General features: G+C 42.2%; 5 protein-coding genes across 9 annotated transcripts; 3 read left to right on the forward strand and 2 right to left on the reverse strand.

Annotated features, from left to right (window-relative positions):
• Window positions 1-30844: 30844 nt before the first annotated feature.
• Window positions 30845-33806, forward strand: LOC120050388 (protein FAM110B-like). Its single transcript, XM_038996974.1, has one exon. The coding sequence runs from the start codon at window positions 31157-31159 to the stop codon at window positions 32231-32233; it is 1077 nt and encodes a 358-aa protein (XP_038852902.1). The 5' UTR covers window positions 30845-31156; the 3' UTR covers window positions 32234-33806.
• A 3059-nt stretch (window positions 33807-36865) lies between these two features.
• Window positions 36866-40210, forward strand: LOC120050389 (syndecan binding protein (syntenin)). 3 transcript variants are annotated; one of them, XM_038996975.1, is made up of 9 exons: window positions 36866-36947; window positions 37818-37876; window positions 37970-38063; window positions 38280-38389; window positions 38666-38827; window positions 39012-39187; window positions 39376-39547; window positions 39726-39817; window positions 40156-40210. In XM_038996975.1, the coding sequence occupies exons 1-9, from the start codon at window positions 36866-36868 to the stop codon at window positions 40208-40210; spliced, it is 1002 nt and encodes a 333-aa protein (XP_038852903.1). The 3 variants fall into 3 exon arrangements, with proteins under 3 accessions (XP_038852903.1, XP_038852904.1, XP_038852905.1); XM_038996976.1 differs by lacking the exon at window positions 36866-36947 and having other exon boundaries at window positions 37826-37858; XM_038996977.1 differs by lacking the exons at window positions 36866-36947; window positions 38666-38827 and having other exon boundaries at window positions 37826-37876; window positions 39027-39187.
• Window positions 40211-41196: 986 nt separating this feature from the next.
• Window positions 41197-57173, reverse strand: nsmaf (neutral sphingomyelinase (N-SMase) activation associated factor). 2 transcript variants are annotated; one of them, XM_038997762.1, is made up of 31 exons: window positions 56821-57173; window positions 55899-55985; window positions 55709-55787; window positions 55415-55479; window positions 55282-55318; window positions 55102-55152; window positions 54886-54957; window positions 54728-54775; window positions 54456-54508; window positions 54153-54282; window positions 53942-54013; window positions 53548-53656; window positions 53147-53323; window positions 52787-52866; window positions 51475-51565; window positions 51236-51299; window positions 47411-47462; window positions 47171-47291; window positions 46931-47062; window positions 46770-46812; window positions 46477-46643; window positions 46138-46249; window positions 45958-46016; window positions 45726-45793; window positions 45554-45621; window positions 45304-45427; window positions 45070-45153; window positions 44793-44943; window positions 44407-44509; window positions 43984-44093; window positions 41197-43821 (listed from the first exon to the last, which is right to left on the reverse strand). In XM_038997762.1, exons 1-31 carry the CDS (start codon window positions 56856-56858, stop codon window positions 43727-43729), a joined length of 2742 nt encoding a protein of 913 aa, XP_038853690.1. In that variant the 5' UTR covers window positions 56859-57173; the 3' UTR covers window positions 41197-43726. The 2 variants fall into 2 exon arrangements, with proteins under 2 accessions (XP_038853690.1, XP_038853691.1); XM_038997763.1 differs by lacking the exon at window positions 45070-45153.
• Window positions 57174-67486: 10313 nt separating this feature from the next.
• LOC120051105 (transmembrane protein 241) lies at window positions 67487-74729 on the forward strand. Its single transcript, XM_038997766.1, has 14 exons — window positions 67487-67657; window positions 67976-68022; window positions 68170-68247; window positions 68536-68617; window positions 68834-68911; window positions 69008-69033; window positions 70928-71028; window positions 71158-71203; window positions 71327-71362; window positions 71692-71726; window positions 73505-73574; window positions 73708-73801; window positions 74077-74141; window positions 74347-74729. Exons 1-14 carry the CDS (start codon window positions 67586-67588, stop codon window positions 74411-74413), a joined length of 897 nt encoding a protein of 298 aa, XP_038853694.1. The 5' UTR covers window positions 67487-67585; the 3' UTR covers window positions 74414-74729.
• On the reverse strand, window positions 73838-88618 carry rbbp8 (retinoblastoma binding protein 8). Of its 2 annotated transcripts, none has more exons than XM_038997765.1 (17): window positions 88432-88618; window positions 84746-84934; window positions 84552-84594; window positions 84040-84135; window positions 83760-83872; window positions 79329-79401; window positions 78937-79088; window positions 78648-78743; window positions 78020-78525; window positions 77342-77444; window positions 77109-77197; window positions 76899-76992; window positions 76499-76666; window positions 76262-76307; window positions 76090-76180; window positions 75643-75784; window positions 73838-75149 (listed from the first exon to the last, which is right to left on the reverse strand). In XM_038997765.1, the coding sequence occupies exons 2-17, from the start codon at window positions 84864-84866 to the stop codon at window positions 75049-75051; spliced, it is 2034 nt and encodes a 677-aa protein (XP_038853693.1). In that variant the 5' UTR covers window positions 84867-84934; window positions 88432-88618; the 3' UTR covers window positions 73838-75048. The 2 variants fall into 2 exon arrangements, with proteins under 2 accessions (XP_038853693.1, XP_038853692.1); XM_038997764.1 differs by having other exon boundaries at window positions 77342-77525; window positions 88432-88617.
• Window positions 88619-144179: the final 55561 nt, after the last annotated feature.

Genomic DNA, 144179 nt, shown 5'->3' on the forward strand with positions numbered 1-144179 from the left:
TCTAGTGATACAGGTTATGGGCTCTATATGCGATTGGTTGTTGGTAGCGGAGATTAGGGAATGAGCAGAGTTGGACGCAACCATGCTATTATCCCACACACAGTCTCTGGGGTTTATATGAACCCCATAATGAGCTGTCTGTTACCACCAAAGGGGTCCGTTGTTCAGAGCTGTATGTCCCATTCCCGCTAGGTTACAATGCACTTGGGGGGGGTAACCTGCATGGGTTATAAAATGTACCCCATTTTTCAATTACAATATTGTCTCATCGCTGCAACTCCCCAACGGGCTCGGGAGAGGCAAAGGTCGAGTCATGCGTCCTCCGAAACATGACCCACCAAACCGCGCTCCTTTACACCTGCCCGCTTAACCCGGAAGCCAGCTGCACCAATGTGTCGGAAGAAACACCATTCAACTGACGACCGAAGTCAGCCTGCAGGTGCCCAGCCCACCACAAGGAGTCGCTAGAGCGCAATGAGCCAAGTTAAGCCTCCCTGGCCCTCCCCTAACCCAGACAACGGTGGGCCAATTGTGGGCCAATTGTGCGCCGTCCCATGGGACTCCCTGTCACGGCCGGTTGTGGCACAGCCTGGGATCAAACCCGGGTCTGTAGTAAGGCCTCAAGCACTGGGATGTACCGGAACGCATCTTAGCCCCTGAACCGAGTAATGCTCGTTGTGACAACAGTACCCCCAACTGGCACTGCTAATCGGGTATGTCACAAGAAAAAGAGCTGTCTGACTCCATCTTAGGCCATTCCACTTCTGGGTCTCGAGCTAGACTCAATCGCGTATCACACATTTCTATCGCCACAAAGGATGTCCAACTTTGGCTGGGTCACACAGTGCATTTTCTCCACGCCTACACCTACTGGGATGAAGGCTTCTGTGATAGAATTTGTTCCCCTGGGGCTATTGTTGATGAAGCCTTTCCAGCACTGAGGGCTCACCACTCATCTGGATGCATCTCACAGCCTTAACCGGTCTCTTTGGGTATCCATGTTTGTCGGGCCGGCTTGTGCTGGTCAGAACCAACAGTATGTCAGTGGTGGCGTACATGAAGCGACGGGGAGAGACTCAGTCTCTCTCCCTTCTTACCTCAGCTCGCTCCCTATTGCTGAGGAGCAGTGCGCACATGCTCTCTCTTTGGGCGACATGCATGTCTCCGGTTGCTTCAACGGATACCTGTCTTCTATCCAGGTGGTGCCCTCTCTTCCGGATATGGAGGCTTCACCCCTGGGTGGTCTCACAGATATGGGAAATGTTCGGCAGGGCCGACGTAGATGTTTGCGCATCACGAGAAAACGTGCATTGTCATCAGTTTTTATCTGCCCACGTTGGGGAGGGTGCACCTGGATGGCTTGTCATTGATTTTTGTGGCTCCACATTGGAGATTGTATGCCTATTGGGTTGTGCCCTTGCGATGCGGTTCCTAAAGGGTGTGCACACCTCAAACTGGTTTCTAAACCTATTGCGCCAACTTGGAATTTAGCTTTGGTTTTGGATGCTCTGTGTGAGGCCCCCTTTTCAACCACTGGAGTCTGTGGATCTGAAGATCCTCTCCTACAAAACCTCCTTGCTCATGGCTTTGGCCTTGGCTTAACGCGTTGGGGATCTCTGTGCGTTATCCGTACACCCTTCGGGTACTCAGTTCGCCCCTGGCAACTCTAAGGTGATGTTGCATCCTACAGGTCTCGAGCTTTGAGCTATTTCCCTTTTCGCCTACTCCATTTCCTTCTGAGAAGCAAAAGCGGTTACATGCCCTGTGTCCAGTTCGAGCTTTAAGCACGTACATTGAGTGGACCCGGGATATCCGGTTATGTGACCAGTTTTTTGTCTGTTTTACTAATCCATCTGACGGCAGGGACTTCTCTAAGCATCGTCTTTCCCACTGGATTGGGGAGGCTATCTCCCTGACATATAGCAGCAAGGGGCAAGGGTTACCTAGCGGTGTACTCGCCCACTCACCCAGGGGTCTGGCAGCGTCTTTGGCATTATTTAAAGGGTTGACTTTAGGGGATTTTTGTGCTGAAGCGAGAAGGGCATCACCACACACTTTTGTGAAGTTTTGTCGCTTAGATGTCACTGCTCCCAGTGTAGCCCACATTGTGCTTACAGCTGGGACAGGAGAGGGTCATTAGACAGCGCTCTATGTGCGCAATACCCAGACTACCACATCTTGCGGGGTGGAGATCTGGCTGGTCTGCAATGAGCCATTTCAGTTGGTATCCATTGGGGCCGACTTGGGGCAGAATTCCATAGTTGTGTTGTACCGAGAGTACTGAGAGGGAACGTTATGACTATAACTACTGTTCCCTGAACGAGGGAATCGAGCTACATCACCTGTTTGGCCCTGCGCCAACTGGTTCTGGGCTCGTTGAAGAGCGTTACTGAATTGAATAAATGAATCTGAGCCTCAAGGTTATCAGCTTTGGAAGGTGGGTCTTTCAGCGAGGTGCGTATTTCGTTGGCCTTGTCAGGCGTGAATTTGGTTGTTCAATCGAAGTCGCGAGAGTACGACTCCCCCTATAGTTTGGTTGTACCTTGTTTCCCTCCTTCAGGGAACAGTAGTTATAGTCAAAACAGTACATTTCTTTGTCTGTTTGTTTGTTTGCTTACATATATGAGGTTGCCTAACTCAAATGAATGGGGGAAAAAAAATTCTACTTCATATTCATCATCTCCAGCACCACCCCAAAATCAACATATGAGAAAATGACACGTTTCTATGTTTTGTAGTAAAAAATATTATTACTCATAATTGGTCAAAATCACACAATGTACACAGATGATGTCATTGGAAACATTTATCTTCCTCTATCTTTTTACTACAAAACATAGAAACACGCCATTTTCACATAAGTTGATGTTGGGGTTGGTGCTGGTGCTGGAGATGATGAATATGAAGTTTCCCTTTAAGTGTGTTATAAATGTATACTTTGATTTCCAGGTTTCAGGACCTTTTTCTCAATTACTTTTTTATTTTCAAGTTTTTATTGGTTCCTTTCACAATGCAGCAGTCACATCAGTAGCAGTGTAATATCCATACACAAGCCACTCTTAATGACTTGATCATCACTAACCTGATCCTTTAATAACGTCAACATTACTTTGAGAGGGTTTCAAGCACCCACTTGGTTAGAGCCATTGCACTTGGTAGAATGATTTATCCACATCCGACTGGGCAAAAACTGGTGTAGGATAGAATTAGAATACTAAGTGTGAACACTTGCAAATAAAACTCCAAGTTATGCACGTGTTAAGAATATCTCTGACTTTGACATTAAATTAATGGATGTTTATATGATACACCAACACCATGATATTAACTGCCTTATAGCCCACCAACTTATTGTAAAATATTGAACAACTGGGAATAAAGGCTGATAATAAAACCCTAATTCATAGATCTATTTAAGAATAAAACTGAGCTGCATAGTTCAGGATCACAATACAGGGCATGCCCCCACTGAGTTCATAATGTAGGAAATCGCACTTACGTGAGGACAAAGTCACCATTTCAGCCACACAGCAGGATTGGTAGCGTTTTCAATAGGCTCGTCTTGTAAAATATTTCTCCATATAAACAAATGGAATAATGTGGAATGGAGATGCTTTCGCTCTGATAAAATATGCAGATGATGTGACTTTTAGTGGGATGCCTCTGATAGATTTCCTTTAAACAGATTTGTTGACTGTGGACACCAGTTTTGTTTTAAGCTGAACTTCACCAAGATCATAGAGATTTGCCTGGGAGGAGACAGACAGCACATCACACCCACTATCAGACAATCATGGGGCAGAGGATGAAACAATACTTTTTAGTTTTTAAAAGGCTCAACAAAGCCTCTTGAGAACATAGATTTGCACACTATTCTAGATCATTACAGCAACTGAGAGCATCAACTTTAATACGGTTTCCTGGTTGAACAACCTCATCAAAAACATGATGAGGTTGTGAAGGACTATTAACCAACCTAATGAAATAACAGGACAAGACAGAACCAACTCAGGACCACAACAGACTCACAGCAGTCAGCAGACCCTCAGACAAGTTTTGGAGGACCAGTCCCGCCCACCCCACAAATCTTCTGAGTTACAGTACTACCCTCAGGCTGCAGGTTCATGGACACCTTGGCAAGAAAAGCTGCCGCAAGAGACATTTTATCCTCAGTGAAAAACACCTATGGGAAATTAGAGGACAGCTCCACACCCATGAGTTAGTTATCTGAATCTGTGTCATATTGAGGGGCAAGTTATCGAGGTGGCCGTGTAATTATACTGAACAAAAATATAAACACAACATCGAATCAAATCAAACTTTATTTGTCACATTCGCCAAATACAACAAGTGTAGACCTTACCGTGAAAAGCCCTTAACCAAGAGTCCAGTTCAAAAAGAGTGAAGAAAATATTTACCAAATAAACTAAAGTAAAAAAATAATAAAAAGTAACACAATAACATAACAATAACAAGACTATATACAGGGGGTACCGGTACCGAGTCAGTGTGCGAGGGTACAGGTTAGAGATAATTGTACATATAGATAGGGGTGAAGTGACTATACATAGATAATTAACAGCGAGTAGCAGCAGTGTACAAAACAAATGGAGGGGGAGGGGGGTCAAGGTAATAGTCCGGTGGCCATTTGAGTAATTGTTCAGCAGTCTTATGGTTTGGGGGAAGAAGCTGTAAAGGAACCTTTTGGTCCTAGACTTGGCACTCCGGTACCGCTTACCGTGCGGTAGCAGAGAAAACAGTCTATGACTTGGGTGACTGGAGTCTATGACAATTCTATGGGCTTACCTCTGACACCGCCTATTATATACAGTAGGTTCTGGATGTCAGGAAGCTTGGCCCCAGTGATGTACTGGGCCGTACGCATTACCCTCTTTAGCTCCTTACGGTCAGATACCGAGCAGTTGCCATACCAGGCGGTGATGCAACCGGTCAGGATACACTCAATGGTGCACCTGTAGAACTTTTTGAGGATCTGGAGACCCATGCCAAATCTTTTCAGTCTCCTGGGGGGGAAAAAGTTTTGTCGTGCCCTCTTCAAATCAAATCAAATCAAATTTTATTTGTCACATACACATGGTTAGCAGATGTTAATGCGAGTGTAGCGAAATTCTTGTGCTTCTTCACGACAGTCCTGGTGTGTTTGGACCATGATAGATTGTTGGTGATATGGATACCAAGGAACTTGAAACTCTTGGCCCACTCCACTACAGCCCCGCTGATGTTAATGGGGGCATGTTCGCCCCGCCTTTTTCTGTAGTCCACGATCAGCTCCTTTGTCTTGCTCACATTGAGGGAGAGGTTGTTGTCCTGGCACCACAGTGCTAGTTCTCTGACCTCCTCCCTATAGGCTGTCTCATCATTGTCGGTGATCAGGCCTACCACTGTTGTGTCGTCAGCAAACTTAATGATGGTGTTGGAGTCGTGTTTGGCCACGCAGTCGTAGGTGAACAGGGAGTACAGGTGGGGACTAAGTACACACCCCTGAGGGGCCCCAGTGTTGAGGATCAGCGTGGCAGACATGTTGTTGCCTACCCTTACCACCTGGGGGCGGCCTGTCAGGAAGTCCAGGATCCAGTTGCAGAGAGAGGTGTTTAGTCCCAGGGTCCTTAGCTTAGTGATGAGCTTCATGGGCACTATGCTGTTGAACACTGAGCTGTAGTCAATGAACAGCATTCTCAAGTAGGTGTTCCTTTTGTCCAGGTGTGAAAGGGCAGTGTGGAGTGCAATTGAGATTGCATCATCTGTGGATCTATTGGGGTGGTATGTGAATTGGAGTGGGTTTAGGGTATCCAGGAGGGTGCTGTTGATGTGAGCCATGACCAGCCTTTCAATGCACTTCATGGGTACTGATGTGAGTGCTACGGGGCGGTAATCATTTAGGCAGGTTACCTTTGTTTCCTTGGGCACAGGGACTATCAGGTCTGCTTGAAACATGTAGGTATTACAGACTCAGTCAGGGAGAGGTTGAAAATGTCAGTGAAGACACTTGCCAGTTGGTCCGCGCATGCTTTGAGTGCACATCCTGGTAATCTGGGTTTCCCTTTGTAGTCCGTAATAGTTTTCAAGCCCTGCCACATCCGACAAGCATCAGAGCCGGTATAGTAGGATTCAATCTTAATCCTGTATTGACGCTTTGCTTGTTTGATGGTTCGTCTGAGGGCATAGTGGGATTTCTTATAGGCGTCTGGATTAGTGTCCCACTCCTTGAAAGCGGCAGCTCTAGCCTTTAGCTTGATGCGGATGTTGCCTGTAATCCATGGCTTCTGGTTGGGATATGTACATACAGTCACTATGGGGACGAGTCTGTGCTGGCAAAACAGTCCTGTAGTGTAGCATCCGCATCATCTGACAACTTCCGTATTGAGCGAGTCACTGGTACTTTCTGCTTTAGTTGTTGCTTGTAAGCAGGAATCAGGAGGATATAATTATGGTCAGATTTGCCAAATGGAGGGCGGGGTAGAGTTTTGTATGCATCTCTGTGTTTGGAGTAAAGGTGGTCTAGAGTTTTTTTTCTCTAGTTGCACATGTGACATGCTGGTAAAAATGTGGTGAAACTGATTTAAGTTTGCCTGCATTAAAATTCCCGGCCACTAGGAGCGCCGCTTCTGGTTGGTTGGTTGAGTGCAGTCTTAGTGCCAGCATCGGTCTGTGGTGGTAAATAGATGGCTACGAATAATATAGATGAGAACTCTCTTTGCAGATAGTGTGGTCTACAGCTTCTCATAAGGTACTCTACCTCAGGTGAGCAATACCTCGAGACTTCTTTAATATTAGACATTGCGCACCAGTTGTTATTGACAAAAAGACACACACTCCCACCCCTCGTCTTACCAGAAGTAGCTTCTCTGCTCTGCCGGTGCTTTGAAAATCCCTCCATCTCTATATTATCCGTGTCGTCGTTCAGCCATAAGATATTACAGTTCTTAATGTCCCGTTGGTAGGATAATCGTAATCGTAGGTCATCAATTTTATTTTCCAATGATTCCATGTTAGCAAATATAATTGATGCAGTGGGAGTTTACTCGCTCGCCTACGGATTCTCAAAGGCAGCCCGATCTGCGTCCTCTTTTCCTCCGTCTTTTCTTCACGCAAATGACGGGGATCTGGGCCTGTTCCCGGGAGAGCAGTATATCTTTCTAGTCGGACTCGTTAAAGGAAAAAGCTTCTTCCAGTTTGTGGTGAGTAATCCCTTTTCTGATGTCGAGAAGTTATTTTTGGTCATAAGAGCCGGTAGCAGCAACATTATGTACAAAATAAGTAAAAAAATAAGTTACAAACAACGCAAAAAACCAAACAAAATAGCAAAATTGATTACAGGCATGTAAAACGTCAGCCATTCTCTTCTGCGCCATCTTAGCATGCAACAATTTCATAGATTTGACTGATTTACAGTTCATATAAGGAAATCAGTCAATTTAAATACATTCAGTAGGCCATAATCTATAGATATCAAATGACTGGGAATACAGATATGCATCGGTTGGTCACAGATACCTTTAAAAAAAGGTGCCTCACAATGGGCCTCAGGATCTCGTCACAGTATCGCTGTATCAAATTGCCATTGATAAAATGCAATTGTGTTCATTGTCTGCCTATACCATGATCCCACCGCCACCATGGGGCACTCTGTTCACAACATTGACATCAGCAAACTGCTCGCCCACATGACGCCATACACGTGGTCTGAGATTGAGGCCGGTTGGACATACTGCCAAATTCTCTAAAACGACGTTGGAGACAGCTTATGTTAGAGAAATTAACATTCAATTCTCTGGCAACAGCTCTGGTAGACATTCCTGCAGTCAGCATGCCAATTGCACGCTCCATCAAAAGTTGAGACATCTGTGGTGTTGTGTTGTGTGACAAAACTGTACATTTTAGTGGCCTTTTTATTGTCCTCAGCACAAGGTACATCTGTGTAATGATCATGCTGTTTAATCAGCTTCTTGATATGCCACACCTGTCAGGGATAGATTATCTTGGCACAGAAGAAATGCTCACTAACAGGGATGTAAACATATTTGTGCGCAAAATTTGAGAGAAATAAGCTTTTTGTGCGTATGGAACATTTCTGGGATCTTTTATTTCAGCTCATGAAACATGGGAACAACCCTTTACATGTTGCATTCGTAGTTTTGTTTAGTGTACTTTGACTAAGTAATGGTCAGCATGTAAGTCACAGCAAATGAGTGTGAGATGCGAAGTGCTAGTGCACTGAGAAAGAAGAAGATCAAGTACCATAAAGGTATTTGTATCACAGCATAGTCAGAGCTTAGCATAGTCATTATCCATTTAGTCTAGCTCATAAAGACAGGCTGCTGAATGAAACCTCCCACTGGGAACAGACGTCAATTTAATGTCTATTCCACGTTGGTTCAACGTCATTTCATTGAAATGACATGGAAACAACGTTGATTCAACCAGTGTGTGCCCGGTGCACTGTGTCAATCCCTGCCGCCTGTAGTATTCTCTCCTCTCTCTTCCTTACAATCAGGAGAACGAGTATGGATGATTGGGCAGATTTTCTTTGTCAACATCAATACAGCTGCTATCCACTTCAATCCACTCTCAATCAACTTTCAACAGTTCTCGCAGGATTGGATTCAGACGTATTTTGATACAATTCAGTGCAATAGCGATTTCAGTCACTATAGTCTATCATTTGGCCCGCTAAACATATACAGTATGTTATAGTTAAAATAATGGGGTCTCATCTATATCTGAGTGTTATTGCTTTTTTTTAAGCTGGCCTTATGGGTTTGACTTTTTCCTGATGGAGGGATTAAGAAGTGTGATTATTTCCTGTGGTGGTTTTAGACTAACGCGCTTGCCTTCCTTGTATGTTTCAAGTCTTCTGTCTAGCCTGTGAAGTAACCACTCTCTGCAAAACCCAGAATTACCCACTACCATTTGCCAAGCTTCTAGCATAAAATGCTAGAATTGGTGGTGGAACAGTTCCAGTGTGGAATAGTTGCACGGTCTCTGTTACAGAGATTGTGCTACAGAAATGAAAACTTGGTCCAGTACCCACTCCTCTGGACACAAACTGTCCTACCATATCCCTAAAATGGCGGTTTTCAAAGTTCTGCTTTCCCCAAAATGACTGTCACATCATCCTAAAAGCTGGTCTAAAAGGCGGGTTATCTTGGTGCAGGAGAGAACAAAGGAAACCCGCCTGTCATTACCAGACCTGTGTACCAGCCTCATAATTAAACCGACTGTGTTTGTTTTGGAAAATGAGGAGGCAGGCAGAGATGAAGGGGGGTAATTTGAGGCAATTAGGCCCAATGTGATCCCATTACAGTGATTTTACAGAAGGAGGAGTCGGGGTGGTGAGAGTGGAGACACAAAGGGCGTCATGCCAATGGCCCTATTCATTCTAAACCAGTAGCTAACCATAGATTTTTCCATGCACAGCGAGAGAAATGCAGTAACATTTCTCTGTTTTTTTTTTCAATCACTGTAGTTGTACTAGTCTGTGTTTTGTATTTGTCTTTCTGAGACAATACAAATGATTTTTTTTCCCATAATGATAATTTTCACCATTTCACAGTATTATTCCAACGTCAAGCTCGATTGAAATTTAAAGGCAATGTTCCCGCGTTTGTCGAGACTGCATTCACGGTAAATGCTAAATATGTCGGGTCAATCGAAAATGCCCTTTACATTTTATTGCAGATCTTCCGCAAACCTCAAAGTTTGGAAATATACACTCGGTGGCCAGTTTATTAGGTAACCTTTCACAAAAATGGTTGCTCCTACAGACAATGGGTCACGTGGCGGTGGGTTGCTATATAAAACAGGCATCGAGCCATTCAGTTACTGTTCGATTGAATGTTAGAATGGGCAAAACGAATGACCTAAGCGACTTTGCGCGTGGTACGATCATCGATGCCAGGCACGCCAGTTCCAGTATCTCAGAAACGGCTGGCCTCCTGGGCTTTACATACACAACAGTACCTAAGGTTTACAGAGAATGGTGCAACAAACCAAAAACATCCAGTCAGCAGCAGTCCTGTGGGTGAAAACAGCTTGTTGATGTAAGGTTGAAAGAGAATGGCAAGATATTTTGCTCTAATGTAAATTGAGAGTGGCTTTCCAAAGGCTAATGAAATACTTCTACTCACTTTTAAATGCTCTAATATGCCTCAAGACTTCTTATTTGTCAGCTAAAGTGAGTGGTGCTATAATAGTGATCAATGACTCTAACCGATAGTGATCAATGACTCTACCCCCAAGGCCTTACTTCCATCTCTATAGTTGGATCAAGGCCAACGATTTTAGATGACAGAGATAGGAAGGCATAGGAAGGCATTTTCCATTACATGTTAGACCATGACTATTATATTTTGGTCATTTCAAACACAGCTGTGTTTATCACAAAACTGAAATGACAGTTGTAGACTTGCTTTACACTATTAGCAAATGTGTTGACCCCAATATAACAATGAAAAGTAGAGCATTTTGTGTATAGCTATTTATTTTTAAAAGAAAGAATCTTGTAAAAGCATACTGTGCATTCTGGAATTCTCTGTGTCCACAGTGACTAAGTTTCAACAAAGTTTACAACTGATTAAAACTTTGAGCTCAGCACAGAACTCAGGCAGTTACCTCATGCCCTTGACTGCTGATGGAGACTACCTCTCAGACAGAAATAAATTAAATCAGAGATGAAGCTCATCTTTGCCAACCCAAAGATGAGCCATCGCTTTCTTGGAATATTCTTCAGTCTAGACAAAAAAGGTATTATCATTCTCAACCTTTCAATAGTTTTATGATGACTTGTCTCGGTATTGTCCAATGTTTCCAATATCAAAAGAGGTATTCATAATTTTTGTTGAAATACATGAAAACACCCATGTAGAATAAGCCAAAAATTATTGAAGATACATTACATTTTCCAAAATCAACATTTATCCAACCAATATATTTTTTATCTATCGTTCTGCTTGCTGAAATGCATTTCCCGTCGATATGGATCCCACAGTGGAGCGCTGCAGGCGTCCCTTCTCCCTCCTCTTTCCTCTCTCCATCAGCCCGTCTGCCTCCCACACTGATGAGAGCTGATTACTCCGTAGGTGAGCTCTTTTAACCTAGAGCTGTTTTCAATAGGAGTGACATCAGTAATGATGATTAGAATCATAAAATGTCAAATGACAGATGCTGCAGATAATGAAAGACAGTCCCAGCTATCAGAGGCACAATGCTGTTCCCTTGAAATCTTCGAATCGTTCCAAAATAAACGCCATTGGCATCCTATAATCTTCTTCTCTTCATGTCCCCCTAACGTGGGACAGTCACTGATAATGGATTGAAAAAGAAGAGAAATTAGGTGTTAGTTGATGTGCCATGTATAGGGAATGACAGGCTGGAACTGCATCTCATGGGAAAGGGAATTGAATTTGTGAATTTGTAGATTGCTCTTTAAGTACCCCCTGGAGAAAGCGTATATACCCTCTGTTAGTACATGTACCAAGGCTTAGGAGCTTAGGAAACACTGATCTAATACTGTGTTTAGCATGCTTTAAAGGCCCAAAGCAGCCGTTTTAATCTCAATATCAAATCGTTTCTGATTAACAATTAAGTACCGTACTGTTACAAAAGAGTAATTTCTCAAGCAGGAATTTTGCTAGTACTGTCTGTGAGTGGTCTGACTGAGGGCCCTAATTGGACAAGCCTAATGGAAGGGAGATGTAACCTGATTTGTCTATGAACTCATAACACCTGGTGATGTTGCCAGGCAAGGCCATTACACCATCCCACCAAAACAGGCAGACATTTTAGGCGGTCTATTCGAACAGCTCTTACACTAAAACGCCATTATCATCATTTTCACAATTTCATAGTATCATTCCAACCTCAAGCTCGATTGAAATTTAAAGGCAATGTTCCTGCGTTTGTGGAGACTGCATTCACGGTAAGCGCTGCATATGTCCAATCGGTAATGACCTTTTACATTTTAACCCGGGTCTTCCATGAACTTCATAGTGTGGAAATATACACTCAGTGGCCAGTTTATTAGGTACACCACCCCGTTCCCAAAAATAGTCGCTCCTACAGATAGTCACGTGGCTTGCTATATAAAGCAGACAGACATCGAGGCATTCAGCTGCTGTTCGACTGAATGTTAGAATGGGCAAAATGAGTGACCTAAGCGACTGTCAGGCGTGCCGCTTCCAGTATCTCAGAAACAGCCGGCCTCCTGGGCTTTTCATGCACAACTAGACACTCTAGGGTTTACGAACAACTCGTCAGTCCTTGTCGCGGATGGGCTATTGCAGCAGACAACCACACCGAGTTCCACTCCTATCAGCTAAAAATCAAGAAGAAGCGACTCCAGTGGGCGCACGATCACCAACACTGGACAATTTAGGAGTGGAAAAACATCACCTGGTCTGACGAATCCCGGTTCCTGTTGCGTCATGCTGATGGCAGAGTCAGCATTCGACGTAAGCAGCATGAATCCATGGCCCCATCCTGCCTGGTGTCAACAGTACAGGCTGGTGTTGGTGGTGTAATGTTTATGGGAATGTTTTCCTGGCACACGTTAGGTCCCTTGATACCAATTGAGCAACGTTTCAACACGGTTCTAGATGGGTGTACCTAATAAACAGGCTACTGAGTGTATATAAAACACAGACAAATCTAGTTTTTGACTTCACTGGGCTTTGAAAGGCAAATGATAACCGTGGAATGTTCTAGGTTTTTGATGGTTGCTTCTATACTTAGCCCCATACACTCCATGCATACTTCAAGGCACTGGAGGCCTTCAGAAGAACGAGCGTTATCTGCGTAGGAGGAGACACGCAGAGGAGTTTGGCTTCTCGTGTTAAGACATGTCACATATCCTCCCCCTGCTGCCCTTGTGTGTCGCTACGGATAAGGACGTGCTAGAGGAATGAATGCTGATGTGCAGCTGACGGCTAGATGGTAGTCCCAGTTCTGATATACAGATTGCAATGTGCTGCATTTTGGAGGATCGTTGTATCCTTTTGAACCTAGTCTTAGTCTTCATTATCTCGGATACATTTTGCAATTTTTTATCAGTCGTTCTTCATCATAAATTAGATACTTAATGTGTTGCATTGTCCGTGTCACAGGTGTACCGTATTTACATGTTTAATTTAACAAGTGATCTCATTGGCTGATTAAAATATAATGTGATTTTGAATTGGGTATTTAAACTTTGAAAACCGTGCCTTACAAAGCAAATGTTGAAAAGGGTACTTTGTGTTCTGCCTCTGCTTCCCGCTGCCTGCTCAATCCCAGACCTGGAACCTGTCACTTATCTACCTTGTGACATCTGCATGAAGATACAGAACCATACATCCAAATGGAAATCAGAGAGCTTAACAGAGTATTAATCACAATTCCAATTCAGCTCTAATGACTTTACAGTAACAGAGAGTAACAGAGTATTAATCACAATTCCAATTCAGCTCTAATGACTTTGCAGTAACAGAGAGTAACAGAGTATTATTCACAATTCCAATTCAGCTCTAATGACTTCACAGCAATTCTGTCTCCATCTGTTTAGGCGGTTTAGCAGGTCATTGCCATTCACTGATTCAAAAACACATTTTTCATCCATACAAAAGGCACTGCTATGAGGAGCATGATGGTTTCCAATTTCGCCATGCAGTCTCACAATTTAATTTCATTAGATTTACTTAGTGAGAACTAATTGTGCATTATATTAACAAAAGTTATCTACACAGATAAATGTAAACGTTCCAAAGGTTACAGTTAAATCTCGTACGTGCGTAAATATTAGTGTATGCTTTACTGTGTCATTTGTGTCAATGTCCATCATTTAAATATATATATAGTTACACATGGAATAAACAAGCGTACAGTAAATAACACAATAGAAAAAAAAGAAAGTCTATATACAGTGTGTGCAAATTGCATGAGGAGGTATGGCAATAAATAGGCCATAGTAGCAAAGTAATTACAATTTAGCAGATTAACACTGGAGTGATAGATGAGCAGATGATGGTGTGTAAGTAGTGATATTGGTGTGCAAAAGAGCAGCAAAGTAAATAAAAACAATATGGGGATGAGGTAGGTAGATTGGGTGGGCTATTTACAGATGGACTATGTACAGCTGCAGCGATCGGTTAGCTGCTCAGATAGCTGATGTTTAAAGTTATTGAGGGAAATGTAAGTCTCCAGCTTCAGCGATTTTTGCAATTCGTTCCAGTCACTGGCAACAGAGAACTGGAAGGAAAGGCGGCCAAAGGAGGTGTTGGCTTTGGGGATGACCAGTGAGATATACCTGCTGGAGCGCGTGCTACGGGTGGGTGTTGTTATCGTGACCAGTGAGCTGAGATAAGGCGGAGCTTTACCTAGCATAGACTTGTAGATGACCTGGAGCCAGTGGGTCTGGCGACGAATATGTAGCGAGGGCCAGCCGACTAGAGCACACAGGTCGCAGTGGTGGGTGGTATAAGGCGCTTTGGTAACAAAACGGATGGCACTGTGATAGTGCGGTTATGATATTGTTTAGTACCTTGAGCGTGGCTGAGGTGCACCCGTGACCAGCTCGGAAACCGGATTGCACAGCGGAGAAGGTACGGTGGGATTCGAAATGGTCAGTGTGGCGCTGACTTGTACTGTGTCTAAAGGGAGATGCAGGTGTCAGACCTTTCCCACTGAGCACAGACATCAATCCAACCTTTATTCCACATTGGTTCAACGTAATTTCATTGAAACGACGTGTAAACAACGTTGATTCAACCAGTGTGTGCCCAGTGGGTTGTTTGGCTCTGTCTCTCTCTCTCTCTCTCTTTAGCCTCCTCTCATCGATCGCACACGTCATCTCTCCCACAGTCTTTCTTTGTCCCTAACTCTTGACATGAGAAGAAAATAGTTTATCATGGAGAAAGTCAACCTGAGATACTCCTGCGTCATCAAAGCCATCAAAGGCAATTTCCCCGACCATGCACCTTTGTTCTTTCATCTCACTTCATTCATTTTTTAAATAAAGAGATTCGTGACTGGATTAGGGCGGCATTTAAGATTGCCACCCGGCGCCACACTGGCGTGGAGTGTGTCTTCCTCGTGTTCCCTGTTTCTCCATGAATATGTAACAGCCTCCTCTTTATCCTCCTCCTCCCGCACCATTACAGAAAATCCAATTATGTCAATTTCACCTACTGTGAAGATGGGAATAATCCCAACGATAATCACCTCACACAAAGGAGTGGGTTGATCACCACCAGTAGAGAAGGGCGCTTTTGAAATGCTGAAGTCATGATTTTTTTTCTTTAGATCATTATCATTGTATCTGAGTTTATGTTACAGCTGTTATGCAGACCTACATAGGTTACATAGGTTAAATACATGAGAAATTATGTATTTCAAAATACAATTTGCAAATAAAATTTGTCAACACCATTACTTGACAGTTCAAGCATTTGCAAAAACCAGAGGTGCTTGATTTTGTCTTCTTCTGTTGAAGTAATGTCCTCAAAAGTAGCAATCGGGTCTGATATTCTTACATGTATACCGTGTTAGTCACATGTTATTGACTAAGTTCTAAAATAGTTTTTCAATCTTTCTGTCTGACACTAGCACGTGCATGTAGTAATATTGTGTTGTCAGGACAAAGATGAAATTAAATGACAAGTTGCTGTGTACAATCTTGAATATTAAACTTGGAGAATATACGAAGATGATGCCTCCTCCTATATCGGTCCAAAACCAATATTACCTACAAGTGCCTTCAGAAAGTATTAACAGCCTGAATTGAAAATGGATTCAATTCAGATTTTGTGTCACTGGCCTACACACAATACCTTATAATTTCAAAGTGGAATTATATTTTCAGATATTTTTAATCAAATTAATAAAAAATGAAAAGCTGAAATGTCTTGTCAATAAGTATTCAACCCCTTTGTTATGGCAGGCCTAAATTAGTTCAGGAGTAAAAATGTGATTAACAAGTCACATAATAAGTTGCATGGACTCACTCTGTGTGCATTAATAGTGTTTAACATGATTTCTAATGATTTTTCTACCTCACCTCTGTACCCCACACATACAATTATCTGTAAGGTCTCTCAGTCGAGCAGTGAATTTCAAACACAGATTCAACCACAAAGACCAGTGAGGTTTTCCAATGCCTCGCAAAGAAGGGCACCTATTTGTAGACTGTAAAAAAAAAAAGCAGACATTGAATATCCCTTGGAGTATGTTGAAGTTATTAATAACATTTTGTATGGTATATCATCAATACACCCAGTCACTGGGCCTCCCGGGTGGCGCAGTGGTCTAGGGCACTGCATCGCAGTGCTAGCTGCGCCACCAGAGTCTCTGGGTTCGCGCCCAGGCTCTGTCGCAGCCGGCCGCGACCGGGAGGTCCGTGGGGCGACGCACAATTGGCATAGCGTCGTCCGGGTTAGGGAGGGTTTGGCCGGTAGGGATATCCTTGTCTCATCGCGCTCCAGCGACTCCTGTGGTGGGCCGGGCGCAGTGCGCGCTAACCAAGGGGGCCAGGTACACGGTGTTTCCTCCGACACATTGGTGCGGCTGGCTTCCGGGTTGGAGGCGCGCTGTGTTAAGAAGCAGTGCGGCTTGGTTGGGTTGTGCTTCGGAGGACACATGGCTTTCGACCTTCGTCTCTCCCGAGCCCGTACGGGAGTTGTAGCGATGAGACAAGATAGTAATTACTAGCGATTGGATACCACGAAAATTGGGGAGAAAATGGGATAAAACATTTAAAAAAATAAAATTAAAAAAATACACCCAGTCACTACAAAGATACAGGTGTACTTCCTAATTTAGTTGCTGGAGAGGAAGGAAACCACTCAGGGATTTCCCCATGAGGCCATTGGTGACTTTTAAACCATTACAGAGTGCATTGGTTGTGATAGGATAAAAGTGAAGATTGATCAACAACATTGTAGTTACTCTACAATACTAACATAATTGACAGAGTAAAAAGAAGGAAGCATGTACAGAATAAAAAGTACTTCACTTTTTGTCCTGAATACAAAGTGTTATGTTTGGGGACTATATTTTCAAGCATAGTGGTGGCTGCATGGGTATGTTATGGGTATGGTTGTAATTTTGAAGGAGTGCAGAGATTTTCAGGATAAAATAGAAACGGAATGGAGCTAAGTACAGGCAGAATCCTGGAGGAAAATCTGGTTCAGTGTGCTTTCCACCAGACACTGGGAGATGAATTCACCTTTCAGCAGGACAATAACCCAAAACCCAAGGACAAATCTACATTTGAGTTGCTTACCAAGAAGAGAGTGAATGTTCCTGAGTGGCCGAGTTACAGTTTTGACTTAAATCTGCTTGAGAATCTATAGCAAGTCTTCCAAATTGCTGTCTAGTCATGATCAACAACCAATTTTATAGAGCTTGAACATTTTTGCAAAGAATAATGGGGAAATGTTTCACAATCCAGGTGTGGAAAGCTCTTAGAGACCCAGAAAGACTTGCAGCTGGAATCGCTGCCAAAGGTGATTTTAACATGTATTGACTCAGGAGGTTGAATACTTATCTAATCAAGATATATTAGTGTTTTATTTTGACATTACAGAGTATATTGTGTAGAGCGTTGACAAAAATATGACAAATTAAACACAGCAAAATGTGTAAAAAGTCAAGGGGTGTGAATACTTTCTGAAAGCACTGTATACTACATTATTGTATGTTGGACATTTCTTCCATGCCATTCTCAAATTGAAAATGAGAGTGCATACATGAACACTGAAACATTTTATTCTGTGTGCATCAAAGTATGGATAGGAACAAACGATGGTAAACTAACGGCAGTGGAGGTTTACAGAAAGTTTGTGCATGTAATTCTTTGCATGACATTTGCAGACAGCCGTGAGAATGTGGGACAGAGACACAGTTTGTTTGTGGAAGGTCAAGGGAAACTATAACAGGGAGAATGAACAGACTCTTCTATCTCGGTATAGTGAAATGGTCTGCAGGGTGGCAGCGTGCACTCTTCATTTCCAGGCCCAAGGGCCTCTTCAGGAGATGAACTCATTATCATTCACAGTCAGAGACCAGCCCTGTCACACCTTGTCTCCTTGAGTAGCACTTTGTCTCGATGCAAGTGTAGATGGTGGACACGCTCGCACACACATACATGTACACACACTCTTACACACACATTTCTGAAGTAAATGAAGTAGACGTTCACATCAACTGACACATTCTAGATTTAGGCATGCATTTCAGATAATTCTTAACACTAAACAGGTGACTTTAATTGACTTCCACAGTAAATAAAAGGTGACCAAAATATGAAATAATATGTTATACAATTTGCCACCATTTTTTGGGGTGTTTTCACCTCTTGGTCTTTTGCTTTTGTTGTCGTTACAATGGGTTTTTACAATAAGTCACAGGCTATATGCTACATAACATCAACCAGTTCCCGAGCCTGTCATTGTGTAACCTGTCAAATACATCCCCTTAGCAAGCTAATCCTCTGCTAACACAGATAACAAAGTTCCAATTAAGCATGTCCTCACAAGTCTAAGCTATAGAAAAAATTAATTAACATTGAGCCAATAAACTGAACTATGCTAATTGAATTTGCAAACACAGTGATTAATTAAAAGAAAATAATGTCTTTAACGGCTTACATTTTAGAGGACCCTGTGTGGTTTTCTACTTAATAAGGGCATGCTAGGATAATTAACTAAAGATTTGAAGTACGCCTTGTCAGAAATCACATCAAAATAGGGGAAGGAATTTGAACTGCCAATGGGTTTTGTCAGGTGCATAATTGTTCATTTGAGACACACTGGGGTCTGTCAACATTTGCATGAGAACAGACTTTCTGCTGCTATACAGTCATATAAAATGACAGAACAGTAGTCCCTTTTACTCAATACATTACAAACAAACCATACACCAGTTGAACACAAAAATCCTGGACATTTGTCAAAAAGAACCATAATATTGTAGCATATAAGTAATATCATGAGGCATTCACTAGAGAGAACAGAGATCTTATAGCCGACCGTTCATTCTAATGACAGAGACATAACCACAAAAAGGCCCGCGAAATGATCAAAACAACCTCCTAAACTCTAAATTCATTTTGTTATCACACTGGTTTATGGCAATACTCCAACAACTAACCGATCTACTAGCGCTGGATAAATGGGTGTGTTTAACGGTGCGGACCATGGGTGTTATGTTTTTGTCCTCAAGGTAAATTCGAATGAAATTGATGGTGTATTTTTCTTGCTTGTTGATGTGTATCGCTGGAGTTAGGTAAAGGTCTGTCGTTGTATAAAGATTTATTACACAATATTGTTCTATGTCTATATACACTTTCATTTTTTAATGGGGCAATCTGCTACATCCATTTGGTTAAATGAATGATACGGTATACACTGACTGATTATTGAAGAACATAACTTGTAAATGCCTTATGAGCTTAGTTCAACTGTCATACCTCATCAGGACCCAAATACGCCCTTGTTTTATTCCTTTGTTTGTAAACAACACAATTATAAACAAACACTGTATAGCCTCAAAACATCGATAAAGCAATTTTTTTGTTGTTGTGTATATCATGGATGGTCAGTCCTTGCATCCATAGCTTCATCTATGAATTTGAGAGTGGTTGACTGTGGTTACATTTCTCCATCCATTTACCAGAACAGCGGATGGGTGCTCACTCTGCTATTGTTGGAACTGCAGATTTCCCCTTTAAGACTGCTTTTAACTTATGCCATTCTTGAATATCTCACACTGGCTTCTGCAATTTGGGATACAGCCCATGTGGTAGAAATTGAGTAATGACACACAAATGTTCAGGTTTTACTATGTCATCCCTACTGCTCTGTAATCTCCAAATCTCACTGCTCCTTTTCATTAAAAGTAATGGAATCATTTCAGTCACCAATGATAGGTTTGTGGGGTTTTTTCTTTCGAGCAGCATGCTGAATTTGTTCTTAGCCAATAGCAGGATGTGAACGTTACCTTGCAAAACCTCCCCTCGCTCAGCTGGTTATTGTGCAGTGAAATCGCTACCGAGTTACCTGTAACTACCCAACAGCATTTTAAGGTATTTTCTAAAGAGGAGCAGTTGTCATTCTGTCTGGTCTTCAGTGCTATTGCTCTTTGAATACAGGACACATGGTTAGCCTACGGAGAATTCCGGCTCTGTGCAATATGGCTATTTTTGCCTTTGACAAGTGTAGCTAGCTAGGGCATATGTGGAGAAGTTATTACTCATCAATTCAAGCACACCAACTTTGATCCTCTTGAGCAGATAGAAGTGACTGCAATGGAGTTTGAGGAGGCCACAGGGTGTTACATGTTAAAATATAAAAGCACAAAGGCTTGATTTGCATTTGTCTCTGTCTTACTCTTTTGGTCTTTTTAATTCTCCTTATACACCTATTGTATTTTATTACACTGTCTTCCTCTCCTATTTTCCTAACTTCTTTGTAGTTGTTTGGTAGGTACTGTAGGTGAGAAAGCTAGCTAACTATAGGGTACCAGTAGCCAAGAACTAGCTACAATTGTAGTTGATATTAGCTACCAATATCAAGTTCTCATATGCGAGCAAGCTATACCTAGCCACAAACTCGCTATATATACTTTCCAACTACATATTCACTATCTTAGCTAACATCAATATTTCACAGGAGATAAGTGAGGACACTAGCTTTCTGAGTTAATTGTTTCTTTTCTTTTCGTGAGGGAGGGAGGTCATATTCCTCCACGGTTCTGCAGCTCTGGGCATGACACTGGAGCATGGAGTGCTTTCGTATTTCCGTCTGTTTGACATATTTGAGCAGATGGCTGGGTAATTATTCAGGTTGTGGGTGAGACACTCAGACACGACGACCCTGGAGGGCCAGTGGTCAAAACAACAGTGACGACAACAGACCGAGCACGACCGCATTAAGGTACCATAGAAGACGAAAGGTCTGTCTGGATGTGGTCTAACCTATTGACGATATTGGGTCCCTAAGCTATTGACATCAATGGGGCCCGTAGGAGCAGTCCTGATAGGACCCAAGAGGTCTCACCTCTACACCCTTGTCGTGGCAAGTTATTCTCACCCTGTCACCCCCCCACCTACACACACAAACACACACCAGGTGTCTGAATTTGCCCCACTGCCCTGGAGGTACACTGATAGAGGTTGACAGGTCGAAACAAACACCTGACACTCAGATATCCTTATGTGTAATGCATTGCTACCAGGACCAAAGCCTCCCTCCAGCACCCATGTGAGGTTAATAAGGGACTAGTTACACTGTAGTTACTAATATAGCGTACGCAACTTGGAACACATCTTTCAAGTAAATGTAAATTCAGTAGTAGTAGTATTACCCTGTAGTAGGTTAACCTGCGCTAGTACCAACATACAGTTGAAGTTGGAAGTTTACATACACTTAGGTTGGAGTCATTAAAACTCGTTTTTCAACCACTCCACAAATTTCTTGTTAACAAACTATAGTTTTGGCTAGTCGGTTGGGACATCTACTTTGTGCAGGACACAAGTAATTTTTCCAACAATTGTTTACAGACAGATTTTTTCACTTATAATTCACTGTATCACAATTCCAGTGGGTCAGAAGTTTACATATACTAAGTTGACTGTGCCTTTAAACTGCTTGGAAAATTCCAGAAAATTATTTCTTGGCTTTAGAAGCTTCTGATAGGCTAATTGACATCATTTGAGTCAATTGGAGGTGTACCTGTGGATGTATTTCAAGGCCTACCTTCAAACCCAGTGCCTCTTTGCTTGACATCATGGGAAAATCTAAAGAAATCAACCAAGACCTCAGAAAAAAAATTGTAGACCTCCACAAGTCTAGTTCATCCTTGGGAGCAATTTCCAAATGCCTGAAGGTACCACATTCAGCTGTACAAACAATAGTACGCAAGTATAAACACCATGGGACCACACAACCATCATACCGCTCAGGAAGGAGACACGTTCTGTCTCCTAGAGATGAATGTACTTTGGTGCGACAAGTGCAAATCAATCCTAGAACAACAGCAAAGGACCTTGTGAAGATGCTGGAGGAAACAGGTACAAAAGTATCTATATCCACAGTAAAACGAGTCCTGTATCGACATAACCTGAAAGGCCGCTCAGCAAGGAAGAAGCCACTGCTCCAAAACCGCCATAAAAAAAGCCAGACTACGGTTTGCAACTGCACATGGGGACAAAGATCGTACTTTTTGGAGAAATGTCCAATGGTCTGATGAAACAAAAATAGAACTGTTTGGCCATAATGACCATCGCTATGTTTGGAGGAAAAAGGGGGACGCTTGTGAGCCGAAGAACACCATCCCAACTGTGAAGCACGGGGGTGGCAGCATCATGTTGTGGGGGTGCTTTGATGCAGGAGGCACTGGTGCACTTCACAAAATAGATGGCATCATGAGGAGGGGAAATTATGTGGATATATTGAAGCAACATCTCAAGACATCAGTCAGAAAGTTAAAGCTTGGTCACAAATGGGTCTTCCAAATGGACAATGACCCCAAGCATACTTCCAAAGTTGTGGCAAAATGGCTTAAGGACAACAAAGTCAAGGTATTGGAGTGGCCATCACAAAGCCCTGACCTCAATCCTATAGAAAATGTGTGGGCAGAACTGAAAAAGCGTGTGCGAGCAAGTAGGCCTACAAACTTGAATCAGTTACACCAGCTCTGTCAGGAGGAATGGGCCAGAATTCACCCAACTTATTGTGGGATGCTTTTGGAAGGCTACCCAAAACGTTTGACCCAAGTTAAACAATTTAAAGGCAATGCTACCAAATACTAATTGAGTGTATGTAAACTTCTGACCCACTGGGAATGTGATGAAAGAAATGAAAGCTGAAATAAATCATTCTCTCTACTATTATTCTGACATTTCAAATTGTTAAAATAAAGTGGTGCGGGGCCTCCCGGGTGGCGCAGTGGTCTAGGGCACTGCATCGCAGTGCTAGCTGCGCCACCAGAGTCTCTGGGTTCGCGCCCAGGCTCTGTCGCAGCCGGCCGCGACCGGGAGGTCCGTGGGGCGACGCACAATTGGCATAGCGTCGTCCGGGTTAGGGAGGGTTTGGCCGGTAGGGATATCCTTGTCTCATCGCGCTCCAGCGACTCCTGTGGCGGGCCGGGCGCAGTGCGCGCTAACCAAGGGGGCCAGGTACACGGTGTTTCCTCCGACACATTGGTGCGGCTGGCTTCCGGGTTGGAGGCGCGCTGTGTTAAGAAGCAGTGCGGCTTGGTTGGGTTGTGCTTCGGAGGACGCATGGCTTTCGACCTTCGTCTCTCCCGAGCCCGTACGGGAGTTGTAGCGATGAGACAAGATAGTAATTACTAGCGATTGGATACCACGAAAATTGGGGAGAAAATGGGATAAAAAAATAAAAAAATAAAAATAAAATAAATAAATAAATAAAGTGGTGATCCTAACTGACCTAAGACCGGGAATTTTTACTAAGATTAAATGTCAGGAATTGTGAAAAACAGAGTTTAAATGTATTTGGCTAAGATGTATGTAAACTTCCGACTTCAACTGTATATATGTACCTATTTGGCTAACTAAGCTAACTAGCTTTGGTTAAAAATCATGATGTCAGGGTGGCTGGGATAGACCAATCACCACACCCACTGGGAAAATATAAATTTACAGTGCCGTGACCCTGCTTAATGAACACTGCCAGAAATTGAAAATGAAATGACTACCATTGAATAACTGGTTCTCATTTTTGTTTGCTCTACTACGCAACATTTCGAACATAATGTGTCCTTACTTCTGAGGTAACCAGTTACAGAACATTAATGTTTTTTAGGGACAGGAAAATAGGTTATTCTGTTTGTTATGCTGCCAATCAGCTGCTAACTGCAGGTTGGTCCATTCAACCTTGGGTGGAAACGACACACTTTATTCTTCTGTATGGTAGGTCGAGCAATTTGAACAAGCAATCATTTTTCTTTGCGTATACGGTAATTTTCAGTCAATAATGTGGTCCTGTTTATACAACAAAAAAATTATAGATGGGAAGGGTTTGCACTTTTGGGATTATCCCATTGGCTCCATTGTGCCAGGCTGGGCTCAGTCAAGTGCATCTAGAGTATTTGAAGAAAAACAAATACTATTTGAACCCAGGTATGGGCACCTTACATAGGCAGCAGTCCAAAAATAGGCAACCTGCAAGATGCAAAAAAGAAATAATATACTTGTTTTGTTTACTTTTTTTTATAATAGCACAATCAAGTCATTGTTATGCAGTTACATGTGGCTAGCCAAAATAAACAACACAATTCATTTCACATTTGCTGTAAAATTAATGAAGTTCAGGTTGTCAACACAATGTGCTGCAGTAATGAAAGTAAATTCATCATCCATTTAGTCAACTTTCACAGACAGAATGGCAACATATCAGCTTCATCAGTTGCTCTGTTCAGAGAAATGTTCATAATTGGACCAGAGTCAGTTATTTAGATAGGCCTGTATGTAGGAGGGAAACATCTGTTGGCTATGTTCCTATTAAATAAACCTGCAGAGACAAGACATACAAACACACATACACACACGCACGCACACACACACATTCATTCCCTTACTCCCCCATCTATAATAATACACAAAAAACCATTTAGAGAGATAATCCTCAAAGCGACTGTCATAGATAAATACATCGGAATACAAATTAAACACCATAATAGCAACTTGTGTCTTTGGAAACTATCGATAAGGGGTCTGCATAGTAGTCTACCATTGCTTTGACAGCTGGTGAAATGAAAGATACACTTGGTTTAATGAAATTATCTGTACAAGGGATATAGGTGTTGGCTGGCGATGCTTGTTGAGAGGAACCCGCTGTGTTTAATACACTGAATATGTTTCTTGTACCTCACACTGAAACTACTACTGATGTCCGCAAACTGCAGTTGAAAGCAGTGTGAGGTCTAAACACAGAGCTTCATGTGCTATAATTCACACTTGGGCAATAGCTTTGACAAGTAAATCTGTCACATTAATCAATAACAGCAACAATACATGAAGGGTGCTGACTTGTGAGAATAGATCCACTTGCTGCTTGTTTGTCGTTGCCAGCTAGGGGATAGAGAGAGGCATGTAAAAAAACAAAACAATTTGCATAGATCTATTGCCTCAAGCACTGCTAAACAACACAGTGAGTTAGTTGCCAGGCAACATGAAGACATTTTGGCATGCATTATTCCATGGTGTCTGTCTGGTCTGCTCAGTGGGCTATGGTGGGTCGGGTGCTATTGTGGTAGTACGGTTCAGTCTCTGTCTCTCCCTTTTCTCTCGCTCCTTGTTTACTGAAAAGTCATGTTTAATTCATCTCTTGACAGACTTGGTCTTCACGTTGGTAATGGCCTTGTGTGTGTGTTGGGCCAAGCTGGTGCGTGAGTTGTAACAGAGGTCACAACTGCTTTGGTAAAGGGTGTTTTGACACATTCAGTCAGCCACAAATGCAACGTAGCAATAGCGATTTGAGATCAGATCACAAACCAGCCAAAAGAGCTCTCTTCAGTGGACTGTTTCATTGACTAATAAAGCAGAACTTGACACTCCACTTAATGTCTCTTTAATATTAATTTTGTTCCACCCGCCTTTTGTCAGATTGAAATGTTAGGCTAACGATTTTTAAAAACTATAATCTAATCAGAAATTGACTATTGAAAATGCATGGCTGGGGGGCAGTGGTGTAAAGTACTTAAGTAAAAATACTTGAAAGTACTACTTAAGTAGTGTTTTTGGGCATCTGTACATTACTTTACCATTTATATTTTTGACAACTTTTACTTTTACTCCACTATATCCCTTAAGAAAATAAGGTATTTTTTTACTCCAAACATTCTCCCTGACACCTAAAGGTACTCGTTACATTTTGAACGCTTAGCAGGACAAGAAAATGATCCAATTCATGCATTTATCAAGAGATCATCCCTGGTCATCCCTACAGCCTCTTATCTGGCGGACTCACTCAACACAAATGCTTTGTTTCTAAATTATGTCTGAGTGCCCCCTGGCTATCTGTAAAAAAATACATATATATTGCAGTCTAGTTTGCTTAATATCAGGATGTTTTATTTTATTTGTACTTTTACTTTCGATACTTAAGTATATTTTAGCAATTACATTCACTTTTAATTCTTATGTATATTTAAAACCAAATACTTTTAGACTTTGATTCAAGTAATATTTTACTGGGTGACTTTTACTTTTACTTGAGTCATTTTCTACTAAGGTATCTTTACTTTTACTAAAGTATGACAATTGGGTACTTTTTCCACCATTGCTGGGGGGGTGGGGTCACTCCAATCTGACCAGCCATAACTCCAGGGGCAGGATTTCAATCTTGAATCAGCAGAAAATAATTTCCACTTAAACAACAACTGGACTGGAGGTCAAGTGAACAATGGGAAACCATTCATTTGACTATTTCAATAGCATGCTGTGCACAGAAGTACAACCATTAAATTGAATTGTCTTGCTTTGCTTGTCATATTACATCCCTGCATGTACATTACATGTGGATCAAAGTGGAAATCCTCTGAGGCTTGCGTACATTTATGGCCCAATTCTGAAGTAACCATTTTTCCTGACGATCGATTGGCTCACTTTATAATCTTTGCATTCACGGCATGTATTCTTGACTATTTGACATTTGTGTGCATATTCATAGCAAAATGAAATGTGCCATATCAGATTGGTTGGGTTGTACTTTGCAGTGATCTATTTTAATTGTAGAAAAATAGTTGTATTTATTTTTCAGAAAAGCAAAAGGTATTTTACCACTTATTCTGCAAAGAAAATATGAGTTTTATAGCAAATTGATAGGTTAAATGCCTGAAGATCTTTTGACATGTTTTTCTCGAACAAGCACAATGCCTCATGGCAATATCAGTATTCAGCGCAATATCCATCCTTGTATGTTGCCCCACCCAATGGTAACACAGGAGTAATACATTCATGAGGCTGTCATTACATTGGGATAGGTACCCATCCTCTCTTACCATGCACTACATAGGGGTAACTGTGAATTTTACAGTAATTTACCGGCAGCTGGTTCGAATCACAGGGCTGACAAGACAAATCTGTCAGTAGTGAGCCGGATGGTTACTGGTGTTACTGTCTGGCTTAGATCCTGGGTCTCCCCTTGCACCACAAGCCTATATGTTAGCCTGCTGCCTGAGAAAGCCTGCAGACTGAGCTTGAAGACCTAATACAAGTATTCAGGTCTCAGGCAAGGTAACTCAAATGTGGCTTTGTGCAAGGCACTTAATCCATCTGCAGCACTACATTCTGTGTAGAACCTGGTATGTTGTCGCCACCCATTGGTAACATATGAGAAATACATTTATAAGGGCTGCCATTAAATTGGAATAGGTATCCGACCAAAGATGGTGGATAAATGAAGATGTCTTACTCAGGCAGTTTACCATTGGAAATAATGATAAAGATTATTTTCTGTGTAAGTGGGCGTTCCCTCTCTCGTGTGAGCACTGGTCTACTTATTTTGACCTCTCCGCTCACTCCACCTGCCCCGCCACTACCAGAAAAAAATTGACAGTAAGTTATTTCGCTTCTGGGGCACCCCCTCCGTTGGGTGGGGGCAATAAGTAACCAGACTGGCCTTGCACGGCCATCTCGGTATCCAACTATCCATCCTCTCTAACCATGGCAACAGGACAAACACAGGAGATAATATTCAGTCAGTTTTGAACATGCTTCAGTACAATAGTATGTCTGTGTTGGAAGGGGAAGGCCTTTGTGTTATTATATTTGTGTTAATACATATTTTTGATGAACAATACATAGAGGTTTGGGGTTGTTTGGGGTATTTAAAATGTTTGTTTTTTAAAATCATCCTTATTGATTATTCCCTTACAGAAAAACCACATGATTTCACGTGAAAACGTGGTTTTGGAACGAAAGTCATATGTGAAAACAAAAATAAGTAATTGTGATACACACAGTGCTTTTATCATGCAGTGCTTTCAACATATGTTTATTACTCAACGTGTCTTACCTCAGATTTGAATTTACAACCTCTTGGCTCACAGCATTTCGATCTTTCTGCTACGCCACCAAGCCTGTGCTAACAACTTATTTCACCTGTATTCTTACACTTTGGAATTAAAAGTGAATCTCAGCTTTGTTAAAAAGAAACTTAATAAAAACGAGTAACATTGAATAATATGCCTCACCAACATTAGACAACTATACAGAAAACCCTCAAATTGGTGAAATAAGTCAATTAAACCAATGATGTGAGAATAGTCCAATTATTTGATAACTAATAAGATGGCACTCTAAGTGCAGAGATGCATTATAGGTAATGAACGTGTATTGGAATGTCACAATGTGAAGTGTTCCAAAGACACATTTTCATATGGTTTCGTCTGGAGTGCATCAATGCCTCAGCAGTGACATCAGATACTTATTTGTTACCAAGAACATATATCCACACACTCTTGAAAATAAGAGTATGGTTACAGTAAAATGTTGTTCCCTGGTTTACAAAAAGGTCAAAGGTACACATAAGGTACCTTCAGAGGTACAAATAGGAATTCACACAGTACTGGTCGATACCTTTTAGAGTACATGTGCGGCTAATCTATACTAAACAAAAATAGAAATGCAACAGGCGACAATTTCTAAGATTTTACTGAGTTACAGTTCATAATAAGGAAATCAGTCAATTAGTACCTAATCTATGGATTTCACATGACTGGGCATGGGAGCAACCATGGGTGGGCCTTGGAGGGAATAGGCCCACCCACTTGGCAGCCAGGCCCACCCGCTGGTGAGCCAGGCCCAGGCCCAGCCAATCAGAATTAGTTTCTGTAATAAAGCTACACAAAATGGCTTTATTACAGACAGAAATATGGGATTTTTTTTCAGCTCATGAAACATGGGACCAACACTTTACATGTTGGGTTTATATTTTTCTACACAACATATTCAGTATAAGGTACAATTATTACAGCACTAAAATGTAGGTGGGGACAATGTGCTGGCTCGGACTCATTAGCATATTTGGGGGCGTAGTGTAAAATATGTTGTTTTTGTGGCAACCATCATTGGAAATGTTGTATGTGTTTAAGTGGTTTTAATCATCATGTTAATAAAAGTTGTTAAACATCTCTGCTGACACTGTTAGTTCTGAAATCTCTATAAGGACTTATGACACTCAGGAGCTATATTGTTAAGAGAGTAGTGTGCATTTTAATGTCTACTGGTTTACAGAAAGCTGATGTGAAGTTAATGATTAGTTGTATGTCTGATGTGCAGTAGGGAAGGTCGTAGTACAATGACATGGTGACTAGGTACTGTATTAATGAAATATTACACAGTTATTTGGTATCTCATGTCAGGCTGGAGAACTGACAGCCCACAAGCGCAGAATTATGAACAGAACACAACAGGCCATATTAACTGGGAAGCCATTCCCACTCTTGGGAGACCAAAAAGAGCTAGTTAAAAGCCACGCATGCAGTAAGCCATGCCTGCAATATTCTGATAGGCTGCCAATTAGCAAGTAATGTTGCTTGTTGTCAATAGAAGAGTCAGGGAAGGCTCAATAGGTTACTGGTATGTTACTGTGAATTTTACAATAATTTACTGACTTAGGGTTTCCAGATAGGAAAAGACAAATTCACAGTAACACATTACCTTTTTTTACAGTGGCGCTCATCAGTGCCACATGCTCTTACAAAATCTGTAAAATAGACAATGTCAAAAGAGGTACTCAACTTCCAACAACATTACTATCAGACAGTTAAAATGCTACAACACTGCCACTGACGGTTGACACAAATATATTTGACCACGTCCCCAAATATGCTAATGACCCCACCAGTACATTGCACCCACCTATCAAAGCGGGGGACTGTTAAAATTGAAATAATGGAAATTATGCATTTTACAGTAAAATATTCTGAATGACATTTGACACCTGGATTTTCACATGTACTCAAATGTTGTCACATGCTCACATGTTGAAATTTTGCATCCCCATGTTGCCACATTTATTTCACATGAGATCCTATTACATCATATTTCACGTTATCACATTAGTTGATTTAAAAAATATATATAATCTTTATTTAACTATGCAAGTCAGTTATGAACAAATTCTTATTTACAATGACAGGAAACAGTGGGTTAACTGCCTTGTTCAGGGGCAGAACAAGAGATTTGTACCTTGTCAGGTCAGGGATTTGATTCAGCAACCTTTCAGTCACTGGCACACCACTCTAACCACTAGGCTACCTGCCACCCCCCATAAAATCATATGAAATTCACGTGTTTTTTCCATGAGGGTTCTCCCTGAATTCATATTGTGGTATGGATTGGAATAATTTCAGTATATGTGGACAGTATCATCACCATAGTGGAATTAATGTTTCATTGTGAAACATTTTATTCCACTCTGGAAAATCCTGTTCACCTCTCTGAAGAATCAGTAGTGCTCCACAGTGTAATATTTTCCCACATGCTATTACAGAGACTCCTTTACCCAGCTCTCCCCTTGGTGCTTGATCAACCAATCGGATCGTAGAGTTTGCTATAACAGCCAACCACAAGCCTACCTTGCCCTCTCTTCCTGTTGTTGCTAGAAAAGTGATGTCAACTCTCCTGTGACATGATTGGCTGTGAAGGCTGTGCTGGGTTTCAGGTCGCTGCCTAGGCTGAGCAGCACAAAGGACTGGGGGAGAAAGCTGCATCCATCTCTGCATTGGAAGAATCCACTGGATTGGGAGAAGAAGACAAACGCCACAGGCTCCATTACCCACGTCTGCTCAGAGACTCAGACCGAGACTGCGCACAGCCAGGAAAAAATATAAAGAGATATTTCAGGATGTAGAGAGAGAGAGGGATAGATACAGGGAGAGTCATAGATTTAGCACAAAAGAGAAAGATAAATATAGATTTGTATATAGACGGGAAGCAAAACAGGGCCGGTGTTACCTGCTGGGAGGTGCAATGAGGCTGTGTTATCGATACTGGCCAGACGCAGGTTGCAGCAACAGCAGCAGCAGCAGCAGGGCATTCCTCCGGCTGGATGTCTGTTATTCTGAGGCAGTGCTGTGAGTGGTGCGTAGTACCACCAAATCCAGCAAGACTGTGGCGGGGGAGAAAATCTCTGACATGCCCACGGAGATGCTTCAGTCAGAAGGCGTGGGCAAGGATGTCACCCTACCTGCTGCCACAGCCGGCTCGGCTCAACCCGGCGCGGTGCCATTGCGGATCCTCAACAAGGGGCCTGAATACTTCCGCAGGCAGGCCGCAGAACAGCACCAACCCCATCGTATGAGCGCCGTGGAGAGGCTGGAGGCGGACAAGGCCAAGTACGTGAAGAGCCAAGAGGTGATCAACGCCAAGCAGGAGCCTGTGACGTCTGCTCTTCTCCTGCCCAGCCCTCCTGGACCCCCTGGTGGCCCTGCATATGGTCCCAAGAGAGCTGGCAGCAGCCCTGCCCTCAAAGCCTCCAACAAAAACAACGGTAAATCTGATGTGTGCCAAGCCAAGCGTGCCAACCTCAATTTAGAGATCCTGCGGAATCTTCTCAACAGTTCAGAGAGTTGCATGGCGGGCCAGGGGAATGGAGCGAGGAGCTGGGCCCCACAGCGCTCCCGGTCCAGCGAGCTTCACCGCCGCTCCTTTGCTGAGTCGCTGCGGGTGTTCCCCACGCAGGGTGCCAACCTCAACCTGAGCGCCAGCCTCCTGCAGGAGCGGCCTGTCGAGGGCCTGCTGCACCTCTCACTCAGCTCCTCAGACTTGCGCTTGCCCCTCCGTGTGAAGCCCGGCATTAGCGGTGGCTCCGGCCCGCCCCCGCCACCCAAGCCCCATGCCTCTGTTCCCCGGAGACCATCCCTGAACCGGTCCAAATCTGACCTGAGTGAGCGCTATGCCCGAGCAGGCGCTGACGTGGAGCGCTTCTTTAACTACTGTGGGCTGGACCCCGGGGAGCTGGAGGGCCTCGGTGTGGTGGAGAGCTTTGCCCGGGCCAACTCCGACCTCCTCTCCCTCAACTTCCGCAGCGCCAGCATGATCAGCTCCGACTGCGAGCGATCGCTACATAGCAACGACAACCTGACAGACGACGCGGACTCGGCTGAGCGCGTTCCCTACGGAATATCTGCCGTCGAGCGCAATGCACGCGTTATCAAATGGCTGTATAGCATCAAACATGCACGAGAGTCTCAGAAAGTCTCCCATGTTTGAGAGGACTCGAGCTTTATTAGGTCATGATTAGCGGAACTAGCTACAAAAGGCATTCATAACCCATCCATAAGCACTAAATAAATATAACTACTACATAGGTAGTTGATAAACGCTTTGTGATGTATTTAACATAGCATCTTACAGTGCATTTATGTCAAAGTATAATATCATTATTGGTATTTCTGAACCATTTGTAAATCAATAGTAAACTATAAATCATCATGTATTATGCATTTGTTCATTTATTAACAGTAAGTTAATACAATTGAATAATTTTTTATTCATTATCATGCCAGATGTCATAGCACTAATGTCACTCATGAAGACATCCGGAAACACTATGAAATATCTACATGATAAAGAAACGTAAAATGCGTAAACATAAAACACTTGTTGGAGTACATGCATATGTATAGTAAAACATGTATATGTGTAAAGTATGTATTGAATCATCAACAACAGGCCTTATACTGTATAAAGGTAAACACGGTTATATGGATTAGTGTTTATAAGTAGTTTAAAAGCAGGCATTCAAATAAAAGTGTTTCCAATTACAAAACCTTCCCACAATTAAAATTTGGACCTAAGGACTGCTAACCAAAGTTCCAACTAAAGGACAAGACATACCTACACGCTGGTGGCAGTCCTAACGCCTCTGACCACAGAACATTGGCCTTCCTTTTCTTTTTATTTCCCTACAATTCTACATGTTGAATCGACACCGTTCGTTGACACCCAGCAGGTGATCTACTGCGCACGGCCAACATTCGTGTTGGTCTGTCTTGTCCTTTAAGGATAGGATGCACTATAGGGTGATGCTATGTCAAACTGTGACGTTTTCATACAGTAACCCTATATGCTGCTGTTTCATCATGTTTACCTAGTGCTTACAGTAAGGTTGTAAATGCTTCCTGTAGATACAGTGGATGTAATTCATTATCCATTATGCATTATTTGATCTACAATAGGTATTTGTGGTCCTGAAAACATTGTCCTGTCAGCCTGCATGCTTCCCCAAACCTGCAGTTCTCAAGACAGAACCTTGATTTTAAGATGGCTGCTGTAGTACCTTACTATCCTTCAACAACAAAAACAACTAGTTAAGCAGCATTGGCACAGTCAGCATTGTCTGGGTACATGGACTGATACTCAAGTCATTCCTGAGGCTGGGCGCATTATGTTCTGCTATTTGCACTTCAGTGTTGATGCTTAGCTCCTGTGTGCTTTTATCAATACCCACGTGTGTGTCTGTGTCCAAGCGTTGTGTGAATATAAACTCTATAGCTGGCAAAGCATGTTATCAACTTCTATTTGGTTTTGTAATGGTTCTGTAGTTTCCTCCATGTGGTCACTGTTGTGTTCATTGGCGAATTAGAACCGGATGGTTGCGTTTGGGGACTATTGGCTTGCTCTACGTGTCAATGCATCACCAATGCAATGTACCAGTGGCCCAAGATCTTTTTGTATTGTATAATGTATACTGTATAAGGACATGCATAGCACTTCAACTGCTACCATAACTATGAAAGGCTCAATTCTGCTTGTTACTGTATTAAATAGCTTATCAACTGCTTAGGCCTGGTCTTTTATATTTCATTACATTTGAATTATCCTGCAAAACTTTTAGTAAGTTCTTTTTTTATTTTTTTTACACAAATGGCAAAACCACAAGCACATGTGTTGCGAAACCCTTCTCATAAAACCAACAGCCAATCAACAGGGAGTTCGCCTTTCTAGTCAGTGACCATTCCAACATATTTGCACTTACCAGTAATAAAATAAACCATGCTCTTACATGCGTTAAAGGCCAGGTAAGATTTCCTGCTGTTTAATTGTCATTTCATAGGGTTCTACAAATAACCACGTTGCCTTTGCATGCCTTTATTTATCATTTGAGTAGAAATGTGTGTTCCTCTCTCCATTTTACTCCCTTTTGATGAGGTCAGGGATGTAATCACTGTAGCTGTCCTGTCTGGGAATCTGACAATGAAAGAAAGAGTTTGTGTACTTACCGCATCAGTGCTTTGAGGTGGTTTATGCATCCAAACACGAGTATGCTACCTGGAATCTATTCCATTTCTAATGAATAGTGTCTCTGGTTAGGTATATAACATAATGTTAGTGAATAGTGTCTCTGGTTAGGTATATAACCTAATGTTAGTGAATAGTGTCTCTGGTTAGGTATATAACCTAATGTTAGTGAATAGTGTCTCTGGTTATGTATATAACCTAATGTTAGTGAATAGTGTCTCTGGTTATGTATATAACCTAATGTTAGTGAATAGTGTCTCTGGTTAGGTATATAACCTAATGTTAGTGAATAGTGTCTCTGGTTAGGTATATAACCTAATGTTAGTGAATAGTGTCTCTGGTTAGGTATACAACCTAATGTTAGTGAATAGTGTCTCTGGTTAGGTATATAACCTAATGTTAGTGAATAGTGTTTGTGGCCATAGAGGCACCTGTATAGTGTTTTTATTATATTCCTATAGCTCTGGCTATGTGCAGTGTACAAAACAGAATACATACAGAAGGTCATTTGGAGTTTCTGTACCTGTATTTTCCATCCCCGGTCTATTTTACTTGACAAGTCTGCGGATCAATTCCCTCTTCTCATCCTGCAATTCGCTAATCTTCATCTCATAGTCCTGCTCTCTCTTTCTCTGCTCTGTCTTTGAGCATCTCTCGCCTTCTCAACACACTGTCTCACGTCTCCCAGGTTTTGTCTTACATTCTCCAGTATATCTTTTTTCTCTCCAGCTCCATCAATGTGTATATGTATGCTTCCTTGTCTTTCTTTTTCTATTTCTTCCTTCTCTCCTTCCATCATCTCGCTCACTCTCCTTTTCTCCCCGCACCTCCTCTCTCACCCGCTCCATTTAGTTCTTGACCCTCTTCTCCATATACTCCCTCTTTCTCCCTCACCTTTTTCATCCTCTCTACCTCTTTCTCTCTCTCCTTCATCCTCTCTTTCCATCATCTCTACCTCTTTTTTTCTCTCCTTCATCTGTTATACCTCTTTCTCTCTCTCTCCTTCATCCTCTCTTCCTCTTTCTCTCTGTCCTTCATCTGCTATACCTCTTTCTCTCTCTTCTTCATCCTCTATTCTGCTTTCTCTCTCTCTCCTTCATCCTCTCTACCTCTTTCTCTCTCCTTCATCCTCCATACCTCTTTCTCTACCACCTTCAACTTCTCTACCTCTTTCTCCTTCATCCTCTCTACCTATTTCTCTCCCTCCTCCATCTCCCCTTCTCTCTCTCCTTCATCCTCTACCTCTTTATCTCTATCTTTCATCATCTACCTCTTTCTCTCTCTCCTTCATCCTCTATGCTTCTTTCTCTACCTCCTTCATCCTCTCTTTCTCTCTCTCTCAGCAGTCCATAGAGAGCCTTCAAAGTTTCTTCCTTCACCTGTGCACCCGCACTCTCTTTAACGCTCTTTCCATCTCCCTCTATCTCCCTCTCCAGTTCTCTCCTCCAGCCCTCGCTCTCTGAGAATCTATTCTATTCAGTCTAGTCCAATCTACTGGTCTAGTTCAGTCTAGTCCAGTCTAGTGTAGTCTACTTTAGTCTAGCCAGGTAAAATTAACATGGCAAAGTCAGATTGAATCATTAATTCAACAGAGGGGAAGTTGTATTACAGCTAGATTGTAATAGCCCACCAAATAGGCTACTTAATTACAGATGATTGATTATGGAAACTCACAGCACAAGAACGTTGTCCGTTATCCTGTTTCTGTTTTTTCAGGTCTGTGGGGAAAAAAAGTATTGGATTCTAAAAATAAATCTATTAATTTCCACCTGCTGAGTTTAAGGATTCAGACTTATGGGTGTCATTCAGGCTTATAGGTTTGCATTGTGCTCTGCTTCAAGTGTTCAGCAAAAAGTGACTCAGAAGTGGAATTTATTTTTGCAACATCTAGATTGTTGGGTATGTTGTCATGACAACAGCATTGTGATGCTCCAGAACCAGAATGATGATATTATGGTACTCCAGAGTTCTGGTCCTATCCTGTCTGTGCTGGCCTGCTCCCTATGTAAACTAGCATTTCATCCTCACATGTATGCCCCTACACCAAATATTCTTAGAAATAAATCTATAAAATAATGGGTTCTCCTCCATTTCTGTCTCCAATACACAAACCATAGAGATTAGGCTAATAGGCTATTTCTATGACACAAACTGCCTTCTCAGTTGACTAAAGAGGAATCTCTGCTAGGCTACTACATATAATTGTTCAATCAATTAACAGTTAGATGAATGGCAAAGCAGTTAGATGAAGGACAGAAAACGAATAAAATACTGAAAAATGTAATGTTTCACTAAAACATCTCTGATATATTAATTTAAAGAAAACATATGTTTTTATTTTCCACTATGTTCACTTATATAGTTATCTAACACAGTAAAACGCCTTAAGGGGCTATTCTTGTTGTGCTTTTAGGCTATACAGCAGCCGTTCTAGGTAACTGATCTGTTACGCTACCCTGTCCTATAATAAATGGGCTGGACAAGGTCGCGCAACACGCGCATAGCCGCCTAGCTGTCTCCACAACAAACGTACGGATATCAGAAACCGTTACACCTCAATGGAAAAAACAGCACAGTAGACTAGACAATTTGTGACCGTGCATGTATAACGGACAGTCAATATATCGCATAATAAAAACACATATAAGTAGGCTATTCTCTCGGACTTCCTCGCGCTTGCCAGGTGAGTTTTGGCGTTTTCCTCCTGTCTTTTTTATTTTCTCAAACATAACAATGTAGGCAATTTCTCAATTAAGCTACACATCCCCATCTATATTGCAAATAGCCTCAATGATGCGTACAATATAGTCTTTAAACTGATGCATTAGAAGAAAAACGCCAAATAACCGACATGAGTTATTTTTTGTCCGGCATATTAGGGTGGTAGCCTATTGTTAGCATAATATTGCGCGTGGGTGTATTTATCAATGTTGGACACGGTTATATCTCTGCCTCCCGTTTCCTTCTCTTACATTTTGGCTATAGTGTTTAGTTCACACTTTTTATTCGTATCAAATATGAGTAGACTATTATATTCGCAGGTCATATCTGAGGAGTTGGCTAATTCGTCCCTCTGGTTGAGGTTCACTGCGTCTAATTCTCCCTTGTATAAAAATAGCTGGAAGCATCTCAATGGGGTTCGCGTCATAATGCGGTTTTTCGATGAATTTTTATACTAGGCTTATGCTTTGATGTCTCATGAATAAATCCCTTACGGTGAATGAGAACATAGCCTAACTCATGTGCAGTTTGATAAAAATAGACAGGAGCTTGTTTTCATGTGATCGATTTGGTGCTGCCCTGGATTACTGAAATAACAATATTGGGTTTAGGCCTATCCGTATTTAGCCAACATTTGATAGGACAGCCAGCTAGACCAAGACGACCTTTGATGTACATTTTTCAGACATAAATTAGGTAGTTGTTGATGTATTAGACATTACCAGTTAGGCCTACAGATGCTGAAAGCCTGTAATTACACAGAGGAATAAGGGAAACCTATTAGAATAGCTATGAGTCTTTGCAATCAATCTTATGCAACTTTTCTCTTTAGAAACCACCATGTCGCTGTATCCATCATTGGAGGACATGAAGGTGGATCAATTTATACAGGTAAGAGTCCTACATTTGTTTCAACACTTCAGAAACACCTAATGCATTGTTATTGAGCACATGTATAACTAATTGGCCTCATTATTTTACCAGGCTCGAAGTACTTACTCCGCCAGTCCAAGCAAGACACCTGCTCTACTTGCTGTACAGGATGCTCCAAATCCAAATCCTGTGGAGGAAGAAACGAGTAACCAATTCCTCCCATAAGTCTTCCATTATCAATGATGCAGTCTGGATATGTTGTAATGTCTTCACGTGCTGACTCTACTAACCTTTTGATATCATGTCTCACAAATGATGGTAGAATTGTATCCACTCTTAGAGCAAATGGGAAATAATTATTGATCGTAGCTTGCCTTTGTTTCTCATTTCACTGTATCTGTTGGTGTTGGTTGCCTTGCAGGACTCTACCCCAAACTGTACCCTGAGCTCTCAGAGTTCATGGGGCTGAACCTCAGTGAGGATGCACTTCGCCAGGCGCTGTCCATGGTACCAGCAGAAGACTACTCTGGGGTAATCACACTCTGGGTCTATAATTTGATATAAAATGGTGGCAGTTATTGTCAGGGTTGATTTTGTTGAATTTCAGTCCACGGTCCTGAAATAAAATATAATTGACACCAACCCTGTTTGCTATTTCTTTACTATCATGTCTCTGTTTAATCTAAAACTGCAGAAATGAACCATAAAGTAGACGTTAATTGTCATCTACTCCATGGGATGCTGATGAATGTTCTCACCTCTGTGGCTCTTTGAGAGAGATATGTTGGCTCTGTGTGGTTTCTGCAGGCAGTGGCTCCCAGGACTTCCGCGCTGAGCTACATGAGCGCTCCGATCACAGGGAATGACTGTGGCATCCGCAGGGCTGAGATAAGGCAAGGCATCAGGGAGGTCATCCTCTGCAAGGACAGCGACGGCAAGATCGGACTGCGCCTCAAATCTGTGGACAATGTAAGACACTGGCACTATTCAATGACATGTCAAGTAATATAAAACGATCCAGTTGGAAGTATGAACAAAATAGTAGGCCACCCTAGGTTTTCCCTTTAGCAAGCCTGACTATAGCGCCACATTTGTACTCAAAATCTCTCCCTTGGATACAGTTCTGTTGCTGAGTATCAGTGTTGCTTGGCAGGGTGTGTTTGTTCAGCTGGTACAGGCGAACACTGCCGCGGCATTGGGCGGCCTGCGCTTTGGAGATCAGGTGCTGCAGATAAACGGGGAGAACTGCGCTGGGTGGAGCACGGACAAGGCCCACAAGGTGCTGAAGAACGCCAGCGCCGAGAGGATAGCCTTTGTGGTACGGGACAGGTGAGCTCCCACCAGCCATTCATAATTCAACTGAGGATCCAGTTACATCACTGAATTATTGACTTGACTTGGTCCATCATGCTTCTGGATGAGGATACTGTGTGCCAAAACACTCTAGCTGCAACAGATATCATTATAGTACTATGGTGTGTATTATAGTGTTTGCAACTGTACATTTCCTCTGACAGGCCATTTGAGCGCACCATCACCCTGCACAAAGACATCAACGGCCAATTGGGTTTCATCTTTAAGAAGGGGAAGATCACCTTTATCGTGAAGGACAGTTCTGCTGCCCGCAACGGCCTCCTGACTGATCACCACATTTGTGAAGTCAATGGGCAGAATGTCATTGGACTTAAGGTAAACAAGCTGTCCTGATTGGTTGCACTCAAAAACAACCAATGTTTTCACAATCATTTTTTCTTTGATAATTTTGCAGTGTATTCATCAGAAAATGTGTCTTTTTGTCAATTTGCTGTTCTGTTCTTTGTGCCAACAATTACTTACTTTTCCCCTCTGCTTTTGTTCCTGGGTTCAGGATCCCCAGATTACAGACATCTTGAACTCCGCTGGTGGAGTGATAACTGTCACTGTGACACCCACCATCATCTTTGAGCACATGACGAAAAAGTGAGTACGATGTATCGAGTGATCTGTTCAGAGTTGAAACGGACGCAAAAACCATTAACCACTAATCGCCCCCAGAAATCTAAATTTAACAGAATATTGATTGGTTTTCAACAGTAATACTGTGAAACCACATAACGGGTGGAAATGCCTATGGGAATATGCTAATATAAGGCTGTCTTTGTAGGACACTAGTCTTGCGATCCCAGAACTCTAATTTTCGTTCTGGAGAAACCTGATTGGCTTCTCGAGGCTAGTAGGACACTGTCACGCCCACAGGATAGTCTGGGAGGAACAATCATTGATATACTGTCCATCTGTTTCTCTCTACGTGTCTCCAGGATGTCTTCCAGCATTGTGAAGAGCCTAATGGATCACTCTATCCCGGAGGTGTGAGGCCGGCAGTCATGTGATAGGGAATGAAGAGGAGTACCAATAACATTATATGAATTGATGAGAAATGATCCTGCTGAGTTGTGCTAGTAACCCCATGTCTCAATGCTGTATCCTGCGTTCGTGAAACAGACCAGTCACATATGCATCTTTATGCCATTACTTGAATCAAAACCCATAACCATGTTTCTGCGATTAAAAAACTCAGTGTGTAAAATCAACTCTGTACAGTATGTTTGTTTCAAGCTGTAACATAACAGTCCATATGAATTCAGACATCTATTCCTGCAGCGCTAGAGGAATTATGGTTTTGAATTATCCCACAAATTCAGGTTAACAGATTTGATTTTATAGACCCCTGCGCAATAGACTCCGTCTTGCCTAATGGCCTAAAGCTCCATTGTAGCCACAGTCTTTGGATTGAATGATACCTTGAGCTCATCAATTAACAAATCTCATACCCTCCTTTTTGTCAGTGGAAATTACTTTCCTCTTTTATGACTTTGTAGTCAAGTGACACAATCTATCTTCTTCTGTACTTTGAATTACCCGTCTTTTTTGCCCTCTTCTATTGTACACGTTTGAAATGTTTCACATGTATGCCTTCTAGTACATGTTGTAAGCTTTAAGAAGAAACTATTTACCTGAGACAAAGTGAAAATGCTTGGGTGTTTGAAGGTATCCTAACATAATAATATTCAAAACCAGCCCACAATAAGATGTAGATACTATAATTTAGTTTAATCTCAACTGTATGTCATTTTTATCAATCCATTCCTGCATATATTGGTGGGTTAAAAAGCCCTGCATGATCATCAATGTCATTTTCGCACAAACAAAATACACAATTGTGTTTTACCATGACAGCTTTCCAGTGTTAATGAATTAAATAAAGCCATACAAACTTTCCTCTTCGTTTCATGTCTTCTGCTATGTTTACAGTGAAACCTAACAGTACCACAAAATGACACCAAGAAAAAAAACGTATATTCACAGATGTGCAATATTTTATTGAGCAGGATCTGTACAGTACACAAAAGCTGGGAGGACATACTGCAGCAACATAACACCGTTAGCCCTGAGGCCTGAAAGATAGTAGACATCCCGATTTACAGCATAGTTTTTCTCAGCAATCTCACTCAAATACATTCACTTACGTCACTAGGAGGGCACTGCTTCGTTTTTAGCTACTTCCCATTAGGCCAAATGCTGCTGGCAGCTTTTACTTGCAGTGCTAGTAGTGGTACTAGAGTCTGAGTACATTTTGTTACATATTACTTACAACTGTTACACCTGTTTAAGGATTACAAGGACTCGCAAATAAACTGATCACAGTGGAGACAACTGTGCAATCGAAAGCAATATTTCTAGGAAAAGGGGAGGTTAAACCACATCTAAATTGGAGGTTTCCCTCACAAATCCGATGCATATAAAAAAAGTCTAAATGTGTAATTTTACACAAATGGCAAACATGTATCATAGTACTTAAAACTATGTTCCAATACTGCAATTACATTCTACAGTACTTGGCTATGTAACTACCTTGTTAATACAGGTTTAAGCTCCACATAATGTAAATAAAATCTAAAGTAATAAAACAAGATGGGTCATCTCTGTTAAAATTGATGTACAGGGTGGTATATGGTTAGCTACACAGTGCATTGGCAGTCTATGCCATAGCACCACGCTTCAGTAACACACACATTTATCTTGCTATAACAAGGTTGACAAACTTGAAAGAAATGCACTCTTTGCATGGGTGAGAGTTCCTGAGTCTACTCAGTCTCAGTAAAGCAGTTCCTCAAATACAGTTGGGCCAAAGCGCTTATAAACATTATTTTGAATTATGCCTCAGTGTAAGTTCAACAGTTAGGTGTATTAATATATTCCTTTTTTTGTGTGTCTACAATAACTCTTGGACATTTTCCATGCATTAGCAATGAATTACTGCTGCTCTCAAATGAAAATTGTGGGGAAAATAAATCGAATGAATATATTTTTATGTAGCACGTGTGTATTTAATAATACTATGAATGGAGTGGATTTATATAGAGCTTTTCCAGGTGCTCAAAGTGTGTTACATTGTACATTTATTTATTGTCATGATAATCTCTACTGCAGTTATTTCTGAAACACTGCTTGCTATACAGTTTGTTTTGTGCCAGAGGTTTATTCCGACCACTATGTGGTCAATTACATCATGATTAAATGGCCAGTCACTAAGGCACTATGACAACTGAATGAACGCTTAAACAATAGACAGAAAAGCAAAATATGCTGTACAGTAAGATAATGTAAAAAAACAAATCTAAAGAAACCTGGGTTGACTCACTGTCTGGCAAAAGCATTGAAGTGCAAAATTAGCATGGGAATGCTGCAAGAGGGCATGTGCAGAATCTAATCATCGCCATACCACCCTCACTGGTTTCAAATTGACATTTCTATTGGCTAACATGGTTGAGGATGGCCAATATGTTACGCTAACATGGTTGAGGATGGCCAAGTTGTTACGCTAACATGGTTGAGGATGGCCAAGTTGTTACGCTAACATGGTTGAGGATGGTCAATATATTACGCTAACATGATTGAGGATGGCCAATATGTTACGCTAACATGGTTGAGGATGGCCAATATGTTACGCTAACATGGTTGAGGATGGCCAAGTTGTTACGCTAACATGGTTGAGGATGGCCAAGTTGTTACGCTAACATGGTTGAGGATGGTCAAGTTGTTACGCTAACATGGTTGAGGATGGTCAATATATTACGCTAACATGATTGAGGATGGCCAATATATTACGCTAACATGATTGAGGATGGCCAATATGTTACGCTAACATGATTGAGGATGGCCAATGTTACGCTAACATGGTTGAGGATGGCCAAGTTGTTACGCTAACATGATTGAGGATGGCCAATATGTTACGCTAACATGATTGAGGATGGCCAATATGTTACGCTAACATGATTGAGGATGGCCAAGTTGTTACACTAACATGGTTGAGGATGGCCGATATGTTACGCTAACATGGTTGAGGATGGCCGATATGTTACGCTAACATGATTGAGAATGGTTAATATGTTACGCTAACATGGTTGAGGATGGTTAATATGTTACTCTAACATGATTGAGAATGGTTAATATGTTACGCTAACATGGTTGAGGATGGTTAATATGTTACGCTAACATGGTTGAGGATGGTTAATATGTTACGCTAACATGGTTGAGGATGGTTATATTGTTCATAATTAGATTTTGTTTGAGAACTCCAGACAGGAGTATGATTGTTGTCCCTGCTAACTGGACCAGTATATTTGTAAAGTCATATGTGCAATGATAATGCGTTACCATCTCTGGGTGAGCCAGCCAGCAGGCCAGCCAGCCTAAGTAGTTACCTTGACCGACGATGATAGCCTCTTTGGTTGGAGCCAGACAGTATAAAAGATGTCTCATTGTGAGTGTCCCTCTTGGACTTCACCTCTGTACATACACGTACAGAGGGACTATCTAGCACCGTGGTCAACAGTCAAGTTTCCAGAAGATGATCTGCTTGTCTTCGCCACCTGTGATCACCGTGCTACACTGCTCGTTCATCCACATCGCTGTGACTGCACCTGGTCAAGGCCGAAGAAAAATTAAAGATTAAGAGAAATTTATTCTGCACATGTATACACGAGGGCCTGTTTGAATGATACCAGATTTAATTGAAGCGTACTGGTATTCATTTATGCCGTTTCATTTGTGTTTTGACATTTTAGTGATGATGTTTGGTGTACCTGAATGTCCAGGGATCCTGGTGGTCACTTTGTTGCTTAGCAGGTCCAGGACCTGGAGGTGTCCGGACTGACCGCCCGACAGGACCGTGTTCCCGTCCCAGCAGAAACACCTGTCCCCAGGGACATGGTAACAGTCAGGCAAGGGTCATTATATTTGTGTAGATGCACATTATGAGCCAGAGACGAATGAGGATACAGGCATAGTAACCTGTTCCATTCTGGCCCGTCGCCTCTGTTCACAAATCCAGGGTTGGATAGGTGTAAGAAATATGGCAGAAGCCCCACTCAGCTAATTAAAGGGATTCATGAGGCTATCACCATATTGCTTTACCCGGTAAGTTCCTTCCAGATCTTTCTGAGCAGGGACTAAAGGAAGTTGCCATGGACTGAAATGGAAGTGGGACAGCGTGGGTGTGGCCTTACCGCTGCTCCTCATCAGCTTGCACAGATGAGATCATCATGCCTGTCTGGACGTCGATTACCTTCAGACACGAGTCCTCTCCTACACTCAAGATGTGTCTGCTGTCTGTGAAAATAAATAAAAGCCTTTGATAAGTTGGCTCAGTCATGTTTCGTGTATATTATGCAGAGATAGCGAAGGTGTAGAGTGAAAGTGAGTAATTATAAACCCCATTGACAATAACCAGCAGACATCATCATTCATTGTATTACTCTAGTACAGTTATTCCCAAACTGTGGGTGGAGTCCTCAATGATAAGGATTAAACTACCAGTAAACATTTGTTAAATGCTCCCATGTATAGTCCATACTGGGACTGAGGGATGTATTAGTTAGTATTACATACGTACCAGGACTAAAGGCCATATCGTGGATCTTTCCTGAATGACAGTGGACTTGATGGAGTTGTACTGAGCTACTGGTATCCCAAATGGTGGCGGTTCCATCCTTAGTCCCTGACACCAACAAAGTACCCGCTGGGTTTAGGTTAATAGTGTTCACCTGGAAATGGAGAAAACATAGGTTAGGGTAAGGCTGTTGGACAGAAAGACTCAAACAGATCGCAAACAGTAAAGTCATTTCTGAGAGACACGTTAGCATCATGTGAGGTGATAGGCAGGCCCTTACCCCCGCTTCGTGTTCAAACTCTGCCAGCAACTCGAATTGGCATCTCTTATTATTCGCGATATCGACAGAGTCACATTGCCAAACCTTCAATAGAAATATTAACATTCATACAGGCCTATTATATTGTCAAACAGCTGAATTAGAAATGAATTAAGCAATATAAAGATCATTTGAAAAAAGGCTATCATTTTACACCCATGGTGTTCATCATCAAGATCATGATGTGTCCCTAACCTTGACTGTAGAGTCCCAGGATGCAGTGTAAAGCTGGTTGTCCTTCCAGCACATCTTACTGATGGCATCATCATGGCCCATCAACGTGTCCTGACGCCTGCCAAATGGTATCGAGTAGAAATACCTGGGGAGGAAGAACACTGGGTGTGAATGGATGTGATGAAATAGTAATGTTGTGCTGACTGGAATAGGCCATGTTGTGATGAATAATGTTAAGATAATGGTCAAGTGATGAACTGAAAATGCTCACACATTATTGTCCCACGAGGAGCAGACTACGGCCTTATCCTCTGGTAGCATCAAGCACGACGATAATGCCTGCAGGAATAAAATGCAGAATACCAATTCATACTTTCATCTCATAATAATGGAAATGGTTTCACAGTAAAGGGGGCGAGAGGGGATAACATTCTGCTCAGTACCATGTTGGAGAAGGACATGCTTCTCTGCAATCCATTAGACTCTCTGGAGAACATCTTCAGTGTCGAGTCTGGAGGAGACAAGTACTTTTAGTCTTTATCAGACTTCAATAGCAAATGATACTCATAATAATTGGACATTAATGTTCACATGGAAAGGCTCAGCAATATTTGAATTCACCATATTCTAAAACATAACCAAAGTTTACTTTACAAGCTGATAGGTTTTCCAGACCTTGTGATGTTGTGAAGACAGACGACGCGGTCCGAGTCACTGCGATGCCTGTCACAGCCCTGTGTTTTTGCAAGGAGTGTATTCAGTCAGAGGTGATCAAGTTGAAAAGTCACTGTCCAATAACAGGGTGAACATATTTTAGGGGCGGAGAGAAAAATGACAGTTTAAATTCTCACTCACTCTTTATGGATTTTGTGGGTGGACATCAACTTGAGTTTAGCTATGTTGTTCCAAGCCAGTCTCCTAGTCTCTTCGGTTAGGTCTTCAAAAGAGGAGTCCTCACTGGTGGATGCTAAAAAAAAAGAACAACGGATTAATTAACATTACACCTCCAAACTTCAACAACTGGCATTTGCGATTATATCGCGAAAGCAAAAATGTTGAGTCTGACTGGGAAAAGATTCAACAAACCGACATTTTGCAATGTCAGTATTTGATTGACTGTCTGCCTGTGAGTACAAGTGAGTGAGTTTGTTCCCTGTGCTTGTCTGTCGGTCAGTGTGTGGGTGAGGGTGTTACCTGGAGAAAGCTCGTTGAGGGGTGTGTTTACACTGGGTGTTCGCGATATGCTCTGGAATCTGGGTGTTATCCTCTGCGGGTGTGGGGTGGTGAACAGTTGCGTCGGGGTTTGCCCAAACTCCAGGATCTGAATCAACATAGCAATCTTCTCATTGGGGTCCTCTATACTGTTCAGAGGGAGAGAACAGAGAAGGAAACAGTATTTCATCAATCATTTAATCAGTTTCCTGGATATGTCTGAAATATGGAGAGGTGGATAACACTGAATGGTTAACACTGAATGGTTTCATTACCTATCACAGTCAATGCCACCCTCATATGTCAACGGATGGAACACTGCCAATAAAACCAGGGAAATCAACATCATTACATCACACCCGTATTAATTAAAAACAACGTTTCATCATCAGGCAAATGGATACTCAGTCTCTGATAAGATCTAGGGGTCTTGTACCATTGTGGGCTGCCACGGCTTCACTTCCTTTTTGCTTGAAGCCAAACACCAGGTCGATCCACTCGTGCAGGTGTTCTGACACGTACTGACTCTCCAGCGCTTTCTGACTCTTCTGAAGAAAATCACTGGCATCTACATCATACATACAGGAGAATAATGAAGATAAACAACACACACAACCAAAATAATATCACTAAAAATATAACACCCCAAAAATGGTTTCCCTGTTGTAGTTGTTACCTGCAGCCCATGGCGGAAGAACTACATCTTGAACCGAGCTTCCACCTTGCTTCTTTCCCAAATCCAGACTAAGGCAGTTTAGCAGAAAGCTGGGGTCATTCCCATAGAAGTCTGGGATCAACTGAAACAGATGGTTGACGAGGACACATCCACATGTGACAGAAATAATGTGCAAAGGGAGATTTGGTATTATACAATTCTGATCATTATAAAAGATTTTCCATTCAAGGTACTTTTTACCTCTTTGAAGTCAGTTGCACCCTCTAAGCAATTTTTCCACGTTTCTCCAATGCTGCAAACACATTAATAAACCCATGTTCAACAATATGGCATGGTTGATTCAGTCAAATATTGTAAACCTAATTGGCTAACACTTTACATTAAAGCTGCAATATGCAACTTTTTGTGTGACCCGACCAAATTCACTCAGAAGAGTGTGTACAGATCTGTCATTCTCATTGAAAGCAAGTCTAAAAAACGGTAGTTCTATACACACTATTTCTATGCTTCCCATTCTTAAGTTTCTTTTTTTGAGTCTTTTACGTTTGGATTTGTACACCAGCTTCAAACCACTGAAAATAAAACATTTTTGCATTATGGAAAGATATTTCACAGTGGTTCAGATGGTACAATGATTCTCTACACTATACTTGCTTGTTTTGTCACAAACTGAAATTATGCGAACTATTCGAATTTTAGCAACCAGGAAATGGCGCAGCAATTTCTGCATCTTTAAATTGCCCCTATTACTATGTAACTACACAGCAACAACTGCAGTAACATAGTAGTTCCACAATTGGAACAAGAAATGTGTAATTACACATCTACTTGCTGAAGGTTATTCCACATGTGTAATTACTGATGCTATTGCACATTTTCTTGTTCCACTGTGTAACTAACCTTTTGTAATTACACATTTGAAAGTCAGCTCTGAAATACCATGTTGCTAACTCAAACCAAAATCTGATCTTGTTACATGTGCCACTACCAACGAATCCACATGTAATACAAAGGTTGATAAATAGTCTAGGACCTTTACCAACCTGTGTTAGTACGTTTTACTAACTAATTAGTACATTTTACTAATAGTTATTGCTTTGAGTCTGGAATATGAATCTTTGTCAAATCCATAAGAGTCTAAGCCCTGTCTAAGCCGGGGGAGGGGAGGGAAGTACTACTAAGCTATATGGAATTGTTTTAAGAAGGTCATACCAAGCATCCTTTTGCGATCAAAAAAAAAAAAAAGTAAGACCCCTTGAAGTATCCCAAAAATATATACAAAAAATATTTGATTTAAAAATTGATTTGGCCTTACTGCTACACCACATGACCAAAAGTATGTGGACAGCTGCTCATCGAACAGCTCATTCCAAAATCATGGGCATTTATATGGAGTTGGTCCCCCCTTTACTGCGATAACAGCCTCCACTCTTTTGGGAAGGCTTTACCCTAGATGTTGGAACATTGCTGCGGGGAGCATTAGTGAGGTCGGGCACTGATGTTGGGCGATTAGACCTGGCTCACAGTCAGCGTTCCAATTCATCCCAAAGGTGTTCGATGGAGTTGAGGTCAGGGCTCTGTGCAGGCCAGTCAAGTTCTTTCACACCGATCTCGACAAACCATTTCTGTATGGACCTCGCGTTGCACTTTTTTGTCATGCTGAAACAGGAAAGGGCCTTGCCCAAACTGTTGCCACAAAATTGGAACCACAGAATCGACTAGAATGCCATTCTATGCTGTAGCGTTAAGATTTCCCTTCACCGGAACCATGAAAAACAGCCCCAGACCATTATTCCTCCTCCACCAAACTTCACAGTTGGCACTATGCATTGGGGCAGGTAGCGTTCTCCTGGCACCCGCCAAACACAGATTTATCCGTCAGTTTGCCAGATGATGAAGCGTGATTCATGACTCCAGAAAACACATTTTGTTACGTTACAGCCTTTTTCTAAAATTGATGAAATTAGGCCTCCCGAGTGGCACAGCGGTCTAAGGCACTGCATCGCAGTGCTTGAGGCGTCACTGTGTCGCAGCCGTCCGCGACCGGGAGACCCATGAGGCGGCGCAATGCACGCTGACACGGTTGTAGTGTTTCCTCCGACACATTGGTGAGGCTGGCTTCTGGGTCAAGCAAGCAGTGTGGCTTTGCAGGGTCGTGTTTCGGGGGAGAATAAATGGCTCTCGACCTTCGCCTCTCCCGAGTCCGTATGGGAGTTGCAGCGATGGGAAATAAATATATCTAAAATAAAATCGATTAAATTGAGTAAAAAACTATCTACACAATAAAAAAACACTGAAAAATCACAGACCCTTTACTCAGAACTTTGTGGAAGCACCTTTGGCAGAGATTACAGCCTTGAGTCTTCTTGGGTATGACGCTACAAGCTTGGCACACCTGTATTTGGGCAGTTTCTCCCATTCTTCTCTGCAGATCCTCTCAACCTCTGTCAGGTTGGATGGAGAGCATTGCTGCACAGCTATTTTCAGGTGTCTCCAGCGATGTTAGATCAGGTTTAAGTTCAGGCTCTGGCTGGGCCACTCAAAGACATTCAGAGACTTGTCCCGAAGCCACTCCTGCATTGTCTTGGCTGTGTGCTTAGGGTCGTTGTCCTGTTGGAGGGTGAACCTTCGCCCCAGTCTGAGGTCCTGAGCGCTCTGGAGCAGGTTTTTATTCAAGGATCTCTCTGTACTTTGCTCCGTTCATCTTTCCCTCAGACTAGTCTCCCAGTCCCTACCGCTGAAAAACATCTCCATACATGATGCTACCACCACCATGCTACCACCACACTTCCCGTTCATGTGCCTTTCCAAATCATGTCCAATCAATTGAATTTACCACAGGTGGCTCCAATAAAGTTAAAGAAACATCGGAAAGGATGATCAATGGAAACAAGAAGCACCTGAGCTCAATCTCGAGTCTCATAGCAAAGGGTCTGAATAATTATGTAAATAAGGTATTTCTGTTGTTTCTAAAATTCAAAAAAACTTTTTTCACTTTGTCATTATGGGGTATTGTGTGTAGATTGATGAGGGAATTAAAAAAAAAAAACAATTTTAGAATAAGGCTGTAACGTAACAAAATGTGGAAAAAGGGAAGGGGTCTGAATACTTTCCGAATGCACTGTATACTTCCATTCATTTTTTCAACTGGTACCAGGGGACCTTCAGACGAGTCTCGTGATGCCTGTGGCGTCCTAGAGCAAAACAGTCTCACCTTTCCATAGAGGGGTCATATTAGTGTGTAGCCCAAACTCTTTGGATGCTACAGGCAGATCGGCTTTACCGACTTCAGACGAGTCCCAAGACGTTTTCGTAGAGCAAGTCTCATCTTTCAAGAGTAGGCCAAACCTTCAATTTTGTGAGAAGATCGATTTTAGGGATGTCTCATGGTCTGACAAACACCGCTCTAGCTCTGTCACCTTTCACCACAGATGCGGAAGTGCAACATCGGCGGATGTGATGGACGGAGATGCATCCAAAGCAAAAAAAACATCTTAAACTGACAGAATTCTATGGGGATTTTTTTATTATGCTAATTTGATGTTTGCGGGGGAGCTGACATTGACTCTAAGGGGTCCTGGGTAAGTACATTGTAAATAGACGTACAGTATATCCTTGTAACAACATTGTAATTACAGAGTTGGTTGTTAAAGATAGTTACATTGTAGTACAATGTTACTAAAAGGGTTACACAATTTCCTCCTGTCTCCTAATTTCTCCTGGTTAGGTTATTGTCTGCAATGGTTGTTACACTGTAACTACATAGTACTCTGAACAGAAATAAGCACACATGCAATAATTTCAAAGATTTTACTGAGTTACAGCTCATATATGGAAATCAGTCAACTGAAATTAATTAATTAGGTCCTACCATATGGATTTCACATGACTGGGTACACAGATATGCATCTTTTGGTCACAGATACCTTACAGAAAATGGGCCATTACATTGCTTTTATATTTTTGTGTAATAGCTATGTAATAGGTGATTTTTACTTCTTTAAATGAATAACCAAAACTGGTGACATTAACTTTCTCGGGCAGAACTAGAAGCAAGCTACTAACCTATTGAACATGCGGTCTGCATTGTCATAGCGGCCATTTTGAAGACACAGCATGTGTTCTGGGGCTGCAAGGGAGAAGATGGTCAGAAAAAATAAATAGTATGTCATGTAAGCCTTCTCAGAGAGTACATTAAATAACATAAAAGCTTCCTTTTGAAATAACCACACACACAGTGGCAATGTATGTACAGTCAAAAAGTGGTACTATATGTCAAACAATATAAGAAGGCGTTGACATACCTACTCTGACTAAGTAGAAAAGCACATAGCCTGGAGAGGAGTAATGACTGCCGTACATGAAACAAGGATCAGGCATGTCTCTGTACCGGGACTGTAAGGAAGCGAGAGATGCACCCTAGTTAGAACATTTTATTGTGGTTTTACTCGGGGTGCAAATTTCAGTACATTTTGCTGCCGACTAACCAACCTTTACTAACAAACGGTCACATTTTTTCCCAACCAGTAAAATTATGTGACCAACAGAAAATACTTTGCATGCATGTAAGGAACTGACATTTTTCATTAAGAGCTTAATGAAAACATGCAACAATAGCAAGCTTTATGTTTTACAGTCAAAAGGATATAGCAGCAACTGCTGTAATAATGCAGCTAATTAAACGTCATTTTCAAACATTTGCCAAAATGCTATTTGGGGGGGAAAAAACTGTTCTAAACTGCATACCTAATGTCAGCGGATCCATATGTGAGAGAGAAAAATATATATTAAAAACATAGAATGAGGGGGAATCTACAAGGAACAACTAGGATGGGGGTTGCTAATATGACTAGGATTGTGCCTTTGGCTTTTGGACAACGAAAGAAAGTTGATATAAAAAACAATAGAACAGGAGAGAAATGCTGGTTAATGGCACGAGGAAGTCTTTATAAAATAATTACCTCCATGTTTCTATGGATGGATTTTGGCTAGGCTACTTTGAAGCAAGGTTAGACATGCCTCATTATTTGAAGTAGAGTAAAACATTCAGGTTTCCCCCAAAAATTCCTCCTCACAATGTAAAGTTGTAGGTGACGTGCTGATCACTTGCCTACCGTTGACTACAGCCTATGCAATCAAATAGCGAATGGGATGCACGCTTTAATTAGATATTTTTAAATCGTTGCCATCAAAACAGTTTAGCACGCGATTGCATTTAGAATTGTAATTTGTTGCGCAATGACTGGGCTTACAAAAGCAGGCTTCACTCCAGTACCAACTTTTTGAGTAACTACTCTCGAGCTGTCTGACAGGTGGTAGGCCATTCCGCTCCTCAAACTATGCTCTGTATGCTGTGGGCCTGTGATAAATAAGATACATAACGACTAATGAAAATACACACTCGCCAATTTCATTCCACAAAATTATGCAAATTAACCTATAGACCGATAAGAATGACCGGTCAAATTTATTTTCGGCAGCTAACCGATTAACATCCCTAGGTTTTACAAATATCACGTATTTAATCCTATTTTCTAAACTGCGGCATATCAGTCCTGACTCGAAGGGGGAAATAATGCAAGGGGTCATTGAGCCTGGGACAAAGGGTAGTCTCACCAACAATCTCTCTAGTCTCTCTTTATTCAGCGCTCCCACAGGCTTGCTCAGGTCACGGAAAGTTGCGGGGTTCATCATATCTGAGACAGAATCAAAAGGATCCATTACAAAACAATGACCTACTAACTATGGAACCACATGTTGGTGTTACTACAGTAATTACAGTGTTACTACACAGGTATAGAGCAATTCCAAATGAATAGGAAAGATGGACAACATCCAAATATGCTAATATACAACAATGGCTCAAAATATTTCAGCCCGAAGCTACAGCGCTACATGATCCCAATGTACTCCAGTCCGTCAAATTTCTGTCTGTCAAAAGGTGTTACCCAAAACTAGACCTTGCGCCCCACTCACCAAGCTCTGTGCTGTTGTAGTCAGCGATGATCCAGGGGAAAACGGGGTACTGAGACAGATCGTTGCCGCTGCGGTCAGCCAGGTTGTTGAGGTGCAGAAGGTACTGGTAGTTACTGAGGTGACCCCGCTGCCACTGCAGCATGTAACTCTCCGCTGTGTGTTCCACCATGTGGTTCTCTGCGAGAGGGAGAGAGACCAATCAGGAATCTGGTATGTTTATATGTCATTACGGAATGCAATCCAAATAGCACCTTATTCCCTATAGCGCAGTGCTTTTGACCAGGGCCAATAGAGGTATTTATGGTCTCACCAGGATCAACTCAGAGAGAAAGAGCTGACGTGAGGTCTTCCTGCAAAATGTGTTTGTATGTTTGCTATGTAACTTGCTGTGTGTTACTGACCCAGAAACGTGGCGATGTAGTAGTAGAGGTCATTTCTGTCACTGGTCTTGTAAAACTTCAGATAGATGTCAGAGCAGAAGTCATTTTCAGTACAGAATACCTCCAGCCCCTGATCAAGACAGAGTGAGTCAGTTAGTTTGGGAGGGAGAGAAAAACACATTATAGTTGGGGAAAGAGCATCCTCAGGCGTCTACATTTATGGAACTAAACGTGGTCGGGGTATGAAAAAGCGGCATAGTCTGACTAGTTAGATCAACATGATGCAAATATTTCAGATTAATGACTTGAAACGAATACAACCACTACTCTTCAGGTCACTAGATAATAACCAGAATGAGAAATTAATCGGTTTCTACATTGCTCGGTTGAAAAACCTCCTGAGCATCGCACTCACCAATGGCCTGAGTCCATGCCTTCTCTTATAGATTTGTTTCACTCGATGGAGCTCGATCCGGACTACCTGTTCCTGAAACGAACATTGTGGAAGAGACAGAAACCAGATTGTATCTTCACAAAATCCCAACAAGGAAGGTATTTTCCATCTTAGAGAAATCGCAATTAATAATAGCAAACTGGCATAACATGTGTACGTATGGATAACTCACAGGATAGCCATTGAGTGGTTGGAAGTAGAGGCTTTGGTCAGTTATACACACGTGACCAGGGTTTGTAACCAATGGAGTGACCATCTCCGCCTCGCATTCCATGTGTGGTATTTCTGAAACATTCTGAAAGCTGAGAACCCAAAAATATTGTATTATATGCATTTTAATCTAACAAACCATACATTGTGATATATATTGTAGCTAACTGGAGAGGAATTAGAAACTCAGTGCATTATTTAAGTATTTCAGTATCACACCAAGGTTGTGACTAAGAGCTTATTCTCATATTATTTAAGTACATACCTGTTCTTGTCAAATGAAGTTCTTGCCAATCTGGATTGTAAATTAGCAGCAATCTAGAAGCACAAAAACATAAACTGCTTACATGTCCTGTATACAACAATGCTGTGGTAAACAGGGGAGCTAAATGGGTTTGAAACTACTTATTCAACAGTTCAATCCAGTTCGATGTACGGTATGTAGACAAACAATATTCTCAGTTGCACGATAAAACCATCTGTTTTCACAATGTTTTGGTACTTCTAGTGTTGCAGTTTTGTACAGTTATGACTTACCATTGCAGTCTGGTCTCCAAGCTTGTCCAGACAAGAGGCCCTATGCAGCTGGAGAAGTGGATGAAAACAATTAATGAGAACAAGCAAAAGCTGCATTACGACATGGAAGGCAAGCACTTTCACGGCTGTAATAATCCGGCTATGGTACCGTTACATACCTGAAGTAATGTTTGGACAACATCCTCCGTTTTACTGAAAACTTCCAGATGGAAGAGAAAGGTACTGTCTCCCTATTAGAAATGGTTTGAAAAGTCATACAATGTGCAAAATTATCAATTTTCCTACAGCTGTTGATTATAAATCATGTCATGTTTATAAAATCGGACATATGGACAACCTGCATCACAAATCTAATTGACATTTCATGTACTCACCCTTTCAACTCTGTAAGGTGCAACCACATTGTTCTCTTTGATAAGGTAAACCTGAAGTTAAAATGTGCATTAGATTAGTTGTACTAAACATATTTATACAGAATAATGTCAGCAACATTCTATGACAAAATGTTGGTAAATGTTCCTTAATTAAAATGTAAACACTTTAATTAAACACACCTGTTTGCATAAAATGGTGAGGCCAGCTGGTTTGCTCCTATAAAAAATAAACATTCAAATCAATGAAGTTGTCATCTTATTGGTTTATGTATGTGGATAAACCCAGTTTAATTGCAAATTAAATTCGACTTACTCATTAAAAGGATTCTGGTCCTTTTCTTCAACCGCTTCAATCTTTTTGCAATCTCTGAGAGGAATCTGGTGGAGGTTAAAATCAGTATGAATGAACGAACCGATGTACACTATTTATAAAGCAACGATCTGGTCGAGGATCAGATCCTCCTATCCATTCATTACGATTTTAAAGGCAAAACTGATCCGAGATCAGTGCTCCTTTTCGATACATTTTGTAAATACGGGCTCTGAGCTCCATTTGAGTAAATCCTCCTTGGTAAGTGGTGCTGTACTACAATGCACAAAAACACACCTTTAAAATGGGCTCCACATGGTCCTCAGGTTCAAATATGATGGATTTGGAGCATACTTTGAGTGACCCTCTGATCTTTCTGCAAGGAGTAAAGAGTATCAGTGCTGCTACTACTGTGCTGCTATCCACCATGACTTAGATAGGGGATAGAATTGGGTGGACCTGTCAGTCAGTCAATTTCAGACATTACCTTTTTTTGGCTGAACTGGTTGTCACATGATACACTGTGTGCTGTTCAAAGTAATACTCTTCCAGGTCCAGCAACAAGAGAGAAAACCTAGGGGAAACACCGAAAAAAAACAATGGCGGTGAAGAGCTCCTTCAATTCAGACATTTTAGCTGCATTTTCACACAGAACTACCACATGTTTGAGGTCATGACTCAAAAGAATGACCTAGAATAACCTCAACTACATTTTTTTCTGTGTCGCATAATAACATTAAGTTCCAATTGATTTGCCATTTGGGCAATGCCATTGGCTATAAGGGATGGTATGGTGCTGGACAAATGTAAACCACTTTCAAATTCATAGATGGGGCTATGGATGCAAGGACTGACAGTCCATTATATCAAAATAATAGTTTTAAACATATTTTGAATCCGATTGTTTAGTTTTTATAGCAAAAATATATATAATGGAATAGGCCTATAGTACACAACCTAATTTGAGTTTATGGCGGGGGAAGATAGCTGTACTAAGGTCATGAAGCATTTATCAGTTATATTCTTACAGAATCAGTAGGTAAACAATGAATGCAACAAATGTAGCGTAATTATCACAGACTGTACATTAAACTTAATTCTAATGTCCTGGAAAAATGTATACATTGTTAACATCTCGTCTACTCTAGTACACGTGTAACAATGTATCAATTTTCTTCACTACCAGACAGTCAAAACAAACAGCATCTACGGTCAAGTCATAAAATAGACTGGCCTACAAACACGGAAATCCCAGGATCTCAATTGCATTTCCTTGCCCGAAGTCAGACCTCTGTGCTCGGTCAGGCTTGTCAGCACGCGCCCTGGCAATTTCCAAGACAACATTAGATTGCACAAATCTCTTCCAACACAACCCCATAGGAAGCCTATAATGTTTTCCAACTACGAACCTTTCTTTCGATCGTTCTTTCCTCTTTATAAAAGCCATCACTGCACACCAACCATTGCATATGTGAGATGTTGTTGTAGCTAATGCCGCGTTCAACACAACTGGGAACTCGGAAATCTCTGACTTCCGACTTCAATGAGTTCAAAACAACTGTGATCTAAAAAATAAAAAAAACGAGCTCTGACTGGGAAAAATCTATTTGAACGGTCATCCAACTCGGAAATCCAACGTGGGAATTGGAGAGCTCCAACCTTCCGAGCTGAAGATCGCTGACGTCATGATTTGACTTTGTATTTTTCCGAGTTCCCAGTTGCTTTGAACGCGGTAAAAACACGGAAACTCACTGCGACAGAAATGACGAAGCAAGCTTTCAATCCGATACCAGGAGCGAGATAGGTGGAGGTGGTCCGAAATTGAAAAACGTTGTTTTTGAAACGCAATAGAGCTCGCCAGCGTGTAGTCCTAAAACCCGGAAATTAGTTTTATCTAGTTCATTCAGCCATCCCTATGGGACAAACTAAAAAGAATAGGGTTTTGGAATAACCGCCGAAAATAAGGTCTGAGGTTAACAGGTTTAGGAGAATACGTCTTATACGTTTTGTTATATGAGATAATAGCAGTCAGTTAACACGAACTTCATGAATTATGAAGCCTTTTTTATTAACATACATAACTCAAAAATCACAAAAAGTGATGTTAGCTGATCATCTCATATAAAAAAACGTGTAAAATCTACTAAGCCTGGGTTTACCACATACTTTATTTTCAGCGTTTATACAAAAACGCCATTAATTTTCTTCATAGACTTTGTCCAGCGAACCATCTAAATGGGCATGGTTGATATATACAGTTGAAATCGGAAGTTTACATTCACTTAGGTTGGAGTCATTAAAACTCGTTTTTCAACCACGCCACAAATTTCTTGTTAACAAACTAGTTTTGGCAAGTCGGTTAGGACATCTACTTTGTGCATGACTCAACTAATTTTTACAACAATTGTTCACAGACACATTATTTCACTGTATCACAATTCCAGTGGGTCAGAAGTTTACATGCACTAAGTTGACTGTGCCTTTAAACAGCTTGGAAAATTCCAGAAAATGATGTCATGGCTTTAGAAGCTTCTGATAGGCTAATTGACATAATTTGAGTCAATTGGAGGTGTACCTGTGGATGTATTTCAAGGCCTACCTTCAAACCCAGTGCCTCTTTGCTTGACATCATGGGAAAATCAAAAGAAATCAGCCAAGACCTCAGAATAAAATTTGTAGACCGCCACAAGTCTGGTTTATCCTTGGGAGCAATTTCCAAACGCCTGAAGGTACTACGTTCATCTGTACAAACAATAGTACGCTAGTATAAACACCATGGGACCACGCAACCATCATACTGCTCAGGAAGGAGACGCATTCTGTCTCCTAGAGATGAACGTACTTTGGTGGGAAAAGTGCAAATCAATCCCAGAACAACAGCAAAGGACCTTGTGAAGATGCTGGAGGGAACAGGCACAAAGTATCTATATCCACAGTAAAACGAGTCCTATATTGACATAACCTGAAAGGTCGCTCCTCAAGGAAGACGCCACTGCTCCAAAACCGCCAAAAAAAAGCCAGACATCATCTCCAAACATCACATTTCAAAGTGTTTTCCATGCTCATGCTGCTCTGTATTGTTAAATTTATCCAAACTTAAAAGTTTTAAGTTACGGGTTAAGTTTAGTCACTCATTCTGAATGGTTAAGGTAAATGTCATGTAATGGATAAAATGTCTATATTTCTCTGTTTTAGAATTACTTTCTTATTAGGTTCTATATTGATGTGTGCCCGATGCCGCCCCTCATCTCAGATTCTCTGCTAGCTGTGCAATATCAAGTGCACCTATATGCTTAGTGTTTCAAAACGATCAATTGCCTACAAAGTGCATGCTTGGAGAACCACAGAGCAAAATTATATTTCTAAGACCACTGCTGGGATGTAAATAAAACTAGGCTGCATTACACACTGCAATGGCTATTCCACCCCTGAGCCCGGGCCTGCTCTGCTCTTGCTGATCAAAAACAATTTTTTGTGCTGCCTAACCAATGGCTGTGCTGTGTAGGCCTACCGCGGCATTTCAGGAGGAGAGTCAAAGGCTTCTTCTGAAAAAAATGTGGGATTAGGACTAGCCTATGTTCTGTTCGAGAAGGAGAGGGCGAAGATGAGAAGGATGGACTGGAGGTCAACTTTGATAGCTTGCTACTACTATAATTGATTTTATTAAAAACAATATGTTTCTTGCCCATGACGTAGGTGTCACTGGTGTAGAGAGGAGTAGGCAGTCACAGGTTTAGAACTACTGAATTTATTTACACACCATAGATCAAAGCAGGACAAAACCTTAACGCTGTTGTGCTCAAAATATATCTTCATAAATAAAAAAGCACAGGGCAAACCAAAAGTACAAAATATAAAGTTCTCAGGAAAACAAATAACATTTACAATGACCGACAAAGACAAATGGCAGGGGGAATATATATATATATACACAGTGATAGAGTGGGGATTGGAACCAGGTGTGTGTAATGATGACGAGACAAGTCCAGAGTTGATGAGTGAAGGTCATTTGCCAGCAGTAGGTTCGGCAGCAGCTAGAAAGCCAGCGACGCCGAACGCCTGAGCTGGACAGGAGGGGGAGCCAAAGCGAAGGCTGGTGAGACAGTACCCCCCCGAGGCGCTGCTCCAGCAGCAGGGTGCCACCAACCTTTGGGGCGACCCTGGAGACGCGGTGAGGGTCGGTCAGGACGACGCCTGTGGAAGTCCCAAATGAGAGAACGATCCAGGACATCCCGCGCCAGAACCCAGCACCGCTCTTCGGGACGTACCCCTCCCAGTCGACCCGGTACTGGAAAAGCCCCCCACGATGCTGTGAGTCCAACAGGCTGCGTACAGAGTACGCCGGGGCCCCCTTGACATCCAAGGGAGGGGGCGGTGCGTCGTGGGGTCCAGCACTAGCCAAGGGACCAGCTTCCACCGGCCTGAGGAGAGATGCATGAAATGAGGGTGAGATACGGTAATTGACGGGGAGCTGTAATCTGTACGTCACCTCATTTACTCTCCTCAGGACTTTGAACGGCCCCACAAACAGCGGGCTCAGCTTCCGGCAGGGCAGTCGGAGGGGAAGATCCTTCGTAGAAAGCAATACCCTGTCACCGGGGTGAAAGACCAGGGCCACACTGTGGTGACGATTGGCCTGCGCCTTCTGCCGGCGGACGACGCGGTGGAGACGGGTGTGCGCAATGTTCTATACCTCCTCGGCACGCCGGAACCAATCGTCCACCGCAGGAGCCTCGGTCTGACTCCGGTGCCAGGGCCTGCTGATAGCCTAGAACACACTGAAAGTGTGTGAGGTTAGTGGCAGACTGACGGAGGGAGTTTTGTGTATATTCTTCCCAAGGCAGAAACGCAGCCCAATCCCCCGGCCGGTCCTGATATTAACTACGAAGGTACCTACCCAGTTCCTGATTTACCCTTTCCACCTGCCCATTTGATTTGTGTCGGTACCCGGAGGTGAGGCTGACAGTGACCCCCTGTCGTTCCATGAAGGCCTTCCAGACACAGGAGGTGAACTGAGGTCCCCGGTCAGACAAGATGTCTTCCGGGATCCCGTAGTGCCTGAAGACGTGAGGGCCTCCACGGTCTGCAGGGCCGTAGGGAGACCAGGCAGAGGAATCAAATTACAAGCTTTGGAAAACCAGTCCACAACGACCAGGATGGTGGTGTGCCCCTCCGAGGGGTGAAGGTTTGTGACTAAGTCCACAGAGAGATGGGACCAGGGTTGTTGTGGAACCAGCAGCGGGTGGAGTTTGCCATAGGGGAGATGTCTAGGTGTCTTGCTCTGTGTGCAGGTGGAGCAGGAAGTGATGTAAACCCGGACATCCCGGGCCAAGTTGGACCACCAGTACTTGGCGGAGAGACAGTCGATAGTACGAGCTATACCCGGGTGTCCCGACACAGGTGCGGTGTGTGCCCAGGCGAGGAGACGGTCCCACACGTAGATACGCCCCTCGGGACAGTGGGCAGGTGAAAGTTCCTGTCGCAGGGCTCGATGGATGTCCACATCCACACGACAGGAGCCACAATGCGGGACAGGGGAATAATGGGTTTCACTTTCTCCCTCCGATCCTCTGTGTCATGCACTCAGGGCAACGGATCGACCTTAACGTTCTTTAATCCCATCCGGCAGGAGGGTAAAGTCAAACTTTGCAAAGAATGGGGCCCACCTGGCCTGACGCGGGTTCAGCCACTTCGCTGCTCGAATGTACTCCAAGTTCCTGTGGTCCTTCCAGACAATGAATGGGTGTTTAGCACCCTCCAGCCAGTGCCGCCATGCTTCAGCGCCTTCTTGACGGCCAACAACTCACGAACACCCACGTCATAATTCTGCTCCGTGGGAGACAGCCTCCGTGAGTGGATGTAGTTTTTGCGGCACTCCAGTGCTTTGGGAGTGAACAGCCCCTACTCCAACCTCGGAGGCTTCCACCTCTACGATGAAGGGCAGAGACGGGTGGGGAGCTGGGAAGGTGGTGGTGTAACCTGCAGTTGGTGTACAACCCGGAGCACCTCGTCCATGGCAGTCCCGAGGTGCTCCAGGCACGAGTCGTGGTGGCTCCGCCAGCAGAGAGGTCGGGATGTCCTGCTGCTTCCTGTTTTCTTGGGTCAGTCATTCTGTCACTGGTGTAGAGAGGAGTAGACAGGAGGCAGTCGCAGGTTTAGAACACTGAATTTATTTAAGCACCAGTGGTCAGAGTGGGATGAAACCCAAACAATGTTGTGCTCAAAATATATCTTAAACAAAAAGGCACAGGGCGAACCCAAAGTGCAAAATATAAAGTACTCAGGAAATAGTAGGAGAGATTCCTCTCAGGAAAATAATCAACATCTACAATGACCGACAAAGACAAATGGCAGAGGGAGTAATTATACAGTGATAGAGTGGGGATTGGAACCAAGTGTGTGTAATGATGAAGAGACAATTCCGGAGTTGACGAGTGAAGGGCGTTTGCCAGCAGTATGTTCGGCAGCAGCTTGAAGGCCGGCAACGTCGAACGCCTGAGCTGGACAGGAGGGGGAGTCAAAGTGAAGGCTGGTGTGACAGTAGGCCTATTTAATAGTGTATAAAAGCCCCTTAGATATTAATTTAGAATCCTCTAAATTTAATTGATCTGCCAGTGTTTTCATTTAGAGATTCCGGTAAACTCTTTGATGGTTCCTTTCATATGTCCTACCAATTATTATTGGATTATTTACCATGCAACCACTTGTTCGGTTGGCTTTCTTGGAGGGGATATTTGTGCGTTTCTTTACCAAATGTAAGTCCAAACAAATACTTTTATAGTATTCCTGTTGCCATTGTTATATGTAAATACAATAAATGTGAATGTAGAGGGGTAACTTTCTTCACCAGTTCTCATACCATTTTGCACAATTATGTAATTAGCATACCAGCTGGAGTAACTAATGTTAATTCTCGAGAGGAATTATGGTGTTAATTTTCTCTTATTGTAAATTGTGCATAGAGATTACTGACATTACTGTTTAATGTAATATTGTTTATTGGATTTACATTGTAGCAATTTTCTATTTATTTTATCCTGTTTCCCTCTGTACACAGACCACATGTATACCTGACTGCATGGTTACATGTCAAGTCTCGGGCCAAGCGGAACGCCAGTCGAGCCTTCAAGTTGTACCAGAAAGAGGAAAAGAGAGCTAAAGAACAGCGCCCACCTTCCCACAACAAGAACAAGTCTGCCACCGTCCTCTACAACACAGACCAGACTACTGAGCTTTCAGAGTCCTCAGCTCCGCAGGAAAGGAAGGCATCCAAGGGCAAAAAGCAGCCTAAACCATACTGCCCTTTCTGCAAGAACCAAGAGCACTACCTCAGTTCTTGTGAGAAGTTTAAGAAGCTCTCCAAACACTAAATAGCTCAGTGGGTCAAGGATAAAGACCGGTGCTGGCGGTGTGGGCGAGGACACCAGCCAGATTCCTGCACCCTAAAGAAGCCGTGCAACATCTGCAAAGACACCTCCGACTACAGTCTACTTGGACCGACCAAATCACTCTGGCCGTGTGATGCTAAAGGTGGTCAAAGTCCGGCTCCACAATGGTAACAGACACCTCGAAACCTATGCAGTCCTAGATGACAGCTCAGAGCGTACCATTGTCCTTCCCTCTGCTGTTCAGCAGCTGGCGTCCCTGATGCTTAGGACTGTACATCAAGAGGTGGTGCAGTTAAAATGCCACTCAGTCACTTAAGTTTTCACCAGTGTGCAACCCGTCCAAGCAGTTCAGTATAACCAAACCACTGCTGATGACCTAGACCTCGCAGAGTACTCCTACCAAGTGGAGGCTTTGCAGAAGCATTACCAACACCTCCGAGGTCTTCCCCTCAAGACTTTCCCCAAGGCCAGTCCCCTGGTCCTGATCGGTTCAGATCACCCCCACTTGCTGACACCAATGGAACCGGTGTGCATGGGCCCTCAAGGTGGACCTGTTGCAGTCAACACAACACTTGGTTAAGCACTCCAAGGGCCTTCCAACTCCCCGTCCAATTCCGGCAAGGAACATCAGTGCCTGTTCACTTCCACCATCTCCTGTTCAGATGGCCTCTTCTGCCATGAGGAGAAGCTGTGGCATATTGATACCCTGCCTTACCTCAACAAGAAGATGGTGACCCGGTCCAAGCAAGATCATGAGGCTATCCGCACCCTTGAGACTGACGCCGTACATGTGACTGCAGGAGATGTTGCACGCCACTCCTCTACTCCGAGTTAAGGACTCTCCACGCTTGAAAGTACCAAAGGAGGCAGTCTTGGCTCACCTGAGGAGTCCTGAGTGGCGTTTACCCAAGAACCCAGAGCAGGTGAAGATCTACTGCCAAGAAGTTCAGAAGCTAGAAACTGCAGGCTATGTGATCAAGTTCCCCCAAGAAGAGGTTGACACGGAAGAGGAGTCCTGGTACATCCTGCACCACAATGGAAAGAACAGGCTAGTGTTCAACTGTTCCTTAGCATACAAGGGCCAAGTTCTTAACAAACTCCTCCTAACAGGACCCACCTTGAGACCTTTACCTGCTTGGCATCCTCCTGAAATTCAGGCAGCACACAGTGGAGACATCTGTGGAGACGTCAAGGCCATGTTTCATCAAGTGCGCCTGGTACCCCAAGACCGAGGCCTTCTCTGATTCCCGTGGAGGGATCTGAAGAGTGACCAAGGACCAGATGTCTACGAATGGCAGGTTCTCCCTTTTGGCATGACCTACAGCCCCTGCTGCGCCACATTCACCTTGCAGCAACATGTGTGAGATCACAAGGATGATAACGAGGATGTGCTACAGATGGTGGAACATGCCTTCTACATCGACAATTGCCTGCATAGCCTCCCTGCATCCCAGGAAGCACGCCAGCTGGTGAACAAGACAAAGACTCTGCCTGCCACGGAGGATTCGAGATCTGTCAATGGGCGAGTAATGTCCCGGCCATTGTTGAGCATCTCCCTAAAGAAGCCAGATCTGTGAGCGCAGAACTGTGGCTCTTCCAAGACTGTGTGGACCCTGAAGAGCCCACATTAGGACTCCGCTGGCACTGCCCTACAGATACATTGGGGTACAAGTACCGCCCTGTGGTGGAGCCGACGCCCACCATGAAGACCATCTACCGTACTCTTGCCCGCCAGTACGAGCCCCTGGGATATATCATCCCCTACACGACGAGAGCAAAGATCCTGGTACAGGAGCTCTGGAAGAAGGAGAGGGGATGGCAAGACACCATCTTACAGGCACCCCTATTAGACCAGTGGAAGGAGTGGGAGCGTAAACTTCCGACGCTGTCAGAGGTCGTCATCCCTAGGTGTTATGTCCCTCCAAATATAGACAGTGCCATAGTGACCACCAACATCCACATATTTTGCGATGCTTCAGATAGAGCCATCTCCTCACCGAGGACGACCAAGGACAAGTACATGTCTCATTTCTCATGGCAAGAACTCGTGTGGCACCCAAGCACCATCTCTCAATACCCCACCTGGATCTCAGTGCTGCCCTGACTGGAGCACAACTAGCTCGTCTTCTGCAAACTGAGCTTACTTTGGAGATCCGCAGGACTACCCTGTGTTCAGATTCAACAACCGTCTTATACTGGCTGCAATCGGAGTTGTGACGTTACAAAGTGTTTGTCGGTACCAGAGTTGCTGAGATACAATATCTCACATGTTAAGGAGTGGAGATATGTCGACACTGCTAACAACCCAGCAGATGACATCACGAGGGGGAAAAACTCTGGCTGAGCTAACCTGAGTGAACCACTGGACTCAAGTTATTGAACTCACAATAAGCTAGATTCGAGTAATTTATATTTTGGTGCTGATACTTGAAGCAGCAGCTGCAGCACAATCAATCGGAAATGGACAGCTCATGGTGCTGAAAGTAGGCAAATTCGAGTAGGCATAACTCATTTAAACCATCTTAATGTTAATTAGACTTTTACTAACAACAAGAGGGCTGTGTGTTGATGGCTATTTCTTCCTATGTAAGAATTAAGAGGTAGGCCTACCTGTTTGACAGATTAAATTAGGTTATAGGCTGCTATATCCATAGATTTGTTGGTCAATTCCTCCACCCACTATGCACTCTTTAAATAGCCTACATTCCTGTCAGTGAAGGGCTGCTAAGTTATAACTAAGATTCGAATTCGAGGGGGTATGAGAGAGTATGCCATAGGTCTACGTTCTATGAAAGAAAATGGCAAAAAGCACAGGCCTAACCCTTGTTAGGATCCGATTACATAAAGTGATCTATAACAGCGCTTTGGTCTGTGATGCTTTATGCTAGAAACAAGCTGTAAAATATCAAATCAAATGTACTTATAAAGCCCTTTTTACGTCAGCAGATGTCACAAAGTGCTTATACAGCCTAAAACCCAAAACAGCAAGCAATGCAGAAGCATGTAGGGAAAGATCCGACTCTGATGCATATGGGGATATCATTGTTTAGTTTCTTTGTCATTCAGAGGCTGAGCTACAACCTATAACCGAGGAGACAACATTTTTACTTTGCTTGGAAAGTAATCTACTTCTGTCACTATCAATTGATAAGCTGTTCGTATTCTGTACAATAGAAGATGTTTAAACCCAGACAGCTTTTAGGGAAACACTTGTGACCTTTCGTTAGATTAAGCCATGGAAGAAGAGTAGCCAAATCCAAACTGGTTTACCTTGACACTTTTTTTTGGTGCATTCACGGTTGAGCTCGATTAACGCTGATTGGCTACTTATTTTATACTGTTTTTGTCAAGGGAGGTCAGATGCTCGCTGGCTTCCCTTGCCTTCAATGCTACGGCCAGCAACAATGGCATACTTGTTTGGACCAGACAGCATCAGATAGATGGCATACACGTAGTTGCTCGCTCGGATGCTTTCTCCCAGTGGCTGTTCTGGGGGGGGGGGGGGGGGGGGGGCAGTGCCCCTGTGACAACAATTTTGGACCCCCTCGTGGCCCCCCTAAATGTGGAGTATGAAATAATTTTTACATTACAAATTTTTTGCTATCGTTCTTTTTTTACATCCGTTATTAGACAGTGGCAACGATGATGATTATGAACATGGTCTTTTGCCTGCTAATGCCTGCAATGCAGTGAAGAAAACGATGACAACAATAACGTCTAATGTAACTGGCCCCTCTAACAGTACAACTGGCCCCAGCTTGGCCCCCCCAGTTGAAATGGTCTAGAACCACCACTGCTTTCTCCTGTAAGATACATTCAGTCTCTTGCAAATTAAAGGAAAATGATTCAACAGAGGAAAGATGTATTCTTTTTTATTTGTAAAAAGTAATTGGGAAGCATGGCTACCCTTTGCATCCATGAATACACGCCACTGGTGGAAAGGTAGGCCTAACTCTTGAAAGTACCATGCTCTCCTAATGTCTCAGATTTAAATATTTTGCGAACAGGGACAGTTTTGTTGCAAACAAGACACACTGATTTGGCATTGGAAAAATATGATAAGATGAACACAGGCCTATCTACTTGTCCATTCTTAGCCTGTAATTTGTGTGGTTTGAAAAAATATTTAGCTAGTATGTAAAATTACATAGAATTGCATGAAATATATACAAAAGGCGATTTTTTTCCCTTCTTCTCGGACCTGCAAATACGATGATAGTCATGCAATGATTTTACTATAAAGATCCTACTACTTTAAACACCATGGACCTACTATAAAGGTCCATGGTGTTCTGCGAACCATCAACCTTCTGGCCCGCAGCCCTGCGCAACATCAAATTTCCTTCGTTGCCATGTAATACATACAGCTTGAACAGTTTCTGAAACTGCATATACAGCCCTGGTCTGTCCAAGAAGTGAGGGTAAAAGGTAGACATGTTCTCCACATGTTTTAATTATTACTTTGGGTATAGGGGAGGGTCACTTGTTTTTTTTCTCTCAAGCGTTCAGGGAGGGTTTAGGTAAAACATATTTTGCTGAAGGGAGGGTCATCCATTTTAATTTATCCATGTAACCCATATTATAAATAACGTTCACTCCATAAGGGTAAAAGTTTGGAATAGGGTTAAAATGGTTCCGAATGGTTAAGGTAAGGGTTAATTTCTTGGTTGTGTGATGACGTGTCATGACTTCGAACCCCGTTCAAAGATGCCCGGCCATTCTGAGGGTGAACCAAAAGCTTGATGATGTAAAATGATCAATATTTAACTACGAGACGGGAAGACAAATGCATTTCAAAAGACATGTTACTGGTCTTATATTTTGTTTCTTTTATGTAGTATCGTATTTCACGAATAAGGTGAGTTTTCGCTGGCTTTCCCACAGATACAGGCTAGTCAGGCAAACAGACCTACCAACATCAATGCTCTCTCATCAACAACGGTTGCTTGATTTATCAGTGATAAATTATTGATTTTAGCTGGTTGGCATGCAAGTATGTCGCTGTATCAAAGATAAAGAAAGCAACTATGTGTTTCCTGCTTAATGTGTGGCTGTATTCTAACACTGTAACAAGACCTCATAGCCTCTTCCGGGTTTTAAACCTCCGTTCAGCGCTGTGCAGTTGAGGTAGTAATTCTTAATTCCATATAGATACATTTTGTCGTTTGTTTTACAGTATGTCCTGTCTGTCTTGAAATTTACATATCCAACCCTATTTCAGGGGTAAGTAACATTTGTTTACACTAGTTAGTGTTAAATAACATCTGTGCAATATTCCGATAAAAAAACTTTTGCGTAATTAGAGCATTAGCCTACGGATGATTCTCGCAAATTAATAATGCCCCAAACATCTTCCTATATTCTGTACAGATGGCAGACTTTTATTGGGGGCCTGCTGCTTCTGCTCTCTGGGAAGCTTGGATTGGTGGATATAAGTGGCTTTCCCAGGTAACCTCTACATTTGTCCTGTGTATTCCCAGCATTAGGGAATGCAAGGGGGTTATCCAAGGTGGCACTGTCTGACTGTGACCACCCTCTAGTGGTTGATGACAGGAATTAAAGCAAAACAAAATCCCATGACTGAAATTTAAATTGATCTCAGATTGATTGGTTCCAGGGCCAAGTTAACCTCCCCTTCATGTAAAAAAAAAAATCTATGTTGGAAATCCATGGCAGTGACAGATAACTTTAATCCCTGGATGATGACCTTGTGTATTATACCCCATTATCCTACAGGTCAGCAGCACTTTCCTGGCTTCCGGGATCCCTCCTGTTTGTAGGGAATATTTATGCTGGGTCCAGAGCTCTTTCATGCTTGGTGAGTCATTCACTCCTGATCATGCAAGCTTTTTCTGTTACAAACACTTTTAAGGTGGAACTGGGCAAACACTAGGATTTCACTCATCAAATGACCCCAAATGATGGGAGCATCTCTCACCATGGGATAAGGTCTCCACGTTGCTCTAGATCTTGATTTTGTATACCTACTATCATGACAGACACTGATCTAAGATGTCTGCTTTTCATATTCCAGCCTATCCCTTTCTTCTTCACTCTTCACAATGCTTCTGAAGTGGTGAATTGCCTGATCCTGAAGTTAACCCAGATGGAGGTAAGTGTAAGCTTGTACCCACACTGAACTTTGGGCAAGGTCGATAATACACATGCAATCACATATATATATATATATATATTTTTTTTTTAACAGCGAATTCCATGGATGAAGCTATTAAGGTTTGTTCCAAGTCTTCTTATCGTTAATATAATAAAAGTTTCGATATTCAGTAGTCTAACAGAAAAAGTAGCTAGTAAGTTTTCAAAACTGGATTTGTATTGGTTTTATTGACTTTAAAGGGGATGTATACCTAAAATAAAAAAATTCCCTAAACGATTCAATACATTGAAACTAGTTAGGTGGAGTTTGCCTCTTTCCCTGCAGCCTAGAACTGGAAATCTGCAAAAACGGATCACATGGCTGGTTACGTGTCTTTGTGCACTGCAAAATCTGCTCCGTTGTCAGTCAAAGAGTGATTGAAAAATCCGTATATTATGTTTTTATTGAAAGTTTATGAACGAATTAGCCATTTTTACCAAAAGTACTATCGGTTCTGAGACAGGAAATGGGTACTTTTCCACCTAAAACGATTATTTTATGTGGCCGACTGCAACAGCGGAGATGGGTACGCTCTCGTGGGGGAATCCCTTAACGTAAAAACTCCTCTGTAGCTCTGTTGGTAGAGCATGGCACTTGCAACGCCATGATAGTGGGTTAAATTCTCAGGCCACCCGTATGCACGCATGACTAAGTCGCTTTGGATAAAAGTGTCTGCTAAATGGCATAGATTAAGGCCCTTATACACAATGTTTCAGATTAGTTATACTAAGTAAATAACAACCTACAGACAGGTCTGACGATTAAATACTCACGAGTGATTTAGAAACTACTTGGAGGGGTGCCGGTATTTTGAATCTGTAATACATTTATGGCCACATGGCTAAACGTAATTATATTGGTAGGATACTCATGGCCACTATTGATAGGGGAAGGTAGGGGTTACGAATACACAATAGACCAGACTACATGCAACCAAATAGGCCTACCTCAGGTGGTTCCTGGGGCCATGTATTTCAAACAAACCTATACAGTTGTTAAAAGCATGAAATGTCAGGAGAGCAACTTTCACTGGGGACAGGTGGGACATGCCCCACATTGTGAAATTGTATTTTTGTCCCCCCCCCAGTTTTATCATTGGAATGTGATACAAAACAGTCAACGATGTGCTTTAGGACCATGCGGACACCTCCGAGCGGTAGGGTAGGCTGTTTGGAGTGTTCATCTGACTGGATAAAAAAATATATAATTATGTCCCCCTCACTTCTAAAACCAGTTGCTGGCCAACACAGACATTGGAGAATATGAAAAAAAAAAAAAGTGAGTAGACCCGATCCTAAGTAATTAAAATGTAACACCTTTAATTTTTATTCAGTCTATTCTGCAATGTAAGATGACACAATTACGGTCTTATCTCCTCAACATATCCTAACTGGTAAAGCGCCTAGGCTACAACAAGATCAACTCAACTGCAATTATTAGACGACATACGTCTGAACGCTCGCTTTCTCTTCTGGTGACTTAAAGCTCCAAATATGGGCATATACGTCAGAGTTGGCCACACAAGTGCGCAGTTGGTACCCATTTCCACTGTTGTTGCTGTCAGCCACATAATTCTCAATAGTTTTAGGTGGAAAAGTTCACATTTCCTGACTCAAAACCAATAGTACTTTTGATTTAAGAAATTGGCCATACACTTTCAATAAAACACTTTGTCCACGATTTCCAGATTTCTCAATCACTCTGACAACAGAGCAGAGCTAGCAATGCACAAAGGCATGTCACCAGTCTGACCCGTTTTTGCAGCTTTCCAGTTCTAGACTGCAGGGAGAGAAGGCAAACTCCACGTAACGAGTTTCAATGTATGGAATCACTTGGGACATTTTGGATATTAGGTTAACTTCCCCTTGTAATACTATATTATACCTCATACAACTGCTATTGGGTATGCTGTTGGAAGCTAGCCTGATTGTCCTTGAAGACTATGGAATTGTAAGCTATTGGCTTTCTTTCTAGTGTGAGTCTGCTGTTGATGTCGGCCATCAACCTCCCCCTCTATGACCCTCAGTTTGACCCTGGTGGTTACATGTGGGCCTTGGCACATCTCTTCTGTGTTGGCAAGTCTGTCTGGAATAAAACCAGCTGTGGGATTGTGTCATTATATGTTTAAAGCGTATAGCATATAAAATTAAATCGCTGAATACACTTAGCAACACAATATTAATACAGAAATACATCAATTTCAGGTGCCTATAGAGTGTTCCAGACACACTTCAAGTCCAGTCATTTGAGGTAAACTATCATTTACATTATAGTTACATTTGCATCCCTTGTGTAAAAAAGAAGATTGAAAAACTGGTTTCCTGTTGTGAATACTATGCAACAACATGTTTGTTTTCCTGATCTATATTACAGTGACCTTGAACAACAATACATCAACTATTTGTTCAGGTAAGAGGGAAATACTTTGATCCAAAAAACTGTTAATGGCCTAATCACTGCTTTATTGTCCAAAGCATTTTTAAATTGACTAAAAAGTTAAAATAATGTTACAATCTATAGCTTCAGTAGACTATCAGGGGCAATCAAGTTATTGTCACTAATTGCTGTCACAGAGTAAGTTTGAGGGGGAATAACTTTTGGGGGCTTTGCAGATTTTTTCCCCGATGTCCTTTCATAGTTCACCTGAGGTGTGTGTCTTTGTGCATGTGCAGTGCACTCTTCAATCCGTTTTGTCATTAATTAATGTAAGTTCTAATTGTCATTAATCCTGAAACTAGTGTGTTGCTGTTGGCCTTCGCTGCACACCCTACTGGTAAGACCTTTGGACTGTTTCTTCCCCACCAATCGATCAAATAGTTTTCTGTAGCTACAGTGCATTTGGATAATATTCAGACCCCTTGACTTTTTCCACATTTTGTTACGTCACAGCCTTATTCTAAAATGGATTTAATTGAACATTTATCAATCTACACACACTACCCCATAATGACAAAGTAAAACATGTTTTTTTAGAAAATAAAATGATAATTTACATAAGTATTCATACCCTTTACTCAGTACTTTGTTTTGGCAGCGACTACAACCTCAAGTCTTCCTGGGTATGACGCTACAGGCTTGGCACACCGGTATTTGAGGAGTTTCTCTCATTCTTCTCTGCAAATCCTCTCAAGCTGTCAGGTTGGATGGGGAGCGTTGCTGCACAGCTATTTTCAGGTCTCTCTAGAGATGTTCGAATAGGTTCAATTCCGGGCTCAGGCTGGGCCAATCAAGGACATTCAGAGACTTGTCCCGAAGCCAATCCTGCATTGTCTTGGATGTCTGCTTAGTGTCATTGTCGTGTTGAAAGGTGAACCTTTGCCCCAGTCTGAGGTCCTGAGCAGGTTTTCATCAAGGATCTCTCAGTACTTTGCTCTGTTCATCTTTCCCTCAATCCTGAATAGTCTCCCAGTCCCTGCCTCTGAAAAACATCCCCACAGCATGATTCTGCCACCACCATGCTTCACCGTAGGGATGGTGCCAGGTTTCCCCCAGACGTGACACTTGACATTCAGGCCTAAGAGTTCAATCGTGGTTTCATCAAACCACAGAACCGTGTTTCTCATGGTCTGCGAGTCCTTTAGGTGCCTTTTGGCAAACTCCAAGTGGGCAGTCATGTGCCTTTTACTGAGGAGTGGCTTCCGTTTGGCCACTCTACCATAAAGGCCTGATTGGTGGAGTGCTACAGACATGGTTGTCCTTCTGGAAGTTTCTCCCATCTCCACCTCCGTGACCAAGGCCCTTCTCCCCCGATTGCTCAATTTGGCTGGGCGGCCAGCTCTAGGAAGAGTCTTAGTGGTTCTAAACTTCTTCCATTTAAGAATAATGGAGGACACCGTTCTTGGGGACCTTCAATGCTGCAGAAATGTTTTGGTACCCTTCCCCAGATCTGTGCCACGACACAATCCTGTCTCGGAGGTCTACGGACCGTTCGACCTCATGGCTTGGTTTTTACTCTGACCTGGGCTGTCAACTGTGGGACCTTATATAGACAGGTGTGTGCCTTTCCAAATCATGTCCAATCAATTTCATTTACCACAGGTGGACTCCAATAAAGTTGTAGAAACATCAAGGGAAACAGGATGCACCTGAGCTTAATTTCAATTCTCATAGCAAAGGGTCTGAATATTTATGTAAATAAGATATTTACGTTTTTAATTTTTAATAAATGTGCAACAATGTCAACCTGTTTTCGCTTTGTCATTATGGGGTATTGTGTGTAGATTAATGAGTAAAAAAATAAATGTAATCAATTTTAGAAGGCTGTTACGTAACAAAATGTGGAAAAGGGGAAGGGGTCTAAATTTCTGAATTCACTGTATATGAACAGCTGTTTGCTATTTCAATGCAGTTGTCTCTGTCTTCCTTATTCTTGGTCTTTTGCAATTATGTAACGGTGTATTGGTCCAGTTATCCCAATGTTACACTGATTTTAAATCTTGGTCAAGTGCTGATTTTACATCTCTTAAACCCCCCCCCCCCCTTCCTGTTTGGAGGAGAGAACGTAATCTGTTTTGATGGCTGGGTTTATCTTTGCTTGTTTATTCCATCTAGGTGACCTATTTGGTGCCTTGGAATTCCCTTTCCTCCTGTCCCCAAGATTTCACAGTGGCTGTTGTGCCAGGTAAAACTCAGATGTCAAGTTGAGCATGTTAAAAGCAATCTCATAAAATCAACTTGCTAATAGGGTTTCCAAATCTTTAAAATATACACTTTTGACATTATACACTGTAGTAACAAACACTTATCTTCCACAGTGCCTTGTTGGGTTTTTTCTTGCTGTTGGCATCAGTCAAACTAAAGAGTGGTTTATCCCTTGAGCACTGCGGGGTCTGGATCTTTTTGTCCAAGGTAATGAAAGTCAGAATTCAACTTAATGATCAACGGTAAACATATCTTTATTTCCCACAAGATTATTTTCTTTATTTGTTACCTTCCACCATCTCCCCTCTACAGAAAAAGGTATTAGCTATTATTGGTAATTGGCAGAACCTGCCGTAATAACCTAAGTAAACGATTGTGTCATAAAACCGACAGTTAAATAGTAAATTAATTATGTTTTAGACTTCCTTCAGGGACAGTGGATGTGCCAGTTACATATCCGTGTCTTGCTCTACCCTGTCTAGGTGTTTGCCACATGCCTATCCCCACTTGTTTTTAACAATGAAGTTAACACGGCATCTTTCTGCTGGTGAGTTCTCTCTACCGGTGTAAATAATGTCTATCTATCCAGTCACCAATTTTACATTCAAGACAAATAGCAGTTGATGATATTCCCTGAAGACTCAGTCAGTTTATAGTCTGCTACTTTAAAGCCTATATATCAAGTTTGGTGATCATGGTGTTTGTTGAAGTTACTATTTACTTCAGTGATTTTGTGTTGGTTTGCTCCTTAGTGTTTTCTTCAGCCATGTTGGAGAAGCCCTGCTGGTGTACTCTGAAAGTACTTCCCAAGTGCGATGAGACCTTTGCGAAAGAAACTACTTCTACCTCACTGAATGTTTCAACGAGTTTACTTGCACTCAATTTCCCACAGTGATATTTTTTTGCTTTTGGAACATATAGCACAAGAATGTATGCTTCAATTGAGATTATTTTTCATTTACTGTGCCTTTTCTACAACTTGCTGTAAAGCAGAAATAAAGATTCTATATATTTCCATTAAATACAATTTCCTAGGATGTGATATACTTGAAGGTGAGTAACAAACACATTTATTTTGGTGTATTTGTAGAAAAAAAAAAACACAAAAAAAATGATTCCTTGGCTGTCCCCATAGGCAGTGGTTTAAAGTACTTTCCCCTATTGGGACAGCCGAAGAGTAGTGGTCAACGGTGCATATTAGTTTCAAAAAGAATAATTAACTGAGCAGAGGTTCTTGCTGCATATTCTGTATTCATTTTTTGAGGACATTGGGAGAACTCTGACCTGACGGTCCATTCAATTGTTTTAAACAATTATAATAATCTGAAATATCTCTGGGTGTATATACCACAACAGGCACACATTCCTTTGAGGCACTAGGATTTTGATACTGGCAGATTGTTGCAGTGAAAATTAAATACAGTTTTACATTATGTTTGGGTATTTATTTTCCCCTACTGGTTTAAGTCTTCTGTTCTTTGCCTTTGGGGGAGAGCATTGTAAGGTCTTCTCCTCCTTAAGCGCTGCTCTGGATCATTATCTTCTTTTACATAACCTGGTAGGAGAAACAAGAAGCACAATGTTGTTAATCTCATTAAGTGGAGTTTGACATTGAATAGAAGCAAGGGGGAAAACGCCCCTTTGAGGGCTGAGACAACAGCAATGCACTCCTCAGAAGAAATCAGTGCTTAGACATCAGTCACAATTAATACCAGGGGTTTGTAAACCTTTGTGGCCCACGACCCCATTTTGATATCAGAAAATTCTCACAACCCAACCGTGTGACAAAAATTATATAATCATCAGCCAGTGTTTACATGGGGCTATCTATTACAATTCAGTCTGACAGTATTTCAATCTGAAGGAAGAATGGTTTGACGTGACTGAAATGCACCAGGGAGATTTTGGGAAGTTCAGGAAAACATCAGGGAAGATCATCAGGCAATTGTGTATGATCTTCTGTGTAGAAAAGACTACAGTATTAAATACTATGGATTTGATGACCATTGTGTTCTGTTGAATGGATCCAATTGAATAGGGTAGCATACCTCTGTCCACACAGGTTTGTGTTGAAGGGAAGCCGACTTCCCAAAAGTGGTCTGGGGTTGATGGAGGAAGATAACGGAAGCGGTGCCGAGAACAGGCTGACAACTTCTTCACCCTCTCTGCCTCTGAAAGGTCGGCGTAGTACTGAGGGAGATGAGATGGAATAGATATGTCACAAATCGTGGGTTGTGTTTGATCTGGCAAAAAGTTCTGAAACGGAAAACACCACATTTATTCAGTTTGGTCCAGTTGGTAGAGCATGGTGCTTGCAACGCCAGGGTTGTGGGTTTGATTCCCACGGAGGACCACTACGAAAATGTATGCACTCACCACTGTAAGTCGCTCTGGATAAGAGCGTCTGCTAAATTACTCAAATGTAAATGTAATGAAAACGACCATGGACAGGTACTTTCAGCTCCACACATCAAAACACAGTCGAGTCAACTCACGATTTCACACTCTTTACACGTGTGCCCCTTGAGTTTCCTCCTCTCAGCTTTCTTGCGGACCACCACCACGTGTGCAAACGGTAGCTCTTTACTACAGGACAACGAGAAAAAGAAACCTTTTAGAAACCTGGCATGAAAGTGTTCTAGGTTAGTCTGACGATTATGATCTCACCTGTCTTTGTGTTCTCCATTGGGTGTTCCAGGTTGAAGCATGTGTGCTTTTAATGAGAGGACAATAAAATTACAGTTTAAAATATTGATATAAATATTTAACAATGAATGTGCAAATTCATCTCAAGTGTTGTACTACTTGACCAGGTCATTTTGGTCATTCTAAACCAATTTGCCTGGTCAAATAAAAGAAACAAGTATAGAAGATTATAGAGAAAATACAGTGTAAAATCCTTACCATCCTTATGCTCTTCCTCCTCCTCCTTATCATCAAACCCTTCATCCCCATGATGGGGTTCCTCTTTGTCCAAATATGAGCCGTTATGCTGAGGACACGACTCGTACTCCCCGTAGCCTGTTCTGTCGAATATCTCAGCCAAGCTGTCGTTGGCCCTCTGACCAATCCCTAAAAGAAGGGTTTTGAGTTTGGTTACATGGTTGGTTGGCTTGTTTATATGGGTCCTGCTCGAATGTAACCGTCCTTCCTCCCATCACTGAAGTGATCACTGATCTAATGCAACTTGAAAGATAAAAGTAAGGATTTCATTGCTATCTCCTCTTTGCCGTATTTGATTAAATTAAAATCAGATGATTGGGAATGTATCAAAGATTTTGTTCGAAAATGTAGTAAGCTGTACCGGTAACAGAGCTGGTTCTTGGAGCTCCTCGGTGGAGCAGGCTGGGGCTGACGAAGGTGCAGTCCATATCGACAGACTCACCTTCACAGAGGGGCTACACACACACACACACACACACACACACACACACACACACACACACGAGTGAAGAACTGCAAGTATACACAGAGGGTATAGGAAAGTAGCAGATGAATTTGGTGAATGTCATACCTCTGCTGGAGTAGGGGTGTCTACATCATACTGGGAGAGGGCTGCCTCTGGGTCAAGGCTCCACATCTGCTCTGCTGGCATCAGCTTGGCTAAACAAAAGGTAGGAAATGAAACATTATGACATTTCTATTCAAATTGCTTGCTTAGACTATGCTTAAGGGCCAGTCAATCGAGAAAAAAAACACAATTTCAGTATCAATGAATGACTATTATGCAGAGTTGCAACACAATACCTTTTCCCAGTGGAGTTTCAGGGGCATTGGAGGGCAGCGTTGTTGATGCAGTACCAGTATTGTCCTGTGGAGGGCTCCTCTTCACACGAGCACAGGGGTTGGCCTGCAGGACAGAGGTCTGCTTCAGTTTTTCAGTATCCTCCCGACTCCGCTTTCTGATTGGCTCGTGGTGGACATTGTGGGTCTAAATGGACAAATAGGAAAGCAGGGGCTACTCGGGTACAGTAGTATGTTGATGCATAAGACGGGTGAACGTGTCAAAGAAAAAGAGCTCTTGATCTACCCATCTATAATATCTCATAGACAGACAACGTAACATAAATGGTATCGTCTGTCAAAAGACTGTGGGATGCGACGACTAACGAGGAACATAACCAAGTTGACCTGCCATTTTAGCATCTGTTTTTTTTATCCTGCTACATGCCTTCATGAGGATCACAATGGAAATAAGTTGTGCACTTTTCTGTGTAATGTGTACCTAGTGTTAAATTATCAAACAAACCCCCAAAAAATTTGGGTGCTTTGGTTTTATGTCACTGGTTATTTGGATTTATCAGGATTTTTGTTCTGGGTTTCCAAGATGAACCCATCTATAACAATGCTCAAATGTGACTAATGTACCTGTATAACATCTTGTGTAATTTGTTAAGAAAAATACATGAAAAATCATGGCTCTACCTGCTGACTAAGCAACACATTTTTGTATCGTTCATCACTTGGAGAGGTAGAGGGATGTTTAAATAGGATGTGCCGCTTTTGGCCTCTGTCTTGGTTCTCTGATGCAGGGACGCTGCTACCTCTCTGGGCATTGAGCGGAGGCACGAGGGCCTTCTGTGGGGAGTCGGAAAGGTCCAAAGGCTTGTCAACCACTTCCTCATCTTCCTCCTTCTCGCTACTTTTCCTCCTCTTTCCTCTCTCCAGCTCTCGGTGAGAGAGGCCACATTGGGTGGAAGTGGCTCTAAGAGGTGCGATGCGGGCTATCCCCTCCAGGTGGCGCTGTTGGGCATTGGCGGGGATGAGCTTCAGGCGGGGGAGGAGGGACAGGGGGCCGTCCTCAGTGGTGGTGGTGCCGGGGCAGCCCAGGAGGGGACCCTTTCTCTGGGGGATAGGCAGTGGATCATCTGGGAGATCCAGGCGACACGTCTCTGCCACTACAGCACCTTCATGACACTGGCTGCTGCCCTCTGAATCAACAAGAAGAATACTACGTGATTTTTTTTACAGTGCTTTTCAAGACCCTCAGACATTTTAGAGGCAATAACATAATTACAAACGCATGTTATCAGTTAGTAATTGAAGGCCTTACGTTGGGTCTGGGTGGCGTCCATGTAACACGTTTCAGGCACCAGTATGCCGTTTCCTTGGCTCTGCGCGGTTCGGGAGGGCAATCCTTTCCTTGGTTCTACCATTACGAAAACAAATAAAATGAACTTCAATGAAGTCTATGAAACTGATATCGTAAGGAACTAATATTGAGTGTGTTTGTGTGCGTGAGGGTGACTGAGTGTGCACGCACCTGCATGTGTGTTTGATACTGAGTGTGACCATTGAATGCTGTAGCTGTGTATGCATTTCTTTGTATGAAGCAGACTGACCGTTGAGCGCCGAGCTCTGAGACAGGGACTTCTCGGCGTAGCGGACATGGTGGGTCTCCTTCCTCCTCCTCATCTTGCTGACCACAGGCAGCGAGATCTGCTGCAGCGGAGAGTCTGGAATCACCGCCTCCTCTGGCTCAGGAGACACGGAGCTGGAAACCAAACATACAGACGCACCACAGAAATACAACGGGCGTTGAGGCGTAACATACCGTATTAATAATAGAAAGTATTAATAATACACAGAAATAATAATATACCGTATTAAGCTCAAAGTGAGAAATCTCTAATTCAACCATGCTTTCTCGATGTGCAAGAGGAATATTGTTATGGAATCAACAATCCTGGTTACAAAAGTACTGTAGTGCCGGATGGGGATGGTTTTAACTCACAGAGCTCCATTCAGTCTATCCAACTCAAGACTCAGCTTTCTGTTCTCATCCTGCAGGCTGTTCCTCTCGGTCACTGGAAGTCACATCAAACCACATATACCGTGCCTTCAGAAAGTATTCATACCCCTTGACTTATTCCATTCAAAATTGATTAAATATTTATTTTTCTCACCCATATACACACACAATAATACCCCATAATGACGTAGTAAAAACGTGTTTTTAGACATCTTTGTAAATGTATTGAAAAGGAAATACAGAAATATCTCATTTACATAAGTATTCACACCCGAGTCAATACTTTGTAGAAGGACCTTTGGCGGCGATTACAGCTTTGAGTCGTCTTGGGTATGTCTGCATCAGCTTTGCACATCTGGATTTGGGCATTTTTTCCCATTTTTCCTTGCATATTTTCTCAAGTTAGATGGGAAGTAGCAGTGAACAGCAATCTTTAAGTATTTCCACAGATTTTCAATGGGATTTGGCTGGGCCACTCAGGGACCTTAACATTCTTGTTCTGAAGCCAGTCCAGCATTGCTTTGGCTGTATGCTTGCGGTCAATGTTCTGTTGGAACATAAATCTTCACCCCAGTCGAAGGTCATTTGCACTCTGAAGCAGGTTCTCATCAAGGATTTGCCGGCATTAGGCTCCATTAATTGTTCCCTCTATCCTTACCAGTCTCAAAGTTCCTGCTGATGAAAAGCATCCCGATAGCATGCTGCTGCCACCACCATGCTTCACGGTAGGGATGGTGTTAGATGGGTGATGAACTGTGCCTGGTTTTCTTCAGGCAAAAAGTTCAATGTGCATTCAGGCCAAAGAGTTCTATTTTTGTACCATCAGATCACAGAAACTTTTGACTTATGCGCCATCTTTAGCATGTATTTTTGCAAACTCCAGGAGTGCCATCACTGAGATGAGAGAACCTGCCAAAAGGACAACAGTCTCTACAGCACTTCACCAATTTGGGCGTTATGGGAGAGTGGCACTTGGTGAAGTGCTGTAGAGACTGTTGTCCTTTTGGCAGGTTCCCCATCTCAGCTAAGGAACTCAGTAGTTCTGTCAGAGTGGTCACCTCCCTTACCAAGGTCCTTCTTGCCCGGTTGCTCAGTTTGGGCGGACGGCCAGCTCTAGGCAGAGTCTGGGTAGTTCCATATTTTTTTATATTTTTTCCCCCAATGATGGAAACCACTGTGCTCTTGGAAACTTTTAACACTCTAGAAACTGTTTTATACCCTTCCCCAGATATATGCCTCATCACAATTCTATCCTGGAGATCTACGGCCAGTTCCTTGGACTTCATGGTATAGTTTCTGCTCTGACATACACTACCAGTCAAAAGTTTTAGAACACGTACTCATTCAAGGGTTTTTCTTTATTTTTACAATTTTCTACATTGTAGAATAATAGTGAAGACATCAAAACTATAAAATAAACACATATGGAATCATGTAGTAACCAAAAAAGTGTGAAACAAATCAAAATATATTTTATATTTGAGTTTCTTCAAATAGCCGCCTTGACAGCTTGCACACTCGGGCATTCTCTCAACCAGCTTCATGAGGTAGTCACATGGAATGCATTTCAATTAATAGGTGTATCTTCTTAAAAGTGAATTGGTGGAATTTCTTTCCTTCTTAATGCGTTTGAGCCAATCAGTTGTGTTGTGACTAGGTATGGGGGATATACAGAAGACAGCCCTATTTGGTAAAAGACCAAGTCCATATTATGGCAAGAACAGCTCAAATAAGCAAAGAGAAATGACAGTCCATCATTACTTTAAGACATGAAGGCCAGTCAATATGGAACATTTCAAAAACTTTGAACGTTTCTTCAAGTGCAGTAGCAAAAACCATCAAGTGCTATGATGAAACTGGCTCTCATGAGGACCGCCACAGGAATGGAAGACCCAGAGTTAGCTCTACTGCAGAGGATAAGTTCATTAGAGTTAACTGCACCTCAGATTGCAGCCAAAATAAATGCTTCAAAGTTTAAGTAATAGACACATCTCAACATCAACTGTTCAGAGACTGCGTGAATCAGGCCTTCATGGTTGAATTGCTGAAAAGAAACCACTACTAAAGGACACCGATGAGAAGAAGAAACTTGCTGGGCCAAGAAACACGAGCAATGGACATTAGACTGGCGGAAATTTGTCCTTTGGTCTGGAGTCCAAATTGGAGATTTTTCATTCCAACCGCCGTGTCTTTGTGAGACGCAGTGTGGGTGAACGGATGATCTCCGCATGTGCATTTTCCACCGTAAAGCATAAAGGAGGAGGTGGTGTTATGTTGTGGGGGTGCTTTGCTGGTGACACTATCTGTGATTTATTTAGAATTCAAGGCATACTTACCCAGCATGGCTATCACAGCATTCTGCAGCGATACGCATTCCCATCTGGTTTGTGCTTAGTGGGACTATCATTTGTTTTTCAACAGGACAATGACCCAACACACCTCCAGGCTGTGTAAGGGCTATTTTGCCAAGAAGGAGAGTGTTGGAGTGCTGCATCAGATGACCTGGTCTCCACAATCCCCCGACCTCAACCAAATTGAGATGGTTTGGGATGAGTCGGACCGCAGAGTGAAGGAAAAGCAGCCAACAACTGCTCAGCATATGTGGGAACTCATTCAAGACTGTTGGAAAAGCATTCCATGTGAAGCTGGTTGAGAGAATGCCAAGATTGTGCAAAGCTGTCATCAAGGCAAAGGGTGGCTACTTTGAAATTCTCAAACATAAAATATATTTTGATTTAACACTTTTTTGGTTACTACATGATTCCATATGTGTTATTTCATAGTTTTGATGTCTTCACTATTATTCTACAATGTAGAAAATCGTAAAAAAATTATAAAAACCCTTGAATGATTAGGTGTTCTAAAACTTCTGACCGGTAGTGTACATATAGACAGATGCATTTCTTTCTAAATCATAAATCATGTTCAAACAATTTCATTGGCCACAGGTGGATGATTAAAGGAAATTGGATACACTTGAGCTCAGTTTGGAGTGTCACAGCAAAGGGGTGAGAATACTTATGCAAATGACATTTTAGCTATTTTTGTTATCTCAGATTGTTCTGGCAATTTTCACAAACTTAATTTGGGAGGAATTTTAGAAAATCATGATGAAAGTGGCCATTTTTAGAACTATACATGCCTCCTGTAAAACCGTATGATCTGTAAACATCTTGGTGTTGTTATACTCCTTATAGTGTGCTCTAACATATGGAGTATGTCAAGATTCTGAAATAAAACTATTTATATTAAATTATTCAACATTAAAAATATTAATCGCAAAAGTACCCTTTTAGATTTTAAGACATTGTTTGGAACAATATACTCAACAAGTACATCAAATTTCCAGAGTGGGCTCTCTGCAAATTTTGAAGTTATGATACATTTTATGAGCACAAGCAACACAGTGAATGGTAAAATGGATTCAAAGGGAACTCCCTCTGCTGGTGATTTGCTGAATGTGCAATCAATCCTGAAGTAGGGCTGTGATTGGTTAATGATCTATAATGTAAATGTATAAAATGGGTAATATCTTCAAAAGAACAGAGAGCCCAATCTGGACACTTGACATGTTTGAAGAGTATAATTTTCCAAACAGTGTCTAAAAACACGCAGAATTAAAAAGGGCACTTTTGAAATATTCAAATTAATATTTTTTATATTGAATACATTAACGTGAAAAAGTGTATTTCAGAATGTAGACATAATCCATATTTGAGAACAGACTATAAGGAGTATAATGACACCAAGATGTTGTCTGTATCATGTTGTAAGTATAACGACACCAAGATGCACAGATCATAGGGTCTTACCGAAGGCAAGTATGGGCCTAAAATGGCCACATTCATCATGATTTTGCTTAAACATTATTTATGATACAAATGTAAAAAGCATGTCAAACATCCTTCCTCCCAATGGAATCGTCTTACTACAGCAATGATTGTTCTTAGTCCATTTACTTGCAGAGCACTAGTGGTATAGAGGAAGAACTGCATCCCTTTTGTGAGCACGGAGGAATGTTACATTTGGGAGATAACATAGGAAACAAAGAGATCATTCAGGTTTGCCTTTTCCATCAATGTAAAAAGAGACTCTACTTGTCCCCCCCCCGCTACCCCCAGACTTAGCTAAAAAGAGAAAGGCTATATTGTGTGATGTGTAGATCTATGAAGGAACCTGTTACAGAGAAAAAAGGAGTGTAGTGGACAAAGAGAGATGGGGGTGGTAGGGAGAGAGTTCCCTTGTGAATGACTCATGACCGCCCCCATCCTTTGTCATACTCATATCCTACTTTAGCCAAAAGCGTCGGAGCTGTATGGGCTGTGCAAAAGAGGGACCAGTGTGGAGGTAAATGAATCTCAGATACAGAATGTAGGGTACGTGCAAGTGAGAAGGGAATGATGTACAACTCACTGATCTCTGCGATGAGGCGCATGTTCTGCTGACGGCCTTTCTCAAACTCCACCTGCTTCTTCCTCATGTGCTCCTCTGTGACAGAACAGCGATCACACAGCCCTGCTCGCAGCCTGGGCAGAGGGAGAGAGACAGACGGGAAAGAAGAAAGACAGGAGAAAAGATGAACCAAAGGACTAACAAAAGGAGAGATCGAGAGAAATATAGGTAGATAGAGAAAAAGTCAGAGGGAGACAAACAGACATATAGGGACAGACAGACAGGTTGATGGGGTACCAACCTGTCCTCCAGAACTGTGACAGTGTCCCGCAGGGTTTTGTGCTGCTCCCTCAACTGCTGGTGTCTGCTGTAGAACTCCTCCAGTCTTTGGGCATCTCTACAGGGTGAGAGGGGGGACAAAAGGAAGGAACACATTGCTTTAAATCCTTTGAATTAATAAACATTGGAGTGTTTGAGTACATAAGTAATGTATTTGAATGTGCATTCTTGGGGTACAAGAGGAATTATATTTTGGGATTCCCATCACAGAGCCCTGGTAAATGAGTAGGGCCCAGAATGCTGTCCTACTGAAGTAAGAGTGTGAAAGAGGCCTTTGTCAAACTGACTTGCTCAGTGACATTTGAAACCTTACACACTGACGGGGAGTCAACGGAAAACGGTCTCATCTTAAGTGGGGCCGTAAAACAATAATCACACTCTTTGAAATGGCAAGTTGAATGTCAGAAAATATGAAGTTTCAGATTCTATTCATTGATCATCAACACAACGTTCAACTAAAATGACTGTACTTACAAACATCGCTCCTTCTTCAGCTTGTTCACTTTGGTTTGCAAACCTAAACACAGGATAAGAAAAGAGCTTGAAAAGGGGATTGTTGAATGATTTATTTTGACAAGTACTCTTAACACTGATAGTTGTATTAAACATGGCCCACTGGCCTTAGTTGTTTTGGTGGAGATTCCCTGGCATGTAGACAGTAGGCCTACCTTGCAGTGCACTATCGTGACAGTCTTTGAGTCGACCGCATAGGTCCCTGAAGAGGTCAGTGGATTCCGAGGCCCCACTGGAGCCGGGGCTGCTCCCACTTAGCAGAGGACTGCTCATCATCCAATCACTCACTGGTTGGTAGCTTCACTCAGCCAATACACAACTCCATCTAGCACCAAACCGGAAATCTGCGAGAGGAAGGGAAATCAAAAAAGACAAAGAAAACAGAGGGTAAGATGAGTCAAGAGAGGACCCTATTTTACTCACGAGCGCCCCTAGAGGAAATGGCTGCACTGACAGGCCACTACAATACCTGTAATAAAACATGATACAATACCGGTAAAATATGATACCGGTAATACAACCAGTATTTTGCTTATGTAGACACTGAGAAGTGACTGCAATCCAGGGCATGCTCATATAGTCCTCTCTTTCATTCTCATCACCATATCTGATCCTAAAGGGCAGTCAAATATGTAAATCGGGTTTTGAAGGCAATGTAGCCAGAGCACATAATGCACAAACACATTAGTGCAGGCCAGTGCACGCACACAGAGTTCAAGCTTGCCTTGACTTCTCTTTCCTCTCTCTTCCCAAGCTGGTACAGTAGGTTTGGCTTAATCACCATTGGAGAATTAAGCAATAAGGCACAGGGGGTATGGTATTTGGCCAATATACCACCGCTAAGGGCTGTTCTTACGCACAACGCAACGCTGAATGCCTGGATACAGCCCTTAGCCGTGGTATATTTGCCATATACCACAAAACCCAGAGATTACTTATTGCTATTATAAACTGGTTACCAACGTAATAAGAACAGTAAAAAAAAAAGTGGGTCATATCTGTGGTATACGGTCCGACATATCATGGCTTTCAGCCAATCAGCATTCAGGGCTCGAACCACCCGGTTTATAATAATCATTCAATCATCCAATAACTAAGGCCAAATAATATATTTCCCCCCATTTTTGAGCATAGACATGATAAACTAGGCTATTTCACTTTGTAGCCTAATCCTACCTACTAAATCTGCCAACAGTCATCATTGACATTCACCAGGCAAAATGAAAATATCCTCCTATATCAAACTGAATGAAAGAGCCTTGTTCACTCACCCCACTAGAATGAACTGTCAGTCAAAGTATACTCAATGCACACAAAAGCCACTCAACAGATCCAAACTTCATAGAGAGGAGGAAACCAGGGAACAACTGCTATACCAACTAAACTACCACCAGTGATAACCCAATATGCCTTTCATGGGATTGGCCGGGCGTTTTGAGCATTCCCAGGGACCTGGCTGGGATCATACCAGAATTTGTTGGCATGGACAACTGGAAGAGCCGGTTTTCCCGATCAAACACAAACTGGTCTTGCCAGTCGGCTCTAAAAGGAAAAGGGAGGTGAGAGGGGGGAGAGCTTGGGATGTGTAGCAGCTGGCTCAGAAGAATAGCAACACACTCTCTCTCTACACACACACACACACACACACACACACACACACACACACACACACACACACACACACACACACACACACACACACACACACACACACACACAGTTGGAGACAGGATCACACACAAATGCATGTACACAACCCATACACACAATCACACGCACAAACACACAAAAAAACAGACATACATTAGCAAACACAAATGGCAGATGCACACACACTCCTCCCTGCCTTTGCAGAGACAAGGCAAATGTTGTAGCCTGCAGCTATTAAGATCGTGAACTCCACTCCCATGCAGTACCCAGAAGCCGAGGCGTATATACCAGTCTGGTCTTTACTGTCCAAAACAGCTGAATGTGAAGCAGCCTGTGTTATCCTTCCAGCCTGTGCTATCCTTCCTAAATTATTAAACTAGGCCTAATGTCTAGGGTGTACTAGTATAGGCTAATTGTTAGGCCCTAACTGTCAACTCACAACTATCCAGGGCCAACGAATGACGATAAACTCCAATGCAGCGGGGTAATTTCAGATGACATTTCAGCCCCACTCTGTAAGATTGAACCCACAGTAGTAAACAAAATAAGTTCCAATTTTAGGAAAATGCCCAATTTCATGGACATTTTAGTGTCACAGGTTAATTTGGATAATACATTTTTATTAACCATTGACAGCAATATATCGATATCACCAGTACCTTTGGTTGTCTGCAGATGAAAACAAAATCACACATTAGGCTAACTCATTAAAAGTATCTCTTAAAATAACTAACATGGAGGAAGAAAGAAAACAAAAGATCTAGTGTTGTGTCAGTGGGGATTTTGTTCTCTGACAAGCAAGGGCACGAAAGGGGTGGTGTTGTATGTGATGTCCCAGACATCCTGCAAGACAAGCCTGTGCCAGCCAGATGCATTCCAGCAGGACTACGTGGGGGCACTGCAATAAACGCTTTCATAAATATATAAAGCAGTGCTGCGTTGATGCCTCCTCTGAACTAGGCCTATGTCAAATTAAAGATGCTGGTGACATGCAATCAGATTGTGAGCTGCATGACAGGCCTGGGTTAAAAGTCTGATGCACACGAATTAGCTTGAAGTTTGCACTTTTAGGTCTATTCCATTAGCTCCATTGTACCATGCTAAATAAATGTCCAGCTGAAGTATTTGAAAGTACAGTATATGACCTAGTACTACCTCGTAATGGCCAGCTTCTCAGTCTTGGGTGCATAGCAGCCTACCACTATTAGCCATCAGCACCACCTACAGTAAATAGACTGACACACACCAAAGACCATTGCTAATAACTGTATTTCTCACTCTGCAAACCACTAGAGATTCTTGGTCACATCACAGATGAATATTGGTTATGCTGCTGCAGGATATACTGTAAGTCACTATACTGTAAAATACTAGGCTATACTAAGTGTAAGTCATACTGCATAAGAACATCTGCTAAATTGCTCAAATGATATAGCTATGCCCCTTGTAATTGTACCAATATACATCTAGCATCGGCACATGCGCGGCTAGGTAAGAGGAAGAGGGGCTATTATTTTCTGTTGTGGGAGGTTGGGGTGAGGGTAGCCGATTAAACTCAACTCCACGATATTCGATGCAGTTGAGCAGCGACTAGTGTGGACGGACTGGAGCTCTGACTTAACTTCATTTTATGTAATCAAAAACTACTGATTTAAGCACCCAAAGAATAGTCCGCAATTACACACAATATTATTCTGGTAAAACTTGGAGTACAGTGGCATATACCATCCCTAATTTTCCTAACCATATTTCCCTCTCCCTCCAAGGTGTCTTAATGTAACCTTGATGGCGTTCTGACCCCAGTGCAGCTAAATGTAAACAAGCGTAACAATAGGGTCGGAATATTCTGGCAAGGGTGAGAGGTGAAGAGGGTTTTCTTTGAATGGAAAAATGTTGCTGGAATTAGCTAGCTATGATATTTTCCAAGCTATAACTCTTTAGTTAACTCAACATTATTCCCTAACAATCCTATAACTTATTTTAGCCTATATATAGCAAGCAAAGTCAAGTTGGTAAAGACAGCCAGCTTGCCAACACTAGTTAGCTAACTACCTAGCCTAGCTAGACACAGTCAATTTCATCGTTACATTAGACAGACAGATATGAAAATAAAGTATGACATGACTCTATAGCCAACTGTAATTGTATTACGTGTTTAAATGTGTCCAAATGTACTAATTTCCCAACTTACCTAGCTAGCTAATCAACTTGGTACCTAACTAGCTCGAGTTCACGTCTTTTAGAATTCGTGCCTCGCATTGCATGCTGGGATAACAACTCTTCTTGTGTCACATGATCGATGTTTTTGAAAGACAGATCAATGTTAAACAGCAACAAGTGTCAGCAACAACGCTTTCTCCTCCACGTCGTATTTAGCTAAACATGAAAACGGAAAACTATTTAGATCAGAGCTAAAGAGACGAGCTTATTTGCCACGGATAATTCAATAGACACTAGCAGTGGAAGTTGCCGCTGAAGCTTCAGGGTGTGTATTCATTACTCCGATTCTGTTGCTAAAATCTAATTATATGAAAGCAAACGGAACGAAACGGAGCGGGACCTATCTTAATTTGTCCAATGGAAACTCGTTTTCTTTGCAAAAGTTTTCCGTTTGGAGTAAACGGTTTCACGCTGCAAAACGTTTTGCAACATAATTGGCGTAATGAATACACCCCAGATGTGGCATCGTGGGGTGTTCGCACTGGCTTAGGTCTGTTGATACAAATGTTTATATCAATATGTAGCTGTTGTAATATGATAACACACACAGCCAGCTTTATTTGTTTATGTGACTGATAGAAACCTTGCCATCCCCTAAGTGGAATAGTTATGCAAAGTTATTTTAATTTTGGAAATCTGTTCCCAAGTATTCCCACACACAATAGAGAAACGTGATCATATACAAATGTAAACAAGGTTTGAAATTATTCTGTTTTAGTCAAATATTATATCGGTTTGGGCTTCTTGCTGTCAATTTGCAGTCTACAATGTATTTTGAATTATGTTTCGGCCCTCGACCATCCGCTCAAGAAAGAATCGCCCCGCGGCTGAATCTAGTTGATGATCCCTGCAGTGGGCTATTTGTTTGCAGGCAAGCTAATGTGTTGTTTCTCTACTTCCTGGTTTTAGTATGATGTAGGTGTGGACCAAGGCAGTCGTAAAGCATTGATGCCTCGGCCATCTCTGGGGGCTGTGCAGAGACAGCCAGGATGACCTGTGAAAATCACTCCTGCACGGACGCCCAGCAGTCTCCTGCCTGTTCCAGCTGTAGGAAGACTATGTGGGACTGGGATACCTTCAGGACTACCTCAGCTATATAGACTACTGGGGCTGGATCCTCCCTCCACTGGTCATTGTCTTCATTGTGCCCTTCTTCATTGTGTTCTTTCTCTACCTCTCCATCCTCTTCCTGCACATCTGCAAGCATAAGAACAAACTGCAGGACACCTACTCTAACAACCTGTGGAGTGGCGCCAGGAAGACCTTGGCCAAACTGTGGGAGCGCAAGCCACCATATGGCATTGTGAGTGTTTGCCTTGGCAAGGTTAGAATGAAATGCTGTTGTGATGGTCTTGCCAGGCAGCTCATGCTCCTAACGAGCATGACGTTGCCCAGTGTTAATTTAGTCACTATGACTAAAAATATTCGTCAAGATCCTATTTTTCATGATGAAAATGAATGAGATGAAAAAAAACAATAACAAGTACAAACGGCATTTCATTTCAGCTGACAATTTTTTTTCACTTACACATATCAAATCACTGTACACTGAGTGTACAAAACATTAAGAACACCTGCTCTTTCCATGACATAGACTGACCAGGTGAATCCAGGTGAAAGCTATGATCCCTTATGGATGTCACTTGTTAAATCCACTTCAATCAGTGTAGATGAAGGGGAGGAGACATGTTTAAGAAGGATTGTTAAGCCTTGATACAATTGAGACATGGATTGTGTATGTGTGCCATTCAGAGGGTGAATGGGCAAGACAAAATATTTAAGTGCCTTTGAACGGGGGTATGGCAGTAGGTGCACCAGTTTGAGTGTGTCAAGAACTGCAACGCTGCTAGGTTTTTCACGCTCAACAGTTTCCTGTGTGTATCAAGAATGGTCCACCACCCAAAGGACATCCAGCCAACTTGACACAACTGTGGAAAGCATTGGAGCCAACATGGGCCAGCATCCCTGTGGAATGCTTTCGACACCTTGTAGAGTCCATGCCCTGATAAATTGAAGCTGTTCTCAGGGCAAAAGGGGGGTGCAACTCAATATTAGGAATATGATAATGAATGTATTAAAGTTGAATTTGATTATGAAGGTGGTAATGTAGAATTTATCTGCATATTATCTGAGAAAAAAGTGAACCCCTGGTAAAGGACCTGAATGTATATATTTTTTAACCATATTTGTTTTCTTTTATATGTAGGAAACAAGTCTATTCTGGACCTCACTCTGTGCCCATTGCCCTCTCTATCTCTGATGACTAGGTACCTCAGACTGACACAAGGGGTCATCAGTGTACTACTTTTAAAGCCCAAGCATGGCCACACAATTATGTTTTATGTCTTTCTCTGGTCTCTAATTTGGCTCAATCTATGCTCAAAATAAGCTATTTTGGTATTTGGTGTACCTAAAAATGTTTTAAGTGTAGCCTTTTAGCCCAGTAGCTCTTATTAAAATAAAAAAGCACTTTTGTTTACTGGGGAAGATTGGGTTGAGCTGTGGTCACTGCAGACTGGTTGTTATTTCTTGTGCCCTTGACCAGCAGGTAGTAATCCAAAAATCCTGCTTATGTCTGCACGGTTCTCGGTTAACTATGGAAAGAAGGGGATAGTGGAGAATGACTGGCCACCGAGAGCAGTCACATGATGTTGGTCACTGCTGTGACTCAACTAGGGGGGGGGGGGGGGGGGCGTGCGTCGTGCGTGGGTGGGAGGGAGGGAGGGAGGGAGGGAGGGAGAGAAAGACAAGGATGTGTTACAAGGATATATGTTGGTATCGCTGAAAAAGTAATATACCTAGTTCTTACCACATGTGTGATGCGTATCCCATTGCAGTACCAAATAGTTTCAAACTTTTTCCAGCAGGAGGCAATATCAGTCTACTAGACAGAGACATTCTGCATCTGCTGACAGATTAACACATTTGGGTTACGCTTTCCTCTAACTCTGGTGGTATGACATTTCTGGGCATATGCACTTGTTTAAATATCCATACACAGAAAATGAATGGTTCATTCAACCTGTGCTGTTTTTCATTAGGGAGTGGGTTTTTTATGCAGGGAAGGTCATGCGAGCAGGAAGTACGTAGCCGGGCCATCATCTGATTGTGTGTTAGTAAACATTTCCTTCCCCTGGTTCATCAAGTTAAGTCACTTAAGAGTATGTGTGTGTGCATGCGTGCATATGTGCATGTGTAGCAGTGTGCACACGTGTGTGTGTGTGATGTTATTAGATTTGCCCTAATTAAAACCCAGCAGGGTATCCCATAGGAGAATACTTCTAATTTAAACTCCTTGTTTGGGTTTTCTTATCCTGACTAGAGCATGGCTCCAGCATTGTTACCCCCCCACACACACACACACACACTTCCCCTTCCCTGATTAACACGTTACGTTAATACAAGCAACAAGTAGACAGAGAAGCGCGGGGTGGTGAGGGGGGCATGTATACTGAACAAGTAGACAGAGAAGCGCGGGGTGGTGAGGGGGGCATGTATACTGAACATCTATCTTGTATGATACTTTATCTTGACATTATGACCTCAATAGGGTGTCTGCCTGTATGCCATTCTAAAATAGATGACTAATAGAACACAACCAAATCGTGTGCTGGCTAATAGAATTCAGATGTACCTGGATTGGAGATACTGGCTATATTGCATGTCATAACCATGCATTGTTATGTATTTCCTTGGTGACAGTCATCTATTTGTTTGTCCATGCTTGTGTTTATATTTGATCCTCTGTCTGGATCACTGTGTTTAATATTGCAGACATGTCAATGGTTGCTAAAAGCATCAGCCATAACAGTTTACTTAGCCTATCACTGGCGCCTCCACAACTTCCTAGGAAGAGAAGAGGGACAACAGAGGAGCATCAGGATGTACTGTTCTGTCCCTCTAAATGAACAATTACAACATACCATACCGAAAATGAGAACAAATAACTTGTACATATAAACATTACAGTGGAGAGCTATTATGAAAATGTTTGTTCAGTAACAAAGGGAAAAAAAGGCATTGTTCAGTCGGACCAATTTGGAGAGGTGTACTTGGGAATCTCAGAACTACTGGTCTTCAAGAGTTCAGGTCCAGACGGAGTCACATAAGGGACCTTGTGTTCTTCCTCTATAGCCCAGCCTGGGGATGGAAATAGCTCTGATATTATTCTCCTTATGACCCTGTAGACTACTGCAACCACTAAACAAACATGTTATCCCTCACCTCTAGGTGGCAATAGTGCCAAAAGCTCATTTTGAAGGCAAGCACAGAGGCTTCATTCAAGTCGTTCTGAGGGCATCTTTTATTTTCGCATGATATGAGATGTTATGTCCATATTTCTCCTACTCTCCCTTCTCTGGGATATGCTTCTAGTTTTAACCCACAAAAACTTGAATCTGGTTAAATAAAGTGTATTGTCATTGTTGCACACCATTTTGACCTATTGTAATATATTCTTGTAGTTTTCTGTTGTGTAATGTAAGACAAGCTGAAGAAGGTTGGAATAGCTGATTTGATTACACGGTAACACATTGTGACATTATCTTGCCCTTTAACTTTGATCACTGGCAGAGCTGGCAGCGCCAGAAACCTAAATGTTTACATTATGACACAGTGGTTTCAAGGTCACCACCCCCACTCCTTACAAGAAGCACCATGACACAGTTGAACAGTGCGGCTTGTACAGTACATTTAAATGTACTACATATCTGAGGCTTTTCATAGTGAAACATCTCTCCCTATCACCCCCCTCTCTCTCCTCACTCTTATTCTTTCTCTCTATCCCGATTTCTCTCGTTCTCATTGCACCTCTGTTAGTTATTCTGTCCCTCACTCTCATTGTTTATGTCTCAATCTTTTTGTCTTTGACGCTCTCTCCCATGTCTCTCCCCCTTCGTCTTTCAACCTCTCTCCCCCCTATTTCAAGTGATTATGTAACATATAAAACGGTCCCATTCAGTTTCTATGTCCATTGCCTCTTACCGATCTTATCTCCAACAGTTAATGGCTTTTTCAACTGCTGCGCCCTTTTTTCCAGATACCAGGTCCCAATCTTTGCAATCTTTTTTTGGGTGCTGTTTTGGACAAGATGACAAGAGTGCTGATTCAGAGTGCAGAACTGTTGATTGAAGTTTTACTTATGTTATACCCGTCCCCCCGTCAGAGATAGAGGGGCCTTTTTTCTCACCAACATTTGTTTTCTTGTACAGTAACATACACTGAGCTGATGGAGCACTGAGTCAACACAGCCTCATCAGCAGGGAATCCAACCACTGCGTTCACGGCGGTGATGTATATCCGAGCCACAAAAAACACTAAGGTCGTACAGAGGTTGTCCTTCTGTTGTTGCAGCCCTGAGTTAATCATCAAGGGCCTGCATGAAAAATATCTCTTCCTATGGTCCCAGAGAAGCATATCGGAATCACATACACTACATGACCAAAAGTATGTGGACACCTGCTAGTCGAACATCTCATTCCAAAATCATGGGAATTAATAAGGAGTTGGTCCCCCCTTTGCTGCTATTACAACCTCCACTCTTCTGGGAAGGCTTTCCACTAGATGTTGAAGCATTGCTGCAGGGACTTGCTTCCATTCAGCCACAAGAGCATTAGTGAGGTTGGGCACTGATGTTGGCCAATAAGGCCTGGCTCGCAGTCAGCGTTCCAATTCATCCCAAAGATGTTCGATGGGGTTGAGGTCAGGGCTATGACAAACCATTTCTGTATGGACCTCGCTTTGTGCACGGGGGGCATTGTCATGCTGAAACAGGAATGGGCCTTCCCTAAACTTTTGGCACAAAGTTGGAAGCACAAAATTGTTACCACTCTAGCCGACACTTGGCATTGCGCATGGTGATCTTAGGCTTGTGTGCGTGCGGCTGCTCGGCCATGGAAACCCAAGCTCCTGACGAACAGTTCTTAACTGATGTTGCTTCCAGAGGCAGTTTGGAACTCGGTAGTGAGTGTTGCAACCGAGGTCAGATGGTCCCGTTCTGTGACCTTCTGTGGCCTTCCACTTCACGGCTGAGCCGTTATTGCTCCTATACGTTTCCACTTCACAATAACAGCACTTGATCAGGGCAGCTCTAGCAGGGCAGAAATGTAACGAACTGTCCACATACTTTTGTATATACAGTGCCTTCGGAAAGTATTCAGACCCCTTGACTTATTCCACAATTTGATACGTTACAGCCTTATTCTAAAATTGATTAAATTAAATAAAATCCTCAGCAATCTACACACAATACCCCATAAAGACAAAGCGAAAACATGTTTTTAGAAATTTTTGCAAATGTATTCAAAATAGAAATCTGAAATACCTTATGTACATAAGTAGACCCTTTGCTATGAGACTCGAAATTGAGTTCAGGTTCATCCTTTGAGATGTTTCTACAACTTGATTGGAGTCCACCTGTGGTAAATTAAATTGATTGAACATGACTATATAAGATCCCATGTCAGAGCAAAAACCAAGCCATGAGGTCGAAGGAATTGTCCGTAGAGCTCTGAGACAGGATTGGGTTGAGGCACAGATCTGGGGAAGGGTACCAAAACATTTCTGCAGCATTGCAGTTCCCCAAGAACACACTGGCCTCCATCATTCTTAAATGGAAGAAGTTTGGAACCACCAAGACTCTTCCAAGAGCTGGCCGCCTGGACAAACTGAGCAATCGGGGGGGAAGGGCCTTGGTCAAGGTGGTGACCAAGAACCCGATGGTCACTCTGACAGAGCTTTAGAGTTCCTTTGTGGAGATGGGAAAACCTTCCACAAGGACAACTATCTCTGCAGCACTCCACCAATCAGGCCTAGTAGAGTGGCCAGACGGAAGCCACTACTCAGCGTTAGGGACATGGGAGAGTAGTCAGGATCGAGGCAAAAATAAATGGAGAAAAGTACAGAAAGATCCTTGATGAAAACCTGCTCCAGAGCTTTCAAGACCTCAGACTGGGGCGAAGGTTCACTTTCCAACAGGACAACGACCCTAAGCACACAGCCAAGACAACGCAGGAGTGGCTTCGGGACAAGTCTCTGAATGTCCTTGAGTGACCCAGCCAGAGCCCGGACTTAAACCTGATCGAACATCGCTGGAGACACCTGAAAATAGCTGTGCAGCAACGCTCCCCATCCACCCTGACAGAGCTTGAAAGGATCTGCAGAGATGAATGGGAGAAATTCCTCAAATACAGGTGTGCCGAGCTTGTAGCGTCATACCCAAGAAGATTCAAGGCTGTAATCGCTGCCAAAGGTGCTTCAACAAAGTACTGAGTAAAGGGTCTGAATACTTACACTACCATTCAAAAGTTTGGGGTCATTTAGAAATCTCCTTGTTTTTTAAATAAAAACTATTTTTTTGTCCACTAAATAACATGCAATTGATCAGAAATACAGTGTAGACATTGTTAATGTTGTAAATGACTATTGTAGCTAAAAACTGCAGATTTTTTCTGGAATATCTACATAGGCGTACAGAGGCCCATTATCAGCAACCGTCACTCCTGTGTTCCAATGGCACGTTGTGTTAGCTAATCCAAGTTTATCATTTTAAAAGGCTAATTGATCATTAGAAAACCCTTTTGCAATTATGTTAGCACAGCTGAAAACTTTTATGCTGATTAAAGAAGCAATAAAACTGGCCTTCTTTAGACTAGTTGAGTATCTGGAGCATCAGCATTTTTGGGTTCGATTACAGGCTCAAAATGTCCAGAAACAAATAACTTTCTTCTGAAACTCGTCAGTCTATTCTTTTCTGCGAAAATGAAGGCTATTTATGTAAAAAAAAAATGTTTATAAAAAAATGTTTTTGCTCCGTCATTATTGGGTATTGTGTGTAGATTGATGAGGGAAAAAAACGATTTAATCAATTTTAGAATAAGGCTGTAGTGTAACCTAAAAATGTTGGGAAAAAGTCAAGCGGTCTGAATACTTTCCCAAGGGCACTTTATAGTGTATTTTGTGTGAAAAAGGTCTGCATTATGTAATAACTAGTTCTCTCCCACATATACAGTTTGGTTTAAATGTACAAGTTGTTTGTTGGTTGTATCTCTTCTTACTATGCTCCCCTGCCGTAACCCTTGCCCTCTCTCTTGTAAAGGCACTCCCAAGTGGTGCAGCGGTCTAAGGCACTGCATCTCAGTGCTAGAGGCGTCACTACAGACACCCTGGTTTGAATCTAGGCTGTATCACAACTGACTGTGATTGGGAGTCCCATAGGGCAGTGGGGTTTGGCCTGTGGTTTGGCCTGTGTAGGCGGTCGTTGTAAATAAGAATTTGTTCTTAACTGACTTGCCTAGTTAAATAAAGGTTCAATTAAAAAGGCAATGTTTGCTAGAGGCGAATCCAAACTTCCACTTGAAATTTTCACTTAGTCATGCATTTATGTCAACATTAGACTAACTTGAAACTCGTTTCACCCCTTAGAGAGTGCAGTGTTGTAATTGTGAATCATTGAATCTGAGGAAATGTTATTGAATTTTGTTCACCCACATTTAGGCCCCACTCATACTTTGGGTAATAACTGATGCCTTTTCTACATGATCTACACAGAATGCAAATATTCATTTCCCTTCCAGACCAAAATGCATCAAAATCATTCCAGTGTACAATGACTCTTACTGGTCAGGAAGTGAGCTTCATATACCGGTAACATAATTGTGTAAGTGGCATATTCTCCATAAAATGAGCAGGGATGGGCAAAAATTACAAAATACAATTACAAAATACCATTAAGATCAATGTATCAAAAATAAACTACAAAATACTTATATTTCATTAAAATACATATATTGTGTATTTTAAACTACATTTGCAAGTAGCCAGCCAAACAGCACCAACATTCTCAGTAACAGTTTACATAAACTTTATATTTGCTCTGACTGATGTTGTTGTTAATCTATTTTAGTTGAATGTAAGTGACTCTGGAAAAGAGTGTCTGCTAAATGACCAAAATGGAAATGTATATGTGAAAATGAACAACTGCAAAGCACACTGGGTATTATTATTGTTCTTGTTTCAGGGCGGCTCTCATTAGAATAATACTCAGCATGCTTTGCAATTGTTAATTTTGCAGATGCTCCTATCACACCATATTGCAATCAGACTTATTTTGTATTTAGAAAATACAAATTACAGCTCTTGAAAGTATCTTTTTACGAAATACATTAACGTGTCGTTTAGCCCAATGTAATTAAAATGACAAAATACTTAGAATTGAAATACATATTTAAAAAATGTAACAGAAAATTAGTAATCACCGTCTCTCCCTCAGTAATATTTTTAGCTTCTCTTAATATGTACGTGCTCTACACTGTGGATTTAGAACTTCAAACACATTGTGTCCCCTCTCTGATGTATGTCAAAGTCCCAGATACTGTCCCAGTTCTCCACCAAAGCGACATTACGCAACCGACAAGCTGTACCCCCACCTCCCCAAACACATATTCATTTTAATCAAACGTTTTGATCTCACCTGTTTTATCTTTGAAGTCAACATCCTCCATTCAAACATCACCTCTGATAAAGAAAATTGGCACACAGGGAAATGGCTGCATAAAATAGGTCTGTTTCTGTACTGAAGCTGATTTATTGCGATCTGCCTCTCTGTCCATTATTAAGACGTACAGTAATTAGATTGAGAAGGATCTCAGGATACAACTGAGGTGATGGTAGGCTCTGCTGCTTTGAAGTTGCAGAGGCAGTCATCAGGGCCTTGATGCACCACAAGCCTCAGGAAGCTGCCAGTCAGGGCTATATATAGAGTCTAGGAGTCAATATTGTAGGTCAGGTCAGTGGCTAACAACTGCAGTCCTTCAGAGCCCAGCGCAACCTGGTTTTATGGGTGCTGTCTAGAGCCTGCTACAGCTTTGTGAGTCACGGGGTCATATTTGAATGTCCAGCTGTGAATGTAAGAATTTTGTTAGGCTTTGTTTTTGCTACTGTATCTGTTGGCCTCATTAGTTGGGCTTCAGCTGTGATTGTGCGTGTAGGAGCAAAGTAAATGTGCAAATGTTTAACATTTCACATAAAAAGTGTTATACTGTAAATTTTAGTGATTAGTTTGCTCACCGTCAAGCCATTTTATGACAAATTTTAAGGCAGTCTGCAGTCGACTGAGCTTCTACGAAAGATGTTATTGTTCGACACAATTTATTTGATGGGTATGGATCTTTAGCTTGCTTTTATGACATTTAGAGCAGGCAGGTGGATGTTTTCACTGGTATTGTTCCTGTTTATAAATCTAAATCATGCTGGTAATCTTTACACCCATCTTTCTGACACATTTATTTGTGGTAAACTTCAGCTCAGCTTCTCCACATAGGGTGTGGTTGTGGTCTATCCATCACACTATACTATGTTACATCTAGTAAGTCGGACTGCATCACCACCCCTCCTGTCATTGGGTACAAAAAGTACCATATCTCATCCACCGTGCCCCTCAGATGGATCCACCCAAACACGCTACGGGTACAGGGTCACTCTCTTCGCGTGCCCACTCAGACAGATCAGGTGTAGATCATCTTGGAACTGATGACTATATCCAGCTCTGGTAAGACTAAAGGCAGCTGGAGAAACACTGAGGCTGTTGGACCATCAATCAAACCACTCAGCAGGGGGCCAACGCCTGCATGAAACAGAACATGGTTGACAGTGTCAAGTGTCATAGTACTGCTTTGCATGTTACAACATATGGCAAGTCATCCTTAATTCACTGTTATATACAGTGCAAGTCAAAAGTTTAGACACACCTACTAATTCAAGTGTTTTTCTTTATTTTTACTATTTTCTAAATGGTAGAATAATAGTGAAGACATAAAAACTATGAAATAACATATATGGAATCATGTAGTAACCAAAAAAAGTGTTAAACAAATCAAAATACACTGCTCAAAAAAATAAAGGGAACACTTAAACAACACAATGTAACTCCAAGTCAATCACACTTCTGTGAAATCAAACTGTCCACTTAGGAAGCAACACTGATTGACAATAAATTTCACATGCTGTTGTGCAAATGGAATAGACAAAAGGTGGAAATTATAGGCAATTAGCAAGACACCCCCAATAAAGGAGTGATTCTGCAGGTGGTGACCACAGACCACTTCTCAGTTCCTATGCTTCCTGGCTGATGTTTTGGTCACTTTTGAATGCTGGCGGTGCTCTCACTCTAGTGGTAGCATGAGACGGAGTCTACAACCCACACAAGTGGCTCAGGTAGTGCAGCTCATCCAGGATGGCACATCAATGCGAGCTGTGGCAAGAAGGTTTGCTGTGTCTGTCAGCGTAGTGTCCAGAGCATGGAGGCGCTACCAGGAGACAGGCCAGTACATCAGGAGACGTGGAGAAGGCCGTAGGAGGGCAACAACCCAGCAGCAGGACCGCTACCTCCGCCTTTGTGCAAGGAGGAGCACTGCCAGAGCCCTGCAAAATGACCTCCAGCAGGCCACAAATGTGCATGTGTCAGCATATGGTCTCACAAGGGCTCTGAGGATCTCATCTCGGTACCTAATGGCAGTCAGGCTACCTCTGGCGAGCACATGGAGGGCTGTGCGGCCCCACAAAGAAATGCCACCCCACACCATGACTGACCCACCGCCAAACCGGTCATGCTGGAGGATGTTGCAGGCAGCAGAACATTCTCCACGGCGTCTCCAGACTCTGTCACGTCTGTCACATGTGCTCATGTGCTCAGTGTGAACCTGCTTTCATCTGTGAAGAGCACAGGGCGCCAGTGGCGAATTTGCCAATCTTGGTGTTCTCTGGCAAATGTCAAACGTCCTGCACGGTGTTGGGCTGTAAGCACAACCCCCACCTGTGGACGTCGGGCCCTCATACCACCCTCATGGAGTCTGTTTCTGACCGTTTGAGCAGACACATGCACATTTGTGGCCTGCTGGAGGTCATTTTGCAGGGCTCTGGCAGTGCTCCTCCTTGCACAAAGGCGGAGGTAGCGGTCCTGCTGCTGGGTTGTTGCCCTCCTACGGCCTTCTCCACGTCTCCTGATGTACTGGCCTGTCTCCTGGTAGCGCCTCCATGCTCTGGACACTACGCTGACAGACACAGCAAACCTTCTTGCCACAGCTCGCATTGATGTGCCATCCTGGATGAGCTGCACTACCTGAGCCACTTGTGTGGGTTGTAGACTCCGTCTCATGCTACCACTAGAGTGAGAGCACCGCCAGCATTCAAAAGTGACCAAAACATCAGCCAGGAAGCATAGGAACTGAGAAGTGGTCTGTGGTCACCACCTGCAGAATCACTCCTTTATTGGGGGTGTCTTGCTAATTGCCTATAATTTCCACCTTTTGTCTATTCCATTTGCACAACAGCATGTGAAATGTATTGTCAATCAGTGTTGCTTCCTAAGTGGACAGTTTGATTTCACAGAAGTGTGATTGACTTGGAGTTACATTGTGTTGTTTAAGTGTTCCCTTTATTTTTTTGAGCAGGGTATGTTTGAGATTGGAGATTCTTCAAAGTAGCCACCCTTTGCCTTGATGACATCTTTGCACACTCTTGGTATTCTCTCAACCAGCTTCATGAGGTAGTCACCTGGAATGCATTTCAATTAACAAGTGTGCCTTGTTAAAAGTTAATTTGTGGAATTTCATTCCTTCTTAATGCGTTTGAGCCAATTAGTTGTGTTTCATGAGGACTGCCACAGGAAAGGAAGACCCAGAGTTACCTCTGCTGCAGATAAGTTCATTAGAGTTACCAGCCTCAGAAATTGCAGCCCAAATAAATGCTTCACAGAGTTCAAGTAACAGACACATCTCAACATCAACTGTTCAGAGGAGACTGCGTTAATCAGGCCTTCATGATCGAATTGCTACAAAGAAACCATTACTAAAGGACACCAATAATAAGAAGAGACTTGCTTGGGCCAAGAAACACGAGCAACGGACATTAGACCGGTGGAAATCTGTCCTTTGGTCTGATGAGTCCAAATTGGAGATTTTTGGTTCCAACCACCGTGTCTTTGTGAGATGCAGAGTAGGTGAACGAATGATTTCCGCTTGTGTGGCTCCCACCATGAAGCATGGAGGAGGAGATGTGATGGTGTGGGGGTGCTTTGCTGGTGACACTGTCTGTGGTTTATTTAGAATTAAAGGCACACTTAACCAGCATGGCTACCACAGCAGTCTGCAGCAATACGTCATCCCATCTGGTTTGTGCTTAGTGGGACTATCATTTGTTTTTCAACAGGACAATGACCCAACACACCTCCAGGCTGTGTAAGGGCTATTTGACCAAGAAGGAGAGTGATGGAGTGCCATAACAGATGACTTGGCCTCCAAAATCACCCGACCTCAACCCAATTGAGATGGTTTGGGATGAGTTGGACCGCAGAGTGAAGGAAAAGCAGCCAACAAGTGCTCAGCATATGTGGGGACTCCTTCAGGATGGTTGGAAAAGCATTCCATGTGAAGCTGGTTGAGAGAATGCCAAGAGTATGTAAAGCTGTGATCAAGGCAAAAGGTGGCTACTTTGAAGAATCTAAAATCTAAAATATATTTTCATGTGTTTAACACTTTTGGTTACATGTGTTATTTCATAGTTGTGATGTCTTCACTATTATTCTACAATGTAGAAAATAGTAAAAATAAAGAAAAACTCTTGAATGAGTAGGTGTTCTAATACTTTTGACTGGTACTGTATGACAATAAGACGGTGCTCATCAATTGACTTCTTACTCCCAGTAATTGAGCTCAAACATTCTGTATCAACCATAGAGCTTCCCTGACGACTACTGATGATGTAACAGCTTTAGATGAAGACATGATGGGTACTTACAGGGAGGAAAGTAGGACATTAATTCACAAATAAGGCAGACAGAGAGCACAGAGAGACAGCCAGTTTGGACTGGGGGCACTGGAAGTTAGTCATGGACCAGTGGCCTGAAAAAAATGGAGGGAGCCATTTGGAGGGTAAATAATAAGACATTTCCCTGCTCCAATAGGAAAACACACAGATATTTTCTGTGCTTGCTCTCCTCTCTGCCTGACATGCTTTTGTACAGACGGGGTTCCAAAAAATACCCAAACTGAGCACAGACAACACATTTGGCAGTAATTGATTCATGACCTTTTTACATAATCAGAGTGGGATGGATTCATCCACCAAATAGATTTTGTAGCACACATCTCTTAATTCAAACCATATTTGGTAAGAACATTTGTTATTATTCCAACCTTGGTTGTATCAGTTGATAGATTTACATTTACTCAGTGCTGGCTCATGATACAGGAGTTGTATTTTTATTTTGTTGATTTGAATAGGCACTGCTACAGTACCTTTCATCTGCATATGACCCACAATACTACAATATTCCAGCAAATAGAGATTAAGTAAAGAACCTAGAGGACATATAGAGAATTTTACAAATTTTCTGGAAAGCTGTTTAAAGCATGAAAGTATGCAGATGTCCCTTCTGGCATGCATTGAATGTTGTATTGGGTATTCAGCACAGTACAGTACAGCACATCTCCTCCTGAGTTTCAACAGGAAATGGGACACATAGGCAGATGATGTCCTATTGTTCTACAGCAGGGTGCAGCTTTGATATTGGCTTTACCCTCCTTTAGGTATTACATTATGTAAAGGGCCACATAATCCCATTTTGTATTCAATCTAGATTTCAGGTCTGATTAAATAATGGATTAGAATCTACTCAAAATAAAATCAAATAAAAACCAAGCCATCAGTATGTGGTTGCCAAAAGGTTTGGTGCATATTCTGACAATTTACAATGCACTTTGATGTGTTTACTCTTGAATATATTCATGTTTTGCAAATGGATAGCTGGTAGATTACATTATTATTACCTTTTTCACCAAGCCTATTTTTGTCAAGTGCTAATAGATCATTTAACATTGAGCAATATAAAGTTGGCGCTGCAGGAAGTGGTGGACTGATGTCCTTGGTTATCCGTAGAGCTGAACAGGGGTGAAAAACCTTTATAAATCTGGGAACTCTGCCATAGTTGTCCACAGCATTGGGACCAATAATGCCTGACACAGATAAGGTCAAATGGTACAGTACATCTATGCGGTATGTAAAACACTGCACCACATTCCAAACTTGTAGACAGCAGACGAGTAGAGCATGTAAAATGAACTGATGCTCCACTGTATTGCCTACTGTATTACACACACACACACACACACACACACACACACACACACACACACACACACACACACACACACACACACAGTAAAAGGAGTTGACTTCCAGGTCACGGGTCAATAGAATCAACAACGTAATATCTGTTGCTGATGTAATAAAGAGGCTTATTAGGGTTCTTCACACAAACAACTACGACAAACCAAAATGTAATTCTCTGATACCGTCTCATTGCAGTATCTACTGCGTGTTTTCCAGTAGTGAGATCAAAGAGATTTGTATCTATTCACACACATAACAAATGTCTCTAGTCTTGAAATTACTTTCAGCATCCCTTTGGACAAATCCTGCGTCTATGGTTTTGTCACAGTCACTTGGAGATGAACTTCAGGAACTTTTTACTATTCATCCCACATTCTCAAGCAAAAGTTAAATGGACTGCAGAAAATTCAGAGTGAAAGTGGCTTTGTCAAAGAAAGACGGACTCTCAATAAGAGTCTGAGAGAGAGCGAGAGGCTGCAATTTCAAGCTTCATTGGCATCTGAATGAAAACCGTTCCAACAGGCTTCGAGCTGTCCATAGAACTTTTGGGCCCACAGCGGAAAACTGTCCAACCGTAAACTATTGATATTCCATTCATGTCCTTGTGAGTTTGTCCCAAGGGTAACTCTGGTAACAATTGAATAACTAGAAAAGGCCCACAGTTGAGTAACTAGAAAATGCTACTACACTGCTGAGAATGTTTTCATGTTACACTTGTTTCAAGCAAATGTAACTGATGTTGTGCCACCACTTTTACAATCAAGGAAGCACTCTCAATTGCATTTGACAGATGTCCTAGGCTAGAAGTGATGAAAAATCAGTATGTTGATCCTATGCTCTCCCCTGAGCCAGCCAGCTAAAAGGGGATGGACATGGGCTTTTGGAAAATATCCAATGTTCCCTGTCTATTTTCTCCTGTTTTTCTATTGGCTTTAATGAAGTGAGCACACACTGAGTTTGGCTCCCAAGAAAAATAATGGTGAAAATAATATTAAATACCAATGTACCACAGTCTGGATCTCCTGCCAACTTTGAATGTTTGCATAAATCACATGTATTGCCATCAGGAAAACCACCCTTACCCTCAAAGATTACAGTTGGCCATGGTTCCTACCTATACACAAGGGCTCCTCTAAACTAAAGCACCATTGAATCGTGAAAAGACTAGTTTGAGGCCGTTGAATGTGTGGTCCGAATGCTAAAATCTACCTTTTGTATTCTAGCCTTTGTCTGGTGGGTCCAATGTGATTCCAAAGGACGGCTTTTCACTCACCAAGCAAGTGATGCATTGTTGGCGAACCTGATCGACACTTGGGAGAATTGTCTGGCAAAACTAGGGAGGATGGTCGGAACTCCGAATTTCTTAATAAAACGCACGCTGAATGCAACTACTGTATAAAAACCGCTCTAGAAAACAGTAGCCATGTATTTGGGGGTAAACTGGAGGAAATGATGTATGTCACTGCAGGCATTCCTCTTGTTCCCATTCTGTCAGGATCGGGCACATACAAACAGTGAGTAGCTTTGCCTTATTATTTCCATGCCCATGGCTTACCCTGATCTGTGTCCCACATACATTATACTTGGCACAGTGTCCCCCCTCCACCCACTCCCCTCCCCCCTCAGGTCCCTGTATCCCCCATTGGGAGGAAGCAGAACCAAAGCCAGCTCCAGTGAGCCAGGGACCAGAAAGACAAGGAGGGGATACCCATGGGGCTTTGAGAACATGCAGGATTGTGGGAGAATTTCACTGTAGATTTATTAGGGAAATTAGCAGCATCTGTTAACCTACAGGGGCAAAAGGTAAAATATGTCAAATACATGACAGATGGATATGGAAATCCTCAATCAAATATGGTAATGTATCAGAACATAAAAAACATGAATAATTGAAGTAGGACATTTATGACCACATGCCATGACCATAGTAGTGCTGTAAACTTGTGGAATATCCTGACCTTAAACTTAATCACAATTTGAGTTTAACCCAATCTCAAAATTGAAAATCAGGATAATCTACAAGTGGTTTCACTGCAATGAAACCATAAGATCTTGTTTAGTCTAGATCACTGTTTTGACCAAGCCTGTTTTGACAATAAACATCATACATCAAAGCATGGCAAGACTGGAGGATCTTGTTTGCCCAACACAAAGTGGACTTGGGGGTTATTTGAACGTTTGACCTTCGGATACCGTTTGCTCCGTTATGGGACGTGACTTCCAGAGGGCCATGCATGCATGCAGTTTATCTTATCATTCGCATGATCACTCTAATTGCATGAAGTTGGTCTCGCTGAATTGTTGACCCCAGTATACAGTTTATACAGGAAATACCTCGCAATGGAGACTTCTACATAAGGAAATGCAATTAGACCTTATATTTACACAGGCGAGAACACCCCCTTTTCAACAGACTTCACAGAGGTCTTTCATCACAGGATAAAATGGAGAATCAAATGTATGGCAAGAAGTTGGATTGACATTCTTTGAACAATTAGTGCATGTTTAAGTCAAGTTCAGGAGTCAATACAGAAGAAACAGTGCTTGGGTGAACACTGATTCTCAAGAGATTCTGTGGTCTGCACTGGGGTCCACCTTATAGTATGTGAAATCTGAAATCCTAGTAACCCTGTCTAACAATGTCAACGAGTCTGTGACTAGCCAGATACACTGAATTGCCATAGTGAATGCTTGGGTGTGTGGTAATACTTTGGATTTCACTAAGACGATTAAAGCGTTGTGTTCTATTTTTAAGATAATGAGATCTACTTTTCAATGACTGGCCCTGAGACGTAACCTTGACCCATTAATGTGATGGCAGAGGCCTTTACCAACTCAGCACTTCTCATAATGGTTTACATTGTTTTAGAATTACAATTAAAAAGACTGGCTGTTTGGGATTTATGCGACTTCCTCGTTCGAATGTTCGTGTCTCTGAAGCATAACTAAGCCTCAGGTGCAAAGTACTGGTGGATTAAAACAATTACACCAATCTTAAATGGCAATAAATGCAGACCTTTGTTCCTGTGTAATCATTTTATGGAGATGGAAGTACATAAGTATGCTATTATAATCCAGCTCAGTTCTTGTTGAGACTTAAAATATTAGCCACAGAAGGTTGTTTTATTGGAACACTGCAAGAACACGTTTTCCCTTATTTATGTCTATTCAGCATAGAGACAAGTTGAGTAGCCATCTATTTTGGCTGTACAACACTTCATTCACTGTGCAGTAGCATAGCTGTAGTCAAATCGCTGAAAACCCCTGACTGACTCACTTTACTCAACGACAACATCTGGGGCGGCAGGTTGCATAGTGGTTAGAGCGTTGGACTAGTAACCGGAAGGTCCCCGAGCTGACAAGGTAAAAATCTGTCATTCTGCCCCTGAACAAGGCACTGTTCCTAGGCCGTCATTGAAAATAAGAATTTGCTCTTAACTGACTTGCCTAGTTAAATAAAGGTTAAAAAAAAATCTCTAAATCATGTCTACTCCTGTGATACTTTAGAATACAAATGTATTATTGGAGTGTGTAGTGTGATGGGATTTTATGTCCACTAAACGGCCCCCGCAGTGCCCAAAATAACATTTTAAACAGATGGAAAGACATTTAATCCAAAACTATTTTTGGAATACTGCAGTTTAAGCAGCTGTTTACTTTTGAGTGTTTACCAGTCATTGACCTCTTTAATATTGAAAAAATAAGCACTGCTACTTACAGGTTAGGGTTAAATGATCATGTGAATAAATGCAAAAGGTTGCATTAATCTGTAGTTTACCAATGAAGGCTTAATGTCAAATGTACAGGTCAGTCCTTCATCAGCTGATTGAGAGCAGATTGTCTCTGCTTGGGTGTGTCATGTAATCGAGTCAACTCTCACTTCAGATGCTTGCAAGCATGACTTGATGGTAAGATTCATTGTCAATGCACAACTATTTTGCGTGGCCCAGAATGAATAAACCTCCTGAACTCTTCTCTTCACACGATATACTGCACAATAAAGGACTGTGCTGTACAATCGAGCAGTAAGCTTCTATATTACTGCATTCACGTGGCGTTTTTGTTGGTTTTGGTGTTCAGCAGCATTTAGCAAGGGTTTTTCGGCTTATTGAGCACACACAATTTTTTCTTGGGGCTTGTTGAAGTTCGGTAGCCAAAATCTACATCCCTTCGTCAGTGATTGGTAGACAGTATGGATTCTTCAATGAAGTGTTTGTTGTCATTTAATGATGACGTTTTCATGCACATTTTTTCACTTGAGAAATACTGCATCAAACATCTTAGATGTAAAATTGTGCGACTAAGATTACTCTGCAAAAAACCGTCAAAATGAATGACAGATTTCTTGAATTATCATAGATTAATGCTGGCTATGTTGTTGATACGGTGTCTCAACAGGAACAAACATTGATATTGCCGTTTTTTTTCTTGTTTTCAAGCGAATGTATTTTAAGACACTATCTCTTCGCGTAGACGAGTTCTGCTAGGAGCAAACCAAACTTATGTATGTGGATGCCCTGAGGGCCACTGAACCAGCAGTACATTTGAGACATTTGGATGTGTGATGCTTATCCTTGTAAAGGCTATATTATCTGGAAAACCAGTTCCTCGCTTCAAATATTTGTGTGTAAAGGACGTCACGTTGCTTGCTTAGCAAGTACCATTTCCTACTGATTCGGCTCAAACCCAGGACCTCCGCCTTGCTAATAGCACACATGACCGCCCTCCTGAAGCAGAAATGGGCAGTTTTCCTGTCACATATTTGAAATATTTATTTTAATTACTTCTGAGTATTTTGTCATTTGAATTACACTGGGTAAACTACACTCCAATGTATTTTGTGTTGTGTATATTCTAAACACTGTAATTTGTATTTTCAAAATACTAAATACTTTTATATACCTTTTTTGTTATAGCGATTCACATTTTGTGATCCCCTTTCACCCTGTATTGGCATCAGAAGTTTGATAACACTATGGTGAGATACATGTCTGCTAAATTAACTAAATGTACTTGAATATGTAAAAAGGTTGATAAATACTTAATTGAGGGAAAATGTACTTTATATGATTGTGATATGTTGTCTCACCTAGCTATAGTATCTTAAGATGAATGCACTAATTGTAAGTCACTCTGGATAAGAGCGTCTGCTAAATGACTAAAATGTAAATGTGAAAATGAACAATTGCAAAGCATGCTGAGTATTATTCTAATGAGCTCCACCCACAAACAAGGCCAATAATAATACCCAGTGTGCTTTGCAGTTCATTTTCAATTATACATTCACATTTGTCATTTAGCAGACGCTCTTACTGAGAGTGAATTGCTCAACTAAGGTATATTAACAATAACACATCACAGTCAGCAAGAAAAAAGTTTATGTTACTGAGAATGTTGTTGCTGCTCAGACCGGCTACTTAGATTTTTTTTTTGTATTTTAAAATACAAAATAAATGTGTTTTAATTAAATACATTACAAAACATAATTTTGTATCTGTACTTTGTAATATTTGATAATCCGTGTCCTAAAGCGTCTTACCAGTCGGTACCTCAAGAAAAGCTAGCTATTCGTCGGCGCAAGTGAGGTCACTTCAGGCTGAGGAGTACGTTTCACACATCCTCATGTGCACCATGTGCTTATCTGGGGGAATGGGGGCTAGACAGGCTATTGTCTGTATGCTCATCAGAAGCTGACTGGTTACATAACATTGGCCTCAGGAGGCCCCTGTCGGCCTCTCATGCCCTGCCATGTACCGCCTGCTCACTGGGGAGGAAGCCTGATGGCCATCGGAAAGGCTTATTATGAGCGTCTGTTTTGCCTTCATATGGAATAGGTATTTGTGTTACTTTGCCAACAATGCTGAGATATGCTCTGAGATGTTCTCTCTGTGTGTGTGTGTGTGTGTGTGTGTGTGTGTGTGTGTGTGTGTGTGTACACCCGTGTCCAGAGGGAAACATTTGGCCACATTTTCAGGGTGAATTGGACCAATCTGGCGCCTGTTTCAGCAGTCCAGACATGCAACTAACTTAGGAAGGTCAGAGGTAGGTCATGAACAGTTCAAATTAGTTTTTGTCCTTATCTTCGCAGATATGATTTCATTTTCATCTCTCAAATGGTTTACATGTACAGTGTTGTGAAAAAGTATTTTCCATCTTTCTAATTTTCTGTAGTTTTTCATATTTTTGATACTGAATGTTATCAGATCTTCAACCTAAAACCTAAGTACTCATTTGTCATACTTGAGTAAAAGTAAAGATACCTTAATAGGAAATGACTCAAGTAAAAGTCACCAAATAAAATAATACCTGAGTAAAAGTCTAAAAATATTTGGTTTTAAATATACTTAAGTATCAAAAGTAAATGGAATTGCTAAAATATACTTAAGTATCAAAAGTAATAGTATAAATCATTTCAAATTCCTTATATTAAGCAAACCAGATGGCTCAATTTCTAGTTTTTTAAAATGTATTTACGGATAGCCAGGGGCACACTCAGACATAATTTACAAACAAAGCATTTGTGATTAGTGAGTCTGCCAGATCAGAGGCAGTAGGATGACATGGGATGTTCTCTTGATAAGTGTGTGAATTGGACAATTTTCCTGTCCAAATGTAACAAGTACTTTTGGGTGTCAGGGAAAAATGTATGGAGTAAAAAGTACATTATTTTCTTTTGGAATGTAGTGAAGTAAAAGTAAAAGTTGGTAAAAATATGAATAGTAAAGTACAGGTAGCAAAGAAAATGACTTAATAAGTAGTACTTTAAAGTATTTTTTACTTAAGTACTTTGCACAACTGCCTAGTATTAAACGAAGAGAACCTGAGTGAACAAATAGCACAACAATTACATACTTGTTTCATTTATTTTATAAACAAAGTTATGCAACACCCAATGCCCTTGTGTAAAAAAGTAATTGCCCCTTTACACTGATTAACTGGTTGTGCCACCTTTAGCTGCAATGACTCTAATCAAATGCTTCCTGTAGTTGATCAGTCTCTCACATCACTGTTGAGGAATTTTGGCCTATTCTTCCATGCAGAACTGCTTTAACTCAGCGACATTTGTACGTTTTCAAGCATGAAGTGCTTTGACTACACCATTCCAAAACTTCAAATTTGTTGCTTTTTAGCCATTTTCATGTAGAGACGATTGTCTGTTTTGGATCATTGTCTTGCTGAATGGCCCAGCTGCGTTCAGCTTCAGCTCAAAGACGAATGGCATGACATTCTCCTGTGAATTCTGTGATACAGAGCAGAATTCATGGTTCCTTCTGTTAATAAGGCCTGTCGTCGAGATCCTGAGGCAGCAAAGCATCCCCAAATCAACACACGAAAATGGCAAAAAAATATGTTTTTGGAAGTTTTGGAATGGCCTAGTCAAAGTCCAGACCTAATCCCTGTGATGTTGTGGCAAGACAGTTCATGCTTGAAAACCCACAAATTTCGCTGATTTAAAACAGTTCTGCATGGAAGAGTGGGCCAAAATTCCTCTACAGCGACGTGATAGGCTGATCAACAACTACAGGAAGTGTTTGGTTGGCGTCATTGCAGCTAAAGGTGGCACAACCAGTTATTGAGTTTAAGGGGGAAATTACTTTTTCACACAGTTAAATAAGTATGTAATTGTTGTTATTTGTTTACTCAGGTTCTCTTTATCTGATATTAGGTTTTGGTTGAAAATCTGATAACATTCAGTATCAAAAATAGAGAAAATTAGAAAGGGGGCAAATACTTTTTCACAGCACTGTATGTGTGTTGAGTTTTTTAAGTTGGAAACTTGTTGGCTAGCTGATTGAAACAAGCAAATTGAATGTTTTATATACACCATCATTATGCACTGTCTGCTGACAGTCTGTTTGTGAGGAAGCCATGCCATGTTTTACACGATTTTCCCTCATTTTCTGCACGGAATCACCATATGTCAAAACAGGAATTGAGGTCAGTTGCTTATGATGCGGTTTGGAGACTGTACAGTACAGTAGCTGTCTGGCTCTACAGACAACATAACAGAGACAGGAAAATCCAATCGGCTTTCTGATGCCTGATGATGGACTGTTGAATTAAAAATAGCTTCATAAATTTGATTGATTGATTATGGGAAAACAGGTATTAATACAAAATAAACTAGAGGAGCTGATAATTTTTTACAAGTTTCTATCCCCCCCAAAATAGCACTCACAATATAAATGTGTTCTTAATGTATTAATCCAATTAATATTTCAGTGAGGATATAATGACCAATCCCCCCAAAAATGTATTGTCTGTAACTTTGTTCATATTCACCAATAAGATACATACTATATTACAATTTCTTTCTCTAGAGTGGTTTTCTATTTTGCAGCTGTCTGTGATCCCAGAGTTGAGTTCGTCTTACTCATCCGGCAAGTTCTTATTATTATTATGAAACATCTCAAATGTGTCTCTGAAGCACATCTTAGTGAGAGAGAAAAGATAGTATCTGTCCCTACCTGCTATAAATCGAATGATGTTTTCTTATCTTTCTCTTACCCTTTTCACATTGATGCAAGTGTGATAAGCAGAAGCCATACTGTATGCACGCACACACTCTCACAAGCGCGCGCCGCAACATCCTCCTGCTTAAGCCCTGAACCCCAGGGTTTGTCTCACGTCTGGCCATTTGTCATAATTAATGTGGAGCTGTCAGGCCTAATACCCTTACACAAGCTCTGGGCCTAGGGGAGAGATACAGCAGAGCAGAATACAATTGGGGAGTTTATTGTCTGGTACACACCACAAAATATCCTGTCAGTTTTCGAGTGAGCACATTCAATAAATAGTTATGGAATTGAAATAATGCTTGTTTGCTTTGTCGATGTGACAAAATAATTGCTATAATTCTTTCATTTGATACAGTATACACATTTGTTTTCTCAGTTTACTCTTCATTTTCTCTTTGAATGGTCTCTTGCATGTGTTCATTTATGAGTCCATATGCATACAGTACATGACACTGGGTTGCTCCACCAAGTGGGTGCCTTTTGAGTAGTGTCATTTGGTGCAAAAAACGAAAAACATTTTGTTTCACCTCATTTTTACATTCTGCCATAAAGAGCACATGGTCAACTTAATAAAAAGCATGTTTTCCCATCTCAAGTGGTTAAATAAAAAAGTGATCATAGTAAGTACCAAGTAAAGTAACAGGGTTGACAATTTCATCTTAAATCAGCCATAAATCCCCTTGTGACAGGGCGAATGGAAGCTTGTTGTGTGCAACAGGGAGGGGCAATTGAATGCAAGTTTCTATGGATTACAGGGTTTATGTGTCATACTCGACCCACTCAGTTTTCCACTACAAAACACCAGAAAATTGCCAAAAAGAGTAGAACCAGCTCACCTGCTTTTACACTAGGGTTTGACTATAAGATGTTCAATGTTTCTTTAAAATATATATATTTTTAAAGGAATAGTTTCACCATATTAAAACGAGAGTTCTGTTCATGTAACAGGGTTTTACCTTAAAATTAATCACTAATCATATTAAATAAATAATAATAGCCAGAAATGACTTTGTCAAGGCAATATAATAAATAGGGTTTTACAATGATTGTTACAACTTGGAGAAATGTTAGGGTTAAGTGGGTTAAAATCTTCCTAGAAGTCACACAGGGTGCAAAAAGAGACAATTCAAAATGCACTTTGGCAAGTCTTCTTTATTCATGTTAAAAATCAGTGTAACGTCCTGACCAGAGTTCTTATGTGTTTTGCTTGTTTAGTGTTGGTCAGGACGTGAGCTGGGTGGGAATTCTATGTTGTGTGTCTAGTTCGTCTGTTTCTATGTTCAGCCTGATATGGTTCTCAATCAGAGACAGCTGTCAATTGTTGTCCCTGATTGAGAATCATATATAGGTGGCTTGTTTTGTGTTGGGGATTGTGGGTGGTTGTTTCCTGTCTCTGTGTTTGTGTTCTGCACCAGCTAGGACTGTGACGGTATGTTCTTTTGTTATTTTGTATAGTGTATTGTTTTGTTTTGATTAAATTCATTATGGAAAATTACCACGCTGCGTATTGGTCCTCTGATCCTTCTCGCCTCTCCTCGTCTGAGGAGGAGGACGACTTAGACTGTCGTTACAATCAGATTTATTGAATTTTCCATGGGGTTTATATTAAAGGGCACTTCATTTAATATAACAGGGTTTTAAAATTCTATATTTTCACACAATTTCTACTTAAAATATCCAAGGGATGCAAAAGGCACTCATTTTGTGGAACGACCAAGCTGTATTATGACTTTGCAGAGTTGTAGAGTGAGATAAGAGAGACACTGCAGTTATCAGAAAGCCATACAGTGCCAGCTGTAAGGGTCAGACAGAGATTGGCGATTGGGGGCAACCCAACCCAATCCCACCCTACTGCACAGCACAGTTTACTAACTCAATGAGTATTTCGTTTGGGAGGGGGCTTAATGAGAAATAACTACTTGCACGCAACTTATGTTATGTTTCACTATATTGGATCACTCCAATATATTGGTATCAATCCACGGCGGAGGGATACCCGAGGTGAGGATTTACAGATTTACTCCCGTGTACACCTGTGTCACGACTGGGGTCCACCCCTATATATAGACCCCAAGTTCTCTTTCATTTTCTCTGTGGACGTCCATATGGTTTGAGGTACAAACTTTCGGAAGTTTGCTTGGTAAGTCACTGGTAAGTGTAATATCTTGCGTGGAAGTATACTCACTGGCTGTTTGCAGCTGGCCACATGGCCAGCCCCTCCTCTTGAGTGTTCCACTCGCTGCACGTGGTTGATCTGTACCTTCCGCCCGTGGTTTGTCGTACTTGTGCTTCGTTAGCGTTACACTACGACTCCGTGTGCATCCATTAGTATGGCGGCTCTTGCTGCCACAAACTGTAATTTACCTTACACAACTTGCCCACTGGCTTGGTCTATGTGTGTGTTGTGAATTGCTTTAACATGCTGCTTTTTTCTTGTTCTTTCCCCTGCAGAGTGTAAGAGTATTTGTGATGGGCTTTCCACTACGTTGAGACATTAACTTTGGAGTTCCTTAATGGAGTTACTCCATCATATGGTGCTGTTTTTACTGCTTGGATATTAAACCGGCTAGGTAATATTGCAGTTGGCGTGAAACAAAAACACATAAAACAAATCCATTACCTGGTTGCTGTTTTTTTGTCTGCCTGCTTTTCCCACACGGGTCTTCCCCATTTTTTGCAGAGATACTGGGTAATTTATCCCTCACCGGGTTCCTATTCCTCTAAGCGGGTCACGACATAGCTCTCCCAGGGCGTTGGACCCCTGCTCCGTGGTCTTGTTGGCTTGGCTGAGCTTATGGCTTCCCTTTGTGACAGGTGTGATGGTGGCCTCCCCCCTGGGGATGTGCATACCTTGTGTATGCACTGCCTGGGTTTGAGCCATGCAGAGAGGGCGGTGGCGCGCCCTACTGGATGCCTGTTTTGTGTGGTGTTCTCAGAATGCATGGCGCGATTGGAGGCCAGGAGTCGGACCGCCGGGACCACCTTGAACGGAGGGCGCATGCCCTGCGTCAGGAGGCTGATAGCTTCGATGGCGACGACTGCTGTTCCCTGTTGGCCAGTGATAGGCTGTTTCTGAGGGACGATGCTGGCACTGTTCACCACCGTGAGCAGGGCTACCAGGCTGACAGGCCATCAGAAGCCGCAGCAGGTCTTCATCGCCCTCAGCGGATCGAGAGGCTATGAGGAGCCTACTCACTCGGGTAGCCAATGCACTGGATATCGTGCTGAGAGGCGACAGCGGGGAGGGGCACAGCTTGCGGGGGAGCAACTGTCACCACCATAGGTACGTGCCTGGGGGACCCAGGCGCTCCGTGCACCAGAAGAGAGGAGGGCCCCGGCAGGACCCCTGACACACCCTTCCCCGGCCGCTTCTCCCGGTCTCAAAGGACAAAGTGGGAGGAGGGTGTGAAGTCCCCCTGGGTGTTGTCCACAATGCTCGAGGGGTACTCCAATTCCGGTGCCGGCCCCCGTACTTCAGGGGCCTTCGTGTCACCACGGTGGCTGACCCCCTGAAGAAGAAAACCCTGTGGTTGGAGATCTCCTCACAAGGGTACCATCTGCAGGATCGAGACATCAGAACGGCTAGGTGGATTCTACTTATTTTGTAGTCCCAAAAAGAGACGGAGGGTTTCGACCGATTCTGGACCTCTGCAACCTCAATGGGTAATTCAAGGTACTGAGGTTCCACATGCTGTCCCCAGCCTGAGTGTTGCAGACCGTGTCCAGGGACCAGTGGTTTGTGACGCTGGACCTGAGGGAGACGTGCTTCCATGTTCCTGTTCACCCAGCTCATTGGCAGTACCTCCGATTTGCTTTCGAAGGGATGGCTTACGAATTCATGGTTCTTCCCTTTGGCCTCTCCTTGGCACCCCGCACTTTCATAAAGTGCATGGACGCTGTCCTGGCATCTCTCACATACCGAGGATTGTTGATCCTCAATTACCTGGACGATTGGCTGATTTGTACCCCAACCAGAACCCAGGTCCTGTCAGACAGAGACATGCTCCTGACCTACATCGGCGGGCTGGGCATTACTGTAAATGACAAGAAGAGTCGTCTGACGCCCACCCAGAGGTTGGCCTTCATTGGCATGGAACCGGACTCAGTCCTCATCAGAGCACGCCTGCCCACCAGAAGGGTTCAGGCGATCTTATCTTGCCTCGACGTTCGGCAGGGGTGGGTGGTATTGCCAACGCCTGTTGGGCTTGCTGACGGCGGCCTCGTTGCTAATTCCCCTGGGCCTGCTGCATCTCCGGCCTCTTCAACGGTGGTTCAACTCCCACCGGCTGCACCCGAAGCGCCACCTTTACCGCCAGCTGCAGGTGACCACACAGTGCCTCAGGGCATTGTTGAGGTGGCACTGTCGCTCCTTTCTCTCAGGTGGGGTGGAGATGCTGAGGATGTGTCGCCGGGAGCTAGTCAGCACAGACGCCTCAAAGGGCAGGTCGGCCAGCGGCTGTTGGCTACCTCCTTGGAGCGGCAGGCACATCAATACACTAGAGCTCCGAGCTGTACTGCTGGCCCTGCGGTCTTTCCTTCCACGTCTGAAGTCCTGGTGACAATGGAAAACACCACAGTGGTGGCTTACATAAACCTTCAGGGTGGACTGAGGTCCTACCGTTTCCATCTTATGGCATGGGAGCTCCTTCTCTGGGCTCAGGGACGTCTAGCGTCTCTACGCGCAGCGCACATACCTGGCATCCTGAATGTGGCAGTGGATATGCTCTTGAGGGAGGGCCCGCCACCTTGGGACTGGAGCCTACATCCCCAGGTGGTGCAGCACCTGTGGGACATGTTCGGGAGGGCGCAGGTGGACCTGTTTGCCTCCCTGTACGATGCACACTGTCCCCTGTGGTACTCCATGTCATAGCCACCAGGACCTCTGTGGCTTTCTTGGTAGCGATTACTTCCATGAAGAGGGTCGGTGAGCTCCATGCTCTTTCGGTAAGTTCTGAGTGCTACCGGATGGACCCAGGTGGGAGGAGTATATCTCTCCGCCCCAACCCTTCATTCCTCCCGAAGGTTCTGTCAGACAGGCATGTGAACATCCCTTTTATCCTGTCTGCTTACGACCCCCCGGGAAGTGGCGGGGTAGTCTGGGCCTCCCTCCGGCATGCTATGCCCTGTGTGGGCACTGGCTGCTTACGGTCAGTGAGAACAACAGAACAGCTCTTTGTCTGCTATGGTGAGAGTGTCCTGGGGGCTGGGCTATCAAAGCAGAGGCTCTCTCACTGGATCGTGGACACAATTACGACAGCATACCGCCTGGCTGACAGGCCAGTGCTGGGATTTGTGGTGGCACATTCAACACGAGGTGTGGCTGCATCCTGGGCTCTACTGAGAGGAGTGCCCCTCTCTGATATTTGTACTGGGGCCAGCTGGGCTTCCTCTTGCTCCTTTGCTAGGTACTATCGGGTAAATGTGGCACCTCCCTCTGTGGTTGGTTCAGCGGTCCTGGGCATCGCCTCCCCTTCCGGGGACTGTGCCGGGACCCCCCTTCCACATTGACGGCCCCTGCGTCTCGGTCCCGCGTTGGGACTTCGCCGCTGGCTGGCCAGGTCCCTCTAGCACCGACTAAATCTGGTACGGGTATACCAATATATTGGAGTGATCCAATATAGTGAAACATAACGAAGATTATGTATGTAACCACGGTTATGTGAGCGATATGGATCACTCCAATCCTCTACGGTGCTAGAGGCGCCTCAAAAATAAGGTGTGGCCATGGGGTCTATATATAGGGGTGGACCACAGGTGTACCCAGGAGAAAATCTGTAAATCCTCACCTCAGATGTATCCCTCCGCCGCAGAGTGATACCAATATATTGGAGTGATCCATATAGCTCACATAGCCGTGGTAATTCCTGAAACAGAATGACCTCAAAGTGACCATAGCATGTGTATCTTATTTTTTTTTTTACACATTTACCCTCCGGTGGAATTTCTCCTTTTAATGTATACACATCACACAGTAAGCAACCGGCTGGTGTGTGCAGTTAGTGTTATATATACGGTCACTAGAAAAAGTTGGGTCTATGGGTGGAAGGTATAGTACATGTAAACGATTACATAAGAACATGTCTGTGAATTGTTTACAGAGTGGAATTTTAACACTGTGATACAATGTACAGGGGGGCATTTTGCAGATCATGTGATGAGTGGCCATACACTTAGCGGCAGACACTGGTTACACAAATATAAAACTAAACTGTCTCTATGCGTCATAAAACGAAATATATGGAGTGATCCATATAGCTCGCAATAGACATCAATTGCGTCTATTTATTGGCTGTCAAATAGGAAGTCAACCGTTCCCATGTTTGCTGCCAAAGCTAAAGTTTGACAACATTTTGGATGATGCAACCATTGTTCGAGCCTCAGGTGCATTTCTAACTCAATAAAGTTGAATTGCAATCAAAACTCAACCAATAAATGCAGTAACGCATTTTCTTCCTTGAAACTCTCCCTCTTCCTTCTTCTTCCCACGAGGCCCTGAGTTTTCCCTGACTATGTGATCTGGAACAGCTCAGGGCCCTATACCCATGACGCATGACCGGTGACCCTGAGCTCTGAGTGAATTCAATGAACAGTTCAATATTGTCTGCACTCTTTTTCCTGTTTATAGTAACTGAGTACCATTTTAACTTGTACAGCAGGTCAATGTATTGTCCAGATGTGCAGGGCTGTCTCAAAGGAACGATGTTATCACCTATCACTTTATGCAGAATTTGTCACGTGAATGTATTGTATGTTCCATGTTTGTTCCAATATTTTGTACATCAGTTGGATTAAATTATTTGTAAAAAAGTATTGTTATTATTATGTATTTGGAATACTTAATAGTACAATAAGCCCCCACATGAAACATTTTCAGTTTCACTCAAGGGTAACCTTCCTTGTTCCTCATACGATCTATGTATAACTATGGCTGCTGAAGTCATGATTGCCTGAACTTTTCACCTTCTGAACTTTTCACATTATGAGAAAGTAAAGGTCCTATCTGTACAGATGCTTTATTTAATCACATGCTTATGTTCCTGTGAAAAATATAAACCTACTTCCCCAAAAGCCTCCATAAGCAGACAGACAGACAAACCACAAAAGAGTGTAAGAGACTGCATCTACATGTGCGTGTGAGATAGAGAGAGAGGGCAATAAGTCATCTGCTTCTCACAAATAAAATATTCTATCAATATGTCATTGTCAAATGATATACAAGCCATATCATCCGGAGTTGAATTATGACTTGAGATATGCCACGATCCCACGATCCTAGTCCTTTGGTGGCGCCGCACATTGCGCAGCTGCGCGTGAGCTATGCACCTCACCTGATATTCTCATATCTCACACCCCAACCTGCATCCAGGCACTATAGAGACACATTCCAATCTCCAATCTGTAAAAATGATTATGAGCATGAGAGCTGTCATACACTAGTGTCTCTGAAGAATGTCCCCATAGTCCCTTGCAGACCTTAAAAAACTGTTTGGCTTGTGTATAGGACTAGATCTCTTTGCATAGACTCTTGTTTACATTCAAACCAATTTTCTTGTACAAACATGGCGCCAAAGTGCAAAGGCCTATGTTCCCATGAGGTGCAAGGGATGTTTTGTGATACATACAGTACTTTGCTCTTTGTCTCTCACAGTACCCCTTGACTATTGCGCACACAACACATTGCATAAAAGAGAGATTTTTTGCATTATTCCAAAGCATTTTAAGACGGCCATCTTGTAATTCTAAGTCTCTTTGTTTATAAAGGTTATGTCTACAAGCTTAGACCTTTTGGGGAATTTGATATTGTTCTGGTTTCACTGAATCTCTTATCCACATGATTATATGCTGTATGTGTATGAGGGAGCAGGGGCAGAGAGGATTTGAATAATCCTTCTACAAAGATTCATTTTCAAAAACGGGACCAACTACTGTTGTTCTTGCACAACAATCCCACTGAGCACACCACGTCATTTCAACGTGGATAATTGGGTAATATTTGGTTGAGAAATTGATCAATGAGATTATAACCTATATTCACCCACTCAAAAAGACAGCCAAAAGTCAGTAGAATTTCTGATGTGTTATCACTATTCTTTTAACCATCTAAACCAAATTCCAATGGAAAAACAATGTCAGATATTTGGTTTAGTTGTCACCCAAATGTCTCACTGCACTTTCAACCATTTAAAAGCACAGCAAAATTCAAATGACAAGCACACCTGATTCTACTTGTCAACTAACCATCAAGCTTTTGACAAGCTGAATCAGGCATTGGGGGTACTTGAGGACCAGAATCGGGAAACACTGTTATTGCAGAACCAAATGACCTGGATTGCTGTTGAGATTACATTAAAAACCTCTTAAGTATCGGCGCCTTTTTTCCCAAATTCCGCCTAAAATGACATACCCAAATCTAACTGCCTGTAGCTCAGGACCTGAAGCAAGGATATGCATATTCTTGATACTATTTGAAAGGAAACACTTTGAAGTTTGTGGATATGTGAAATTAATGTAGGAGAATATAACACATTAGATCTGGTAAAAGATAATACAAACCAAAAAACATGCACTTTCGATTTTTTGTTTGTTGTTGCATCTTTGAAATGCAAGAGAAAGGCGAGACAGTGAAGTAGGATTCTAGGTGTAATTTAGATGTTGTCCACAACATCGCAGCAGTGTGTGAGCAAAGTTTCAGACTGATCCATTGAAGAATTACATCATCACACAATATTTTATATCAAGTCTGCCAGGTGTCCTTCACCAGTTTTCCCAAATGTGCCGAATTGGTCAATTGATACATTTTCAAGTACATAACTATAGAGAACATACAAAAATGCTATGGTAATAAAACATTTGACATACTCCTAGGAATGTCAAACATGTTGCATCAGTACCTCCCTAAAGAAAATACATTAACTTTCAAACATCTAGATGGCCAGGCATGGTGGGTGTGGAGCCAGAGACAGCAGTGGGGTCTCTACATTTGAATATAAAAATTGATTTTATCAAACAAAACTATGCTACATTTTTATCTCTGGTACCCTCAGGATGACAAATTAGAGCAAGATTACTGAATGCAAGTACATTATTTCCCTAAAGAGGTGAATGTATTAAACCAGTTGCCGTGATAAGTGATAAGTTGTTGTGCACTATCCTCCAACAATTGCAAGGTATTTTTTTTGCTGTAATAGCTACTGCAAATTGGACACTGCAGTTAGGTTAACAATAACTTAAGCTTTCTGCCCATATAAGATATGTCTATGTCCCGGGAAGTTGGCTGTTTACACCGTCATTCTAGTCACATTATCGCATATTGAGCAACATTTGTCCCGATTTCGGGGCACCGATCCAGTTAAAAATACATGGTGCAAGTGATTGATGCTGAGATTCTGCACAGTTTACAACAATTGTATATTTCCACAGACCTGCGATGACCTATGCATGCTATTTTTAACATGCACGCTTTATGATTACATAAGAAGAAATGTATTGTTAAAGTCACATCAAAATGTGACCATGGATGTGATACTCATTTTAAGTTTCAATGTTACATTAGTTTGTAAGATGGCCGAAAGAGCCTAAAGTTAAGGCTTACTGTATTACAAAAGTAATATTGAATAGTTATTGTTGACAATGCAACCAAATATCAATATTCAAAGGATATGTATCTACTGCTTTAAATAGTTCCATCTGAGCCATTGCCTTAATCCCATTCTTTAACTGTTATTTTTGGCTGAGTTGGAGATGTGAATACAATATATAATTTTTTATCTTGTCGACAAGTTAATAGGCTGTTTATTGTATATCAAAAGTGATATTGAATTTTGCTTGGTTGTCAATGCAACCAAATATTGTAATGATGTGAGCTGAGAGTCGGGAAGCAAGTTCAAGGAGTGAGTGTTTTAAATAAAACGCAACATAATACAAAACAAGAAACACGAACAATGCACAGACATGAAACAGAAACAATGACGCCTGGGGAAGGAACCAAAGGGCGTGACATATATAGGGAAGGTAATCAGGGAAGTGATGGAGTCCGGGTGAGACTGATGACGCACAGGTGCGCGTAACGATGGTGACAGGTGTGCGCCATAATGAGCCGCCTGGTGACCTAGAGGCTGGAGAGGGAGCACACGTGACAGTACCCCCTTCCCAACGCGCGGCAGAGGCGCAGGAAACCTGTCAATCCGGCTGAGACGCAGGAGCATGGCAACCTAGAGCGCCGGAGAGAGCGCATACCTGACGGTACCCCCTCCCAGGTACGTTCGCCTCCAGCCTCAGGACGCCAACTCAAAGGATGGAACCAAAGGGCGTGACATATATAGGGAAGGTAATCAGGGAAGTGATTGAGTCTAGATGAGTCTGGTGACGCGCAGGTGTGCGTAACGATGGTGACAGGTGTGTGCCATAATGAGCAGCCTGGTGACCTAGAGGCCGGAGGGAGCACATGTGACAAATATCAACATTTGAAAAAGATTTATCATCAGTGCCACTGACTTAGTCTGGCTTAAATGTTTGTCTCCCAAAAAATTATTTCTATGTTGGATTCACATCTCAAACAAAAAATTGAAGTTAAAGATAGGTTTGTCGAAGTTGAATTTGGTTACCACGATGACACAATCTTGCGGTTGAAATACCACCCTCAATTACTCCTTTTTTTATCCAATGTATTTTCCCACGTAGATTCCACGTCACAATATATTGATAAATAACATTGATTCAACCAGTTTGTGTCCAGCGGGGTGAACCAAGAGCACTGTATGTTCAAAAAGTGTGTGTCTGTGTGAATTTCTGTGTTTGCATGTGAATGCTGTTACATGTCATGTCATGTGTCTTCACTTGAATGTGTTAGGGAGATATGGGTTGTTTTATGTGCGTGCGTGCAAGCTGATGTGTGTATCTGTAGTCAAGCATGCAGTAGACACTGATACAATCAACAACTGAAACGAAATTTGGATCTTCTGGTTAGATGCCTGTTCAAAACAGATACCAGCACTGTTGCACACACCCTTACACCACATCCACAAGTGAAACTACTAAAAACTGTTCAGGGCGAACCACTAAACATGTTCAAAGTGAAAATAAATGGTTATATTCAATCACTTATATACATGCTCCAATAAAAGAATAGATTTTTGCTAAACAAGAGCTCTTTGTTGTGTAACAATATCCACATCCTTGATGGCAGAGATAATTAAATATTAGTCAGTAATAATAATACAATTGATCATTGGCCTGTCTGATGAAATGGATGCTTCAGTGCCAAGTATAACACAATGCCAAGTGCAGTACATATTTTATCACCCAATCAGTTATGATGATATAATGGTCCTTCAAATAAAGCGGCTTGGGTTCAATGTAATCAAACCAGCATTGCATAATAAATGCATTGGCGCCCCACCAAGAAAAAGCTTGAAATCACTTACATTACTATGCTTACTGATTGAAACCAATTGAATGAAACTAATGGGATTATTTATTGGACCATGCATTCTCTTAATCTATAATATTTTTTTCCTGTAATACGAGTTTGATGGAATGGAGCCCTATGTCTCTATTCACTTACGTCAAGCATACAAATACAGTATGCGGCCTGTTGGGTGTCAGCTGAGAGGTTGCAGGGCAAGCAGTTGCCAACACGTGGTAACCTGAGAGACTTGACCCCCTGCCGCTCCTCGGGAAACTTTACTCTCCCTGGGTAATGCTAGCCCCTCTCCCAAGCATACCACAAGAAAGTAGGGGCATGGAGGTGAACCATAGACTGGAGAGCTAGCGGGCCGTGAACTGAGGGGTTGGCTGAATGAGCAGCAATAGAGGAGAGGAGGAGAGAATTCATGGGGAAAGTGGTGCCAGGGTTGTAGGTGGAGGGAGGAATGATGGGAGAGAGAGAAAGAGAGAGGCTGACTGACAAATGTTCAATTCAATGTTAATTGTAAAGGTAACATACACTCAGTGTACAAAACATTAGGAACACCTTCCTAATATTGAGTTGCACCCCATTTTGTCATCAGAACAGTCTCAATTCTTCGGGGCATGGACTCTATAAGGTGTCGAAAGTGTTCCACGGGGATGCACACATATACAATCCATGTCTCAATTGTCTCAAGGCTTACAAATCCTACACTGATTGAAGTGGATTTAACAAGTGACATCAATAAGGGATCACCTTGACCACCTGGCCAGTCTATGTCATGGAAGGAGTGCTACAACCAGCACTGTAGTTGTAATGACTGAGTAGGAAAGTGTATCAATAGGCTTGCATTCTTGTTATTAGAAGCCTGGGTCTTTTTCAATATCGAGGAATATTTCACTTTTTCTGGTCATAGGAGTAACAACATGAATTTGTGCATGAGGCAGAAATAATGCTGTGCGACTCAAGTTTTGCCATCAGCTGTTAGACGGTGTCCCTTTTTGGTCAGTGTCAGTGGAGGAAAGCGAAAGCGGAAGGAGGTTGAGAGGCAGACCCTCAGTCTGCTGCTCTTTCCCTCCACTGAGACTGACCATCAGATGCAGGTTATATCAGCCCAGTAAAATAAAATAAAAATTAAATGTAAGTGTATGCTCACTCAGCTGTGCCTCACAAATAATACAACAACTGATCTATTACCGGTGTGATCACATAGCCTACATCAAATATGTTGACATTTACATTTTTTGAATGGTCTGAGAAGAACAGGGCAATTTAAGCAAAGCCAATATAATGTTTTGGGCCTATAGCCTACTACACAAACCCCATTACTACAGTACCGTTTTTAATACATTAGTGTTGCATAGGCTTATGTTTTTTTAAGTCATGTTAAAAATATATATAACAGTAGATCTCGGCTTGCATTTTGACCCCGAAGGTGATTTCGACTCAAATAAGGTTTGTTTCCACTGCTCTAGTGTGATAACCTCCCTAGTGAAATGGTGTGGCCTTATCAGTATGGCTAGGAGAGGTAATGTTCTATGTAGGTGACCTGGTTAGGATTAGAATAGTGTGGAAAACCAAGGACCTCCCAAGGTGACACACCCTCCCTATCGCCTCCCCTCCTGTATGTGTCATCAGAGGCTCGAAAGAAAATACTAACGTACCTCACTAGGAGATAATGACTTCAGTCCAAATATTCAACTAAAAACAGAACATGGTGTGGCTTTGGAAAAACTGAACCAGTAAACACACAATTACTTAATCAAAAGGATTAAATATTTCCAATATATACTTCAGAGATGTTGGTCATTGTGTACAATAAGTGTAAAGTTTTAAAGCAGTTAGTATGTTACTTTACTCTTCATTACCCATAATCTACTTGTTTTGAGAGAGTTTATAGTCATTTGGATTATTCTATGATCCCATTCATGTTAAAACTGTGGATTTTTTATGAATGTCACAATATTAGTAGTATAACTATATAGAAGTCATATTTATTCTTAACTTGCTTTTCTGATCACACCCCAATACACATGGTTCTCTTTTTAAAAAACTTTACTTTATATAATTCTATACACATACTATTTGATACTCCCATTTAGCTTTAGCAGTTATGGTGAGGCTATATAGCCTACCTCTGTTTACTAGTGAATAGCTTAGTGCTGAAGCTCTCACAGCTGAGCATTGGACACATGGTTGGGAAAAGATTAATTCAATCTGAGTTCAATCTGCCTCCCAGCACACAGTTTAATGAACAACAAACAAATATTCAATCTTCTCTTTTAATAAATACAAGTTCAAATCTACTCAACAAATATTTGAATTTTTCTGTTCATTATTTAACATAGAGGATATCTTCTTGTCTAATACAACATTCCCATGGATTATCATGTAATAACATTGCTGTTGATGTTTGAGGCAAATATCCTGTTTGAGTGACCACAAGTGCCTTGGTTGTAGACTTTGATGGAGATCAGATGAGAAATACAGGTAAAAGTGTAGAAATACTGGGAAATGTGAATGTTAAATAATGATCATTATAAGAATTTTAGCACTATTTGAAAGTCCTCTTATAAACTGCTTTTAAACATGAACACATTCACATTGTTGGATAAGTTACAGTATATATGACCCGACATATCACCTGACACCCTCATTATGTCATGAGTCCCCAGCCTGCATCCATGTATTATAGACAGAAGACACAATCCAAATTCCAATCTGTGTGAAGGACTATGAGGGCTGTCATGACCATTGTATACACTTGCTTCGTATTTTATCACTTGATCACTGGTGTCCAGTGGCGATCAGTGCCGTTTAAGATGAGGGAGGACAATTTTTTATTTTTTATAAGCATGGCCTTATTTATTTTACAGCATATTAGATGACTGTCATTCATATTACATTCACCCAGCTCAATGTAACATCGATAGGTTTAGGCTACTACACGATACAAACATTTTCCCTATACCCATCATGAGGTTGCTACAAACTAGCCTACAAATGAAAGTTTATAAAGTAGGTGGACAGGTCGAGAGAAATTAGAGTAATCAAGGTGAAAGGCGGTGACACATTCAATACCTCCTTCCACACTCTTGCCTGCATCTAGCTGATCTAGGTTGTAGTCATTAGTCCAACAATAAGAGTTTGCATTGAACAAATTCAGGTATGTTTATAACCGTTTCGTTCCGTTTGCTTCGGTTGAATAAACGTTTTCAACAACAGCATTGGCAGAATGAATACACCCCTGATCACACGCAAACACAGAACTCAGCCACATATAAACTGCATGATCATTTTGCTTGTTGTGTATATATAATTCCTTCTCTCATCTACACTCTCTTCTCCTCTCACCTTTTCCCTACACTTGTGGAATTCAGTGCACAATATAACAACTGTCTGTGACCTGGCAAAAACCTTTCCAAGCCAAACTTTTATAACATAACTAATAACAGCTACACATAGCCTACATTGTTTTCACCATATTAACATCATAGTCAACATAGTAGAACTAAAGCGTTAGTAAACCCGCTACAATCATGTAGTACAGTGTACAGCAAGCAGTTTAATAGTTACAGCGGCGGGCACCAGTGGCAATAAATTAATAAAACCAAAAGCTTACCTTGACTTGGAAGAGCTCCAGTGTTGGATAGCCATAGCCAAATAGCTAACATAGCATCCCTTTCTGTTTTAACTGGGTGTTTGAGTAGGCTAAACTAGCTAGATGCATTCTACGAAGAAATTAATTTGTTCAAAACTGTTCAGCTATTGTCTTTCGGGCTCTTAGAGTCAACTACTCACCACATTTTATGCACTGCAGTGCTAGCTAGCTGTAGCTTATACTTTCAGTACTAGATTCATTCTCTGATCCTTTGATTGGGTGGACAACATGTCAGTTTCATTCTGCAAGGGCTCTGATAGGTTGGAGGATGTCCTCTGGAAGTTGTCAGAATTACTGTGTAAGTCTATGGAAGGGGTGAGAACCATGAGCCTCCTTGGTTTTGTATTGAAGTCAATGTACCCAGAGGAGGACAGATGGTAGCTGTTTGAATTTTTTAAAAATGAAATTCACTGAGGAAGATGGTCTTCCCCTTCCTCCTCTGAGGAGCCTCCACTACTGGAGTCTGTGATGTATGTTCATATAGTACAGTTGGTTCTCAGTTCAAATATGCTGATATTGGGATTAGGGCTAAGGATTTATTCCTCTCACATACACATGTTTACCCTTACAAAATCTGGCACCGACAGAGATTGTCGCCTCACTTCGAGTCTTTAGGAAACTGTGCAGTATTTACATTTTTTATGTATTATTTCTTACATTGTTAGCCCAGAAAATCTTAAGTGTTATTACATACATCTGGGAAGAACTACTGGGTATAAGAGCGAAGTCAACTTACCAACATTTTGACCAGGAATACGACTTTCCTGACGCGGATCCTTTGTTCGGACCACCACCCAGGACATTGGATCTAATCCCAGAGGCCAACTCAAAACAACGTCGCCGCAGGAGAGATAGACGGAGCGGCGTCCTGGTCAGACTTTGAAGGCGTGCACACCACCCACCGCTTCCGAGTATATTACTCTCCAATGTTCAGTCTATAGGCAACAAGGTGGACGAAACTAGGGCAAGTGTAGCCTTCCAGAGAGACATCAGAGATTGTAGCATTCTCTGTTTGACGGAAACATGGTTCTCTCAGGATATGTTGTCAGAGTCAGTACAGCCACTGGGTGTCTTCAGGGGTCGTGCAAAGAGAAACAGACGTCTTGCTTCCATACAAAATAAACACATTCTTTGCCTGCTTTGAGGATAATACAGTTCCACGACGCGGCCCGCTACCAAGGACTGCCGGCCCCCCCTCTCCTTCTCCGTGGCCGGCGTGAGTAAGACATTTAAACGTGTTAACCCTCGTAAGGTGGTTGGGCCAGACAGCATCCCTAGCCGCATCCTCAGAGCATGCGCAGACCAGCTGGCTGGTGTGTTTACAGGCATATTCAATCGCTCCCTACCCCTGTCTGCTGTCCCCACATGCTTCAACATGGCCACCATTGTTCCTGTACCCAAGAAAGCTAAGGTAACTGAGCTAAACGACTACCGCCCCGTAGCACTCACTTCCGTCATCATGAAGTGCTTTGAGAGACTAGTCAAGGACCATATCACCTCCACCCTACCTGACACCCTAGACCCACTCCAATTTGCTTACCGCCCCAACAGGTCCACAGACGACGCAATCGCAATCGCAACCACACTGCACACTGCCCTAACCCATCTGGACAAGAGGAATACCTATGTGAGAATGCTGTTCATCGACTACAGCTCAGCATTTAACACCATAGTACCCTCCAAACTCGTCATCAAGCTCGAGACCCTGGGTCTCGACCCCGCCCTGTGCAACTGGGTACTGGACTTTCTGACGGGCCGCCCCCAGGTGGTGAGGGTAGGTAACAACATCTCCACTTCGCTGATCCTCAACACTGGGGCCCCACAAGGGTGCATTCTGAGCCCTCTCCTGTACTCCCTGTTCACCTACGACTGCGTGGCCATGCACGCCTCCAACTCAATCATCAAGTTTGCGGACGACACTACAGTGGTGGGCTTGATTACCAACAACGACGAGACGGCCTACAGGGAGGAGGTGAGGGCCCTCGGAGTGTGGTGTCAGGAAAATAACCTCACACTCAACGTCAACAAAACAAAGGAGATGATTGTGGACTTCAGGAAACAGCAGAGGGAGCACCCCCCTATCCACATCAACGGAACAGTAGTGGAGAGGGTAGTAAGTTTTAAGTTCCTCGGCGTACACATCACGGACAAACTGAATTGGTCCACCCACACAGACAGCGTTGTGAAGAAGGCGCAGCAGCGCCTCTTCAACCTCAGGAGGCTGAAGAAATTCGGCTTGTCATCAAAAGCACTCACAAACTTCTACAGATGCACAATCGAGAGCATCCTGTCGGGCTGTATCACCGCCTGGTACGGCAACTGCTCCGCCCACAACCGTAAGGCGCTCCAGAGGGTAGTGAGGTCTACACAACGCATCACTGGGGGCAAACTACCTGCCCTCCAGGACACCTACACCACCCGATGTCACAGGAAGGCCATAAAGATCATCAAGGACAACAACCACCCGAGCCACTGCCTGTTCACCCCGCTATCATCCAGAAGGCGAGGTCAGTACAGGTGCATCAAAGCAGGGACCGAGAGACTGAAAAACAGCTTCTATCTCAAGGCCATCAGACTGTTAAACAGCCACCACTAACATTGAGTGGCTGCTGCCAACATACTGACTCAACTCCAGCTCACTTTAATAATGGAAATTGATCAAAAATGTATCACTAGCCACTTTAAACAATGCCACTTAATATAATGTATATGTATATACTGTACTCTATATCATCTACTGCATCTTGCCATCTTTATGTAATACATGTATCACTAGCCACTTTAAACTATGCACTTTTATGTTTACATACCCTATATTACTCATCTCATATGTATATACTGTACTCGATACCATCTACTGCATCTTGCCTATGCCGTTCTGTACCATCACTCATTCATATATCTTTATGTACATATTCTTTATCCCTTTACACTTGTGTGTATAAGGTAGTAGTTGTGGAATTGTTAGGTTAGATTACTCGTTGGTTATTACTGCATTGTCGGAACTAGAAGCACAAGCATTTCGCTACACTCGCATTAACATCTGCTAACCATGTGTATGTGACAAATAAAATTTGATTTGATTTGTAGTTCTATATTCATATCTCTGATTGAGTACAGATTCACAACTGTTGGATGGTGCTTATAAGCTTCTATTTGATCGTTTTTCTCCCCTGTGAGACCAGCAGCATATCTCACATAAACTCATACTGTAAGCATGAAAGCCCATGAAAAAAAAATAGTTTCAGGAGCCAGTACTCCCACGTATGACTTTCTCAGCTATATTGTTTAGTGTGTTTAACCTCTGTGGGACGTTGTGTCCTTTGAGACTCTAAAACAAATCGGTGTAAGGTAAAAACATGAAACCTATCTCCAGGAAAATATTATGCACTCATTCTGGCCAAATCTGATGTTTGACATCAACATCCACGGTAACTCCCACTAGGCCTACTCTCATATTGTCAGTACTTGTCAATAATGTGTCGTCAATATTAATATCTTTCTCCACCAAATGACAGAATTGACACATATTTCCTAGAAACTAGCTATAGTCAATGACGTGAAGGAAGTAGCCAATGTGAGTTCCGGGTGAACCCGTTTTGTAGTGCAATGTGGTTGGGATTGAGTGCTACTCTGTGCTAGGCTGGTCTGCCTCCCCAATGCCTGGGGAGATGGATGTCCCAGTTTCCCTGTCCTTGACTCAGGATTGGGTGTCGCTCTGGTTGTTAGTCATAGCGAAGTGCACTGTCAGATTTATTTACCATCCACCATCCACCAAGCACTGCAGTGGAGCCATTTAAACCCTGGTCTCTGTGTGACTGTGTGCATTTATGATAATGCAAGTGTGAATGAGAGAAAATTGTGGTAGGCTGTGTGTGAGTGTGTGTGTAAACTGCCTGTTAAATACGTGGCACCTGCCTTGCTACAGTGGTTCTTCATTTAAAAGCTTTGAGCTTATGCCGCGACCGTTTGTGGTAGATGAGATGGTGGCAGTTTCTGGTAAATTGAGTCATTCTTGCAACAATGATTGACAATTAAATAACGTGCCATAGAATTCTGCGGCACCGCGCAAGCTGCACTGCAGTACGCCGCAATTTTCAAAGGAAGAACCACTGTAGATTACCATAATGGGCAGCACTGAGACAAGGTTGGAGGAATTAAGAGTGACTTACTGATAGTGGTGTGTGTCATATGGTTGTTGTATGCTGACCATAAATATTAGACTCCATGCATTCACTCGGTCTATATGTAAAGTTCTATTAAATCAATCTATCTTTCGTTCTTTATTTGTCACTCTGGTCTCGCTTGTAATGCGTTTGAGCCCCGGGCTTGTGTATAATATGTACACCAAACACAAATATATTAGGTCACAGAGGGTTTATGACCTAGAGAAGCACTAGACTGATTGAGAGACTAATGAGCAATCTTCTGTACTGTACTGTTCTCATAGTGTCATATGAAGGAGACAAAGAAAGACAAATAAGCATGGCTGTAGCTGTGCTAGCTACATGGTACCCAGCAGGATTTTCCTCTCGTCCAGCTGTCATAACACCAGGAGAGATAACGAGACACAGTACAGAGCCCCCCCTTACAGAAAAACCACATTATCTCACATGGAAAATCACCAAATTTCACATGTGAAATCCTGTGAAAATGTGTTTTTGAAAAACTTCACGTGACATTTCTAGTCACCTTTAGTCCACATAGACCTGGTGTTTCAGCAGGAAGGAAATTCAGTTACCTAACAACAAAAGGTTGTGAGTTCAAATCCAAGTGAGGTTAAATCCCAAATGATCCAGCGGACTATGACACAATGTTAAAAAAAACTGATGGGGGGGGGGTGTCCCTGGAACTAACGGGGAACTAGATAAAACCTGCAGGCGACTATGACTGTTTAAATTCAAGTAATGTCAACTATGCATTTAAAGTAAAATATTCTGAATGACATTTGACACCTTGGTTTTCACATGTGCTCAAATGTTGTCACGTGTAGTTTCATGGTATCACATGTTGACATTTTGAATCCCCATGTCGTCAAACTTATTTCACGAGATGTTTTAAAATGATCACATTAACTTCAAATAAAATCACATGAGATCACACGTGATCACGTCATAAGGAAAGTACAGTCAGAGATGGGCAGTATTTCTGTGACGTATTTGAAATACATATTTTAATTACGTCTGTGTATGTTGTATTACACTGGGCTGAACTACTCTCCAATGAATTTTGTAACAAGATACCTTCGATATACAAAATACTTTTTTATACCATTTCTTTATAGCGGTTAACAATTTTGTAGCCCCCTTTCACCCTACATTGGTATCAAAAGTTGTTCATTTTCACATATACATTTCCATTTTGTTAATTTAGCAGACGCTCTTATTTTCATTAAAGGTCTTGAACAGTCATTCTGATTCCCATGTAAAATAGCCTTTTGAGTGACTCAAATATCACCCATAAAAAAAAGTAGGGTAGAAATGCTCAAAATTGGAGAAAAGTACTTTATCGCCAATGGCTAACTACCAAGAAGTTTGAAAAGAGGCTGAGTGGGCTTGGGAGCTTATATTTATGAGCTCCCCTTGACTGACAGCTCTTGGATGCAGTGTTGCTGTAAAATCATCTCAAGCTAATTTGGTGATACACAAAGCAACTCAAACATTGAAATTGCATTAATGATGTATCTTTACCATAGATGAAATGTGTAAACTTTTAATTTTATTTGCTGACACCCGACAGTCAAATTTTGGCACCAGTAGAGTAGCTATAGTATATAGCTATTTATAAACTGGGTGGTTTGAGCCCTGAATTCTGATTGGCTGAAAGCCATGGTACATCAGACCGTATACCACGGGTATGACAAAACATGTATACTTACTGCCTTAATTATGTTGGTAACCAGTTTATAATAGCAATTAGGCTCCTCGGGGGTTTGTGATATATGGCCAATTTACCACGGCTAAGGGCTGTGTCTAGGCAGTCCGCATTGCATCGTGGGTAAGAACAGCTTTTGCGGTGGTATATTGGCCATATACAACACCCCCTCTGGCCTTATTGCTAAAATAAACCACACCCCTCTGCAAACATATCTTCTCCAATGTTGGTTACAAGGTGGTACTTATTTAAATTAGGTAAGAGAATAACATGTTACCATTGGTGTATTAAAATGAGAGTTAATTTTAATAATCCCACCTCCTGAATCCAAGTGTTTGACATGGGGAGGGGACCAGTAACTTTATGGTCAAACTTTATCAATGTAGAACCAACAGTCATTTTTCATACTTTGGTCATTCTACTTTGATATGGTTTCATCCAAATATCAACAAATTTAATGAAAAACAATATATCTGCAATATTAAAGCTGATCTACCCCCTTAAAAAAGGTTTTAAAAAATTAAAAAGTAATTGTAATTTTTTTTCATAAAAAACATGATTTTGACTTTTCATGACCTTTAAATACAATACTTTGTAAAAGTGTATTTATTATATTTAATTTTGATATATTGATCTTTGTGGTATTTTGTAGTTGTATTTCGTAATTGTAATTTGTGATTTATGCCCATCCCCGAGTACAGAGATGGGCTGTATTTCTGTTACATGTATTTGAAATATGTATTTCAATTACTTCTGAGTATTTTGACATTTGAATTACACTGGGCTGAACTAACACTCCAATGTATTTTGTAACAAGATACTTTTGAGAGCTGCAATTTGTATTTTCAAAATACAAAATACTTTTCTATACCAGTTCACATTTTGTGGCTCCATTTAACACTGCATTGGCATCAGAAGTATGATAGCACTGTGGTGTGATAAGAGCATATGTTAAATTAACTAAATATAAATGTATATGTAAAAAGGAACAATTGCAAAGCATGCTGAGTATTAATCTAATGAGCTCTGCCGTGAAACAAGGCCAATAATAATACCCAGTGTGGTTTGCAGTTAATTTAGCTATGTTCATTTTCACATAGACATTTACATTTTGGCTATTTAGCACTCTTTTCCAGAGTGACTTAGTCAGTGCATTTAACTAAAATAGATAAACATATCATAGTCATTGCAAGTAAAACGTTTATGAAAACTGTTATTGAGAATGTTGTTGTTGCTGCTTGCAAATGTATTTTGTATTTTATATATTTAAATTAAATACATTACAAAATGCAAGTATTTTGTAGTTTATTTTTATACATTGATCTTTATGGTATTTTGTAGTTGTATTTTGTAAATTTTGCCTATCCATGCCTTAGTACAGTGTTGAATGAGTCTGAGGCTGAGGCAGAGGACATTTCAAAATGGAGATACTTTAGATAACGTAATAGTCTGTCTGTCTACTCTTAGCCTCTCTTTCCCATATCTCCTCTCTGCTCCATCTTTCCAGACCTCCCCATTAACCCTCTTGAAAAAACCAGCATAGACCAACATACATTTCAAGGTGGTCAATGCTGTTCAAGCTGGTCTAGCTCAGATCTACCAGCATGGACAGTGTAACAATACACGCTGAGAGTCAGGAAGCAATTTCAGGGAGTGAGTGTTTCAATAAAATAAACATAATCCAAACAAGCAACACTAAAATCACACAAACATGAAACAGAAACAATGACGCCTGGGGAAAGAACCAAAGGGAGTGACATATATAGGGCAGGTAATCAAGGAAGTGATGGAGTCCAGGTGAGTGATGAAGCGCAGATGCGTGTTACGATGGTGACAGGTGTGCGCCATAACGAGCAGCCTGGTGACCTAGAGGAGCCGGCGATCCGGCTAATCTCGTATCGGGAGGGAGTACTGTCACGTGTGCTCCCTCTCCGGCCTCTAGGTCACCAGGCTGCTCGTTATGGCGCACACCTGTCACCATCGTAACACGCATCTGCGCTTCATCACTCACCTGGACTCCATCACCTCCTTGATTACCTGCCCTTTATATGTCACTCCCTTTGGTTTCTTCCCTTTCGTCATTGTTTCTGTTTCATGTTGGTGCGCTGTTTGTGTTTCTTGTTTTGTTAATTTATTAATTAAAATGTATTCACTCCCTGAACTTGCTTCCCTTCAGCGCACATCGATACAGATAGGCAACTCCAGTCCTCGGGGGCCTGATTGGTGTCACGCTTTTGCCACAGCCCCGGTTAACGCACCTGACTCCAATAATCAACTAATCATGATATTCAGTTTAGAATGCAATTCATTTTAATCAGCTGTGTTTGCACGGGATGGGAGAAAAGTGTGTCACTACTCTGGCCCCCACGACTGGAGTTGCCTATCTCTGCTGGTTATGCTGGCAGACCAGCCTTCATTGCGTTTTTGCTGGTGACCAGACTTCGTTGTGTTTTCCCTGGTGAACAGCCTTCACTATGTTTTGGATACTGGTGACCAACATAAGCTAAATTAAAACCAGCATCAAGTCACATTATGCTGGCTTGAAATGTAATGTTTAATTCCGATTGGAAACCCGCCAGCGTTGATGCCCACAATCTGCATTCAGAATGACTGCCAGGGTTAGGAAGACACATGAAGGAGACTAGCTAAAAAGGTAAAGTGGAAAACCATTTCAGTAACGGGTGGAAGTCCAACTAGTTTATAAATGTATGAAATGTGTAACATTAGATTAATTAATGTATTAATTAATCAGTCAATGTATAATGCAAAAAACACAGATACTGAAAAAATAATAATTGCAATACATCATGCTGGAAAATATGATAGTGATGGGTGTGGTTTTGCAGACCAGCTAAATTCTGATTACTTGGAAGTTCATCTCAATGGGATTTGAACTCCGAACCTCTCGGTTGCCAGCAACCTGAATTTCTTGCTACACCATGGATGGATCTGCAGATTTAATAAAGATTGTTAAAAGATTATATTAACAATATTATTTAGATACGGTAACAAAGTGGTTAATATACCATTGGGTATCTCACGCTTGAATTTGCATGGACTTAAGAAATTCATACACTTCTGTAAGATTCATTAAAGCTACAAACTTGTCAGTGTTGGCCAGTAGCATGTGATAAAAATTCAACAGAACAGATGAACCGGAATGACATTAACTCTCACAGGTGGCCAAAATAACTTCCTGGAAGCCAAAGCCCTACTAAACCAAGCCTCCAGTCTTCTGATCTGACCCACTGGGTCATATCTCAATAACCCATCATCAGCAAACCAACCTTGCTCTTTAAAAAAAATAACCCAACAACACTCAACCAAGATATAAACGCAACATGTAAAGTGCTGGTGCCATGTTTCATGAACTGAAATAAAAGATCCCAGAAATGTTCCATATGCACAAAAAGCATATTTCTCAAATGTTGTACACAAATGTATTTATATCCCTGTTAGTGAGCATTTTATCCTTTTTCAAGATAATCCATCCACCTGACAGGTGTGGCTTATCAAGAAGCTGATTAAACAGCAGGATCATTAGACAGGTGCAACTTGTGCTGGGGACAATAAAAGGCTACTCTAAAAAGCACCATTTTGTCACGCAACACAATGCCACAGATGTATCCACTTTTGAGGGAGCAATTTTTAAATTTGATTTTATTTCACCTTTATTTAACCAGATAGGATAGTTGAGAACAAGTTCTCATTTACAACTGCGACCTGGCCAAGATAAAGCAAAGCAGTTCGACACATACAACACAGTTACACATGGAATAAATAAACATACAGTAGAAAAAGTCTATATACTGTGTGTGCAAATGAGGTATGATAAGGGAGGTAAGGCAATAAATAGGCCATGGTGGCGAAGTAATTACAATATAGCAATTAAACACTGGAATGGTAGATGTGCAGAAGATGAATGTGCAAGTACATATACTGGGGTGCAAAGGAGTAAGATAAATAAATAAATACAGTATGGGGATGAGGTAGTTGGATGGGCTATTTACAGATGGGTTATGTACAGGTGCAGTGATCTGTAAGCTGCTCTGACAGCTGGTGCTTAAAGCTAGTGAGGGAGATATGTGTCTCCAGTTTCAGTGATTTTTGCAGTTCGTTCCAGTCGTTGGCAGCATAGAACTGGAAGGAAAGGCGGCCAAAGGAGGAATTGGCTTTGGGGGTGACCAGTGAGATATACCTGCTGGAGTGCGTGCTGCGGATGGGTGCTGCTATGGTGACCAGTGAGCTGAGATAAGGCGGGGCTTTACCTAGCAACGACTTATAGATGACCTGGAGCCAGTGGGTTTGGCGACGGTTATGAAGCGAGGGCCAGCCAACGAGAGCATACAGGTCGCAGTGGTGGGTAGTATATGGGGCTTTGGTGACAAAACGGATGGCACTGTGATAGACTGCATCCAACTTGCTGAGTAGAGTGTTGGAGGCTATTTTGTAAATGACATCGCCGAAGTCAAGGATCAGTAGGATAGTCAGTTTTACAAGGGTATGTTTAGCAGCATGAGTGAAGGATGCTTTGTTGCGAAATAGGAAGCCGATTCTAGATTTAATTTTGGATTTGAGATGCTTAATGTGAGTCTGGAAGGAGAGTTTACAGTCTAACCAGACACCTAGGTATTTGTAGTTGTCCACATATTCTAAGTCAGAACTGTCCAGAGTAGTGATGCTGGACGGGCAGGCAGGTGCGGGCAGCGATCGGTTGAAGAGCATGCGTTTAATTTTACTTGCATTTAAGAGCAGTTGGAGGCCGCGGAAGGAGAGTTGTATGGCATTGAAGCTCGTCTGGAGGTTAGTTAACACAGTGTCCAAAGAAGGGCCTGCGTAAAGGTGGATCAGAGAATCACCAGCAGCAAGAGTGACATCATTGATGTGTACAGAGAAAAGAGTTGGCCCGAGAATTGAACCCTGTGGCACCACCATAGAGACTGCCAGAGGTCCGGACAACAGGCCCTCCGATTTGACACACTGAACTCTATCAAAGAAGTAGTTGGTGAACCAGGCGAGGCAATCATTTGAGAAACCAAGGCTGTTGAGTCTGCCGATAAGAATGCGGTGATTGACGGAGTCGAAAGCCTTGGCCAGGCCAATGAATACGGCTGCACAGTACTGTCTTTTATCGATGGCGGTTATGATATCGTTTAGGACCTTGAGCGTGGCTGAGGTGCACCCATGACCAGCTCTGAAACCAGATTGCATAGCGGAGAAGGTATGGTGGGATTCGAAATGGTCGGTAATCTGTTAACTTGGCTTTCGAAGACCTTAGAAAGGCAGGGTAGGATAGATATAGGTCTGTAGAAGTTTGGGTCTAGAGTGTCTCCCCCTTTGAAGAGGGGGATGACCGCGGCTGCTTTCCAGTCTTTGGGAATCTCAGACGATACGAAAGAGAGGTTGAACAGGCTAGTAATAGGGGTTGCAACAATTTCGGCAGATAATTTTGGAAAGAGAGGGTCCAGATTGTCTAGCCCGGCTGATTTGTAGGGGTCCAGATTTTGCAGTTCTTTCAAAACATCAGCTAGAAGGAGAAATGGAGGAGGCTTGGGCGAGTTGCTGTGGGGGGTGCAGGGCTGTTGACCGGGGTAGGGGTAGCCAGGTGGAAAGCATGGCCAGCCGTAGAAAAATGCTTATTGAAATTCTCAATTATAGTGGATTTATCGGTGGTGGCAGTGTTTCCTAGCCTTAGTGCAGTGGGCAGCTGGGAGGAGGTGCTCTTATTCTCCATGGACTTTACAGTGTCCCAGAACTTTGAGTTTGTGCTACAGGATGCCAATTTCTGTTTGAAAAAGCTAGCCTTAGGAAAGCTAACTGCCTGTGTATATTGGTTCCTAACTTCCCTGAAAAGTTTCATATCACGGGGGCTATTCGATGCTAATGCAGAACGCCACAGGATGTTTTTGTGCTGGTCAAGGGCAGTCAGGTCTGGAGAGAACCAAGGGCTATATCTGTTCCTGGTTCTACATTTTTTGAATGGGGCATGCTTATTTAAGATGGTGAGTAAGGCACTTTTGAAGAATAACCAGGCATCCTCTACTGACGGGATGAGGTCAATATCCTTCCAGGATACCCGGGCCAGGTTGATTAGAAAGGCCTTCTCTTGAAATGTTTTAGGGAGCGTTTGACAGTGATGTTGTGGGGTGGTCGTTTGACCGCAGACCTGTTACGGATGCAGGCAATGAGGCAGTGATCGCTGAGATCTTGGTTGATAACAGCAGAGGTGTATTTGGAGGGCAAGTTGGTTAGGATGATATCTATGAGGGTGCCCGTGTTTACAGCTTTGAACCTACAGTACCTGGTAGGTTCATTGATAGTTTGTGTGAGATTGAGGGCATCAAGCTTAGATAGCTTAGGGCATCAAGCGCGATAGAATAGATTCAAGGCATAATGTACAGACAAAGGTATGGTAGGATGTGAATACAGTGGAGGTAGGTCTAGGCATTGAGTTATGATGAGAGAGATATTGTCTCTAGAAACATAATTTAAGCCAGGTGATGTCATTGCATGTGTGGGAGGTGGAACTAATGGGTTGGCTAAGGTATATTCAGCAGAGCTAGAGGCTCTACAGTGAAATAAGACAATAATCACTAACCAGAACAGCAATGGACAAGGCATATTGACATTAAGGAGAGGCATACGTAGCCGAGTGATCATAAGGGTCCAGTGAGTAGTGAGGCTGGTTGGAGACACAACGATTCAGACAGCTAGCAGGCCGGGGCTAGCAGAAGGGCCTCAGAGGGACGTCGTGACCGGGGAAGTCTGTTTATAGCCTCCTCGTGCGGAGCCTCCTCGTGCGTTTATGTCGGTAGACCAGTCGTGATGGATTAGTAGGGTTCCGTGTGGTAAAGGGGACCAGTCCAATTGGCAGAATATGTATAGTGGGCCAAGAAATTGTCCGATGGACCTATTCAGCTAACAGCCGATATGCTCTAGACAGCTAGTGGGCCGCGGCTAGCAGGCTAGCAGATGGGCATTCAGGGGATGTCGCGACGGAGGGGCCAGTTGAATAACCCCCTCGGGCAGATTACGTTGGTAGTCCAGTCGTGAAGGACCGACGGGGCTCCGCACCGGCAGTAAAATGGGTCCAGGCCAATTGGCAAAATAGGTATAGTAGCCCAGGAGTGGCTGATGGAACTCTTCAGCTAGCCGGGAGATGGGCCTAGCATGGGCTAGCTCCAGGCTTGTTGGTGCTTGCTTCGGGACAGAGACTTTAGCCAGAAGTAGACACTCGGATTGCTAGCTGCGATGATCCAGGTTAAAAGGTTCAGAGCTTGCGGTGGGAATCCGGGGATATGGAGAGAAAATAGGTCCGGTATGCTCTGGTTAGAATCGCGTTTTGCAAACTGGCGAGAGCTTTCCGAGCTAAAGGTTAGCTGATGACCGCTAGCAGTGGTTAGCTGACTACTAGCTAGTAGCTAGGTCAGAGACGTTAGCCAGGAGTAGACACTCGGATTGCAGCTAGCCAGCTGCGATGATTCAGGTGAAAAGGTTCGGAGCGTGCGGTGGGAGTCTGGGGATATGGAGAGAAAATAGGTCCGGTATGCTCTGGTTTGAATCGCGTGCTTTGGCATGCTGACTGCAGGAATGTCCAACAGAGCTGTTTCCAGAGAATCTAATGTTAATTTCTCTACCATAAGCTGCCTCCAACGTCGTTTTAGAGAACTTGGCAGTACGTCCAACCGGCCTCACAACCGCAGACCATGTGTAACCACGCCAGCCGAGGACCTCCACATCCGTCTTTTTTACCTGCAGGATCATCAGAGACGGGGTGGGGACTGAGGCGTATTTCTGTCTGTAATAAAGCCCTTTTGTGGGGAAAAACTCATTATGATTGGCTGGGTCTGTCTCCCCAGTGAGTGGGCCTGGCTCCCAAGTGGGTGGGCCTATGCCCTCCCAGGCCCACCCGTGGCTGCGCCCCTGCTGAATCATGTGAATTACATAGATTAGGGCCTAATTAATTAATTTAAATTGACTGATTTCCTTATATGAACTGTAACTCAGCAAAATCTTTGAAATTCTTGCATGTTGCGTTTATATTTGTGTTCAGTATAAGTGACCAAATGCCTGCAACCGGGTCATCCAAAAAAACAAGTATTTCCTTTTAGAGTATCCCTCAAAATAAGGCCTTATAAAATACAAATAATATTGTGTTAAAACAATACATTTGAGTTATATTAACTTGTGTTCTCATTTGAAGTCCACAGGGCTGAAAATGGATGTTTGGAACAAGAATATCTCTGTCACTAACAAATTCTGTCATGGATGGTAACTCACCAATTCATTACAAAGGCAAGGCATTCTAGGACATATGCAAATAAAGCTTTACACTGAGCAGTGCGTTAACACTGTGGAATTTTCTGTTTAGCATAACCCAAAAGCGAAAGACTAATTAGCCTACCCTGTTGTTTATGATTTTGCTGTCATGGAAGACTGATTGGGCTCATTTCTTCTAATTGAAAAATAAATTCTGCTCTTGGAATGGCATGCTTTGAGCACCACCGAAAAGTGCTATTTGCATATGAAAAATCAATTCCATATGCTGCATTTAATTAGTCCTATTGTTTACGTTTTTGTTGGTGACACTTGATATATTGATAATTTGCAGCTGTTCAAAATTGTGCGAGTTCGAGCATGTTTCTGTTAGGCCTATGACGAAGAAAAAGGAGCAATAAAAGCCCCACTCCTGGTCTTCCTAAATTAAACTATTTTTTGACAGTATGGAGCACAATACCACAGGGGCAGTTTAGAAGGGAGGAACTCAAACCTTTATTCCATAGGCTGGGATCCGCTTTTCCACCTGGGCATATTCATTACACCGATTCAGTTGCAAAAATATCCTTATACGGAAACAAACGGGGCGGGACCTACCTGCATTTGTCCAATAGAAACTCTCATTTTGCTCCATTTTCTTCCGTTTGGTTCTTAAACAGTAAATGGTTTCCTTAATGAATAGGCGACACCCCTGCTCGCAAAAACAATGATTGGCAGCTTACATTTCTTCAGTTTAACCATTATTGGGTTAAAATACACATATACATTTGTTAACAGCTATCCACAACAACCACAAATTGCTAAATGAATGCGCTATGTAGCCTATAATACGCGATATCCGTATCGCAGTTAGGCTACACCACTGCTGTCTTCCTTACCTCCAAGCGTTTATTCAAGTTGGACCATTGGAAGACATACTGTAGCTTGGACTGTAGCCTACAAAAGCATGTTCCTGGTCTTTCCCCGCGATCCATCAAACGTATTTGGTGTGTCATCATGGTGGTCTCAGATTTCTATTCAGACTCACTCAGACGGAACCAAACTGATGTGAAAGTCATTGAGAAAACAGAAGAAAGGTGTCAAATAATTTTTTTGCAAACATCCTTTCGGAATTTAAAAGTAATCTTCGAAATAATAATCTAGTTTTTTTAATGTAACTGTAATCTGATAACAATATTTGGGCTGGTAATGTAATGGATTACAGTTACAGTTTTTTGTACTCCGTTACTCCCCAACCCTGCCTGTGAGACCAGCGGCCTATCTCACGTCATCTCCTAAACAAGAGACAATTAAAAAAAACTGTTTCAGGAGCCAGTACGCCCACATTATACCACTCATTTAATCAAAAGGTTACGTTTGGCATCTGATGAGTTTCTCAGCTATTATATAGTGTTTTTTTTTTTTACCCCCTGGGATTCTGTCCTTTGAGACTTAAAACAACTAAGTGAAAGGTTAAAACATGGATCCTATCTCCAGCCAAATCTCACGTTTCACATCATCATCCACAGTACTCCCACTGGGCCTGCTCTCACATTGTCAATACTTGTCAATAATGTGTCATCAGTTGATAGAATTTACACACATTTTTATTTTATTTTATTTTATTGTCGATGATGTGATAGATGGGCAGTATTTCTGTTACATGTATTTGAAATATGTATTTTAATTACTTCTGATTATTTTGTATGTTGTATTGCACTGGGCTGAACTACACTCCAATGTATAATGTAACAAGATACTTTCGAAAGTTGTCATTTGTATATTAAAATACAAAATACTTTTCTATACCATTTCTTTATAGCAGTTTGGCCTTCTGGGGCCCCTTTTCACCCTACATTGGTCTCAAAAGTCTTATGGCACTATGGTGAGATAAGAGTGCCTGCTAAATAAACTAAATGTAAATGTGTAAAAATGAACAATTACAAAGCATGCTGAGTATCATTCTAATGCACTCCCCGCTCCGAAACAAGACCAATGACAATACCCAGTGTGCTTTACAGTTGTCCATTTTCACTTATACATTTACATTTTGGTCATTTAGCAGACACTCTTATCCAGAGTGAGTGCAGTCAACCAAGGTAGATAGACAACAACATATCACAGTCATAGAAAGTAAGAGGTTTCTGTAACCATTACTGAGAATGTTGTTGCTGTTCGGCCTGCCACAAAGCAAATGTACTTTTGTATTTTAAAATACATGTATTTTAATTAAACACAATACTTTGCAAAAATCGATTATATTTTATTTTGAGACATAGATTTTTGTGTTATTTTATGATTGTAATTTGTAATTAATGCCCGTGAAGGGAGTAGCCAGTGTGAGTTCCGGGTGAAACCGTTTTGTAGTGCAGTGTGGTTGGGACTGAGTGCTACTCTGTGCTAGGCTGGGCTGCCTTTCTAATGCCTGGGGAGATGGATGTTCCTGGTTCCCTGTCCTTGACTCAGTGTTGGGTTTTGCTCTGGTTGTTAGTCACAGAGAAGTGCACTGTCAGGTTTATTGGCCATGCACCATCCACCCAGCATTGCAGTAAATCCATTCAATCCAGCTATCTATGTAACTGTGTGTATTTGTGATAATGCAAGTGTGAATGAGAGAAAATTGTGACAAGCTGTGTGTGAATGAGTGTAAACTGCCTGTTTAATATGTGGCATGCTAGATTACTATAATGGGCAGCACTGAGACAAGGTTGGAGGGATTAAGAGTGATTTACTGACAGTGGTGTGTGTCATATGGTTGTTGTATGCTGAGCATTAACATTAGACTCCATGCATTCACTCTGTCTATATGTAAAGTTCTATTAAATCAATCTATCTTT

The sequence above is a fragment of the Salvelinus namaycush genome, chromosome 7, assembly GCF_016432855.1.
Source record: "Salvelinus namaycush isolate Seneca chromosome 7, SaNama_1.0, whole genome shotgun sequence".
Lineage (NCBI taxonomy): Eukaryota > Metazoa > Chordata > Actinopteri > Salmoniformes > Salmonidae > Salvelinus > Salvelinus namaycush.

Excerpts from the sequence above, each read along its gene's own strand:
- LOC120050389 (XM_038996975.1), top strand. The coding sequence starts at position 36,866 with ATGTATAACGGACAGTCAATATATCGCATAATAAAAACACATATAAGT. Across the intron at positions 37,877-37,969 it reads AGGTGGATCAATTTATACAG|GCTCGAAGTACTTACTCCGC; the intron begins GTAAGAGTCCTA and ends TTATTTTACCAG. Across the intron at positions 38,064-38,279 it reads TCCTGTGGAGGAAGAAACGA|GACTCTACCCCAAACTGTAC; the intron begins GTAACCAATTCC and ends GTTGCCTTGCAG.
- LOC120051105 (XM_038997766.1), top strand. The coding sequence starts at position 67,586 with ATGCATTTCAAAAGACATGTTACTGGTCTTATATTTTGTTTCTTTTAT. Across the intron at positions 69,034-70,927 it reads CCATGGATGAAGCTATTAAG|TGTGAGTCTGCTGTTGATGT; the intron begins GTTTGTTCCAAG and ends CTTTCTTTCTAG. Across the intron at positions 71,363-71,691 it reads TACATCAACTATTTGTTCAG|TGTGTTGCTGTTGGCCTTCG; the intron begins GTAAGAGGGAAA and ends TCCTGAAACTAG.
- LOC120050388 (XM_038996974.1), top strand. The coding sequence starts at position 31,157 with ATGCCCACGGAGATGCTTCAGTCAGAAGGCGTGGGCAAGGATGTCACC.
- rbbp8 (XM_038997764.1), bottom strand. The coding sequence starts at position 84,866 with ATGATGAGCAGTCCTCTGCTAAGTGGGAGCAGCCCCGGCTCCAGTGGG. Across the intron at positions 76,667-76,898 it reads AAGAACCAGCTCTGTTACCG|GGATTGGTCAGAGGGCCAAC; the intron begins GTACAGCTTACT and ends CCCTTCTTTTAG. Across the intron at positions 76,181-76,261 it reads AATGGAGAACACAAAGACAG|TAAAGAGCTACCGTTTGCAC; the intron begins GTGAGATCATAA and ends GTTGTCCTGTAG.
- nsmaf (XM_038997762.1), bottom strand. The coding sequence starts at position 56,858 with ATGGCTTTTATAAAGAGGAAAGAACGATCGAAAGAAAG. Across the intron at positions 54,509-54,727 it reads TTGGAGACCAGACTGCAATG|ATTGCTGCTAATTTACAATC; the intron begins GTAAGTCATAAC and ends TTGTGCTTCTAG. Across the intron at positions 46,017-46,137 it reads ACCCACAAAATCCATAAAGA|GGCTGTGACAGGCATCGCAG; the intron begins GTGAGTGAGAAT and ends GCAAAAACACAG.